The sequence below is a fragment of the Pleurodeles waltl genome, chromosome 12 (genome assembly GCF_031143425.1).
Source record: "Pleurodeles waltl isolate 20211129_DDA chromosome 12, aPleWal1.hap1.20221129, whole genome shotgun sequence".
In the NCBI taxonomy this organism is placed as follows: Eukaryota; Metazoa; Chordata; class Amphibia; order Caudata; family Salamandridae; genus Pleurodeles; species Pleurodeles waltl.
Window position 1 is genome coordinate 690,015,945 of NC_090451.1, and position 133,795 is coordinate 690,149,739.

The window sequence follows — 133,795 nt, forward strand, 5'->3', positions numbered from 1 at the left end:
TTTCAGTGAACTTATGTATATAAATTTTGATTTTGATTTTCGTTTTAAGGAAAAAAGAGCCCCCCCACCCTTTATTAGAAAAAGAAACATTTTGTTATCATAATTGGGGGAGAGACCCCCCTTTTTTTAATTACCTTTACCACCCAAGCCCTAAAAATACTCCTACCACCTCATACCCTTACCTACTCCTAAACACTAAAAAAAAAAAAAAAAAAGCCTTACCACACCATATCGCTATTACGTGTATATCTGAATGTTTACTTACCTGCATGGTGAAAGCATAGAGGCATGTGTCATAAAGTAATATGTATTGCAAAGACATGCATGGAAAGACTGTGTGGGCTCTGTTATGTTGGTGCCACTCCCCCCAACCAGCAAGATTCCCCCGGCTCCCTCCAACCTCAAGTTCGCCACAAAAATAATTAAACCTAAAGCCAAGTAACACTCTCATATCCTAGAGCTATTTGCATTTGTCAATGCTTTTTTTTTATTTAGGCATATTGCACGGCTTAAAGAGAAAAAAAGGCGCTATGACATGGTCAATGCTGGCTGTGTCGTAGAACTTTTTCTCTTTACTTTAAGCCCACACTGCTGTTCAGCATGTCTAATAAAACATTGACAAAGCCAACAGATCTTGCATAGGTGAATCCTAGTAGCTTTGCCAGTTCGGACTGGGCAGCAAGTGGCCCACATTAGCGAATGAAATAGCTAAAAAAAAGTGGCTCATATTTGCAAATTAGGGCAATTTTGACCTTGTAAGAACATGCCAAGTGTTTTAGCAGGTATGGGAGACTACATGCATTTGTGTTGGCTGCGGGAGAGCTTGCGATAATATCAGGGATATTGACAGCCCATAAAACAGGTATGTGTCAAGGGCATTGTTATATACATATTGGAGTTGCCTCGTCACACTGCCACCGCGAGGGGCCCCATTAGAATAGTTATGAGGCCCCAGCAGGATCTCTATTCCACTGCATTCCCTTCTGCTGCCCTGCGCCCACGAAGCTACCTTCCACGCTGCTGTATTCTTTTTAAATGAGCATCTGGTGGAAGTATTTCTCTCTCTCTCTCTCTATAATGCAAAGCACCCTCCTGCAGAAACAATGGGTCCTGGGAAATTGTAGGGTGTGTGCACACATCCTGCAGGGAACATAGGTGGCAACACGATGCTGGCCTCTCTGGCTATCTCTAGCAGTACCCTTTAATGTTCAAGGAAGACTCAAAACAGCCCAATCCCCTTACTAAGATCAGTCGAGAAGCAGATGAACCCAGCACACCACACAAGCCTCCATTTCAAAGAAGAACATAAACCACTGATGAAAACAAATTGCAGAAATAGACACTCCTACAAATCTTACTTGTCTATCTCAGAGGGCCAGACAGTTTGATATAACACAAAACAAGGATACAGTACTGACGCAATTAGAAACTTTGTCACAAGCCATGATACCCAAAGTGTTGTCCAGTCCTTACTTGACTAATTGATCCAGTACAGTTTTTTTCTTTGAACTTTGGGACTTGCAGGTGTGTTTAGTCCATTATAAAACCAAGACTACAAGTCTCAGAATTCACAGTAACATAAAAAAATGGACTGGAGCAACTCATCCACACATAGGTTTAGTAAACTTGACAGCTATACGTTTTATGTCCCAGATTAAGTGATTTGCCGAGAATCACAAGATGTTGAGCCGACGCTGGAATTCCAACCTGGTACCCCAGTTCCAACGTTGACAGCTCTGGCCCTTACACCATATCCTTTCCCCACTTTTAAAATATTTGTGTTGCTCCTGTGCAGACTTTCAGTCTAACACAATTACGAGCAGTTTGGTCTTCCTGCCATGTAAAACAAAGGTACATGATTTCCATCCTCCCCTCTGAGCTGCATTTTCTGGCAGCTGAGCTGGCTTCGTCCGTTTTCTATTTCAACGCGACTGTTCGTAAACGGTCATTTGATGAGCTGTACCCACCCCTGGCACGTGACTGGTGTCTGACGTCAGGCACATGACTTGCTGGCGCTACTTTCCTGACGGGTAAATCGTTCTGCACTCGTGTTGTTCCGCGCTGACGTCGCAGTGGTTGTACAGTCCCGCAGAGCGCTCCGACCATACTAGGAAAGAGTAGGTGCCGATTTACCCTCCGATTATCATTTCAGTCACCAGAATATCGCGAACGGTCACGGTTACGACGGAATACGAATAGTTGGCTCGGGGTACTATTTTGTTTTGGTGTCAGGGGGAGTTGCTCTGCGCATGCGCGCTGCTTTTACGAAATTTCCGTAAGAGAGTGGTTTAGTGTAGTACAGTCCTATAGTAGTCGCATTGCCAGTCTTTGAAGAAATGAGCTGGCTATTGAAAACTAGGAAAGTACGTTCTTTACGTAACGTCCTGAAGTAGGGTTGAAGGCTATTGGTAAGTCAATGTACTGTAGAGCAAGGGACGAAGGACAAACAGCAAAATTTGAACGTGACGTCCATCTTTAAATGGGGTATGTTCTCATTTATAAGTGGGCAACTTGACATAATATGATGACTTGAAGAAGAAAATTCTGTATCAGGACCGCAGTCTTGATTATTGCTATATTAGCTGTTGATTGTATTAATGCTTAAAATACTTACCAGCAATTGCATTACCATGAGTCTTCTTTGCTTGCTTCTTATCATTACAGCATTAAGGCAATTCCATGTACGCACCGGAGGCTCAGATTATGCTTCTCTTTCTTTACCACTCAAAATATCAGCAGCCAATCAAAACACAAGCTACATTTCCCAAAAATCATTGCAGGAAAAAATGTCCACCAATCAACAGCCCCTTAACCATATTAGAGGCCACAAACATTCTGGAACCTCGTCTTTCTTTGCTGCTCCTCGATGAGTTAAGTGCTTTTTCTTCCCTTCTCAATTTGGGACGCTTGCCTTTTGTTAAAGGGGCGCACGCGTGTGTTTGCTGTGGCGCCGGATTTATATATTCAGTGGCCTTATCGCTTTGCCGATCGGAGCGGAACCCCGTTTTCGGGAGCTTCCGCTCTCGCATCGGTTTCTCTGTGTTTTTTTTTTTTCAGGTTGGCCCCTTGCATCTGATTAGCGCGTCTGCGCTCGACCGGTGCCTTTCACTAGTGCAGCCTGAGTCGTAGAGCGCGACAGTGCATATAGCCCAAACCCTACTAGTTGGGCTACGTGCATTCCGTCGTCAATTTCTCCTCCTCCAGCCGTAGGAATCACGCGTTTTTGGCATTCCTGATATGTTTGTCATCGGCATTCCACGCCTGGCTGAAAGAATTGAGCTTTGCCCTGCACTTTAGCGGTGTGCACGCTGTGAATTATTATTGTTTGGCTCTCACTTACGCCCCTTGCTATATTTGGAGGGGCTGCAATCATTATATTACGGCTGTGCCGAGGAGCCTTATCGGACGTGTCCTTCTTGCACTTGGGGTGGCTCCCCCCCTTCCTTTATTTCAGTGTCCAGACTGATTTTTTCGAAGTTTGCTGTGTCAATTTGGTGTGTGATCATGACCGAGTGGCTGCCCTTCGAGGAGGAGGAAATGGGGCATGGTTTTGAGGAGGCCCTAGGTCCCCAGTTGGGAGCAGGTTTGTCTCAGGTAATTAATGCCTCAGTACAGCAGTCTCTGAGCAGGGCGCTGGCGGTGTCCGTACCGCAGAGGATTAACCAAGCTGTTCTTGCAGCTCTCAAGCCCATCACTCAACAATTTCAATCTTTTATCAGAAAACAAGGGTTGGCTCCCTTGCCAGAGGATAAGGTGATGGAAGAAGGCCCTGTGGCGGCGACTACTTCCCCGACCTCTTTCTTGGACGCATGATGGCGCCTTGTCAGGGTTGGCTATGGCTTCTTCTGACCATGTATATTGTTCCCTGCCGTCAATGTCCAAGGGATCTTCTCTAGAAGCAGCAGACTCGTCTGACACGGACTCAACCTCCTTTAGGTCCTCTCATTCTAGCAGTCCCTTGCGTAAGCGCAAGAGAGCTCGGAAAGCCGGCTCTTCTCATGTCAAGGAGAGGTCTCAGTCGCCCTCTAACCCATTCCAATTCAATCCAGAGGACATTATCCATCCTCGGTCAGCGGATTGGGCCCCGGTGCAGGCCGTGGCAGATTACCTCCACGACAAGCTGAGGAAGGGGTTCGACAAGGAGGTCCGGAATAGATTGCGGGCTGAGTGCCCTAGGCCTGGAGATTCCGGATAAGGTGGCCGAGACACCAGATATAGACCCCAGCATGCTGACCTTCCTTAAAAAATTAGCCAAGGACCCTAAGAAAGGTATTGACAGGGCCTGGCGCTCAGGCCAGGCCAAACATTTGGATCTCGCAGGCCCCTTGGCCAAAATATTGGAAATGGCCTTGAGGGCTAAAGAGTCTGGTGAACCTATTGATCCTCACACCCTGGCTGAGTGGACTCAGAGGGCGATATGTTTGTTAGGGAATGCTAATTGCGCTATTTCAACGGAGCGGTGGAAGTCTCTTCTCATGAGAATTGATTCGACCTTGACGGAGTTGGCGGCGGCGGATGCAGGCCCCCTGGCGGACGGTCGTCTTTTTGGCGATAAGTTTGTCAAAGATACTGCCAAGTATGTTACTACATTCAGGACTCTGGATAAGGTGCAGGCGAACCTTACCAAGGTCTTTCAATCTGTCCTTTTTGGCCGGGCCGGACGTGGCAGGGGCCGCTCGTCAGGCCGTCCAACCTTCCAAGGCTCCCAATGTGCCTCCTTTCAGGGCCAAGACTATAACAGAGGAGGTGCTTTCTTTCCCTCACGCTCCCGATTCATTCGGCGGCGTGGCCAACGAGGCAGCTCCAGATCTAACTCCCAGTCAAGTTTGTCTGCAGGTGAGAATTCAAGATGGTTCTTTCATTCAATTGGGGGGTCGTGTTGAGTTTTTCCTCCACAATTGGTCTCGTGTGACTCAGGATGCATGGGTGTTGCAAACAGTCCAGGGTTTTCGTCTGGAGTTTTATCAGACTCTGCTGCAGGAGAGTATCCCTCCTCCTCTCCATTTTTCCCGACAAGACACCAGCGTCATAGACTCCGAGATTCGGGAGCTGCTCCAGAAGAGAGCCATCGCTTTTTGCGATTCCCATCCTTCGTGTTTCTGCAGCAATATTTTTCTAATTCAGAAAAGAGGAGGAGGTCACCTTTTGGTCATAAATTTTCGAGACTTCAACGCTTTTATCGTTTACCGGCATTTCAAAATGGAGGGTCTTCATCTTTTACCAGACCTCCTTCAGCCGGGAGACTGGCTGATGCGTCTGGATCTCAAAGATGCCTATTTAACGATTCCATCTGGCATTCTCACAGGTGTTTCCTCCAGTTCAGGTGGAGAGACACTTGGATATGGAGTATTTGGTCCTTCCCTTCAGGCTCTCCTCGGCGCCTTGGTGTTTTACCAAGCTGCTCAAGCCGGTAGTGGCGTTTCTGAGGGAGAAAGTGATTCACTTGATATTCTGATCATGGCGCAATCCCAAGAGTTGCTGAGGCAACACGGCTCACAACCGTAGCCCTTCTTCAGGATCTCGGGTTTCTCATAAACGACAAGAAGTCGGTCCTGGTACCTTCCAAGACTGTAGAATTCTTAGTTTTTCTGATAGACTCCGACAGATCGCTTTTGGTTCTTCCCAAGGCCAAGCTTCGGGCCATCAAGAAGGAGCTTCAGGAGGCCTTAGCCAGGACGTCATTGTACCTGAGAAAGATCGCTCGGAGCGTGGGGCTGCTGGCATCCTCAATCTAAGCGATCTTTCCAGGTCCCCTCCATTACAGAGCGTTACAGAGACTCAAAATACGTCAACTCCAGTGGGGCATGACATATTCGGACTTGGTTCCTCTGACGGAGGAAGTCCGTTCGGAGCTCAACTGGTGGTTGTCCCAAGTTGACGCGTGGAATGGCAGAGCCATCTTCAGCTCCCAGCCCGAGACGGTGATAGTCAGATGCCAGTCTTTGGGGCTGGGACGCGAGATGTGGGGACATCTCGACGGAGGCGAGATGGTCCTCACAGGAACTTCAGTTGCATATCAATTGCCTGTAGTTATTAGCGGGTTCTTTTGCAATAAAGACTCTGTCGCCCAAGAGAGTTTCGTGTTCCATTCTGCTTCGGATGGACAATGTGGCGGCAGTCAGATATATCAACAAGCTGGGGGGCACGCAATCGCCTGTCCTAGCGGAGATAGCCAAGGATTTTTGGCATTACTGTTTGGAACATTGTCTGCAGGTGAAGGCGGAGTATCTGCCGGGTCAGATCAGTGTGGTAGCGGATTGGAATTTCCGTTATGTCACGGATTACAGCGACTGGAGGCTTCTGCCTCAGTTATTTCTGCTGACTCAGCATCTGTGGGGTCAATGTAGAATAGATCTGTTTGCCTCTCGCCTGAACAAACAGTTACAAGAGTTTTTCAGTTGGAGGCCGGATCTGTTGGTGAGCGCAACGGATGTGTTCCTTCAGGATTGGGCAGGGTCCCTCAATTATGCTTTTCCTCCATTCGCCATGATTCCGAGGGTGGCGTTGCACATCAAATGGCAGAAAGAGGAGGTGATATTGATTACTCCTCTCTGAAGGGTGCAGCCGTGGTTCCCGTTGCTATTGGAGCTGGCGTGTGACTCCCCTCTTCTTTTTCCTTGGTCACCGGCCATGCTTCTGGGTCCGCAAGGCGAGAAACACCCTCTGGTTCTGGAGAGACAGTTGCAGCTGATGGCCTGGAGGCTTTCAGGCAACAGTGGCACTTGCCAGGCATTTCGCAATCGGCTCAGAGGTTTATCGGTGGGGCTTGGGCGCCTCCACTAGAAAGAGGTATCTCCCCGCTTGGAAAATCTGGAGCAGTTGGTGCCTGGAACGGTGTTTGGATCCCATTGCAGCCGAGCTTGTCCAAATTGTGAATTTTTTTTATTGCAGAAAGCTGACGATGGATTTTCCTACAGGTTGGTAAATAACTTTCGTTCAGCTATTTCTGCAGGCCATGTCAAGGTGGATGGAGTTTCTATAGGTATGCATCCGGTAGTGGTTAAGCTTTTAAAGGGTGTGAGGGTTTCTAACCCTTCTTCTCCCAAGTATACATTCCTTTTGGGATGTGAATTTGGTTCTCCATTTGTTTGACAGATGGCTGGATAACTCTGATCTATCTAGGAAACAGTTATCAGCAAAGCTGGCCATGCTGCTATGCCTAGCAGCTTGTCAACGTTCTTCGGATGTGGTAGCCTTGGATCTTGCAGGTAGAGTTTTTACACCTGAAGGTGTTTCTTTTTCCATTTCTAGAAGAACAAAAACAATGTCTACCTGTATCGAATACTTTGCTTTTCCATTTTCTAAAAAGTTGTGTGTTGTTGCTTGTTTAAAAGAATATGAGCAATGTACTAGATCTCTTAGGCAGAGTCTGACAGGCCAATTGTTGATTTCGCTTTGTAAACCTTTTAAGCCTATATCTGCGGCTACCATTGCCAGATGGTTGCATTTTGTAATGGCTGAAGCGGGAATTGATACGCAAGTATTTGGTGCGCACTCGGTTCGGGGCCCGATGGCTTCCAAATCTGTACGTTTGGGTCTGTCAGTGCTGGATATTATGAAATCAGCAGATTGGTCTTCAGATTCCACTTTCAAACTGTTTTATTACAAACCTGTGGTGGTTTTGCATCTAGAGTGTTTCAAGCAGCTTTGAACTAGCATAATCTGAGCCTCCGGTCCTGATATAGAATGAAATATTTGCTAGCATTCGCGCCAATAATTTTCAATTCTATTAAGGACACGGAGGCAAAGATTATCCGTCCAAGGGGTAAACATTTGGTTAAGTGCAGTCTCTTTGGGATGTGTTTTAATGTTCCCTCCCGAATTATTCTGCTGTTATATAGATGAGCCTGTTATTGCTGCTACTATTATTATTATTATTATTATTATTATTATTATTATCTTTCTTTTCTGCCTAGGATCGGAGCAAAAAGCGGAGTAATACGGAGTTCCAGTGTGAGGCATTTGGATCGTTTGCTGGAGGAATGTTTGTCTTCAGCCAGCTTTACTTTTCTTGGGCATTCTTTCAAGTTCTTGATTATGAATTCTTATTATCCAGTTTGTGAAGCAAAAAAAGAGGAGGTTCCAGAATGTTTGTGGAGTCTAATATGGTTATGGGCCTGTTGATTGGTGGACATTTTTTCTGCAGTGACTTTTGGGAAATGTTTGTGTTTTGATTGGCTGCTGATATTTTGAGTAGTAAAGAAAGAGAAGCATAATCTTCGCCTCCGTGTCCTTAATAGAATTGAAAATTCTTGGCACGTATGCTAGCAAAGTTTTCATCCTGCCTCACCAGAAACTCCTACCACGTGATCCTTTTTAAAATGAAATACCTTTCCCATCCTCCTATATTTAACACGCAACCTGTCTCAACATAAATTTGGTTGCTCTGGACTACCTGCGAGGGAGGGAGGGAGGGTTGTTATGGATAGAAGCAAGCGAAGAGGACTCAGAATAATGCAATTACCGGTAAGTAATAGAAGCATAACCTCATCGTCCCGTCCCTCGCTTCACTTCATTACAAGATTGAGATGTACAAAGCCAAACAGGACAGCGAAAAAGGTAAGGCACAAGCTCATGTTTATTAAACACAAAATACACCGTAATGAACCACAATTTAGATGCAATAGTGGAAAACACCTTAGGCCCATCAGTTCAATCTCCTGACTAATCCGGTAATGAGAGGCAAATTTCAATGGAAAGGTCCTGGTGACTGCCCTGCAGATATCAGCAATGGAAGCCCTCTGAAACTCAGCCCAAGAGATAGGCATAGATGGCATAGATCAACCCTGAACCCCTGCAGGACAAACATGACCAGAAACTTGTAGGCCAGAGAAATCAAGGTCCAAACCCACCAACTCAAAGAGGAAGTGGAAGGTTTCAACCCTGTATTTACAGGGCCAAAATTCACAGAGAACAAGAGAGTCGGACAGGAGCTATCCTATCCAAATACACCAGAAGAGCTCTGCTAACATCCAGACAATGTAGCCGCAGTTAATCAGAAGAAGGAGGCAAAAGGAGGGCAAAAGTAACCCCTGGTCCTTATGAAACTTGGAATCAACCTTAAAATGAAAGAAGAGAAGGGCCCTCAAAATTATTCTATAACCAAAAATCCACAAAAAGGATGGTTGAAGGTTAAAGTTCACACAAACGCCTAGCTGAAGAAACCACCACCAAAAAGAACATTTTAAGGGACAAAATCCTGAGATCAACAGAATCCAGGGGCTCAAAAGACAGATCTATCAACACCACCAAAACCAGAGAAAGATTCCAAGAAGGGAAATGCCTACTAGGAGAAGGAAATACATTCTTCAATCCCCTAGAACAGATGACCCTCAAAACCTTCCAGATTTGACAAATTGTTTTAAGAACTTCTAAATGCTTTAATACCCTCCTATTGAAGCCTAAGGGGGGGTGGGGCAACCTTCAAACCCAAAGGTGCCCGTCCTGTAGAAACACAATCACATCAAACAAGTCAGAGGAAGTAGGGTCCAAACCTTTACACTGACACACTCACTGAAGAAACGCCAGTGCTGAAAGTAAGACTTATTAGTAGATGAGTACCTTGCAGCCTGCAGAGTTGGAGTCAAACTAGCCAGAATCCCCTTATGCAGCAAGCCTAGCCTGTCAATCTCCAGGCCGCTAACCTCATTCTGGATAGAACCTCTGCCTGCAACACTGGGAACAACAGGGGTGAAGGATTCAGGGGCAACATCCACTCCTCTCACCTCAGCTCCTCTCGAAGATGATACCAAGAGGAACGGGGCTAAGCTGGGGCAATCCGATGAACCAACGCCTTCTCCTTCCTCATCCTGAGAAGGAACCGGAGAACCTGTGGAAAGGGAGGGAAGACGTACAGAAGACCCAGAGGCCACCCCCACCCCCAAGCTAGACATTCCCTTGAGCAAAAGATCGGCACCTTCGCAGTGAGAGAACTGGCTATGGTGTTATTTACTGTGACCTCATAGATCCAACGATCCTCCTTTGGTCAATGTGAAATAGAAGGTCACTGGAAATTAAATGGTCAGGCTAGACTGAATTATTGCCTCATTCCCCCTTTAAATTAGGTTTCATGAAAGACTTATGACCTGATTCAGATCCTGGCAATATTACCAGCAATCTGCTACAGTCGACGGTGTTTCTCCTGCCATATTTATATGTATTGTGGCTGAGCAGCAGACGGCCACAACGGAGTGCTCTTCCTAGCTGGCACGCTGGCAGGTTCCCGCCAACCATATTTAGATCTTATAGTCCTGAAGGTGGTGTACGGATGGTAGTTTTCTGAGGGAGCCTGTTCCTGAATGCAATGGACATCATACAATGGAAGTGGCAATGGAATAGAGGTAAGTCTCTCACGCACACACACTCCCTGTACCTTAGACTTATGTGTCCCCCTGCACAACACACTACACAACACACCACATAATAACCCATTGCCATTCCAACACTACACAACGCATACATGCCGAAAATACACATTGCCATACATCCATGACACAACACTCAAACTTTGACACTGCACCCACACACAACACAACCACAACTGACACAACTATACATTCAGCTACACGAAGACACACACAACGACATACATCATGACAACGACCACACAACACTCGCCTGAATGTTGCACACAGCAACACAACACACACCCAAACATACACAACAACATTGAACCCACATGCTTGTGGCATAACCACATCATCCACTCCAGCTCCCTCCACCACGACCATTCAATCCAGTCTCAAATACACATACTGATTCACATACACACCAGGACTCACAACATCACAGGTACAGATTCACTTGCATTGTGCTCACATAGACATTGTGACTAGTGTGATGCCAATGTTATTGTGATGTCAGCATTCATTTACCAATGAATACTGACATCACAAGAACAATTGTGGATGTGTGTGGTATGTGTCCTGTACCAGTGTGTCCCCATCATTCTGTGACACAAATATGTTCCTGACATATGCATGTCAGAATTATTTAAAAAAAAATACCTGTGGCATGTACATTTTTGAAGAGGTCCGAGCTCATGTGCAGTGCCCACACAATGTACACAGTACATGCAGCATCTCTCCCTTCAAGTCCGGTAATGGCGGGGTTGTGTGTCCTCCGTGGTCCAGTGGCAACCGATATGGCGGGTTATGTCCAATTGGACCCAGTCCAAAGAAGAAAAGGGCAGGTTTTGTGTCCTTTTCCCTTCCAACCCACCAACAAAGGTGTGGAAGTCGGACCACCACAGTTGGCTTGGTGGTAAGGCACATCCAAATCTGCTTGGCAGTAAAAGTGGCTGGAGTCCCGCTGTCAGCACCCATTCCCAATGCCTCCATCGAGGCAGATGGAGATTCTTGGCAGGGTCGGCAGCACTCAGACAGTCCTGCAACATCTAAATCGGGCGGGTAGACTGGTTTTCTGACAGAACACCGGCAGCGGGACCGTTAACACCACGATATAAATCAGGCCCTTAGTGTGATTCACCAGTAGATCTGCAAGTGCAGTTTCAATTTACAAATGTAATTGGTATACATGCCAACATTTGGGAACAAATGAGAGAAATAGTAAAGAAATTAATCAAGGAAGGCACGATATATAAACCTTATTAGCATACTATCTGGAATTTCCCAACCAAACAAATGAACTGCCTTGAATTAAAAGTGACGTTTTGCTTTTGTATTTCATGAAACAAGAGTTTGGATTTGCAAAGGGATTTACTTATTGTAATATTATATGCATACATTTTGTGATTCTTCTCCTTAACAAGTGAGCAAACCTCTGTGTGCTGAGTTTTTGAAAACTCTTTTTTTATTGAAACACATGAACAAACAAACCAAGGTGCACAAGGTGTTTAGCATACAGTTAACTACATGGTACCCCGCCGAGTATCTTCGGCATGTCACTAAAAGATTTACAAAAGGCTTTACACAAGGCATTGGGGAGGCATGCTCAGTTCATTACAAACATAAGACAATGGAACTTTACAAGGGTGCAGTCAGTGGTTAAAACAATCCATTTGTGGGTACAGGTATACACAAACATCTTATGAATTATGCGCGTCTTTATCAACACCTGGCTGCTGGTTCATGAGCTTTTGTTTTTTTAATCAACTTTCTGATGTGCAACTACTTTCTTCTGGAAACCAGTGGCTAATTCTAGGTATTATTTTATCCACTAGAGAAATACAACATTTGAATTCTGCAACCTTTTGTAGAATAAAACCACAGTAAGATTACTCGCACTCGATCGAATATCTTTTCATACATACAGAGTAAATATACCTTTTGATGGATGGATAAAGATATGTTCTGCAGCTGTGTAATAATACTTCTTGTATTGCGTTGTATTTTTAGAAATTGTGTGGTTTCATAAACTCTTCTTGAGAACTGTCTTCAAAAGGAGGGCAGTTATACTTTGAAATACACTTTTCATACTAATTTTCAAACCATTTCAGGGGAGATACCCTTTAGTCTGGCAGCTTGCTTGCTTAGCCTAATAGTTCACTTCATCACTCATTGTGCACATATCATCAAACAGTCAGCACACTAACATTTTCTTAATTCTAGTCTCACCTCAAATTCTCACAGTTCTCAGCTCAGGTTATACTCTAAAGATTAAAATCAAATCTTGGTTGTAATTTGCAAACTACTTTTCCAGAAAACGCAGAGTTTGTTCATGTCTCTTTTTGTGTCAATTGAATATAATAACATTTCTATCCTTCCAACCTTCTAAAATTTGTTTTGGGCTGCATGTTATGCTGCAGAGTGCTATTTCCAAAAACTACGTTTAACAATTGTTGCTTTAATTTTGATGACTAAACAGCAACGCCGTGCCTGCAGGCAACAGCCAGGCCACCTCTTCAGGCGAGCTGAACCCTCCTGATGTTCAGTGGTTTTACACAATTGCATTGGGGAGCACATTTCCCCAAATCACGAACTCAAATTTAGCCAGATGTCATCATGCTTCTACTTAATTTTCATTAATGTCTTGTACATTGTGAAGAAACTCTTTGTTTAGATATAAGCACCCAAAATTATATAAGGACCGATATCTCAATATCCCTCAGGATTCTGACTGGGTCCTTGGAACCACTGCCTTTAGGTCATTTTAGAGCCAATGTAACCCATTATTATCCATTCCTATGGCATGACTTGTTAGCGATTTGAAAACTACACACAGATCAATAGTGGAAAAACCTTCTTCAAATTCAGTCTTTATTAATGGAACTAGACTTGTATTATCTGCCAATGAGGCCAAAGAAGCAAATATGATGTTGTCATATTTGTTGTCACACAGCCCTCAGCATAATCTTCAGTTTAACTGTGTCTTGCGCACGCTTTCGAGATTTTTGCCTCTTATCTTCTTAGAGTCATGCTTTTTTTCGTTCCAACATTTTCAGTATCTGAGATTTTGCCCCACAAAAGCCATGTCACCATTCAAATGTTTTTGTTTGCCATAGAATCACTGAAAGATTTTCTTATGAAGGGTTCTGCCTTCGATTGTGTCGAAGACCAAGTACCAGCTATGAAAACTTTTGTTTCTGATGTGGGGTGTTTTGTCACTGCAGATGCACGTTTATTGGCTATGGGCACTGTCTTATGTAATGGGCATTTGCAAAGTGCAGTGTTACTCCTGGGAGTGTCCTGGCGTTATACAGCACAGATGAGTGAGATCAGAGGGTGCTCTCACTTGCTTACTCTTGATTAAACAGACACAGTTTCATTTTCTATTGGAACTGGGTGGTGGCAGGAATGTTCCATAACTCCAAAGGGAGTTTATTCCATGCTGATGCAGCTAAAAATGAAAAAGACCTGTCTCCTGAGCTGGGCCGCTAATCCTAGGCACTTTAGCCAGAAACAGGTTGGCAGAGTCAAGGCTTTAACACATCAAGTGCCAGACTGATGAAGTGCCTTGTGTACAAGCAGCAAGGTCTTAAAAAGGATCCTCTTCCTCATGGGAAGACAGTGAAGTTCCCTAACGTATGTGGGAAAGTGTTTTCTCAAGGGCAGGACAAGGAGAGTCCGGGCTGCTGCGTTTTCGTCAACCTGCAATTCGTTCATCAGGTAGTCGGGAAGGCCCAGTGACAGAGCATTACCGTAATCTAGTCTAGATGTTATTAGAGCCTGGACTACCTCTTTCCTTGCTGAAGAATAGAGAAAGTGTAGAAACTTTCTTAACACACATAGCTGACCAAAACAAGTTCCTACCATGGTATTAACCTGAGGTAAAACGAGAGAGCACGCTGTCAAACTTGATGCTAAATTCTTGGCCAGACTAGCCTGGCATAGTGGAGGAGAGGTATAAACCTGCCGAAAAGATTGTCAGGGTTTTTATGCCCTTATCCCAAAGAAGAGTATCTCCATCCTTTCCTCATTGCACTTGAGCTGATGGTGTGTCAGCCATTGAAAGTCGGGTGTTAGACAAGCTCTCATTTTTTCACCCGGAAACAGTTCGTCCCTGCTCCATCAGAATAATAACTGAGTGTCATCAGCATAGGAAATAACTTTTGCTCCCCGAGCATCTGCGACAAATGCAAGGGAGTTGACGTAGCTATCATAAAGAGTTGGGCTCAACTCAGAACCCTGAGGCACACCCACTTGCAACTTAGAAGGTCTAGAAGAGCACAGAGGAAACCAGACCTCCTGACTTCTTCCCTCTAAATATGAAACTAACCAGTCTCATGCAAGCCCACTAATTCCAATAGCTTGAAGATGGGCCAGCAGAGTGGTGTGGGGTACCGTCCCGACGGCTGATTTCTATTTATAAAAGCATCAAGACACTGTAGCATTTGCTTCCCAGCGTGTAAAATCTGTTCAAAAACACTGTTCTGTTGTTCAAAGAGAGGCAGGGGCATGAGAATGATAAACAATTTGTTTGGGGCTGCAGGTTTCAGTCACAAGTCTCCTGTATTTTTGCAGGATGGTGGAGGCACATTAGACTGATATCCATTTTACAATAGAAGTGTTTTAAAATTAAAAACACTGCCAAAGGAAGGAATTTGCATGCTGATTTTTTTTTTTATCACAGATACCCTCTCCTGAATGGGAGAGTTCTGTAAGGTGCTGCCAGGCACCCCTCCAACATACATTACACATTCATGCACCTACGTAGCCGGACTTATTACACGGTGTAAATGAAGGGTTAGCTGACCCTACGGGGTCTCTCACCAGACTTGTGACGAGGAGCGGACATGGTGTCATTAAGTGAGGCCTGCGCTCTGTGTCGACAGATGCTACTCCTGTCGGCTGTCTTTTCACCTAGTTGCTCTCAGGGACCTGACAGGAAACCAAAAGCAGGAGTGGCCAAAAATATGCTCAAACCAGGCCCTCTTCCTTCGTCTCCTCGCACTATCCATCCATCGATCCTCCCCTTCTCTCATCTCTCTCTTCTCCCTCTCTGATCGCTTTCTCTTCACCTCCCTCCCTCTTTTTCACTCTCTCTTGAAGCCTTTCCGTGCCTGCTGCAGTTAACCTTGTGAAGCTGGAGAAAGTGACTGAGGCATCAGGAGCAGCCCTGAGCTTTTAAAACTGGCCTCCAAGGCAAGGGCTCCATGCCATCAGGGAAATGCCCAGTGGAATAAAAGGCCTGTCCGGCCCTGTGCACACCTGCTCTCCTGGGGCCGCCTGTTCACTGAGCTTGAGAGTGGCTATTGGACGTAAAGTGTCGTGTCAGAAGCCCAACGCCAACTAGACAACTTGGTGATAACAAAGAAAAATTATTAAAAACGTAGTATAAAAAAAAGAAATTATAATTACACGCAAGGAAAAAGACCCCTGAGGAGGTCCGTGAAGGTGAGCAGCCAAGTGTCTGTGACCCCTGCGCATGTGACCCCCATGTAGGCGGATCACAAGATTAACAGGAAACACAACCTTACCCATCACCAAGGATTAAGAATTGGGCTCTGCAGCTGCAAAAGTACAGGTTTTTGGTTACCTGCAGACCTCTTGTCGAGTAACCAACAGATCTGTCAAGTCATCCTGAATTTGGATCAATGCAAGAGGAATCGGTGGCACACAACACAGGGAAACATCTATCCTGTATCTCAATCTGCATGTCCTAAAGCAAACAACTTGGAAAACACTGTAACTGTAGTCAAGGTAGATGAATGTGTACAAAAACAATCTCGGCAATTGAAGACAACTGGTGAAATATATTTCTGGTGGGGATCCAATGATACAACCAGTTAAGCCAGCTTGTCCAAACTTGGGAGAGTATGACATGAGCTAGATGTCACTGCAAACAGTCTTGTCCTAAAATATGATAACATTGTCATTCTCACAGAGCTGTGGGGTAAAATGGATTAGCTAGCACATCCAGGCATTGAGGCATAGCAAGACCAAAGCCTCACCTGATGGAAATCCAATCATGGGTGCAATGGGTGAGGACACTGCCAGCACCTGCCAGCTGTGCCAAGCCACAGGGGGAAGCGACAGGCCAGCTACTGTATTAAATGAAAATGACAGCAACACAACATGGTCCTCAGTCAGCATGGATTTCTGTACTTTACTGGATAGACGGCATCTGTTTATCCTGCTAGTTCAAAGTTCCCAGTGGTTGAAATAGTTTATTCAACACTGTTTGACAATCCTGGGTGATTACCGCCTACCACAGGTGCTGAAACAAAGAGTGGACTCCCATTTCAGGGGTATGATTACCACACATGTGGAGACCCTAAGGATACATCACTGAAAAAGAATGCCCAGCTAGCCCCAGGTAAACGGAAAGGTGGAATGATTTATGAGCACTTTGAAGAAAGTGCTGTGTAGATAGAATAAGGTTAAGATTGTGAGGGAGCAATCTGCAACTTCCTTGGTAATTGGCAGGTGCACAAGTGTTAGTGCTGCGGGAAGAGCTCAAGTAAGCTCATGTTCAGATGGGGCATAAGAGACTCTCTGCAAGTGGTCCTGCAGTAGGAACCCAATGTTCTGGACCTGCATTTCACAAAAGAGGCAGTGCTGAATTAATCTGACCTCCCAAGGAGATGTGCAACTAAATTAAACCGCTTGTAGGTGAAAAGGTGTTCTTTAGGAATTAGCACCCCAAAGCGAAGTTTCAGACACTACTTGATTGTGGCTGTCTGATTGGGATGTATATTAAAGACACCATGGTGCCAGTTCAGGCTCTGAAAAAGTCACTCACAATCTATACTTTTTCTAGCAGCTAAAACTACCCACCAATAGCCATGAACCTGCTGCTGTCAATGATAATCAAGTCAGGTAAGAAGAGCTTGTGGACAGCCACGTGAGGTTGCACCAGCATGTGGGAATATGCCATTGACCTCTTTAAAATATCAGTACCTGTCAATATCCTCCGAGAGCTGTGGCAGAAAAAACAACTGTACTGGAATGATCCAAGAGAAACTTTATTTTTAACTGTGAAAGTCTAAAACATTCATTGAATTCTAAGTGTCAATGAGAAACTTTCAAAGAATTTCTATTCAGTCTGAGGCCAAAGCCTCAACATTCGAAAAAGTTGAAGAAATATATGTGTTTGGAGGAAAAAAACATAATCACAGGTGTAATTAGCCAGAAAGGTAAACAAAGAATGGTCCTCAGTGGTGATTTTTGTCTCTTACCATTAACTCTAGATAAATTCACAATGATGTGTCGCACACCTTGGTTTGAATTATGTTATTCTTAGGGATATTTTTTGTCTCCTACCCTTATCTTCAGTTCAACGACACAATGTTGTGATATATGCCTCTTTTGAACTTTTGTGCCTTATTGATTGACTTGGCGGCGATTGTATCCTGTCCGACAAAATCTAAATACAATTATATCCAATGGGATTTATATTTCGGCAGACAGGATATCCGTCACTGTTGTGATGGAGTAACCCATCCGCAAAGATCTAAATCAGGCCCTTTGTTGTATACCACTTGCGATGTACAAACTGAAATATTCTTTCTCAAACATACTCCGAAGAATCAGATTTTTTTTTAGATTAATAGGATATTTGTGCTTGATCCCACTGTTGGAGAAATTAAATGAACGGAGTACTAACTAGGTAGGCAACGTTAGTTATTTTGAAGAAATATCCAAATAAGAAGGTAGAAAATGTTTGTATAAAATATTTTTCTTCACAGAGAGGAATAAAATTGTGTGATATGAACAAGGGTACTGATACGGTTGCACTGCACGAGATTCTACTTTTCTGCTTGTCTTTTGATGCAGGTCTGACTTGGATCTCCCCTTACATAGTGAGAGGTTCTGCTCCGTTGCCGATTATGCTGCTCAGTGTTTCCACAGGGTGGACAATCCACTTTGGTCTACATCTAGCACTGGATAGTTGTATATCTAATTGCTCAGTTAGTGCTGCTATCAGGCGCTAATGGCTGGCTATATTTTTCAAGTTTGACTTTGTCTTTATGTTCCCCATGCTGTGGTTATTTCCTCAGTCTTGCTGAACTGTTCGTACATGGGTTTTCATTCCATGGAATGAGCGAGCAGCTTAATCTTCAATTCTATTGTTCGCCTTTACCACTGCTTGCTCGTGTTCACATGACTTTTTTTCATTACTTGTTTTTTTATGGTTCATGTCTCCTTATCTGTGTGTTCTCTAAGGAGTCGTTGTTTGTGCTACATATATTAAGGCTCACAACCCTTCTTAGGTATGCCGGTCTTTTACTTTTCTCTAGACTGATAGTGTTTCAGCACTCACTTTCATTGTTCGCTCATGGATGTGGTTATACTCCTGTTATTTCCATTTTGTATCCCCTTATTGCAAAGGTTTTTCGCCAATTCTTTTACCTAAAGAGGATATTTTTCCTCTTAGGTTCTTTCTTGAGTACATAGTCTATTATCCAGTACTTATTTGTTTTCTTCTGGATATCTGACTTCACTGTGGTTAAGTCGTTTATGGCACAGAATTGACATGATACTGTGGAAGGGCTCACTTCTATCCTCTGACATGGGTACGCTCCTTCTATGCTCTCCTGCTTTCTGATGTACTTCACCTGTAGTTATTTCTACAGGTTAGAGGTTGTAAGACATCAAATGTATTCCCCTCATTTTTCTTTTTATCTGGTCTTTTTGCTCTTGCTTTCGACCGGTTTACCACAGCTTACAGCTTTACAAGGCTCTCAGTTTGCAGTCCCTCCTCTGGGGTTTTTAAACTTTGGTATTTGATTCTAAGTTAAGGAATCCGCAGCTAGATGTCTCTACCAGATGAACAAGTTACTTACCTTCGGTTATGATGTATCTGGTAGAGACAGGATCTAGCCGCAGATTCCTTACCAACCATCCCATCCTCCCTGCTCTGCGAATGAAGTTCCTGTTGTCTCATATGATTTTATGGTGGAACTGTACCCTCGAATGAAGCATTCAATGCATATTTGACACAAGGGTGTAATTTGTTTGAAGCAGACTATTTCCATTGGCAGTTTCTGTATGTGGCCCCACGTTTTGAATGTGGAAAATAGTCACAGAAGAAACTGACGTCACATGGGACTTATGTGGACTCAGTTGATGTCGCATAAGGTGGACAATGTCAGTACGAAGCCTCACAGCGCCTTCTACTGACACGCGGACATAATATGGGAAAAAAGTTTCCGGATACAGGCTGGAGCCTGCAGTAGATTCTAAGTTAAGTAATCTGCAGCTTGCTCCTGTCTCTACCAGATACATTGTTTCCGAAGGTAAATAACTTGTTTGTCGCAGTCCGTCATGGAACAAATCCATGTGATGGTGAGCATCCTTACACTGTTGGGGTTCAGTGTCAACATGCAGAAGTCACACCTGATGCCTTCTCTGAGGCTTCTTTTTATTAATGCCAATCTGGATACAATACATTTTTTGCCCAGCCCAGGACATTCAGACTGTGATCCTGATGTTTCAGCCTCAATCCTGGGTCTCAGTGAGGATGGCTCTGAACCTTCTTGGCTTTCTGACCTCATGCATCCTGCTTGCTGACCATGCAAGGTGGCATGTGTGCACTCTGCAGTGAGACCTGAAGTTTCAGTGGGTCCAGTTCCAAGGTAAGCTGTTGGACTCTGTCCTGGTTTCGGAGGAGACAACAAAAGATCTCAACCGCAGTTGGACCAGAGGCAGACCCCTCTCCTAACCCATCCAAGAGCTGAAGGTGGTGACAGACACATCACTGTTGGGTTGGGGAGGTCTTCTAGCAGTGGTGGAAAACAGAGGACTTTGGTCTCCGATAGAAACCTACCTCAACCTGCTGGAGTTGTGCGCCATTTGCTTGGCATTGAAACCCTTCATGCCATCCATAAAGGTGAGGCTGGTTCAGGTCCTCATGGACAACCCTATGGCCATGTGATATTACTGAAAGCATGGTGGGGTGAGCTCTGTGCTAGGAAAGCCTAGCGGAGCACGAATGGCTGCTACATTGGGAGGTGGTGCATGCCATCTTCCAACGATAGGACGAGCCCTGGCTTTATTTCCTTGCCATCACCAAGAACGTGCACTGTCAACACTTTTGAGTATTGGAGTTCCCAAGAAGGTTCTGCCTTGAAGATGCATTCTGTCTAGAGTGGAGTGCCCATACGTCCCCTGCCCAGAGTTCTGAAGATCAAGAACGATTGAATTTGAGTCATCCTAGTGGCCCCGGGTTAGTCCAGGAGAGTCCAGTACCCGGAACTTCTGGGCATGAAAATCTGTCCTCCAATCAGGCTCCTGCTAATGGAGCACCTTCTGTCACAGCAGCAGGGCAGGGTCTTTCACCTGGGCCAGTGCAATCTACTCCTCTGTGCATAGAGACTGAGTGGTTGCAGTTGACTCCATTCGATCTACCTCCCAGAGTAGAAGATGTCATCCTGGCAGTCAGACATCTTTCTACAAAACCAGTTTACACTGGACGCTAGAACAAGTTTGTGGCGTGGTGTGGCACCCGTAACCCACACCCAATGCAAGCTAAGCTCTCAGATGTGTTATTCTTTGTTCTGTCTTTGGCCCAGCTAGGCTTTGCAGTGGGAACTGTTAAAGATTATTAGTTAGACCTTTCAGCCTTTTGTATTTACTGGACCAACCGTTCTAGTTCAAATCACCTGTTGTGATGTGTCTTCCCAATAGTTTGGTCCAAATGTTTCTCTCTAAACCTTTTGTAATGCCACGGGAGGGGGCTTAACTGAATCCTTACTTTCCTTATGTAAACTCTCTTTGAACCACTGCACAGTTGTCTCCTATGTCTCCTGCCCCTGAAGAAAGTCTTTCTCATCACAATCACCTTAGTGTCTTTGCAGACAAATTGGTGCCGAGAACTCGAGCAGCCTCTCTATTTTTATATGGAGCTACAAATGGCCAGATGGCTATGTACTTCCCATAACATGGGCTGGTGGTCTTTCACTGCTCTGGTCCTTTCACAGAAGAGTAGGCTTCTTTCGCCATGGTTATTAGATGGGCGGCGGAAGTCCTAGATCTGCAATCGCCTTCAGTTGAGGTAAATAGTAATGTTCTCACCGAATTGTTACAACCTGGACAATTCTCTTCTGAACCTCTGCTGCCTTTCAACAAGGCCCTGACCAATACTCTGATGGACACTTGGACCAAACCCTGCTTTATTCACCAGTAAACAGGCATTCTATGTGCCTTGGATGCAGGTGACTGGATGATGATGGTGGTGTTGATCATGCAAGATGTCCATTTTCATACCCCATACTGCAGTCCTACCGCACTACCTGCAGTTCAAGATGGCCATGAGCATTTTCAGTTTTCTTTGCTCCCTTTCAGCCTCACCAGTGCCTATTGGGTGTTCCTGACGACGATCGCAGCTTACCTTCGAAATCAAGAGTACCAGTCTTCCCCAACCTCAATGACTGGCCGTTGAAGGCATGCTCCTCACAGTCAGTTGTGGACCTAATTCAGATGGTGGGAAACCTCTTACATCATTGGGTTTCACTATCAACATGCTGAAGTCACACCTGACTCCTTCTCTTAAGGCTCTTTTTCATTGGAGCCTTCCTGGATACAATGCACTTTCTGGCCAGTCCATGATATTTGGGCTATTATCCTGATGTTTCAGCGTTAGTCCTGGATCACAGTGAGAATGGCTTGGAAGCTTCTTGGCCTATTGGCCTCATCCATCCTTCTTGCTGGCCATGCTGGGAGGCATATGTGGGCTTTGCAGTGGGATCTGAAGACTCAGTGGCCCCATCTCCAAGGTAAGCTGTTGGACTCCATCCAGATTTCAGAGGAGACTGCAAAAGACCTGCATTGGTGGCTGCTTGTCTGCAGTTTGGGGCAGAGGCAGATCCCTCTCCTACCCCACCCAGAGCGGACAGTGGTGACAGAGACATCACTGCTGGGATGGGGATATCTTCTTGCAGAGGTGGAGAACCGAGGACTTTGGTCTCCGCGAGACCTACCTCAACATGCTGGAGTTGTATGTCATTCGCTTAGCATTGAACCCCTTCCGGTCATCCATCAAGATGAGGCTGGTTCAGGCCCTCATGGACAACACTACAATCAAGTGGTATTGTAGCATGCACGCTAAGGTGGCCTCTGTGCAAGGAACACCTAGCGGGGCATGAATGGCAGCTACATCAGAATGTAGTGCAGGGCAACTTCCAGCAATAGGGCTAGCCCTGGCTCAATTTCCTTGGCACCACCAAGAACGTGCAGTGTCAACATTTTTGTGTGTTGGATTTTTCAAGAAGATTCTATCTTGAAGCTGCATACTGCCTGGAGTGGAGGACTGGATTCCTGTATGCCTTCCAGCCACTACATGCCCCGTCCAGAGTTTTGAAGATCAAGAGCAACGGAGATCAAGCCATTCTAGTGGGCCCGGATTGGGCCAGGAGAGTCCAGTACCCAGAACGTCTGTGCATGAGCATCTGTCCTCCATTTAGGCTCCCGCTTCTGGTAGATCTTCAATCACAGCAGCAGGGCAGGGTCTTGTACCCGAGCCAGTGGAATCTAATCCTCCATACATGGATACTCCATGGCAGCGAATGACTGCATTCGATCTACCTCACAAAGTAGAAGATGTCTTCCTGGCGGGCAGACATCTTTCTACAAAATCTGTTTATGCTGGACGCTGAGACAACTTTGTGGTTTGGCACCTGTAACTCAGACCCATTACAAGCTAATCTCTTGGATGTGTTATTCCTTGTTCTGTCTTTGGCTAAGCAAAGTCTTGCAGTGGGCACTGTTAAAAGTAATTTGTTAGCCCTTTCACACTTTTTGTGTTTACTGCAACAACTATTCTTGTTCAATTAACCTGTTGTGATGCATTTTTCCTAAGGTTTGGTGTACATGTTTCTCCCTAAATGTTTTAATGCCACAGTGTGACCTTAATTTGGTCCTTACTTTTCTTGTGTACTCCCATTGAACCACTTGATGTTTGTCACCTACGTCCCCTGTCCCTGAAAATAGTCTTTCTCATCATGATCACCTAAGCTTCTTTGCGGACAAATTGGTGCTGAAGACTGGAGCAGCCTGAAAGTTCTAACTTCCTTTCATGTCTGACATGCCATCACTCTTCTGCTGTTGTTTGCATCGCCTCACTCCTCGAAAGAGGAGGAGAGATGCCATTGTTGGGCCCCAAATGAGCACTCAGCTTTTACATCAATCGCTCCAAAGACCATTGAGTTGACTATCCACTCTTTGTGGGGTTCTCCGAGGAAAAGAAAGGCAAAGGGGTGTAGTAATTGATTATGTCCAGATTGATAGTTCTCTGTATTAAGATCTGCTACACAATGGCCAAGAATCAGCTTCCAAAAGAGTTGAGTGCCCATTCCACCTCAACCATGGCTGCTACCACTGATTAGCACGCGGAGTGTCTAAACTAGATATTTGTGAAGCTGCAAAGAGAGGATCAGTGCACTTGCTCATGAAGCCTTGACAGCTAATTTGATGGGAAGGGCAGTTTGACCATATGACTCTTATGTCCCAGTCATTCCACAGACCCACCACCAAGAAGGTAAGGTTTGATATTTGTTCTAAAGGTGAGGAATCTACAGTTAGAAGAATCCATCAGAAGAACAAGTTACTTGCCTTTGGTAACACTCTTTCTGGTGGATTCCACACTGCCTTCCCAGTTTTAAGAAATTAACTCTATTTTCATCTAAACAGGTCCCAACTTAGAGATCTGCACATTGGCACAAACAATTAGGTTTTGGGCTCCGTGTCTGAGGGTGTGGACGATGTTCAGAAAGAAAATGACATTAGCACAGTTGGGAGGCACATATATGCGGTTCCAGCTGACACTTTCATGGTGGAGAGGAATCTAAGTGGAGCTGCTCGATGTCACCTTTTGTTGCTTAGGGGCTATGCTGAAAAATACTCTAGATACAGTTTGGCCCCTGGGAATATACTAAAGGTGATGTTAGGTGCAGTTAGATAGAGAATCCACTAGAAAGAGGTTTATCAAAGGTATGTTTCTTACCCTAACTTGGTCTTTGAAACCAGGTAAATTAGGAACACCCTGACCCCTTAGATCTGGTGCTGGGGGTCCCAGAGGGACCCCTCCAGGACAAAAAAAAAGCATTTTTTTAAACAAAACTATAGAAATTCAGCAGTTATATAGTTATTTCACGTAACTATAACTCGTACCCACGCCGTGCACTGCTAATTACCCCAGGTATTACAGCACTCATGACAACTTTTATAACGTCAATAAAAATATCAATAAAACAAAAGACAAATTATTGAAGAAAAAAACTGTGCATGGGGGTACGAATTATAATTACCTTAGGCCCAAAGTTATAGTTACTTGAAATAACCCTTACTATAACTGCTGAATTTTTATGGTTCTGTGCAAGTAAATTCTATGTCAGGACCAGAGGCTCAGATTATGCTTCTCTTTCTAGCTTTATTTTCCACAGCAGCCAATGAGAGAAGAACAATATCAAAACTACATATCCCATAAGTCCAAGCATACAAAATGATCATAGAGAACATACTATAAAACATCAAGAGGCCATAACACTTCCTCTTTCTTTGCTGCTTCCGCAGTCAGCTAAGTACTCTTTTTGTGTCCTTGATTTTGTGATTTATTACTGATTGTTATTACTGATTTTTTCTCAGCGCGCGCCGCTTATTTGATTGCTTCAGTGGAGCGGGAGCGGGAGTGTCGGCTCGCCCGACTTTTGGGGGCTCCGGTGAGGCGTTGTTGACGGCAGGCGCTTAGCGCGCTCTCTGCCCGTTGCGCGCGCTTTCCCTTCAGGCGCCCGCGTTTTTCTCGTTGCCCTGACGACCGTCCTTATTGGACGCGCTGTCAGTGCAACGGAAAGACGCGATCGGGCTAGTTTCCTCGGACCTCTCCGGCGCTTGGATTTTCTTACCTTTTATTGCCGCCTCGCCCTGCCGGAGCTCCATATACTTACTCCCTGACGCCCTGCGATCCCCGGACCAGGGCTGTACAATTAAATTAGGCGCTGCCTAGAGTGCTGCAGGCTGGCTCCCTCCACACTCAAACAAATTTAATTTCAGCAGTTTTGAAAGAATTCTCTACTGCTTTCAGCCTGCTGGGGTGTGCACTCCCCCTTACTGTAGTCTTTGGCTACCCCTATTTCACGTGTGTTACGTTTTTGAATTTTTCCCTGAATCCACGTTCCCGGCGTGGCAGTGTAAAGATGGCCCATTCATATGAGTATGAAGAATATTTTGGGGACCAGTTTCCCTTGTTTGATGAGACGCTGGCTGGCGCTTTGGGCAATACGGTCCAGATGTCCATAAATAATGCTTTGGAGAGGGCTTTGGGCCCCCTCTCGGTACATTTTGAGAAGTTTGCGTGCCAGAAGGGCTGGTTGCCCCCTATTGCGTCATCTGAGGAGGCCCTCTCAGACCAACCTTCTACCTCTAAGGGTAAGGCGAAGGCAAAATCTTGGCCTCATTCTGAGATTTTCAAGAAATTGTCGCGGTTCTCAACGGTCTTACCCTCGCAGCGGAGAGGCGTAGGGGAACGGTCCTTGTTCCAACGGGTTCTGCTCTGGCCGAGGTAGGGGCGACCCCTTCCGGTAGCCACGGTGCTGTTTGGTATGAGCGAACCACTACAGTCCGTGCCCTCCAGAAGGAGTCCCAGAGGAAAAACCCCAGTAGGGTAAAAAACCTCCACAGGAACTCCCTGAAACGAAAGGAGGACACCAGGGTATTAGGACCGCAGTTCAGGAAGGCAGGAAAACAAAGCAAATCAGGAACAGACAGGATTCGCAGAAGGATATCAAATAGGAGCGTGACTATCACCAAGGAGTGTTGCAACGCAATGAACAGGCAGTTGGAATCCCCTTAAATACCCCTGGACAGGAAACAGGAAACAGGAAGTAGAACACCGCCATCTTGGATTGGGGAAAAGAAAACAGTAATGAATTAGGTATGTGTGTTAGACAATGCATGCTGGGTAGAGAGGAAGTGGTAAGCATGCTGGGAAGAGAAAAAAGGCAAGTATAAAGAACCCCCAGTGTAAGGGTTCGGTTTGTCCTAGGAACATCGGTAAGTGGTGGTGGGCAGGTGAATACATGCAAGAGAAATAAATGTTAAGCGCATAATGCGCTGTGTGCGGCCATGCCTGAAACCCCCTCGGGGTTTCAGGCTCTGCCGCGTCTGCCTTTAAGTCAGAACTTAAAAAAGGGGGAGCGGCGAGCGCCGTGACCCCCAGACCGGCTCCCTGGAGCCTTTATGGCCCTCGCCGGAGCCGCGGCGACCCCCGCGACCTGGGTGTCTGCCTCGGCGTCTACCGCGGCCCGGGCGTCGGCCGTGGCAAAATTAACGTGCCGCGCCGCGGCAACCTGAGCCCGCGGCCGCAGCGTGCGCTGCGGTGTAACAGTATGCCCCCTCCCCGAGGCCCCGGGTTTGTGAGGGAAGAGCCGAAAAAAGCGGCGGATTAAAAGAGGAGCATGGACTGAAGAGGCATCCTCCCAGGAACACTCACTCAAAGGGTACCCCTTCCAATGAATAAGGTATTGGAGGCGCCCATGGAAAAATCGAGAGTCACAGACCTCCTGCACTTCGTATTCAGGCACATTGTCAACCAACAAAGGAGGGTGACAGGGCAACTGCCTATGAAAGAGATCAGGATGGTAAGGTTTCAGTTGCGAGACATGGAATACTGGGTGGATCTTCCATGTCCGAGGTAGGCGAAGACGCATGGACACTGGGTTGATCTTCTTGAGAATGAGAAAGGGACCATAAAAGCGGGGCTTGAATTTGTTTTGGGTGAGTCGGAGAGGTAGGAATCTAGAGGAGAGCCAGACCTTATCATGGACTTGATATAGAGGAGCCGCACAGCGTCTCCTATCTGCTATTGTCTTCATGCGGGACTTGGTGGACACAAGGTTAGAATGGATAATTCGCTGTATACCCCGTAGCTGTCGAACGAAAGAGGAGATGGCGGGAAGGTTGGAGTTGTCTCTCAGGGGAGTTGGGAAGGCCCTGGGATGGAAACCATAGGAGCCATAGAAAGGAGAGACTTTAGAGGCACTGTGTAGAGAGTTGTTATAGGAGAATTCGGCAAGCGGTAAGTAGGGAGCCCAATTACTTTGTGTAGCGTTACAGAAGCTACGTAAGTACTGCTCGAGACCCTGATTGAGTCGTTCTGTTTGTCTATTGGTTTGAGGGTGGAACCCGGATGACAAGGCCACCTGGATCCCCAAGATCTTGCAGAATTGGTTCCAGAAACGGGAGATATATTGGGGACCTCTGTCTGATATAATAACTTGGGGTAGCCCAAGTAGCCTGAAAATTTCTTGAGTAAAGACCTGACTTAACTCCTTTGCCGTGGGTAACTTTCTCAAGGCCGTGAAGTGGGCCATCTTGGTGAAGGAGTCCACAGTTACCATTATGACGTGGTTTCCCATTGAGGAAGGTAAGGCGCACATAAAATCGGTGGATATGGTAAGCCATGGGCCTGGGGGAACAGGTAATGGGCGGAGTAAGCCCACAGGTCTGGTTCGGGGTGTCTTGGCTTGAGCACATGTAGGACAGGATAACACATATGCCTCAGTGTCAGCCTTGAGAGTTGGCCACCAGAAAGAGCGAAGCAAAAGATCTTGAGTCGCTTTCACTCCTCAATGACCCGCAATAGGAGAATCATGGCACATGTGTAAGGCTTCGATTTGCACTGTTTTAGTGGGTAAAAACAGGGCCTTATCATGATAATAGTAGTCATGATCTATGTGCAGCTGTGGACGTAACCTCTTTAGTTCTGTTTCGTGTAGACGGGCATATTCAGACTTAACTTGATCTAAAAAGGTCTGTGCTACCCCTATGATTTTATTGTTGTCGAATAAGTTTTGAACCGCGGAATCACCGCACCCAGGATAACGTCGGGACAGGGCATCCGCCAGGATGTTCTGAGAACCAGGGATGTAGGTGATATAGAAATCATACTGGCTGAAGAAGAAGGCCCATCGAGCTTGCCGGCTATTTTGGCACTGGAAATTTCTTAAACACTGTAGATTTCTATGATCGGTCCGGGCTTCGAAGGGCTCCTTTGATCCCATCAAAAAGTGTCTCCATTCAGTGCACGCGACCTTTAAGGCGAGTAATTCGCGTTCTAGCACGGAATAGTTTCGCTCAGAATCAGATAGAATGTGGGATAGATAGAATACAGGGTGTTCTAGGTCATCATCGTCTTGTCTTTGTAACAAAGCAGCCCCAATGGCTCTTTCTGAGGCGTCTGTGACAACAATGAATTGTTTGCTAGTGTCTGGGTGTCGAAGAATAGGGGCTTGACTAAAGGCTTTCTTTAAGTCCTGAAAAGCTGACTCAGCGCCTGGTGTCCAACAAAAACCTTTCTTTAGGTGTTCCTTTTTGAGGGTTTGAGTAATGAAGCTGGTTCTCTGGGCAAAGTCTGCTATGAACTGCCGGTAGAAGTTGGCTAGTCCCAGAAAACATTGAGTCTCCTTGATGGAAGAAGGAGATGGCCAGTTCAATATAGCCTGTACTTTGTCTGAGTCCATGGCAATTCCGGTTTGGTCTATACAGTATCCCAAATATTTCACTTCTATCTGATCAAATTCGCATTTTTCAGGCTTACAGAACAAATGATGTTGTCGGAGTCTTTCTAAGACTTGGCGGACGTGTTTGGAATGTTCCTCTGGATGAACCGAATAAATTAGGATATCGTCAAGATACACTACCACTGTTTGTTGCAAAAGATCAGAAAAGATAGAATCCATGAATCTTTGAAAGATGGACGGGGCATTAGTGAGTCCGAAGGGCATTACTCTATATTCGTAGTGACCAAAAGGTGTTCTAAAGGCGGTCTTCCACTCATCACCTTCTCTGACTCTTAGCAGATGATAGGCTCCTCGGAGATCCAGCTTAGTGAACCTCTTGGCTCCTCTGACTGCTTCTAAGATGTCTTTGATGAGGGGTAGCGGATACCGGTCTTTGATAGTGATCCTGTTTAACCCTCTGAAGTCGATACAGGGACGCAGGTCTTTGGTTTTCTTTGGTACAAAGAAAAGAGGAGCCCCGGCGGGTGAAGAGGAGGGAGTTATTAACCCACTTTGTAGATTCTCATCTAGGTACTCCTTCAGAATTTGTTTCTCTGGTTCGGTGAGGGAGTACATCCGCCCAAAAGGAACTACAGTGTCTGGCTCTAAAGAAATGGCACAGTCGTATTCTCTGTGGGGTGGCAATTCAGGTCTTTCTGGCTTCTGGAATACATCGATATAGTCCTGATACTGTCTGGGAACTCCCTGTAGAACATTAATGGATCCTCCCACCTGGGCAGGTGCTGTTGAGAGACTTTTTGGGGACCAATAATCCCCGGCCGGATAGCAATGGTGTTGACAAAAATGGGAGGATAACGAAATGGTTTTTGTTTCCCAGTTGATGTAAGGATTGTGCCGTGTAAGCCATGGAATTCCCAGGATCATGACATGGTGTGGTGATGAGATTAAGTCAAACGAGAGAATTTCCTGATGTTTACCGAACTGTAAACAGAAAGTAGGGGTGGTGTATTGTACCGGTCCAGAGGCCAAGAGTGACCCATCAACAGTATGTACCTGTTCTGGTATTTCTTTGGGTATTTGTGTTATTTGTTGTTCTTTGGCCCAGGTTTCATCTAAATATAGGCCACTGGCTCCGCAATCCAATAAAGCCAAAGTTCTTGCTTCGCGGCCATCAGTTAAATGGAGGATAACTGGTAAGAGAAAAAGAGCAGTTCCTTCCTCCCTGGAAGAGCAAATAGAAGGTATATCACGATATCCCGTCCTCACCCTTCTTACTGGGGACGGGAGTTGGCGTTTCCCAAGGGCTTGGTTGGACGAATGGGGCAGGCGCGAATTAGGTGACCAGCTGCACCACAATATAGGCAAAGCCCCTTCCTTCGTCTATGTTCCCTTTCGCTGGCGGATAGAGGTCCGCGAGCTGTGTCAATCTGCATGGGCTCTTCCTCGGTATTCCCTTTGGATTCAGGGCGGGCTTCCTCGGAACGATGGGCGAAGGGACGAGATGGTACTGAGTGAAAAGGCAAACGACTCTTCTTTTTCTCCATTCGTCGTTCATTTAACCGATACTCTATAGTTAGTGCTTGGTCCATCAACCCTTTGAGGTTTTCTATCCTGGCAGAATGTACTAGTTCATCTTTGATGTCCTCTCTTAGACCTCTACGGAAGAGTGTCACCAAGGTACGTTCCACCCAGGTTGTTTCTGCAGCTAATTGTCTGAAACGGGTGATGTATTGTAATACATCCTGACTCCCTTGTTGGACTTCGCAAAGAGCCTCTTCTGCTGACGCCTCGAGTCCTGGGCGTTCAAACATCTGTTTAAAAGTAGTGATAAAGGTGGAATAATTAGATAGACAGGGATCGTTTCTGGTTACTAGAGGTGTGGCCCAGGCCAAGGCTGGTCCTGATAAGGCACTAATCAAATACCCCACCTTGGTCTTATCTTGTACAAATTGCGAGGGGCGAAAGGCAAAGTACACCGTTAAGGCATCCAGGAATTCTTTTAATGTGGTGGGATCCCCGGAAAATCGAGGTGTAGAGGCGGCTACTGCAGGGACATCTGTGGTCCTGGAGGCAAAGGTTTGTCGATAAACAGTATTCTCAGTACGTAATTGCTGGAGTTCTTGAGCCTGTTGTTGTATCGTCACCAGCAGGTCCTGGTTAGTAGGTTCCGTGTTTACCACTGGGTTATCCATAGTTCCGGACTGCAACAGGAATTGTGGGCGTTGCAATCTGTTGCGGTTCTCAACTGTCTTACCCTCGCAGCGGAGAGGCGTAGGGGAACGGTCCTTGTTCCAACGGGTTCTGCTCTGGCCGAGGTAGGGGCGACCCCTTCCGGTAGCCACGGTGCTGTTTGGTATGAGCGAACCACTACAGTCCGTGCCCTCCAGAAGGAGTCCCAGAGGAAAAACCCCAGTAGGGTAAAAAACCTCCACAGGAACTCCCTGAAACGAAAGGAGGACACCAGGGTATTAGGACCGCAGTTCAGGAAGGCAGGAAAACAAAGCAAATCAGGAACAGACAGGATTCGCAGAAGGATATCAAATAGGAGCGTGACTATCACCAAGGAGTGTTGCAACGCAATGAACAGGCAGTTGGAATCCCCTTAAATACCCCTGGACAGGAAACAGGAAACAGGAAGTAGAACACCGCCATCTTGGATTGGGGAAAAGAAAACAGTAATGAATTAGGTATGTGTGTTAGACAATGCATGCTGGGTAGAGAGGAAGTGGTAAGCATGCTGGGAAGAGAAAAAAGGCAAGTATAAAGAACCCCCAGTGTAAGGGTTCGGTTTGTCCTAGGAACATCGGTAAGTGGTGGTGGGCAGGTGAATACATGCAAGAGAAATAAATGTTAAGCGCATAATGCGCTGTGTGCGGCCATGCCTGAAACCCCCTCGGGGTTTCAGGCTCTGCCGCGTCTGCCTTTAAGGCAGAACTTAAAAAAGGGGGAGCGGCGAGCGCCGTGACCCCCAGACCGGCTCCCTGGAGCCTTTATGGCCCTCGCCGGAGCCGCGGCGACCCCCGCGACCTGGGTGTCTGCCTCGGCGTCTACCGCGGCCCGGGCGTCGGCCGCGGCAAAATTAACGTGCCGCGCCGCGGCAACCTGAGCCCGCGGCCGCAGCGAGCGCTGCGGTGTAACAGAAATTGGCATCGTCCATTCAGGAAGACCATGGGTATAGTTTTTCCCAGGCTCAAGAAGCGTTCAGTTCGGATTCCGACCGGTCTCCTGCAAAATCTTCAGGATCTGACTCTGAGCAGGATCTTGGTCCCAAGTCTAGCGCGGGTAAGCGCAAAAAGTCGGAGTCTTCCAGCGCACCTCCTTCCAAGGCTCCTAAAGTGCTGACTTTCAGCCCAGAAGAGATAGTCCATCCTCGCTCTTCGAGCTGGGTCCCTCCGCCCGAGGTGGCCGAATATCTCCAGAAACATATCAGGGCTAGTTTCGACAAGGAGGTAAGATCCCGGCTTCGGTCGGAATGCCCTCGCCCTGATCTGGAGGGAAGGGTTACGGATACGCCGGAGGTAGACCCTACGATGGTCACCTTTTTTTAAAAATGGGCGAAAGATCCAAAGAAGGGGCTCGACCGAGCTTGGCGCGCTTGTCAGGACAAGCTTCTCGACCTCTCGGGCCCTTTAGCCAAAATGTTGGAGATGGCTTATGTGGCCAAAGAGTCGCAGTCCCCGATTGATCCGGACATTCTAGTTGGATGGGCTCAACGGGCCATCTGCCACTTGGGTAATGCCAATGTGGCTTTGTCTACAGAGAGGAGGCGTTCCATCCTCATGCGGATTGACCCTCAACTTACGGAGCTCGCATCCTCAGAGGCGGGTCCGGTGGCCCAGGGACTTCTGTTTGGGGCCCCTTTCATCAAAGATCTGGCCAAATTTGCGGCGACTTTCAACACCATGGACAAAGCGCAGTTGTCGTTAAAAAAGGTGTTTAAAGAGGCTCTTTTTCGGAGGGCCGGGCGCCTGCGGGGGCGTTCGTCTGGCCGATCCTTCTATCAAGGCCCTCGTCGCGAGGCCCTCTCCAGAGGGCGTGGTTTCTACAGGGAGCAACAAACAAGCTCTACCTTCTACCCCACGCGTCCCCGTGGAGGTAGAGGTCGCTTCCGCAAGTCTTTCTCCAGAGCCCAACAGGGAGACGCTCAGGATCACGCCACTTCAGGTGAGACTAATACAACCGTCAGAAGTGGTTCTTGGGGGCAGGGTTCAATCTTGCTTAACAGAATGGCAAAAGTTATCCAGAGACCCGTGGCTGTTGCAGACCGTGCAAGGGTTTCGATTGGAATTTTACCAGACCCCTGTTCAAGACAGTCCCCCTCCCCTTCCCCGTTTTTCCCATCAAGATATCGGCATCATAGACTCCGAGGTTCAAGCTCTCCTCAAAAAAAGGGCTATTTGCAGAGCTGTTCCCCATCCCAGGGGTTTCCTGAGTCCTATCTTCTTGGTAGACAAGAAAGGGGGAGGTTCGCGTTTAGTCCTGAACCTCAAGGAATTCAACGCCTGGTTAGTTTACAGACACTTCAAGATGGAGGGTATCCATCTTCTCAGGGACATCCTGCAGGAAGCGGATTGGTTAGTGCGTCTAGATTTAAAGGACGCTTACCTAAGTATCCCTATTTTTCCCCCTCATCGGCGTTTCCTTCAGTTTCTGTGGCAAGACCAGTGTTTTGAGTTTCAGGTTCTTCCCTTCGGGCTTTCCTCCGCTCCGTGGTGCTTCACCAAGGTTATGAGGCCTGTAGTGGAATCCCTTCGGGCAAGAGGTGTGCGCTTGATAGTATACCTCAACGACCTGATAATTATGGCGCAGGATCCCCTTCGCCTGCAGGTCCACTTATCTTGGACGATTCAGTTACTCCAGGATCTGGGTTTCATAATCAATCAACCCAAATCTTGTCTCCATCCATCCCAACAGATCGAGTTTCTCGGGTTCAGGATAGACTCGGTGTCAGCTCAGTTATTCCTTCCTCCTCAGAAAGTGCGCAATATCAAGAAGGAGTTGCGCCTGCTTCTGTCCAGACAGATGGTGTCCTTGAGGAGCTTAGCCTGGATGGTGGGTCTTTTATCATCGTCGATCCAGGCTATTTTCCCGGGTCCCCTTCATTACAGAGCCCTTCAACGGCTCAAGATCTCTCATCTTCAGAAGGGCTTGTCTTACACAGATCTGGTGCCCCTGAATCCGGAGGCTCACTCAGAGATAACCTGGTGGTTAGAGCACATGGAGGCATGGAATGGTCGAGCCATCTTCGGTTCTGCCCCAGATGTCATTCTGGAATCAGATGCCAGCAGATGGGGCTGGGGAGCCCGATGCGGGGAAGTGACCACCGGGGGCCGTTGGTCGGAGGAGGAGAACTCCACATCAACTGCCTGGAGCTTCTGGCCGGTTCCTTTGCAATACGCAGTGTGTCTCCTCTGAAAGCGGATTGTTGCATTCTTCTGAGGATGGACAACATATCCGCGGTCAGGTATGTAAACAAGCTGGGGGGTACCAGATCTCCGACCTTAGCCCGCATCGCCAAGGATTTCTGGCAGTATTGCCTTCAACATCGGATATCGGTAATTGCGGAGTACCTTCCTGGAACTCGCAACACCGTGGCCGATTGGAATTCCAGATTTCTCCGGGATTCCAGCGACTGGATGCTGCTCCCCAAAGTATTTGCCTCTCTCAACCTCAGATGGGGCCCTCTGTCGATAGATCTCTTTGCCTCGAGATTGAATCGGCAGCTTCCTCTATTCTTCAGTTGGAGACCAGACCCGGAAGCGATGGCCACCGACGCCTTTCTCCAGGACTGGTCTCCCCATCGAGCATATGCGTCCCACCGTTCAGCATGATTCCTCGAGTTCTTGCCCAGGTGCGCCGACTGCGAATAGAGATTGTGCTGATCGCTCCTCTTTGGAGGGCTCAGGCATGGTTTCCTTTGGCGCTCGATCTCCTGTGCGATTTCCCTCTCCTAATTCCTCCTCTTCAGGATCTTCTCCGGGACCCTCTGGGGTCTCCACATCCGTTGATAGCACAGGGCAAGCTTCTTCTGGTAGCTTGGAAAATCTCAGGCGCCATTGGTTCCTGCCAGGCATTTCAGAACAAGCTGCTAAATTCATCCTCCAAGCCTGGGACCCTCAAGCGATATGCTTCGGCTTGGAAACGATGGAGTCATTGGTGTGCGGAACGGAGTTCCAATCCCTTTAGTGCGGATGTCAGTCTAGTCGTCAATTTCCTGGCTTCTCTGGCGGCTTCAGGCCTAGCTTTCAGGTCTATCAATAATTATAGATCTGCCATTTCCGCCGGTCATTCCCCTGTTCAAGGCAAACCGATTGGTGAGCACAATATTGTCTGCAAACTCATGAGGGGCATTCGACTGTCGAATCCTCCGCGTCCCAGGTATACTTCTTTGTGGGACGTCAATGTGGTTCTTACATTCATTTCCTCTTGGCCAGATAACGAATTGCTTTCTCGTAAGCAACTCTCGGCCAAACTCACCCTCTTGTTATGTCTCATCTCATGCAAAAGAGTTTCGGATGTTCGTTCCCTTAATTTGCAAGGCAGGATTTTTTCTCCTTCGGGAGTCATTTTTTCTATCTCCAAACGGACAAAGACAGGTACCAGTTCAGCTTCGTATCCGGCTTTCCCGCATAACCCCAAATTGTGCGTGGTGCAATGTTTGAAAGCCTACGAAGCGGCTACAGAGAAATTTCGTGCAGACCGGGCAGGTCAATTGCTGATTGCTATTCAAAAACCCTTTAAACCAGTGTCGTCCGCTACTCTAGCCAGATGGATCAGGTGGCTTCTTTCTGAAGCGGGAATTGATGTCTCCATGTTCGGAGCTCATTCAGTTCGGGGTGCTATGGCTTCAAAATCCTTTAGCTTAGGCATGAGGTTGGAGGATATTATGAGGGCGGCAGACTGGTCGTCTGAATCTAGGTTTAAGACCTTCTATCATAAACCCATTGTGGACATTGCGTCGATTGTGGTGGATCAGCTTTGAACGAGCATAATCTGAGCCTCCGGTCCTGACATAGAATAAAAAAAATTCAAGCTTACGCGTTAAGAATTTTCAATTCTATTAAGGACACGGAGGCGAGGATTATCCCTCCCAAGACAATAAGACTTCTGCTTACGAGTTAAGTACTCTTTTCATTGATGTCTCATTGTTTGCCCACCCTGTAATTTTATGAATGCTTGTAATAGTGTATACAATGTTTCTATAACACATACTATTATTAGTTTTATTTGTTTTTCCTCTTAGGAGGGGATCAGAGTTGAAATTCTTCGCTCTAAGGAGGTTCAGAGCAGGATGACTACATCTACCCAGTTCCGGAGATTCTACGAATGGATTTGGATTGTATTGTTCGATTGGATCAAGTTGTTTTAGTGACTTTTACTGACTGTATTATCGCAAAGAAAGAGGAAGTGTTATGGCCTCTTGATGTTTTATAGTATGTTCTCTATGATCATTTTGTATGCTTGGACTTATGGGATATGTAGTTTTGATATTGTTCTTCTCTCATTGGCTGCTGTGGAAAATAAAGCTAGAAAGAGAAGCATAATCCTCGCCTCCGTGTCCTTAATAGAATTGAAAATTCTTAACGCGTAAGCTTTAAAAAAATGTATTCCTAACCTAACTGTAGCGTCCCTGTAATCTTTGGTTTTTATGTGAATTTCCCAGAGTTTTTCCCCTAACTCTACTTCATAACTATAACAGTCCTATAATTTTTTTTTTTCCAGTGAAAAAAATTATATGTATAAAAAAAAATATATCTATATATATATATATATATATATATATATATATATATATATATTAGATAAATAGAAAAAGACCTCAGTTCATGCTGAAGTTAGGGTAACGTTGATAACGCATTATGAAGTATTTGCGGAGAAAATCCCCTACCCTGAAGTTATCCCTTTCCAAGATGTCCGCCGCGGAGCAGCAGCGGCCAGTCCTCCCTCTGTGTCGAGGGCGGTTACGCCGCTGGCGCAGCTCCTCTGTGAATGCGGAAGCGGACGCGGGGGGCGGTGACGCGGTTGTTGTTGGTATCGCTGCGCCGCAGAGAGAGACACGGAGACATCGGAGCCCGGCACAGAGAGGAGCGACACCGAGAGAGGAGAGACCCCCGCGCCCGCCCGGCCCCCGACATGAAGTTTGTGTATAAGGAGGAGCATCCGTTCGAGAAGCGGCGGTCAGAGGGCGAGAAGATCCGCAAGAAGTACCCCGACCGTGTACCGGTGAGGATCGGGGCAGGGGAGGGGGCATCGAGTGCGACCAGAGGCTCCTTGACACCGGCCGCACCCAGTCCCCAGCGCCCCTTTCGAGAGTCACTTCGTTTAAGGGGAGGAATGGGTTCCAGCGATTTGGGACTATAACTCCCAGAATGCACCTGCGGTTAAAGGGCCGGTCTGGGCGGGATAATGGTGACCATGGTGACAGGAGGCGCCTGGTAAGATGACCGCTACCGTGTGACACTGGGCGTGAATAAGGTTGGGATCTGCTGTAATGTCACCCAGGGCGCCTGCTCAGCAGTAGAGGCACGGGTGATGCAGCACTGCACGGGGCGTGGTGTCCAGCCTGACTCTGGGGGGTGGCTCGGAACCCAATGAATCTAAAGTGAAATAGCTTGCATAGTGATTACCTTCAAGATTCGCTGTGGATCCTTTCTTGATTTAGGTCGGGCACCCCAGCCTCAGGGTATTTGCATAAGGAAGTTGCCAGGTCTTGGTTGAAGATCACACATGGTATCAGCGCAGGAGAGCTCACCAGACCCTCACACAAAGTCACGCATGCTTGCACAGGGCATGAATCAGTTATCAGAAGAATGCACGCGTCCTTACAGATCTCACCCCCTACCAGGGTCACGGTTTGGGGGATAACTTTTAATATGATGATACAAGGTTGCATGCGGTGTCTGCTGCAGGGATAGAAGTCTTGCTCCCCCGCAAGGGAAAGCCCGTATGTTCACGGTGAGACTGGGTTAAAGGATCGAGGAAAAGGTAACGGATGGTGTTTGTGTTACGATAACTCGGACTAAGCGAATAATCACAGATATTGACTGCGGTCCACAGACAATATAAGCCCTGTTGTAGACAGCAGGCCCTGCTACTCGATCGGAGGGCGAAACAGGAGCAGAGAGTATGGAGTTAGCTACCCATGACCCGATGAGAATTTCTTGGTGCCCTCTGCACAGGGACCGGGTCACATACCAGTTATTTTCTGTGCCGCCAGCGTTTCTTCGGCATCTTACGTTCTCTGCTGCCTCGCTGTGTTGCTCTGTGCACATTAAACGCCCATCATTCGAAAACGTTTTTTATAGCTATTTTTGAGTTCTTATGTACTAAAATAAATGTCAATGTCCAAAGGGCAGAGTGGGCTGAAGACTGTTGCCCTTAAAGTGCGTATTGCTTATGACTTTAAATAGAACTGCTTACCTTCTTTTACGGAGCTTTGGCAAATATAGGAAGTCTAGTTTTGAGCCTGATCTGAATATAGTTAAACTAATGCCCACACACATATATTTTGGTCAAAAAATCTAAACTAAATCCGAATGACCGATTACTCAGTGATTTTATCTGTAGGACAGAGACGTATTCTGTCCGCAGCAAATGCTCTTCGTTTGTGTGCGGTTGGCCTTAGGGGATGCATATGTGCAATAAGTATGGCATCTTTTCAGAAATTCACAGCACGCTAGTGAGGTTGAGTATGAATGTGCCATTTTCATTACAAAGTGAAGAAATCATTGAACAAAACATATTGGAACGCTGTAGCACTGTGGTAGTTTTACATAGTGCTGGCTTTTGTATGTACTCCCAGCAAATGTGCAGCTGTGTATACTTGGGAGTTCACAGGAATACTTGCAGTGCTGGTCAAGAGATGACATTAGTGATATGTTTCCATCAAGTGAGAACAATTAGTAGTGCTACGTACAGATAGCCGATTTGTAACAGTGGGGGTCCTGTCCGATAATGCGTGTTAGTAATGGTAGTGTCGAGGACTATTAGCCAAAGAGAACTCATCGTAGTCCTGTGTAGTACCATCCGACAATATTTTGCCATCACATGCAATTGAGTAATTGGGACAGGGCAGTGTGCTTCCAGCCAGCGTGGAACTTTTAATTCTGGTTGCTTTTGGACAATGTGAACAATTAGCAGCGCTATGTGCTGCCGGCGGGTGTGGAGAATGGTAATTCAGTGTACTGCTGGCCAGGGTGGCACAGTGATAGTGTTGTTACTGAAGACCCGCTGTGCTGGGTGGGTAGGAGTGTGTGCCCGCTGCCTGTACTCCTGACACTGAATGGTAGCGCTTTGTGCTGCTGGCCTGTAAGACTGGGTGATAATGCTTCATGCTGTCAGCCCCGCAAGACTGGGGAGTAATGTCGGCCTCTTCCACTAAAAATCATGTGTTATGCTGACATCCTTGCGGAAACTAGCCCAAGTTCTTCTTTCACTCTACACCTCGTGATCTGTTTCACTTCAAGGTTCTTCATTTGCACCATGTGCTTATTATTGTCAGGAGTCCAGATTGTTTCCTTCTAGTTTGGGGAAATGCCAGGCAACAGTAACAAATCTGTAATAAATAGGCAGAATTCTGTCCTTTTAAGATTTATTGCCTTCAAATTTGCGTGTTTTCTTCCTATCTGCAGACACTTACCTTTGCAACAGAGTTGTGTAGCTGGGAAACCCTAAACGGCCCCCCTCCCCTTAAATTCTGGGCAGTTGAAAGTACAGGAGTTGTTGTACCTTCCCTTTTAGCTTTTTGTTTGGGCTTGATCAGAGCTAGTTTCTGTGCAGGTAAGAAAAGTGATCACTGCATTTTGACCCTAACTGTATCTTTTCCTTGTTTTGAGGTGTGTGCCGGCTCAACACATGGCGGTGCTGCCAGTATTAGTGTCTACTGCCTTTCTGTCAGATATTTTTCTACCTTTCTGAGGACAGTGCTTCCTGCTTTACAGCACTGTCTGCAGTATTACTGAGTCACAATTTATTTCATGTTTCGCAAATAGAGTTCTACAATTTGTTTCTCAAACTGAATGAATTGAAGTGTGTGCCTGACGTAACACTTGTTTCTCGTCTTTGAATTGTTAGGGGGATTCTTTGGTGCATGCCTGTTCACCAGGAGTCTTCTCCCACTATTATTTACTACTGCTGCTTTGTTCGCCAAAAGCGCTTGCGCCATGCTTAGTCATCTATTCAGATATTATTTCAGGCATATTTGGAGGTGGGCATGCATGTCCACAAGTCCATTTGCTAAGACCCCAAGGGCCACCGCAACTCGCTTCTTGGGCAGAACACTTTCCATCTCTAAGGTATCAGCTTTCGATCACCCCCCTCTGGTCTAGATATATTGACTGCCTGGCTATTTACTTTTGGATCATGGACAGAAGAGATGCAAAACAACAGCGCCTTACTTTTGAGGGTCAGAAGCAGTAACAGACCCCCACCCCCCTGATATGAAGGATCATATGAATAAGCAAACACATGACTGTCTGACGCTTAGCAGCACATCTCTGATGTTCAGGATGTCCACACGCAGCATGCCAAAACCTTGGCGGAGATAAAGGTGGAGCTACATAAGGTGCAACCAAAGAATGAGGATTTAGAAGCAAGATCCAGGAGTAATAACCAACGCATCCTTAGTATTCCTGAATCCACTGCATTGGGGCATACAGAAGACTGCATAGAAAGGCTCCTCACTCTGTTTGACGCAGATTGCTTCTCCCAGTCCGTTTGTGGTTGAGCAGGCACATCACTCATTGGCCCCTTGGCCGGTTCCAGGAGCACCTCCTAGGTCCCTTATTGTTAAATTCTTAAATTACAGCGATCAGGTGCTTCACTTTGGTCGCGAGGCAAAGGAGGTGCGTCGTGAAGGTATGTGCCTTACCTTTTTTCCAGACTTCACACAATCTGTGCAGGGTGCTCGTCAAAAATGTTCTGGTTAAAAAGAAACTATAGGAGCGTGACATCATGTATGCCATGCTACAGCCATCTAAATTGCACTTCTTCTAGAAGGGTAAGTTAAGCTTTTCACAGACTCTACTGCAACGCTGGACCTTTTACAGAAACATCCTTCCATTGCTGGGCACGTCACCCTTCCATGACAATGTCTATAACGGCTTGCCTCTTGATGAGGTGAAATGACTGGTCGTACTTGGCACTTGCTTCCATACATGCTGCAGTTTCCTGGATCGCTCCTCTCCCTAATGTTAACTATATGCATTTGGGACTTTTACCATGTCCGATGTTATAAAAGCATTGATTGTCTCTCTTTGAATGCGTCATTGAGCTGGCTTGTCCCTTCTGATTTACGCATGCTACTGCTGAATATCAATGTTTATACCATGTGCTTATTTGACTTGTTAACCAACTGCCCTTTTCTTATCTGTGCTCTGGCTGACACACACATCTCTCTCTCTCTCTCTCTCTCTCTCTCTCTCTCTCTCTCTCTCTCTCTCTCTCTTTCTCTCTTTCTCTCTTTCTCTTTCTCTTTCTCTTTCTCTTTCTCTTTCTCTCTCTTCTCTCTCTCTTTCTCTCTCTTTCTCTCTCTTTCTCTCTCTTTCTCTCTCTTTCTCTCTCTTTCTCTCTCTTTCTCTCTCTTTCTCTCTCTTTCTCTCTTTCCATCATGTGGTGCAAGATTCTTGTTACTTACTGTTCGTTTCTTTCCGATTTAACCATATTTAGTGCTTGAAGATGTCACTGGGAGATTGTGTCCTGATGTGGTTGGGTTGGGCAGGGGTAACAGTGGTTTGTTATAACGGCAAGCCTGCGCAGCATTTGGCATGAGTTTGACTGTATCTGTGCATTATTCTAACAGCTCTATTATCACTAAGTCTTATGGTGCATGTACATGATCACTGTGACGTCTCCGTAAAATTTGTCGCCTGGATTGGCCGAGTTCTCAATAATCCTCGCAAATGCCACCAGTTTCTTGCTTAATTCAATCGCCATACAGTGGATTATTATTATTTATTTTTACAGGAGACAAATTTATTGCCTGGAAGGGAACGAAGGTTACGTGCTGCATTGGGGGCCTTATCAATACTTTGCCTCTTACTCCTGTTCTTGAGGATACAAAATAGGTACCCTTTTGACATCACGCAACCCTTGTGGACCCTGACAGTCCATATTTATTTGTTACACATATCACATTAGTAAATACCTAACAGCTGACTAACATTGTTATTTGGGTGGGAAACCACAACCTTGTTTTGGATACTGAATAAGATTTTTCAAACCGCCACGTGCGTTGCCTCAGCAAAGCTTGTGCAGCCTTTCTCATAGCTATGGCGCGGCTCGAATTAAGCGACCTAAGGCATTCACAACATGGTTTGTTTCGTGAGCACACTCTACATTCAAATGTTCATAACACCTCCTCACAGCTTGACTTCTGAGTAGGGTCACAGAATGTAATTGGATGGATGAAAGCCATTCAGCACTTACTCTTTCCCTTACACACCAATAAAATGGGTTCGGATCCTGTATACCACTCCCTCGGCTAGGCTGCGCTTAAATGGTTGAGGTACACAGCAGGGGTGCTTCATGTTGCCTCTTTTTTTCCTCAACCGTGCCCATGGCGTGTGCTCTAGGTAAATTACCCTGTCGGTAGGGAGGATGCTGGTTTGGGTGGGGGAGTGAATACGGGATTTCAATATACGCTATTATCCATGTAAGCTCATACAATGCTACTGGTAAAAAAAAAAAGCTGCTGTCTAATTGACTCTTATAATTAAGGAAATAGTGGATTTTGGCTGCTGGTCTGGTGTTCGGATCAGCCGGGCTAAATCTCTCATGGTCCCCCTTCCAAAATATGCTATCAGACCGGTCATACCGATTCGCTGGAATATCTAAGATAACAAGAATGCCAATGATTTCAGATTGCCTGGTAGCATACTAACCAATCAGATATTTGGGTTTTCTGTACCATACAGACATCCCCATTATTATCGGGGGAAACTATGGATGCTATATAGATACCTTGCAGTCCCTAGTAGACCGATGGATCACCCTGCCACTCTCTCTGGTGGGTAGGGTGGCTCTGCTGAAATTGTTTTGTCCAAGCTGCTTTATCTGTTCCAAAATATTCCCACATTCCTCTTCCTACAGCCCCAAATGTGTAGCTCCCAAGACCATCCCAGGAGATCCATACCATCCGGTGTACTGTTTGGGCCTGGAAGAGACTGTCATCATTATGCAGTGTTCCGGTACCATATTAACCGCAAATACCGATCAGATAATACTATTTACTGCAGCGCGACTGTTCTGTAATGGAACAATGGCTCCAGCCTGCTGCACAATGCAATAATGACCATAACTTATTCTTAATTGTTCTTGACCTGAGATAGCACCTCACATTTCTTGGGTGCCCAAAGCCTTAATCACCACAATGTTGTGTTTGTTTCCTGATTTAGACCTTTGTAGTCACCTGCTTAGACTGCTGCTGGCTGTGAGGTTGTGGGAGGACAAAAGGTTTTGTATCCACCTGATAAGTTTGTGAGTCTTAAAAGAGTGTTTTTTTGAGGTTTTTTTTTTTTCACACACTTCACTGGTGGCTAACCTACTGCTCTTTCTTTGAAGGGGTTACAAGAATGAAATTGCCATCTCATTATGAAGAGTTGGACACACTACTGCGGAGTATAATGGGAAGATCAAAGACTAACATTACTCCTAGTTTCCTTACTTCAGCGGGGTGCAATGTAATTGTTTGTTTTTTGTTTTTTTGCTGTCTCTGTAGTCTATCTTGGACCTCGTTAGACATGGGAGTCTTTCGTTCAGTGCTGAATGTGATCAGTATTGTTCTATGTGGTTCCTAGGTCACCTTGCGAGGTGCATCCAGATCCAGGGTGTTGTCGTTTAAAATCCTAACATGATGTTTTGGCGCCTTTACAGCACGGGGTGGTAAGAGGTGATGTAGACATTGTGATCTTGGAGAAGATTTTTGTTTTATCAAAGACGAGCCCTTTTGACCCCTTGCACTATTGGGGTTGGTAGATATTGGAGGACGTGTTCAAAGTACAGTGACTTTTCTTGCTCCCTTTGCTTTTTGAAGATTTTGTGCATTTAAGGTCCCACCTAAGGTAGACCATGCACTGCTTGTTGCAAGACAGATTGTTAGCTTACATTGGGTTAGAACCCACTCATTGCTTACCATTTGTTGGTTTTGTCACTCTTTATTGCTTGCCTGTTCATAAGCTTTTGTGGACTTTCCTCTCTCTTCTGGTGTTTGGCCCCATTACTTGTGTCCTTCCACTGTCCCCTTTTCAGGTGCTAATTTCGCTTTTTTGGGTATTAAGTGCACTTCAAAAAGGTTTGTTTTCCAGCTGTCTCCAGCATGTACTTCATGTTTAGTCCTCGTCTGTATGTGTTTACCCTTGCCCTCCCTCTGTTGCTGTACTTGCTTCCTCACCCCTGGCCTGTCCCTGTTCTTGTTTCCCCTCCCCCTCCACTGACGGTATGCTTAACCTTCCCTGTCCTCCCTCTGTTGTCTGCGTGCTTCTCCATACCTGCCCTCCGCATGCTTCCCCATGCATGCTGTGTCCGTGTTCTTCACCATCACAACCCTCCATTGTCCATGTGCTTCCCCTTTTGTCTCTCACTTGTCCTTCTCTCCCGCCTACTCTGTCCTTCTCTCCCGCCTTCTCCCCATCTGTGTTGCCTCGTCTCACCTTTTGCTTTCGACCCACACCCCTGTTTGTTTGTCTTTTAAAAGCACATTAGAGCTATGTTAAACAGGCACTTTACGAATAATTTTTCATTTACGAGTCCATCTTAGATTGGTAAATGGATGCTACATGGGAGAGGTAGAGAGCAGAGATTTCTAGTCCCCGGCAGAGTCCCAGCTCCACATCAACCTTCTGTAGCAGAGGGCAATTTGTTTGGCATTGAAAGACTAGTTCAGTTGTTCATTAATACCACCACCGCCATGTGGTATTGCAACAAATAGGGAGGTTTGGGGTCATGGACCCTTGGCTAGAAGGCTGTGCGCCTCTTGACTTGACTGGAGTGCCAGAATATCTTGATAGTCTTGTAGCCCCTGGCAAACTCATTGTATGCCAGGGTGGACAAATTCAACTGCCGATGCATTACATATCACAAATGGCGTTTCCATCTGGAGGTGGCACTAGGTTTCTTCCACATATAGGAAGAACCTTGGCTCAATCTTTTTGCCACTGCAGAGAGGGCCAATGTTGACATTTCTTCGTGCTGGAGTTTCCAAAGTATTTATCGCTTGGGGACTCATTTAGTCTTGAGTGGAATTGGGGACTCAAGTAGGCCCATCTGCCGATGCTACTCCTGCCTGAGTTCTCAAGATCAGGACAGACCATGCCCAAGTCATTTTAGTGGCTCGGGATTCTGCACAGAGAGTAAAGTATCCCAGCCTCTTGAGCATTAGCATCGGTAACCCAATCAGACTGCTCCTATTGGAGGGGACGGAGGAGGGGGGGTGACTCCTATCATAGCCACAGGACAAGGTCATGCACTGGAACATGTACACTCTCCACATTCATGAGTGGGGATTGAGCTGCAACCAGTAAGGATTTTCGATCTTCCTCCTTAAATCTGTGATGTCATCTTGGTAGCAAGGTGTCCCTCTACTAAATCTGTATTGGGCTCCCGTTCGGATAAGTTTGTGGTTTGGCGTTTCTCACAGAAACTGGGCCTTCATTCAAGACTGTCGTTGGAGGTGTTGCCATTTGTTTTTTCTTCAGCTGAGCAAGTCCTTACCCTGAACACTGTTACGGGTTACTTGTCAGCCATGTTAAGCCTCCTTGGGTTGCCAGATTAGCCCTCTCTGTTCAAGTCGCATGTTGTGACTTGTTTTCAGTAAGGTTTGCTGCACTTGTTCTCTCCTACCCTTTTTGTGATGTCCTAATGGGACCTTAATCTGGTCCTCGTGTTTCTCCTGTCCCTCCTTCAAGCCCCAAAACAGCTGTTCTATGTAGCTCTTGACTATTAAAAACCGTTTTTCTAGTTTCCATTACATCAGGCAGGAGCAAGCTTCAAGCCAGCTTGGTTCACCTCCCATATACCAGCTTTTTCCCTGACAAACTGGTTCTTCGGAATCATGCCTCTTTCCTGCTAAAAGCTGTCACTCCATTTCATGTTGGTCAGAGCACCACTATGCCTACTTCATTCACCCCACCTCATACTTCAAAGAGGAGAGACTTCATCGCTCTTCTTTTTACATTGATCGCACTACAGTCCTTAGGAGGATGATCAGCTCTTTGTAGGGTTTACTGGAGCAAACACGGACAAGGCTGTGGAGAAGTGGACCATCTCTCTATGGATTGTACTTTGCATTAAAATCTGCTACACATTAGGTAAGAAGCCGCATCCTTAAAGGCCTTTTGCACCAGGGCCAAGGCTGCTACTACTGTGTTGGCACTCAGGGTACCTATCCTGGATATTTACCAAACTGCTACTTGGTAGTCACTCCACATGTTGATGAAGCACTACTGCTTGGACAGTTGTGCCTATTGAAAATTGCATTTTGCCTGTTTGGTCCTCCAGGTTTTTCTGGTTTGAGGCAGTTTACAGACCCACTTCTGGCAAGGTATTTCTTGGGTATCTTTTCTAAGGTCAGAAATCTGCGGTTAGATGTCTTCCTGCAGATTCATCAGTGATCCTACCACCTTTGTGAACTTGGCTCTTCTTTTATTAGACAACGCACATTGTTCAAAAATTGTTTTTTACATGGCTCTGTGACACCTAATATTGGTTCCACGATATCACTTCCAACGTTGACAAAGTCGATGTGGAGCTGACTGGTTGATTCCCGAGGACCCCCACTGAACCACTACTGGAAGCTGGGGACCCCCAAGCAATTTATACAATTTAAGTTTCAAACATTAAAACAGTAAATCACAAAAATGCACAAATAAGTACGTACCAAACTAATACTCAAATTACTAATGACATAATTGATCTATATTGAAAACTTGTGCAAAAAAAAAAAAACACGTAATGAGAAGTTTGCTGCTACATCTTGGTGACTAACTTTTCAATATTTGGTTTTATCTAGGAAAGCTGAATCCTCAGTTCAGATTCTACATTTCCATAGGGATTTCTGTTATTTTTTTTATGGGCGAGCCCAAAGCGCTTCGGCCCACTCTGTAATCTCTCTTTGAGCTTCAAACCACGCTTATGTCACGTCAGTCACTTACATTGGTTCGTGGGCTTGCCTTTTAAAATCCGCTTGCTTTCATTTGTGAAAGGCATGCATTTTCCGGTGTTTAGCCCACCTACACAGCACCGGTAAACTACTCAAAACGTACAAGGCTCAATGTTTTTAGCATGGTGTCCGGACTACTTTAAATGTTTATTTTCCACGAAGCGCGATCGTGCTGCATTTAACATAGTGCGAACATGCTGCGTTGTTTTTCTCTTTACAACGCTAATAGCTCTAACTCAAGCTAATGCGAGACCCGTTGCATTGAAAATTCTTGTTTTTTTTTAGGTACATAAGATCTGAGAAAGATTTTTCACATAAATATGTGGTGCGGGAAGGAAGTAAAACCATAAGGACCTCTCATGTTTCCACAGTCTCTCTGTCACACGTAATTCATTCGTTTTTTTAGTGCCTCGCATACCAGTGAAGGGTGTCTGAGCACTTTACAGGTGACTACAGTGTGTAGGATTCACATCTCATTCACAGTGGTAGGCTTTTTCTAAGAGTGCTTGGTCTGGAGAAGCACAAGCTCAGGATTCAGAACATAACACAGTGGTTAGTGTTGACTTTAATAATAAGAATGTATTTCTAGGTAAGCCAACATTTTTTTTTTTTTTTTTTAAACAACATAAGGATAATGAAAGGCTAGGGGGGTGGACTTTCTAACCTGTACCATGCATTTTGCATGTCGCTCTTTTGCAATTCCTAGCTCACTGTGCTAGATTATGATTGTAACTTATGAACTGCACAGTAACAAAAGAATCACTGTGACAGAAGCAGTAACCCACTATGCACATTAAATAATTGTCTTTGCACGATACACGTTCTCTGCATCAGGCATATTAGCCATCTGTGCCACCTTAAATGAGTCAAAACTACCACAAGACAAAACCACAATCTTTCTCCAGCAGGTACATTAATCACCAGAGTTATCTTGACGCTTTTTTGTCACCCGAAAGCTGCTGGGTGTACAAGTAACTTCGAAGTGCATTTACAACTACTGCTCAAATAAAAACACGCATGTGTTTTCTGTTAGGCCCAAACTGGAGTACCTTTCTGTCATCCCAGGCCCGCGTCGCCCCGGAAATGTGTCACATACCCCTGGGGTCCGCAGACCACAGATTGGGAACTGATGTCTTAAGGTGAGGAATCCGCGGTTAGAGTCTCTGTCAGAAAAGGCGTTACCGAAGGTAAGTAACTTGTTCTTTTTCTCCGCCGTTGCTGACTTGGGTGTGATTTTAGTTTTGCATTTTAGTGATGATTGAGAATGTTCTCTGTTTTGTGTGTCTGTTGTGGAATCCCTTAAGATTTCTATGGTTGAGTGAGACATATATGCTGTTTGATGATTGAGTCTTCGCTTTTGGGTGTATCACAGCTATGAGAAGGGCGAGGAAGTTGGGTTGCGTTGGCATGCCCACCCATTGCTAGTTAAATATACAAGAGCTAAAAGAACCTGAAACCCTGGCGTGGGTTTGAAATTCTCACACAAAGTAGTAAGCAGAGGCTGCGAGTTACTGTGTTCTAGTTGAGTTGCTTTGTTATACCTCATTAATTACAATGACAGTTTTAGCCTGTACCTGTCCATTTCCCCATTTTTTTTCTTCAGCAATACGATATGGGAAATAATTTCCTGAAACAATTGTTTATAGGAAATTCTGTGCTGTGGTTAATCTCTACCCTTTCTGTTCCCATTGGATTTATGTGAAGCCATCGTTTTTTACAGATTTGTTTTTTCAACCTCATTATAGTTTTAAAGCAATGTGTTTCCGTGTCTATTTGTAGGAAAAAACGAAAAATAAGAATTATACACCTTTTATTCAGATGGTCATACATGCTGCCAGTCCTGACTGCTCTACCAGTATCCGTGCAGAATGGCAGCATTAATATTTGAAAAGGGAAAGGTTTTTTTAATACTTGAATAGTTGCACACTTATTTATCCTGTAATGATAATATACATTTATAGTATTAAGTTTATAGTGCTAAAACATGGCTGGCTTCGAAGTAAGGGTACAGATTAAAAAAGTATTTTAAAAAAAATAAACCAGTTGCAAACTCATTTCTTCAAACAAAACGTGCATTAATGCCAATTACTTGAGTAATAAATGTGGATAAATGCATACAAAATGTAAACACAAACATAAAAACAGGTACTATTTACCTTCTCCCTTACTCTCTCAGACATATTTGATGAACTATAGTTGTTGGTTTTTCTGCATTGAAGAATGGTCCTTTTGAGCCACGTTTTTGTTTTGGTTCACAGGTGATAGTGGAGAAGGCGCCGAAGGCTCGAATAGGCGACCTTGATAAGAAGAAGTACCTTGTACCCTCAGACCTAACAGGTAACTCTTTGGAAAGTGGGACATGCCGCCTCTTGTCTGTACCTAACGTTTTTAGATACTGATGGAAATTCGTGAATATGTGATGCATTATACCATTCAGTGCCAAACCAGGCACGTGAGGAGTGCCCTGCACACCTTATCTTAACACAAGCGAGGGAAATCAGAAGTTATGTTAGGCTATTTTATGTTTAGCACACTCATCACCAGAGAGGGTATTCAGGCACTTGGGCAAGGTGTGTAGGTGTGAAATCCCAAGGTGCCTATATGAAGAGCCAGGTCTTCAGCTTCTTACATAACTCAATAAGTGAAGAGGAGGCCTTGATGTGTTAAGATAGGTTGTTCCATGTCTTGGGTGTGATTTAGGAGGATGAACGACCTCCAGTTTTGACTTTGCATATTCAGGGCATGTGTGAGAGTGAAGCAGAGCAGGTGTCCGGTGGGTTGGTGAAATTCTATCTATGTGATGTGGGTTCGATGCGGGAAGTCGAGTATTAGTCAAGCTGCTGCATTTTGGATGATCTGGAGACAGTGAAATTGTTGTTTGGGGAAAAAAACGGCTAGAGAATGTTGCCTGTTACCGTAGTCCAGCCTGCCTGTGATGATTGCTTGTGTGGCAGTCCGTCTGTTTTTCTCAGGCAACCATTTGAAGATGTTTTGCAGCGTGGATAGCATGAGGAAGCTCGATGTACATACTTTATCCCATGGAGGGGTCTTATTGACCAAGTTCAGTACTTCCGTCTTGTTGGAGTTGAGCTTCAGGCAGTTGGCTCGCATCCAGTCTTCTACCATGGTCATACAGTTGGTGAAGTTGTTTTTCGTGTTATTTGTCTTGTTCGTCAGGGAGACGATGAGTTGGATGTCATCAGCGTAGGAGATAGCGGTGACATCCTGTTATTGGATGATTTTGGCGAGTGCTGAATGTTGACAAGAGTGGGGTTGAAGGACGATCCCTGTGGGACACCCCATAGCAGTTTCTTGGTCTCTGATGTGAAGGGTAGCAGCATGGCCCCCTTATGAGGAAGGAACAGATCCATTTGAGAGCAGATCCTGTATTCAAGTCTTGTGGAAACTTCTGATGAGGGTGTTGTGGGAGACCGCATCAAAGGACGCAGAGAGGTGAAGCAGGGGGAGGGCCTCTGTTTCTCCTTTGTTCAGGATATTTCAAATGTTAGTGGTGTCTGCAATGAGCGGTATTTTGGTGCTGTAGTTCTTGTTGAATTTGATTGTGTGTGGTCTAGAAGTTGGTGAAGTTCAAGGTGGGTTTTGAGTTTATTAGTGACCTTCTCAATCACTTTGGCTGGATAGTGGAGAAGGGAGATGGATCAGCAGTTTCTCAGTTGATTCTGGTCGGCTGTGGGCTTTTTGAGGAGGGCTTTTATTTCTGCCAGTTTCCATTTATTCATGAAAGTGGCATACATGATGAAGGTGGTGTAGATCTTGGCCAGGGTGGTGCTGATTGGTGATGCTCCCAGGTTGTAGATGTGGTGGGGGCATGGGGGCCCCTGAGTGGAAGGTCTGCATAATTTCCGTGGTGCTGTTTCTGGTGAGCCGCCTTGTTTGTTGGTGAGTGGGTTAGCTATGAGTTCTCTGGGGTGGGTTGGTGTGCGAAGTTCCTTTAGATAATTGCAATTTTGCAGTGGAAGAAGTTGGATGGGGTGAAATACTTGCTGAGCAAGAAGATCTCCTTGCAGCTGTTAGAGCTTTCTTCAATTACTTAAACATACTCCACGCCCCCTTGTGTTTCTCTCCCACGGCTGCTTAAACCTTTTCCCTCTTTGTTCCCTTTCCTTGGTTCGCACTGTTGTTCACTCTTCTGCGCTTACCTGTTCCGAAATACATAACGGCTCCCCCCTTACTCTGCCTTTACTCCTGAGCAGCCTCCTTTGTTTTTCTGTGTTTGTCTTGCACTCATGCACCACCTGAGGTTGTATTAGAAATGGAGTGCCAGCTTCTACGATTTATTATTCTATTTTTTCCCAAGCTGTTAACCATTTCTTTTTTCACGTTACCTAAAAACAATGCTTATGAAGTATGGGCACGTTTATGTCTTGTTCCCAAAAAATAATTGTTGACTACACACTTTGAAATCGGAGCTTATTGATATGTAACTTAATTTTCATCAATTTGGCTATTAGGAATTTATTTATCTTCAAAACTGACTTGTCAGTTTTATGTTGATAAACTTGGTGTTTCTTGGCAGGAACACACAACACATTTGATTCTCCATTTCACCTCATGATTTGTCTAAATCCTTGTATTTTCTCTTTTCTTTCAGTTGGACAGTTCTATTTCCTGATCAGGAAACGTATCCATCTGCGAGCGGAGGATGCTCTCTTCTTCTTTGTAAACAATGTCATCCCTCCCACCAGTGCCACCATGGGACAGTTATACCAGGTGAGTCGAGATGAGGAGGGAAGCACCATCAAGCCTGGCAGCTCCTGTAGTGGTGTTTGTGAGTCCACTGGTGCAAAGCTACAAGGAGTGGGACAGGCAGTAGAACTTCCAAATGGTGTATTCACAGTCCAACTCCTGGCTTGATCCTGACTGCTCGTTCTTCACACCATAACCACCATACACGTATCGTAACGCACGCCGCGTCTCATGCTCCCATTCACCTTGCTCTCTTTTTGTTTTGCATCTTTCTCTTTCTTTGTCCATTCCCAACACACGCACCACGTGATTTCTTTTTGCACTGCCTCTGAAAGATGTATTTCGGAGCTAGTAAAACTCTATTAATTGCGCATAGGATTGTTCAGTGTAAAAATAGAAAGTAGGCCTACTTAAGATATGCAGTCCAGATTGAGAATCTTTTAAAATGTCCTCTGTAACAACAGCATTTTTTCCACTGTGTCTCCTGTTGAAGTGAGAGATGTATATCTGTACATGAACTGTCCTTTCTTATCAGACAGCAAGCTCTGTTCTATCTCATCTTGCAGAGTTTGTTAAGCACTCTAGGGTCTTGGCGGAGTAGTGACTTTGTCCTTTCTTTGGCAGGAGCACCATGAGGAAGACTTCTTCCTGTACATAGCCTACAGCGACGAGAGCGTTTATGGGATGTGAAGGCCCTACGGAGCCCTTAACCCAAACGGAACTGCACTTTCACATGAAACGAGGGTGGGAGGTGGGGTTGGTATTTTGTTTTTTTGTTTGTTTTTTGCAGTGCTTTCCCCTCTGGAGGTACAGGGTTGGGGCAAGATGCTAAGCATTGCTGTAATTTCATGGGGTGGGTCCTGGGAGGGGAGTTGTGCCTCCGTCCTTTACTGGGTATTATCTGTTGGGCAAACGCCTTTTCTGTGCGAAGTCTAAATCATTTTGCTCCTGCTTTGGCTGTTTGCTCTTAAATCTCTTACATGTTTGTTCTGTGCTTGTCTGGATTCTTTCTTTGTGTGGTGGGTGGGCGGGGTGGGAAATAATACTGATTCATGCCTTTGAGTTTTTTTTCCCTTTTTGTTGGGTCGAGGTATGGGGAAGGGCCCAGCAATGAAGTTGTGAGAAGTCTGTGATTTTTGGTGCATAACGCAGCAGCGAATGCGACAACGAAGCACATTGTAAATTTGGACGTCACCTCTTGCTCGACATTGTACAAAGACCTCAATAAACAGAAAATTCCAATGCAGGGGCAGAGAGTGACTGGTTAATGCTGCATTAGAGTACTTAAAGCTAACTACTTGCAAGTGATGCCTTCATGCTGTGTGGAGTGTGCAGCTAGTAGATTGTAGACACTGAGCCATACCTAAGAGAGCTTTGGAGTCACAAAGTATGTGGTCCGAAAGTGCTGCAGGGGTAGACTAAGTTTGGATTTCCGGTGATGCTTGATTCTCTATCTACAGGACAATGGTTGCAACAGTGGGCACCCCCAGCAATGTCCTAATAGGACAGCTAAGGACAGGGGTGTTTCAGGCCCCCGCTTCAAATAAGTCATGGGGCATAAGATTTAAAGTGTTGCACTGCGCAACAGTGCAACCCTTAAAGTGCGATTTTGTTAAGCCACATGTATGACTTTATGATAAATGAAACCCCACCCCCCCAAAACACACACACACACACAAACACACCCCCCCCCCCCCAAAAAAAAAAAATTCTTGAGAAATAAACCATCAGGTTGCTGACACCTCTTTGTGTTCACAAGTTCTTTGCTCTCCCACATGTAGAATCATTTAGAGCGTGCTGCCCTATAGCTAAGTCAGCTGCTGGTCATCAGGTGCCTTCTAAGATATTTTTCAGGAGTTAAAATTTTAGCATTCAGAAATGGCCACCACTTCATTTTAATGCAGCTCCCTTTTAAATATTTTAGGGTGTTTTTAAGCGTGTACTTACAACTGACACTGCCAAGTCTGTTGAATGGATCTAGTTTTCTGAGGATAATTGACTGAAGCCCCTTGTGTAGTTAAGTTAGTGGCTGGGATTGATTACTTACTGACTGGGGAGTAATGAACAAACATAAATCCTATTTGTGCAGCCAGAGTGAAGAATCCAGAATAGGATGGGTAAAGGCTGATGGCTCTCTACTCGTGACACAAGAGGTTACCTGCTATTTTGTTTTTTTGTTTTTCCCTTATAAGCTGTGTTCAGAGGCACAGGACATGCAAATGTTGAAGAAGGGGGTTTCGTTTTGGAGGGAAAACCTTGTTGAGGACCTTTTAATCTGAGAGTCTTATTGCTGACAGAATCTAACTTGGAGCATCTTTGGACCCTGTAGAGGTGACAGAGCTGTCAGCATATCTCAGCAGAGATCAAATGGGAGATTTAGTTATTTCGTGAGTTGCAGGAGGGGACAATGAACAGTGGACCTTGAAATAGCTCATTATGGAATCTTCACTGATAGAGATAAATATTAAAATGTCCCAGCAAATCAGTATGCTTCAGGATAGCAAAGTATTTTAAAATCTCCTACAATCTCTTTTAAATGTGTTTTTTAAATTACAAAATGTCTGTAGTGTGAATTGGGGGACTGAATCCACCTTTTCTGTAATGAAAAAAGGGGGATGAAAGTGAGGGAACTAGAGCTAGCTAAGAAGCACATTCATGAACACACACAAAATACATTTGGCTCTCCCACTCACCAAATGATTCTTTATGGCAGCTATCGGGTGTACTATCACAGAATGCCCTGCACTGAAAGATCTTAGCTCTTTGTCACCCATGCCATCAATATTCAAGAACATGGAATATCTCTATGCGGGAGCTAATACCCTCACGCTTCTACAAGTTAAATAACTGGGTTTGGAAGAAGGGTGTAAAATGTAGCTTTGCTTGATCATTGTTCTTATCTGAAACTACGGCATATTTATAAAGGTATCTAATTTGATCTTTAAACTCGTTTGAATTTGAGGAAGGTGTTGTACATGTCTCTTCCTCATAGTTTTTTAAAGCCAGGAAAACGAAAATGAAAAAATTGAAGTTCAACAGTAGAGTTTGCCTTGTGAAGTGTGCCATTACGGCTTCAGGCAGCTGGCTGTCCTAGAAGAATTATTTTAGCTTTTAGGCCTCAGTTTGTCTTTGAACTGGGGAACAATCTACAACTTCTAACAACTGAAGATGTATGTCCTCCTCCTATTTTTGGAGATGTGCTGCAGTTTTCTTCTCTGAATGTCTTTAGTATTTGAAGTGCTTTTCTTCAACTTAAGTAAATCTGGGAAAACATCCTCATGCTCACTGCATTCTTAGTCACTTTGTTGAAGATTTTCCCATGTGCCCAAAATAGCCAAAGAGCAGGAAGCATCGGACTGTGAGGTAGGGAACATTGGAGAGCCGCTTCAGAATCTGCTACTGGGGAAACAGAAAGAGGATTAAAATTTTAGAGAGCCTCTGCCTCCACCTCAGTGCTCTCTTTGGACCACCAGAAGGAAAGAAAGGAATGTTTGCTGTTGAGGAGTATGAGGCCTTGTTCGATGCCTGAACACTCAGCAATGTGGGAGCAAAGCAGCTTATTTGGTATCATTGGCATGAAAGCATAGGACTTCAAGAGGAAAAACATTGAGGGACTGGTAACGCGAGCCATCAAAGTCAAAATGTAAACTATCAGGGCACATGACGTGACCATGAACACTAAGAAACTCAGTGTCGGCATGTTCAACATGTACTTATTTCATTTGTATCCAAAGCATTCATATATGTAGTACCATCTAAAATAAATTTAGCAGAAGGTAAGTTTGAAGATCTTTTTACCCTGATCCTCAAGCAACACCACTGATTGGAAGTCTAATTAGGAGTTGAGCTGAACCAGGTCAATTGAAGAGCCCATGTTAGATAGTCACCATAACATTTCCCACTCATCTTTAAGAAAAGAAAGGCCAGGAACACCACAGATGGGTGCACCAATATTGGACCCATAAGAATAGATGATTAAGCAGCATTCAGTTACGCTTTTGCTGTCTTACTGTACAAAATAACTGTCTAAAGATATAAATCATGTATATCGCAAAACCGCAATCCTCGGAGCCGTCTGTTCCAGTTCATGCAAGGCCAACTCACAAACATGGACTCCATTCCAGAGTGCCATGCGTTATATAAAATCAATTTTCTGGCTGTCACTGAAACATGGTTTCAAATCAATACTGAAGTGCCCCTAAATGCAGCAGTACTACTAGGCGACCTAGCGTTGTACTCAGGCCACAGGGCAAAAGAAGGAAGGGGAGGGACCATCATGTAAAACTCCCATTTTTATATGTAGAGAAATCCCTGCACCCTTTTCTCTTCCTCTGAATATCTGAAACACACCACTGAATTAAACTTTCAGCACTCATAAAGTACCTTACTGCCCTCTGAAACATTCTCTAGTTCATGTGAAACAAGACACCCGCAACAAAATTTGAATTATGGGTGACTTCAACATTAAAGATGACAAAGGAGATACACTTGCAAAATACGTCCACCAATTGACTGTTTATGCCTCACCCAACCTACCAAAGGTCCAACCCAACCAGCTGGCCATCTAACCAAACTCTGCCTTGACTTCCCATGAACGCTCTCAGTCACTCCCCTTTCATGGAGTGATCTCACACTAATAAGGTTCTCCATTCCCAGATCATAAGGAAAACATCCGAATTCTGCCTGGTCACACATCTCAACGAAAAGCCACAAGTGCATCCCACCAAATGCATTATTTTTGGTTTACTACACATCACACTATCACCTAGACATATCTTGTAACCCTAACCATTTCAAACCAATTATCTAACTGTATAGCGATTCTTAATCACTTACCATCACTAAAATACTCTGTGAGAAGCAAGACACACACAGCCTTTTCAAATATCACCTCTCACAGCTGGAACAGGAAGGTAGAGGCTTGAGCGATGCTGGCTAAGAACCTACAAGAAATCTCCTAAGCAACAAGCCCACTACAGAAGCTAGGGATCTGCAATGCAAAGAAATCCCTCAACAGTGACCACATCTCTTCTGCAAAACATACCCAAACATACATTTTAGGAATTTATTTAAAAAAAAAAAAACTATCATCCCTTGACACTGAGCCATAGCACAACAAAATCAACTCCTCAATTAGTCTGAAAAAAAACTGGTGTATTTTTTTTATCACAGAAAATTCAATACAAACTCACCAGCTGCTCCCTGGATTACACCGACCAACACCCCACTTCTCCCAGCCACTTCAATAACAACAATTTTTTTAATGGATCAGATCTGTTTATTATTTCAAGTTTTAAACATTGCAATTACAGCTCTTCAAAATAGTACAATCAGAAAGCAGCAGTACTTGTCAAGAGATGTGGAGGTAGGCCATAACAGTCCACTCCTGGCCAACCGTATCTCAATAGGCCATCATTCACCCTCCTCTGCTTACTCCCACCCCCGAAAGGGTCGCCCTCTGTCGAGTGCTGCAATATGAAGTGTACTCCATGCATAGTAGTATAAAACATAAAAATACATAGTAAAACATCAACATTGCTTCCCCGCAACTGGCCCGCCACACAGCAATCACTCGATTCCCGGCCATACCCTTACGTGATCCTGGTTCTCCAAAAAACTCTCTTCGGCTTACACACTCCCACTAGCACGCGTGAACCCCAGCACTCTCAAGTAGGCCGGACATGTCAGTTCCGTGAACTCATTGGATAAGATCTGTAAGAATGGTTGCCAAATGTCCCTGAAATCGCCGCTGCGCTGCTGTGAGGAGAGAGTGAGCTTCTCCATAGCGAGAATAAACCACAGCTTATGAAGCCATGATGTAGATGTCGGGATCTTATTCGTACCCCACATCGCCAATATTGGCTGCAATGCCGCATTGAGGGCCAAGGCCATCTGCCGCCCTTTCAGTGATCTCAGGGGGAAGGTGAGCAGATTGGGCAGGCCCAACAAAATATACGCAGGAAATCTGGGGATCTGAGTGTCAAACGCCGCATCAGTAGTGTGTATAACATTCTCCCAATATCGATGAATCTTGGAGCAATGCCATAGTAGGTGCACAAACAAACCCACACCCCCTCCAACAGAGGCTAGACTTAGTGGGATCCCAAGCGTGGATCCGTGCTGGGGTGAGGTACCAATAGGAGGCCACCTTATAGGCAGTCTCTGTGCCTGCCGCATTGTAAACAGTATGGTGTGACCTATAGAAGATGCTGTCCCAATCTTCGTCAGACAATTCCCTTCCCAGTGCCCTCTCCCACCACAACTGACCCTTAGTCTTAGGTGTGCGATCCTCCCCTCGTAATAGTCCGTACAGCTCCGAGATCACCCGCTTATCATCCTTTTCCACTAGGATCCATTTTTCAAACTGGGTTAACGGCCTATCTATTAATACTCTATTAGCTGGCAACAAGGCCCAATGCCGTATTTGATAGTACATCACCCTGTCCGCCTCTGATAAGCCATATGTCTCCCTCATCTGGTCAAAAGAGATCACCCCCTGCTCATCAAAGAAGTATCCCACCCTTTTACAGCCCCCTTCATACCATCGGCGCAGCGCTTCCATTTGCAAGCCTGGTCCAAAGTCAGGGTTCGCGCCCAGAGGGGTCATTGGCGATGGGAACGTCGTCGGCCTCAATCTACTAGCCACCACATCCCATACACGCATCGTTACTTCCGTGATCGGGTATGCATACAAACCACTCGCTCTATGGCGGCATCAAAGCCAGGGCTCCTTCCATATATGGGAGCCCGCCACAGCTTGGTCCATAAAGAACCAATGTTTCTCGGTAGACGGGCGAGTCCATTCTAGTAGAAAGCGCAACTGCGCTGCCTGAAAGTATCGTAAGAGGCAAGGGTCCGCTAATCCTCCCATCTCCTTGGGGTGGTAAAAGACCCGACGTGGAAGACGCGTCCCCCTACCCTCCCAAATGAATCTCAGAACCGCCATCTGAAGGGTTGCAATCGTTCGGGCGGGGGCGTCACGGGAAACACCTGGAACACATACAGGACGCGTGGCAAAATGGTAATCTTCACCGCCGCCACCCTGTCCAGCCATGACAGCTTAAGTTTCCCCCAGGACTCTAGATCCCGCTGCACCTCCCAGGTCAATTTCGTGTAGTTCAGCGTCACCGTTCGTGCCACAGTAGACGCTAAGTCAATCCCCAGGTAAGGAAGCCTTGAGGAAGTCCATATAAAATGGAATCGGCCCTTCAAATCCCTCTCATGCTCGGCGCTAAGGAACCTGTTCATGGCCTGCGACTTTAGCATATTCATCCGGAATCCCAAGACCCGGCCAAATTCATCCAGTATCCCCATGAGTGCGGGCAGTGAGGTTGCGGGGTCCGCCAGGGTAAGGATCACGTCATCCGCATACAGAGAGATTAGATGCTCAACGCCCCCAAACTTCACACCCGTGATCTGAGGGTTATCCCATAGCCGCTGCACCATGGGCTCCATATAGAGCGCAAACAAGAGAGGTGAAAGCGGACACCCCTGCCGTGTCCCTCGTTGGATTGAGAACGGCAATGAGAGCGTCCCATTGACCCGGACCGCCGCCCGAGGCACCTGATTGATACAGCAAATCCATGCCATAAAACCCGGGCCAAACCCATAGTGCTCAAGCACTCGGAACAGGTACGGCCAGTGGACTCTATCGAACGCTTTTTCGGCATCGATAGAAAGGAAAAGCGCCTCCCTGCATGAGCGGTCCGTTTTATCCAGTAGATGAAGCAATCGCTTGGTATTATCACTACACTGCCTATGCGGCATAAAACCTGCTTGATCGGGATCCACAAGGCCTGGCATGTAATAATTAAGACGGTGTGCCAGTATTCCAGTAAATATTTTGGCATCGATATTCAAGAGCGAGGTCGGCCTATAGGAGGCGCATTCCTCTGGATCCTTCCCCGGCTTAGGAATAACCACAATAGTGGCATCCAACATACTGGCTGTCAGAACTCCTGTCGCTCGAAAGGAATTAAAAAGCCGCACCCATATTGGTACAAGTTCCACACAGAAGGTCTTATAAAAAAGTGCTGTGAAACCATCCGGACCAGGGGACTTCCCCACCTGCAAACGTGAGATTGCTGATATAACCTCTTCCGCCCTTATAGGTTGATCTAATGAAGTCGCCTCCCTCTCGCCCAGAGAAGTAGTTGCTATACCCTCTAGGAAGGTCTCAGGAGCTATATTACCAGGATCCTCAGCCCCGTACAGACCCGGTAGAACTCCGCAAACGCCTCCGCGATCTGATCGCTCGTGCGCGCTTCCACTCCTGAGGGAGAGCAAACCAGTTTTATCGCCGGCGCCGCGCGTTGCACACGTAACCGGTGTGCCAAAAGCTTCCCACATCTATTACTTCCAATATAATACTTGTGCTTAAGGCATGCCACCGCATACTCTGCCCTGTCCCAGTCTAGTCGTTTCAGCTGCTTCCTTACCTTCTCAAGCTCTCGCCAAACTCTTGGGGCGCCCGTATGTTTTTGGGAGCGCTCTAGTACCGCCACCCTCTGTTCCAGATCCTCTCTCATCAATCTCCTTGCTTTATTATCCCTGGCAGACAACGACATCACCTCACCTCACCTCTCACCACTGCTTTCAATGCTTCCCACAACGTCGCCAAACAGGTGCTCCCATCGTCATTCAAGCTAAGGTAATCTATTATCGCACTTCGGATCGCTTCCACTGTTGCACCGTTCTGAAGCATTGAGTCCCTGAATCGCCACCCCGACGCCCCCACCCGCTCCATGCTCATGGCAACTCCAACGGTAACTGGAGAATGGTCCGACAGGGCCCGAGGCTCAATCACTGACTCCGTAACTCGGGAAAGGAACTCTTGCGAGGCCAAGAAAAGGTCAAGTGTATCGTATGTCTTGGTCGCTGCTGAGTAAAAGGAATAATCCCTTAGCGTGGGGTGTGCCCTTCTCCACACATCCTCCAGGCCACACTCACTCATCCACTGACGGCCAGTCGCTGACAAGGACCCTGTCTGCCCATGACGGTGCCAAGAGGGGTCCAAATCACCATCCATCACCAGGTTAAAGTCGCCCCCCCCACCAAGATGGCACCATCCGGCGAATGCAACAGCGGGGTCAGAGCCTGCTTTAGGAAGACTTCTTGCTGGGCATTAGGCGCGTATAAGGGAGCAATAGTAAAAGAGAAGGCCCCCAACCACCTCCTCATGGCCAAAAGCCTACTTTGCACCTCATGTAGTTTTATCACCACTTCCCCGGGAAATGAGCGCGCTAACAGTATCGCAACCGCTGCGTGCTTCGATGAAGCCGAAGACCAAAACTGCCCGGGGAACCACTTAGAACGCATGCGATGGATGTCCCTCTGCACGAGGTGTGTCTCCTGCAACAGACAAATGTGACTCCCCGACCTCTCTAGGGCGGACATGATGGCTAACCTCTTAGTTGGATTATTAAGCCCACGGACATTCAAGCTCATACATTTAATAGTCATACCTTAAAATGAAAGCGGCGGTCAAGAAGGGAGAGGCCTCACAGGAAAACCGCCCCCTAGGCCACAGCATCAACCACCTCAAACGCCAGGGCCAGAGAGCATCTCCACACAAAGGCCAGCATCGCAGGGAAACACACCAACATTCAACCAATCGCACAACAGGTGCTCACAACCAAGAAGTCCTCGCGCATCCATCTCCGCGAGGAAAAGTCTCCACGGGGCTGTAGAACCACTCATGATCATCGAACCAGGTCCATCGCCTCCGCCGCCCCGACCGTCTTCACCGGCCACCAGGCCGTAAGCAGTGTGACCATCCGCAGTTCAGACCCCTCCGATCACCTCTCGCCTAAGCATTAGTTCCGGCGGCCACGCTGCTCAAAACGGATTCCTGCTCCGACCTCCGCTCCGAAGCCGTAGGGCACTGTAGTTTCCTCCTTTTCTCCTTCCGCCGCCAAAGCGGGCGATCCCCGCCAGCCAAGCTCTCTTTTCGCCCGAATCCTGGCTGTGATCCTCCAAGCCCAGAATCCGGTTCGCTTCCGATATGGACCTCACCTGCCGGAGCTGATTCTCCCACCGGAAGACAAGGCAGAACAGGTGGCCCCAGGAGTAAGACCCCTCATGTGCCCGCAGGTGCTCCGTAATGGGTTTAAATTCTCTCCGCCTCTGCAAGGTCCGCACAGAGAGGTTCTGGAATAATTGAAGCTCTTGTCCTCTAAAAAGAACCTTCTGAAGATTGTGGGCTCGCTGTAAGATATTCTCTTTAAGCCTAAAGTTGTGGATACAAGCTAGAAAGTCCGGGGGACGGTCTCCAGGCCCACCCGCACGGCCCACTCGATGAACTATATCCAAGATTATCTCCTGGGTCTCATCCAGGCCAAGCAATGAGCAAAACAGGCCCACCACGAAGTCTCCAATGTCCTCCTTCTCAGCCCCCGTCGGGGCCCCTCTGATGCGGATATTATGTCTCCTCGAGCGGTTTTCCAAGTCCTCGACCGCTATCTGGAGGAAGTCCTGCTGCTCCTGGAGGCAGACGACCTCCTGTTGCAAGCCCGCCACCTCCTCACCACGACAAATCTCGCTGTCCTCCATCTGCGCTACTTGCTCACCTAGGGACGTAACCTCTCCTCGCAGCTCTTTCACCTCTTGAGAAATGTCCCTACGAAGATCCTGGATATCACTCTGGAGCAAGTCAAACAAGGAGGTTAAAAAGCCCTTCGTGACCGGGGAACACTCGTCCGGCTCCGCCTCCGTCGTTTTCTCTGGGGATTTTGTCGCCGGTGGGTCCTCCGCTTGGATTTGGACGCTGCCATGGCACGTGCGTGTAAACTCAATCAGACAGGCCGCTCACCTGGGCCCCTCCGCAAGCTCCGTCTGGGACCAAACCACCAGAAGCCCCTGTGTCCGAGGGAGCAACTAGCCTTGCGCTCTTGAGCCTCCTCTTGCCAATTGGTGGCAAACTTCTGATGTTGCTACCTGTTTTGGGATAGTGCCACGCCATGGTGCATGTCTTTCATGTTACTGCATTGTTTGCCCTGTGTTTTTTCAGTGCTCTGTAATAACAAGTGAGAGGACTGCTTTAGAAGGCTCTGTGAGAGAGTCAGGGATTTGAAAACATTCCACAGTGCTGTTCTCTCACAGAGGGAAAGTTCTCATGTATCAATTTACTGTGCCTCTCACTGAATATCCAATCATTTGGAATGAGAAATTGTGAGGCCCAGGAGTGCAAACAAATGTCTACCCTGCCCAGTCCACTGTTGTACGTAGACTGAATCCTTTTAAAAAGAGCAACCTGTCTGAATATACAGTTTTGTGATCAAGGTGCCAAGTGTAGTTTCTAGAAAGTGTTGTGTCTGAGAAGATGGATGTGCCTTCTTTAATATTTGAAACTTTTGGTTAAGCGCCCAATCCTTTAGACCATTTCCCTACCACATCAGGAATACCACTGATTGGTGTTTAAGCTGGTGCTTCCCCATGCAGATTTAGGATATACATGGGTTGTTCTTGTCTGGTTTATAGGAAGAAAATCAACATGTCTTATGCATAGAGTGCTATTTATCCTCTATTGTTTCGTCCCAATGGAACCCCTACTTAAGACCCTCTTTCCTTACCCATTAGGCTAATGGTTCAGTCGGCAATGTAAATGATAGTGGAAAGAGTGGGAAAACTCAGGTCACGCTCAGTAGGGATCTGAGGTGACATTGTTCCATTTACCTTCACGTGTGCCCACGGTTCTCAGTAAAGAGGATACAACGTATATAAAAGAAGCTGCCATAGAACCTGCTACCTTAGTGAATCTAATGCTTTTCTAGAATCAATAACTTAAATAGCATTAGTTCCTGGCAACTCATGAATATGCATAAAATAATCTGGACTCCTATCCAATGTCTGGTTTCCCAGGCTGGCATAAAGTTGTTTTGTTCTTTATGGACTAAGCAAGTTATTACACTTGTTAGCCTACTTGCTAGGACTTTTTTCAATACTTAAATCAAGATGGGCCAATATGATGTACATTGAATCCTGGGCTGGCTTGGAATCTCAGAAATGATGGTGCCGCTGAGGTTTCTTGAAAATGTGCTGCTTCCCTTAATAGCATAGTTAACTGGATTAACCAAAATTACTTGTTTCTTAAAGAATTCTACTGAAAGGCCATTTGAAGCTGGTGTTTTACTGGTTTGTATGGCACTTAGGGCATCTGCTGTCTCTTCCTCGGTCTGGAAGAAACCAACCACTTACACTCTGAGAAGGGCCTGACGATTCCATGGTCAGTGGTTGCTCAGTTCCCTGATCCGGTTGGCACTGATCTGGTGCAGTCTTGTACGAACTGAGATTTCCGTGCATTCCCATGCAGCCTCTGCAATGATTAAAAAGAAGGACCTTTCCTGAAAGTTGGTCCTCAAGTTCCCTGAAAGCATCAGCACATAGTTAGGCTATCCTGGTTTAGGTTTAATCCTTTAATAACTGATGAAACCTGACCTAAAGGGAAACAGCCTTCATCAATATAAATATGTAAACCCTGATAAACCTCTGCATAACTACTAAATAAAATGCCATTCAAAGAAAGGAAGGTGAGAGTGAAAAAGGGAGGTTTTTTAATGTCTTCCTGAAGGGGCAAACAATGTAACTTTGCTATATGAAGTAGCAGCAACAGAGATTGATCTAAGGTTATTCTGCTTGTGTTTTGTTGTTTAAGAATGACACTCAAATTTTGTTTTTCTTTATTTTATTTCCTCTAGTTTTGTGTGCTTGAATTAAAGGGGCAGTGGTTAAAATCATGTTTTAGATCTGATCTAATTATCTTCTAGACTGCAGGGAATCTGGGAATATTAAAATCAAATTTGATCTTTTGTCAGTGGTTAATTATTTAGTTGATTGGAGAAATAGCTGATGAGCATTGATTTCAAAAGGTTAAGAAAAAAATGAGAAAACAGCATTGACATCCATACAAAATAAACAGTGAAAACAGGACAGCCTAAATATAGTCTAACTGCACCACTCTTTGTTTGACTTCAAGAAAGGAGCACCTTTATTGAGCCAGTCATATATAACCTGGGAATAGCATCAACTACAGCACTACTTATTGTCTAACCATCTGCTCACTGACACAATTAGATTAGTCTACGAAGAGGTGCTGAAACACAGATGATGGACATCAGAGAAAAGGTGTGGCTCTCACTGTGCTAAACCCCCTGGTAGCTTTCAACACTGATTATCACAAAAATTCACCTAAATTGCAGTTTAGTATTACCAGAACAGCATGGGGCTGCTTGAAGTACTTCCCACATTGACAAAAACGTCAAAAATTGATTAACACATCTCCAAGCCCACTGCCTTTAGTAGCTAGCATCCTCCAAGACAAGACAGCCTTTCCTGTTCTGTATGCACGTGCCTGATAGCCTACCTGATGAGTGAAAAAAGTCTTGAAAGTCCAAGTAGACCTAAGAAACTGCTCCAACATGGAAACCCTAACTGCCTCCTTTGTGTCAATTGTTAGATGCACCTAAGTGGTCTCTACTTAAACAGTGATAAGACAGATGTCTTGGTGTGAAAAAATGGTAGAATCCTTCCTCCTTGCCCCTCTGTCAGACCAACTTTTGACCTCCCTCCTCGATAGATGTGGTGCACACCCTAGGAATCTTTTACAACTCCCATTTTCATTGCCCAAATCCAAGCAACTATCAAATCAACAGACTATAATTTATATGCTATATCCAAAATCTGTCCGCTTCTAAATATTCAGCAGAGAAAATAGCTGCGCCAGCCAGTCATCTGATCCAGACCACATCACTACATCACAATATACCCCAGTCTGCCTAGCCATGCCAAGTTTCAGTGTGTAAAAAATAGAGCCATATGGATAACCGACAGTCTAAAGTAAAACAACCACTCTTCCATTTTCAGGTTCACAAATGTCCTGCCTAACCATTTAACACCAAATACGACACAGGGTCCTTTGTCATTTATGGAAAGCCATCAACGCAAAAACTACAGTACCCATATCAGACCTCTTCAAATTCAATGTGTCATCAAGTATGCTATCAACCCAAGCTTGTTTTGGAGGCAAACCCCTAATAAAGCAGAAGCCAAACTTCATAACAATCTTCCCAATGAACTACTACTAATCATATCTAAACATGCCTGTTAGGGATATTACTATGAACCTAAAAAAAGAAATAAACTCTGTGTAGCTTGGTACTGCTATTGGCAAAATACTTGATACCGGATACTTGAAGCAGGTTGGAACTTCTGGAAGTTTGGAGTTTTCTGGCTGAAAATATTCTAAGTCCCAGTGCAGAATGGGAGTTAGTTTTTTTTTTTTTTTGGAGAGTACTGGTAGCCTTTAGCAGGACAAAGCTGAAATTCAGTCCCCATGAAGCTCTGAAAGAACATTTTCCACAAGTTTTTTTAACTTTCTTGTGGTGCCCAAACAACCAGATGAGTACACTTTTAATGCCCTAACGACCACCAAAGGGAGACCACATAGAGATCCCAAAGGTGTCAGGCAGAGGCCACCAGCAAAGTCCAGTCAAGGTCCAGTTGCCGCTGGGTACTTCAGGTAAAAAGGCCTCTTGTTGCTATTCCTGTAGCCACACAGTAGGTCAGCCAGCTGGCCTATGGGGTCTCCTCCTTTGTTCTGCATGCGAGAGGGAGCTGGTACAGTCCTTTAGGCCTCCTCTAAGGTCATGGACAGCTGGTCCAGTTCTCTTCTGATCTTCTGCAGGTCCAGAAAAGGCTTTGAGGAGGTGCCTTGGGGTACCCCGTTGATGCCTAGGCGAGAGTGACCCCTAAGCACTCCCTAACCAATGATTCAAACATTCCTGTTGGCAACCCTACCCACTTCATCTGTTCCTGTTTGCCCTACTGGTGCCCCCCACTCTCTCAAATTCCAAGATATGGGAACCCTTGTCCACTTGTGCAGACCCTGACCTTCCTACATTGTTTTGTGGTGTTCCATGATCTTCTCAAGGGCCTTATAGAAGTGCTTTGCTCCATAAAAGTACATCTAGCTGCCATCACATGAAAAACTTTTCCAAGGCCTTTTACTTTTCCATTAAGTATATTGCGGCCAATGTCCCACTTCGCAGGATTCCGGGGACAAGTTCGGGGTGGGTAGACAGTTGGGCTCCTTGTAGGAGGTTTAGTTAGAGGTCTGCAATACACCGGGGGAATGTCACATGGGCTTCCCGCTAGCCATCGCTACGCCCAGACAATCCAGTGTTACCAGATTGCTACCAATTACAAAACCCCTGGAGTACAGGTGCATCATTGGGGTGTGTTGACTTGAGTTGGCTTCGAGAATTCCAGTTGCACACGAGGAGTTACTAGGTACAAGGGGGCGCAGCATCTTTTGCACAAAGACTTGGGTTGCACCAGACGGTTGCAATCCCACGTGAAAACTACTCAGTGCTATACTTCAACAAAAATGAGGCACAACGTCGGGCGCAATGACCTGGGACGGCCCTACCATACAATCACTCCAAAGACTATTCCCAATGTGATACCTCCTCGGAAGGGGGCACTAGTCTCGTGCGTGATGACTGCACCAGACAATCCTGGATGCTCCCACGGAGACGTAAATCCTGCGCCCTTCTGAAATGAAGCACAATGCCCAGCGCTTGATGACTAGTCAGGTCTAGATGATCTGGTCACACAAGGAACTTTGTTTCTGTTCCTTCCTGGAATGAGGCACAACGTCTGGTACGCATAACTTAAGTTGCACCAGACTCCCTGGTCACACACTTGGACGCAAGTTCAGCTGTGTCAACTCCAGCGGCACCCACACCTCCGAGGGTCGCCACCTATGAACGGAGCACAGCACCCAATACGTGTGCAGCCGAAGGTCACAAGAGAGGAATGTGGCACTCGACTACAGCAGGCCATGTGTGGTCCTTCACAGGGTGATCCCATTCACACCACATGGCGTTTCAGCGTGCAGTGGGTCCCCCAATGAAGGGTTACTCACATGATGTGCAGGCAGCACTTGGCAACTCTGCCCCTGCCAATTCCGGTCTCCAGGTACAATACTTAATCCACGCTCACACCAGTGCTGCCAGGTGAAGTCCAGCCTATGATGTAGATGCAGATGAGGGCACTCTCCAAATGATACCTGCAGACAATGTAAGTCCCTCGCAGGAGGTCTTTGGTGTCCCTCAGACTGCCACAGAGAACGGGGGACAGGTCAACCTGCACTGGGAGAGCACACTTAGGGTTTACGATGGCAGCAGGTAGTCAGCTCAGATTATCCACAATACAGCAATGGTGCACAGATCCCTTCCTCGGACAGTTATCCTCCTGGGCACAACAGACTCCTCTGCCCGTGCGTACCATGCAGTCCAGCAGTACTGGTCCCATGTTGCCGTATATGCAACACCCCATGCTGACGAGTAGTACCCCTAGTTATACTAAAGTGTGCCTTTAAAGTCCGGGGTGGTTCGAAGCATTCACCTTTGGACCACAGATGTCTCCCCTAAATTTCATCCATATCCGCCCGAGGCCACGGAATTTAGAACTTTATCTTTAGTGGTGCCATGCTGTAGCTCTGAGAGGCCAATCGTCAGAAACCTTTCCGCCCAGTCGATCTATCCCAGGCCGCAAATGGCAGGGGTCTGTTGTTCTGTATGCCCAAGTTTTATAGCTGTTGCTTTCCCTGCAACCAGTGGAATGAAGCTGAAGTGGCATTTCTAGACATTTAATAACAAAACCACCTTTACCATCAGAGGGGGTTTGTCATTCCGAATCCAGTGATACTAAACATCATGATACTGCTCCCATGCAGTCCGCTATTATAGCCAGACATAATTAGACTCAACCATGTTACTGTATGGGCAGAGCAGCTCTCATGAGCAATTGAAACACACATGGGTATTCCCTGGGCACATGTGCCTCTTGCACACCCACTAGCCTGCAATGGCAAGCTGGCCATTAAGGTTAAAGCCACCACAAGGGCAAGTGTGCCTATGCTGGCCTGCACTATCAGGCTTAGCTCCTATATTAGGGTAGCAGTGTGCACACCCTGGCAAGTAACGTCAGATTCAGTATCTATATAGGAAAGCACTTATGTGACAATAGACACACAAGGGCTAGTGATGACAGTCTCCATTTACACATGGCAGCACCTGTGTTCAAGTATGCACACACTGGCAAGTTGTGCCAGACTAACTATAGCTATGACGCCCTGATGCGGGTAGGGACCTCGAGGCCAGCTTTGCCTAGCTCAGCATATATATATGAGCACCGACGGGCACATGGGCATGAAGAGGCCAACTAGGCCAGGCTCAAAATATATTCAGACACTCCTATGCAAGGGGGCACATATTGGCAAGCTAGGCCTGGTGCAACATACATGAAACCTCTGGTGCAAGTGCACACCTCGTAGCCTGCCAAAGCTGGTCCTGCCAATGTTTGTCAGCGTCATCTCATCCAGTAGGGGACAGGTGCATGCACGTTCCACCCTGCACATACAGGGGTACAGGGCCCAAAGGCCACCCATCCAATCGGGCAAAAGGTATGGCTGACAGGGTCTTTTAGGGGGTGGCACACACAGTGCAACATCCTACTATTAGCCAGCGCCATACCTGCCCCTGGTAGATGGGGTACCTTTTTACAGGGCGCTCTTGAGTACAGCACCTCAAACTTGCCCATACAGGCCCCTTCCTAATGTAGGTAGGAAGGGTGCACGCACTTTCCCACTGCTATACATTGGTGAAGTGCCCAGAGTCCTAAGGTCTCACACAAGGAGTCAGCAAAGACTGGGAGAAAAAGGCAAAACGTTTCAGGAAAATTCCCTAAGAAGTTACTTGGCCTGTAAGAAGTAAACATTGGCTCCTGTTACACTGGCTGATACTATGCTAGGGGATACATTTCTCACAAGCCTTTAGTGCAGCACACGTGGTTTTAGAAGAAAGCCTTGTGCCACATAAACTGGAGCTTGGACCTGTTCTCTAGGGTCCTCCTTATTAATGCCAAATTCCAACTTCATACAAACAGACACAACTGCATTGTACTACCTAAACACGCAAGGGTGGAATCAGATTGAGAGCATGCACTCCTGACCTGCAGTCCATTTGGCACTGTCTGCAAAGCCTCAAGATCACTGCAGTTAACAAACCAGATCTAGAAGATGCTCTAAGTGGATCCTATAATGGGGGACTGCATAATGTACTTTACAAGTTTTTTTGTTTGTTTTTGTTTTACAAAAGTGTGTGTGTTTTTACAATCACGGACTGCGGTTAATGCCCAAGCGTACAGGTGAATTAATCAATTATTGAAGGAAATTTGTCGATCCTTACTCCACCCTACATGACTCCTATCCCAACCATCTTGCTGAAGCTAAAGCACTCCTACTTCAGGATAATAGCGAAAGCCCCAGAATGGATGAAACAAAAGTGGTTTTCCTATCTTCCCCAGATGTTGGAAACACAAATGGCATACACAAGTTGGATCTCCTTTGCAGGCTCCAAGGCCTAATTCGGTGCGACAACCAAACGTTCTTGTGTCTTTCAACCTAGTGTATCATTTCAGACATGGGCATTTGAACTTGCCGCAGGAGATTATGGACATTCTAAAAGAGATCAGTTGGCTGCCCGTGTTTGCTTTCAAAAGCAAATGTTCTGCATTCTGGTGTTTACAGAGAATATTAACTCCACAATATACATCCTTCATCTGAAAGACTTTTACCTCCATTAAGGTAAACGTGTGCAACTAGAGCCTAGAGAAAATATCACCGATACGATGAATATATACTTCTTTGAAGAATATAAGAACTGTAAACTCCCCCCCCCCCCCCCTCCCTCCCTCATAGACTCAATGGAGCTCAACATCTTCCTTGTAATTTGGGAATGTTGTTGTAGAGCATTCCATCCTTGAACTGGGGCAACTAAAATGGTCACATGACCATCTCAAATTGGCATAGAGAAGATCCTCCTCTCCAAAGGAGGTTTTATCTGCTGGTTCAGCTCATGGGAGAACTTGGGTAATGCAGACTCTTTTGAGTTGTAAGGAGCCAAGAGTGCACAAATCTAAAGGTGGCACTGACTGCCAGTTTTGGCAAACTAACTGGACACCCGAAGCATGTCACGCGGTTTAATAGCTGCCTCTAGTAGAACTCTAGTTAAGAGTAAAAATGTACTGATTAGTTGGAAGTCATCCCATTTAGAAGTACAACTTGCTCCTACTTGAGTTCATCTGGTTTTGAATCAAAATGCACTTTCTCCCCCTTTGGACCTTACTAGCTATTGATTTTAACCTTTCATCCAAAAGTCAAAGCCATTTTGGTACTCTTCCGCACAGTTACAAAGCAAACTGCTCATCAACCCACATATCATGCTGCTAACACACTGTTTGGATCAGGACTAATATGACCCTTCTTTGGGTACTGGCACCGGCGCGGTCTGTAGTTGCACTGTAGCACTGTCTGTAATGACACCCTTCTGATGTCAACATCCACGCCAGTGTCCTTTTGGTGTGAAGACCTCCCTCAGATGTCGTTGACTGCTATTATGTTTAGGAATTTGTTAATGTACTATTTACTGAAAGTGATCATCAGAAAATGTTCAACTCCAAAAAGTATTTTGTGCTAAACTGTTGACGTATTTGAACTTGACCGGCTGTGCACTTGTTTATTTCTTCTGCTATCAGTGGGGCACCGGAATGATCTGGACGTAGCATTTGTTTTTCATGGATTTCTGCACATGCTTGATGATAGATAGCCTCCTGTAATGACCACAAGGAACGTGTCCTTTGTTGGCCATCCCACTATGCACCATCCCTGTGAAAGCTTAAAAACACTTGTAGCAGATAACCCAAGAGTCCGGTTTGACTGCTAGCCCAGCAGGACACGTGAAGTTATTCAGGCACAAACAATCAATCATAGTTTCCTCCAACAATAAATCTGATGCTATTGAGGATGACTTCCATACACTTCCTATGCGTTAAGCATCATTTTTCTCCAGCAAAAGTAGAAGTAGCAACCCTGTCAATTAAACTTTTTTGCACTAGATGTTTTTTTTTCTTCATTATTCACTCACGGTTTGTCTATAGCATGCCTGTAGGCACGAGGGAAGCAGAGTACTTTATTCAACTGTTGAGACCAAAACATATGATATTCGCTATAAAGAAATGATGGAAGAGAATTGAGAGGCAATTAGGTGGGTACAGTTTGATTACGTGAGTATTCAGTTCTTTTCAAAAACTGAGAAGATCCCTGTTCACATACAGGCTACTGACACAACAGCTAGTAAAAAGTTGGAACTGCATTAGAAGATGCAGCTTATGTACTTTTTCTAATGTCAGGCATTTGAAAATAAGAATTTATGTAATGGAGCGCTTACACGCCTTTTTTTTTTCACTCTCGAGGAACGTGAGAATATGTAAAAAAAAAAAAAAAATTGTCTGCTCTAGAGAACTTTGGCTCAGCAATAGAAAGACATTTTTCGATGCAAAAATCACTAGATTTGCAGATGCAAAAAAGCATTATGACTTGCAAAGTGGATTTTGCAATCTACTCTGACTTGCAGATATGGGGGCATGAAAAGGGTTTCCTTTCCTGTCTGCAGGTCCGGCCACTTTCTGGTCATCCCAGTTTATTTCCAAACAGGAACCTGTTTTTTTCCTTGAAAGGCTTGTAGTTACTGGAGGTAGTGCCAAAGGAACAGCTCACGATTTTTTGAATTTTAGTCCCATTGAAGAGTATCATAGATGTGGTGAATACTGTCTGTGCTCCCAGACACTTGGAACAAAATTCAGACATTCTGGAAAGAAGGTACTTCACAGAAAGTTTTTTCACTACAATACAAAAAATGTATACTGCCTTATAGGCCCACGTGGTAAACTCTACATTGGCAAAACTAATCAAGAAATAAGGGAAAGAATATGCCAAGACACATATCCTATTAGATGTGGAGTACTCAATGCTCCCCTGGTGTGACACTCGCAACAAAAAAAAGCTTAATTCTAGTTGACTGTCAATTGTCTTTTGATGAGAAAATAAGCTTTTGCTATCCTTGCATACAGCATCATTGTTTTAGGGTGGCCTTAACATAATCAATGAAATCCAGAAACTCTGAACCATCCTTTCCTATGGCTTCCGTATAACGGCATCTTACCTCATGATTTTAATTTGAGCATTTTGATTTATGTAAAATCACTAACCGCAGAATTTTCTCCACTCGCATTATATCAGATAATGTCCACCAGACAGTCCTCCCTACCTACAGCATTTTCTAGCAACCATCATTAATCCAGTATACTAGTAGGCTTCTTATAATGTTACATGCATAAACTGCACTGTGGGAAACTACTATCCCCCTAATCCTTGCCCATAGACCTACAATAATCTTTACACGTGATTGAACCAAGTTGTTCCACTGTCCAACACATTTTGCGTAGTTTAAGAATCTGTATGTTAAGATACAGACTGTTGTTAATATGTTCCCTAATTCATAGTAGATAGCTTAACTAGTCCAAAAAGGAAAGAGTTTGGAAAATGTTGTTGTTTGTACATGTTTATTTTAAAGCAGCATTGGTTCTTTTGAGGAACACAGGCTGCCTAAGAAACATTTCCCATCTGGGAGTGCAAACACAAGGAGAGGGTTCCACTGTTCCTTGGATGGTACCACTATTGTGTTGCTAGCTAATCTGAAGATGTCACAAGTAGAAACTTGCCTAATTGATGTTCAATAGGCTGATTGTTCTTTGAGCCAGAAAAGTTAGTCTGCTGTTCCTTGCAGGCCACCGTACGTGTGTTTATAGCCAATGAATGAATGTAGAATACAGTGCCACTAGTTAGCTGGTGACTGGTGAGGGGATCAGCAAGCAGCTGCGCATGAGAATATCAGACTTCAAGTCAAAGCAACTAGTCCATGCACCCACATGCTCTTTGATGACAACACATGGCTAGGTACCATATTTGAAGAAACTATTTTTATTTATATATTCTTATATAGCACACTCAACCCTGTTGAAACTCACTGAACTTGCTACAAGAAAAGACATTCTTCAAGATGCATCGCGTTGAAGGAAGGGAAACATTTCAATAAGTAAAACCATATAACAGAGTAAAGTTCAGTTAGGTTGGCTCTCAAAGTAAAAAAAAAAAAAAAGCTGAAAAGGGGGCTAGGCTGGCGGATGACAAGGAAGAGGAGAGGAAATGAAATGTCAGGTTGGCAGACGGGCTAGAGAAAGTGAGGATACATCAGAACTGAATCAGGAACTGGGTGAGAACTTAGAGAAATAAGCAATGGCAAACGATATGAATATTTAATAAATCTATCGGTAAGTGGATCTGAGTGTACGGAATGGAATACTGATGTATTCGTTTAGTGCTGTGATTCACAACACTAGCAAAAGAGAAACTCAGATGTCAAAATGGGAATGCCAATTATAGAGTTTGTGGTTATGCTGCTCTCAGCCAACAAAAAACTGTAAGAAGATTAATTCCACGAAAATTAAAAGATAATTTCAGCACCATCTTTTTCATAAGCATTAATGGCCGTGGAGCTAGTGTCGGTTCCCGAGCCAACAACACCCTTAACAGTAGTATTAGCATCGCTCCCGCAATGATCGCCGCTGTCTCAACATGTAGCACCAATGCCATGGAAGACCTTACTGAAAAGGAACAGAAGAACCTACTCTGAGTACCAAAATGTATGGCTACCCACATTTCCCCAAACCTGTTGGGAGCTGTCTGCATTGGCAGAAATATTTGAACAATCTTATTAAAAAGAAACGTATGCTGCCACTTTAAATATTTGTTAATATGCTCCCCAGCGTGGTTGCCCTCCTGTGCAAGTCTGCTACTCCTCCAACCTTGTATCACCAGCCGTCACCACAGAATTGCTGTTCTTTCCATGTGTCAGGAAAGACCCTGGTCTTCTCTTCTCCAGTGCATCCTCCTCTGGGAGCCATGATGGTTTTTCTTCTGCTAAATCCCCTGCCACTAGACACTCTACTCGTTTGGCACAATGGACTAATCATGGCCTCCCCCCTCATGCAATTTATAGGACTACTTTGAACCGCATACATACCACAACTGGCACGTCCACACTATTAGCACTTGGAGCGCTCATCTTTCACTGTCAGATATTGTTGCACTGCCAAGACTGACATAGTTTCCTTTTTACTGGACTTACTGATGCTGATGCCACAAAATAACTAATTTATCGAATCAGTCAGCTTTGATAGAGTCATCCTTGACAAAACATGTCAGCTGCGTGTGCTTCAGCTGGAATAAGGTATTACCGAACCAACTACTATCCTGTTTGATTTGTATACTATCAAACACTAGTATTCTACAGCATTTGACGATTTTTAGGACACTTTTAAATGAATTAATTTTGCTCTGGATAGTTTCTACTATTGTATTTTGGTGTACGGACTCTCCCTACATGGTCAGACACTGTTTTGGTGGCTCATTGTCACTACCGGCTGAGCACTGTGTGTGGAAACCTACATTAACACTGGGGTACTTGGGGTAAGAGTCACAACTTTCACACCACAGCCCCCTTTCCCCTGTTATTATGTTTCAACTCCAATTGGCTACAAGAACGTGGTTACTTATGCAAAACATCCCTTTTATGATGGGCTTCAAGCATAGGCTTATGCAAATACCCAGTCACTAATATTTGGGATGCAATCACAGCAGACTCACCCACAGACATCCCTGTCGCTGCCCGACTGCGGGACCAGTAACCAGTCTGTGATGGTGTCATTGGCGGTGGACTGGAGGTGGAGACCACCTACAAGAGGGTCCGGCCGGAGTGCTGTGATGAAGGCTATGATACTGTGAACTGAAAATCATGAGTTCTGATATGGGCACAGTAAAATGCAGCTTTGGTTAGCATGTTGGTTAACAGTGTTATAACTTTTCCTTTTAATTCTGGTTGCCCCAGGTGGGACCTTTCAGTTTTCCATATTCTGTATTGCGAACTATTGCCAACACAGTTCTCAGTGACACTGTATTCAGATTTAAAGATAATGTTTCTTGTGCTGACTGTGCACAGTACAATACATCAAGATACCTTTCAGATGTTACTTTCTATGGCCACAGCATGGGTGTGAACCTCCGAAACCTTGATCCAATAACACCAGTGCAGGCCAGGGTTGTTAGATTAATCTAGAGCAGCCATTCTAAGTAGTTATCCTTAGATTAATATGTGGGAGACAAAGGAAGTTAAACAGGATTAGCCCAGGCAACGCATAACCACCGTGGAGGGCATCGATGTGCACAGCACATCATCCAGCACCATCATTAAAAGGAAAACTTAGCAAATATGTTAGCACTAATGGTAGATCTCATGGTGGACAAAATGATCTTATCACAGGTCAGGAGACTGCAAAAATCTTAAGGAACATAGCAACTGAAAGGCCCTGACATCAGCCCACTGTCTCTTAATGTAGCAACGGAAAGGTCTTTGTTAAATCTATCAAATATGAACTCTAAACCAGTTCTAACCGCAAAAGTGGAGGAAGAATGCTGCTTCTCTTTACACCAGTTTTGGAAATTCTTCCAGTGTCTCACATAAGAAGACAGCCTAGAAGACCATCTAGAATGTTGAATTACCACCACAAGTTGACCAGGCACTTCTTCTTCAACCCCCTTCCTTTAAAGGTCCAAGTTGCAAGAGTTAGATGAGTGAGATGAAGGGATCCCAAAGATACCAGAGGAGGTGGGAAAGAGGAATTCTCCAATGAGGGAGAAGAGAAATTGATCGAAGAAAAGGAAACCATGATCTCTGGGGCCAAAAGTGGGCAACCACTATTATCTCTGGAGAAAGGCGGCGGGAGGAGGCGTTAGGGAGCTTCCGAGGCCAAAGAATGGAAGAATGGATAATGCATCCACTTAGAATGCCTCAGGAGTTGGTGTCTGTGAACAAAACCTCTCCAGTTGTGAGCTGTCTGGAGAAGCAAAGAGGCCTATGTAAGTTTCTCTAAATCTGGGCCATAGTTCATTAAATGTCCTCTTTGATAGATATAGGTCTTGAGAAGTCACAAATTTTCTGCTTAAAGAGAATGCTTGCACCTTGTCTGTCCCATTGATTTTTCTGGCTTCCAGAGATAGAAAGAACTGCTCTGCTCAAGAACCTATCTTTACTGCAATCTAATTCAATAATGAGGTTCCACGTCTCTTGATGTAAGAAATCACTTTATGATTGTCTGTTTGGACTAGCACATGATGATGGTGTAGGTGTTTCTGGAATGATTCCAGAGCTTCCCAAATCGCAGATAGTTCTCTCCAGTTGGACCATTGATTCTTCTGACTCCATGAACATCGCCCCTGCACTGCCAGTTCCCTCAGAGTAGCTCCTCATCCTGTCTGACTGGCATCCGTAGTTCGTATCAGCGGAGGACCGGGATTCAGTTGAAATTCTTTGACCAGTGAAGACTCTCAGCCACCACTGAAATTGAGTTGAAACTTGTGTTACAGGTATGCCCTTCTTGTAATCTATGTATGCAGAGTTCCAAAAGTTGAGATGAGATAATAGTGGCCTCATATGCAACCTCGTCCAAGGCATCAGAAAAACACATGGTGATATGTGTCCTTGAACCTTCAGCTACAATCTCACTTGAAACCCTGTCTTTTGCCAACAAATGAATTAAAGTCCATCTCAACCTCACACCTCTGCCTTGTCGTTAGACCATACCTTCCTGAGTATTGAAGAGAGTCCCAATAAAAATCATCTCCTGAGATGGGATCAACTGACATTTGGTATATTTGAGAATGAGACCAAGATATTTCAAGCTTCTTTCCATCAGTTGTAATCCTTCCTCTGTCTTCTGCTCTGATTCAGTCACCAGGAGCCAGTCGTCCGGGTATGAAAAAACTTTCAGCCCCTGTCGATGGAGGAAAGCCGCCAAAGGCGCCATCATTTGTTTTAGAGTAGTGTGCCATGTGTGCCATCGTCAAAGTGCTGAGTTTGACGATTGGCGTACATTGAGTCAAAGCACAACTGCAGCTGGTGTGAAGCTTGTCAATTGAAAAAGAGCTTCACTTAGAAGTCTAAGCATCGTTGGACATAAAATTACAAACAAGATCATACAAAAAGGTACCTCACTGCCACAAAAAATAAAGTTATACATTGTACAGAGAGTTAAGAATACTCTTGGGGCAGATCTGATGCCAAAGATCAGTTCCCAGAACTGATAGTGAATGCAAAATACACAAAATCTCAGAAACGTCTGACATATGGAAGTATGCATCCATGAGGTCTATGGTACTGAGACAGTTCCTAGGAAAAATCATGGGAATTATCCTCTGTAACATCTGCATTTTTCAATGTATATTTCTTTCCCACTTGTTTACATTCCTCAGATATATGACCAGGCGTAATCCTCCTGTTACTTTTAGAGCTAGTTTAAGTTATTTTACCCTGCTGATCTTGTGGAATTTGAATCACAGCATTTTTTTGAAGTAGTGCTTGTATTAATGATCCTAGAGCCTCAGCCTACTCTTTGCATAAAAGGTTTCGGGGGAAAATGGTCCCTGTAGCTGCAGAGTGAAGAGAAACTCTATAGCCTTTCCCCACTATCTGTAGGATCCATTTGCGGCAAAGTCAGTATCTTTGTTTGTTACTCCCTGAAGGGGATCTGATCTTATTGTCATTGTAAGATTTAAAGAACTTCCCCTTTGGTCTGTTCGAGGGATTATTAAATTGTCACATAGATGGATGAAGAAAGGATTGATTACAGTTCTATCTAGATGAGAGTGATGCAGATTGAGATTGTCTGAAAGAAGAGTATTTTTTCAGTTTAAAAGATTCTGAATAACTTCTTATCTAACTCAAGTCCAAAAAGTGTAATACGAAAGGCCACTTTCATTTGTGCATTATCTTTATGCCAGTCTCAGAGAAAAATGTTCCTTCTTGCAGTTACTGTGGTCCCTTCTGATAATGTGACTACCTTCACAACATCAAGAGAAATATTGGACAAAAAATTCAGCTTGTTTTTCAAAACTTACAATCAGACTTGTACATTCTCCTTTCTCCTGAACTGCTTTAAATAATTATTTAAAATTGGCCAACATAGATTGTGTTGTATATGCCCCATAAATTTGTGCATAAACTACTAGATTGAAACCTGTTTATGACTTTTTCATGGCAGAGTCAATCTTTCTATCAACAGGATCTTTGATCATAATCCCTTCAGCCATTCAAGTCAAGTCATAAATTCTTTTATTTGGCTTTAAACCTTAAAAGTATAAAAATAATAAAAAGGTATACAAAATCCGGAAAAAAACTATAACTCGACATACATAGTTCATTAAATTATTTCAACCATTGACCAATTTCATTTCCTTGTAAATCTTTAAAAGTACAACATACTAAACAAATCATCCCATATACAGTTTTAACAAGACTAACATCCTTATAATGACATAAAGTGCAATTTCCTATTTAAAGTGCTATACATTTTACATAGCAAAATTTCCATATTTCCATCATCCAGATTAAAAACAATCAATTTATGCCATTTCAAAATCATAGTTCATCTTTCCTCCCTACAATGTACCCGACACTGTAAATTCAGTTAAGACCCCTCTTAATCCTATTAAAAATTGGCCTAGTGCACAAGTTACATTCAGAAATCTCATATCTATTAATAGTCTAAGCGCTTGAACTCAGTCAATAATATTATATTCCATAAAAACTGGTTTTAAAAACTTCTTACGCACCTCAAAAAACCAATAGCAATCCAGAAGTAGGTGTTGCATGCTAAATTTCTGTTGTAAACCACATGTACACACACCCAAGGTGTCCTTAAGAAACAATTTTGCTTTAGGATCCATATAGCCTGGATTCAACCGAAATCGGAATTTTAACACTGCATCCCTTAATTTTTGGTTAGGTAGGGCCTCTATATGGAGGAAAACTTTCCGGGTGCCGCCATCCCCCTACCATAGCCTGGGTTGATATTTTACCCTCTAAATACTTCAGGTCTATTTCTCTTGCCTTTTCCTTCACTATTGTGCGTAGATTTTGTTTCGGGATTTGTGCATCGCGCCACTGATTGCCAGGTAAGCCTAAGAGAACACAGATCTTCTCTAACCGTCCTCTCACTTGTAGCGCCCAATATAATTCACTTGTTATTATTTCTTGTTTACACAATCTCGCGATTTTACAAACCCCCTCATCTTTCACGCTTAACCAAAACTTCAGTGTTGCTTGTAATCCCTGATAAGACCACGCCGTCATTTGGCATTCTGCTCTTATAGCTTGTAACATACTTGACAGAGGTAATGATAACAGACGCTTTACACAAAAGCTTTCTTCTGTCTCCCAATTTAGTTTCCCTGATAGTGTTAGGACTTCCACCCCATATTGAAATTGGGGACGTACCATTGCATTAAAGGCAGAGATAACCGGCTGGAGGGAAGGACCCCCATATTTACTACTAAATTGTTTCAATCCCCAGACCAATGATAAAGCTTTATTTTTTAAGGCTTCGGTATGGACTTTCCATTTCAGGTCTGATTCAAACCACATACCTAAGTATTTATATTTGTTTAACTTCTCTAGCTTTTGTCCTCCTAGCCGTTAAACAAAATCACTCTTCATTTTCCCTATAGACATAATCTTAGTTTTTTCTAAATTTACGACCATTTTTTCTTTTGGCAATAAGAGTGGAACACCTCTAATTTCCTTTGTAGACCTAATTCCGTCATGTCCATTATCACTAAATTGTCAGCATATAATAAGCAGGAGACGTGTACACCATCCATTTTTGGGCCTAGGCCTTTGACCTCCTGCAGCAATCCGGGCAAATCTGACAAAAATAATGTGAATAATATTGGTGCCAACATGCAACCTTGGCGCAAACCATTCTTTATAGGAATCTTTTTTGACAGTGAGCCACTCGTGTCTAAAATTACTTGGGCTCAATTTTGCGAATGCAGGCCCTGAAGGAGATATAATAAATTCAATTAAATTCCTAACTGTCTTAACATATACCATAGCAAATTTCTATCTACCAGATCAAATGCGGCGCGAAAATCCACAAAACAGCAGTACAGGCTTCCTTGCATTTCCATTGATATTTTTTTTCCGCTAAAGACCATAAACTAAAGCAATGATCTATTGTCGAGTGCCCTTCCTTAAATCCGACTTGTTCTACAGGTATCAAATAATAAAGATGTGTGATTTACAGCTCTGTGTGTGGTGTAGTCATTGGTGGGGAAGACGCTACAGAAGGTTAATCCATTCTTTGTTTATCCACCTTCATAGGAACCTCTTCAAGCCTCCACGGTGTCCAATAACACTCTTTAACTCGTTCTTCAAGTTAATCATCCCTATAGGGATAAGATATTAATCCCATTGCTTGATTCACAGGTGGTCAGTGCAGCAGTAGAGGAGGCTGAAGTAGCGCTTAAAGGGAGCTGCGGTCACATGGGCCGTGTGGCGTTGGAGGCAAGCAACCAGGAAGGCTCCTGTGAGGCCAGTTTGGCCTCCACACCATGGTGGGAGGTTCAGCGTGGCGGCTGGGAGAGGGACGTGAGCAGCACCAAGAGCCCGGAGCCCTTTGAACTCACCGTTGACCTCACCGGAACAACACGGGGCTAGGAAGCTACCTGCTGGGAGACCACCGAGCACATATCACGTCTGCACGTCCATCTGCCCAGGGACTAGAGGAAAACGGAGGGAGGAACAGGCCAAGGTCGGCGAAGAGTGGTTGATGATCTTGTGCAGAGCCGAATGAGGGCGAGGGAAAGAAACTAAAGGTTGAGGGTGCATATAGCACGTTGCAGTACTGTGACCTGCGACTTCACTGTAGGCCTCGACAGGGTTCCTAAGCTAGTCAGCTCCGCCGCCCTGTCCTGTCTAGCACTCTGGAAGCCATTGTTGGGAGTACCCATGCTGAGCTCCTCTAACCGCGCCATCCCCTTCCACCATTCTTAGCAAGCCTGGAGTAAGGAGCGATCAGCAGCCGATCGGCACACCCAGGTAGGGCGAAGCAATGTGTGGGGAGGTTATGAGGACCCACAGTTCCCTCCTTCTCATGGCCCATGACAGGGTGCAGAATTTAATGAGAAGAGAGAAGGCGGCCCACATAAACTGGGGGGGACGCGTGAAAGGGGGGGAAGGTAAGGCGCTCCTCCAAGCCCCCACCATTGATACAGGCAATGCTACAGACACAAGAGATAAAGGAAACAAAGGAGCTCACCTCAGAGGATTGTAAGCCAGCACAAGGGAAAGATCAGAAGGTTAAGGGGGGAGGCAAAGGTATCCAGGAGTACTTTACGTCTCTGGGGAAAAATGTCAACCTGAGTACTGTCCTTGGTGGAACGGTCCTAAGAACGCACCCTGGCTGGAGATTCTTTAGTGACAGTGCAATCACTAAGGGTGCCCCCGGGAGGACTTACAGTTAGGGTACGCAGTGCAAAAGTCAATGCCGGAACTCTCTTCATCAAATATGCCTTCTTGTAAAAGAGTCAACTGCAATTAAACCAAGCATTTTATTCAACCACAGAAATGGGGACTGCCCCTTTCCCTAACCATAGCCATAAAAGGCTGAGGCATGACCCCTGAAGGATTCATCAGGGGCCAACGCATGGAAGGAAGCTTGTACAAAATTGCTTTAGAGTCATCAATGCCAATCAAGATATTGACTAGTACTTGCTGGGAGGCCTCTCTCACACAGGAGGAATTAGGGGAGGTCTTTAATAAAGAAGAGGGGCTGCGATTGAAGGAAGGGGGAGCTTGTTTGGTGTCTTCAGACAGGAGTGTTAACCAGTCTTCTCCTAACATGTCACAGGCATCCGAAATGATTCAGAATAGAGGACTCACTGATGCAAAGGACGTCTAGCTTTTGACAGGATGGTAACCCCTAAATACAACCTTAATGGCCATAGTAAATGCAACGATCTTTAACACAGACACCCTGGACATTCAAATTTTGCAAACCCTGGCAACCACTACTATGGCAATAGATAACAAGCTAGACAGATTAAACTCGCTCACTAAAAGAGCACAGGCTCATGCAGAGGTTGACATGGGTGTGGTAAATCAGGCACAAGGAGTATAAAACAGAGGAAGGTCCTTTAACTCCTGTTTGTCTAGGAAAAACAAAAAACGCCAAAGGAAAATGGGCACAAACTATGAGTCAGAAAAGTAAATATCTACAACTCTACAAAAGTAAAAGAGACAAAGCTCCACGAGGGAACCCTAAGCAAAAGATTAGTCAAAAATAAGATACAACAGAGAGCGATTTATCTGCTCAACCGACCAACTCAAAGAATATGCCCTTATCAGGGCGGCCCACGACTCTGCAAGAATCAAATAAACCCCAAAGGCAGCATGAGGAGGCCAGAATGGATTCCTCCGGAAGTGAGAGTTCTAGGGCCCTAGATGCTAACCATAAAGGTGGATCCGGAAAGTGGTGACAAAATTGGAAAAGGCCAGAAGTCTACCTGCAGATGTCACTCTTTGAAACCACCACACAGATATTGCCTTCTGGGAACCTAGACGGAACAGGAAGAGACCAAAGAGTCATTACCATTATGGAAGCGCACCCTCAGTCAACAAGGGTGGTGCAGCCCTGCAAGATACGTCAGCAGCCGGAATCCCATGGGACGTTCGTCCGGATACCTGTTCTGGGGGGGGGGGGTCCCTGAGGGAATAAGCGGGCAGACAAGAGACCCCACTCCCACTGGAATCCTAACTTGGGCACCAGGACCTATGCAGCCATGCAAAACCCCGCAAGATCATCAGTTTAGCAAGTACTCCACAAACCCAACTCTCATTGCAGCAGAGGAAAAGGTTGTCATTGATGGCGCAATTACATAAACCTTACATGCTATAAATGGCCAAAAAATGTATTCAACCACTCACTGTCCCTAAAAGACATGGGTTCTCGGACCCTAATCCTCCATCCAACATACAGGTCTCAGGGTCCTTGTGATGTCCTCAATAGGAGCAACCTCATGAGAATCAGAAACGCTATCCAGGGCTTGAACCAAATAAACAGCAAAGACTTATAATATGTAGCCTTCAGAGCTCCAGAAAAAGGCAATCTAAATGGGGACACAGAAGTTCCCTTTAGTAATATGGAGATTATGCAGTTACTGCTGTCCAAATCTGAAGTACCCGAACACTGGGGAATAGAGTTAAAGGAAGTCAATAGAGTGAAACATCCGACCTTTCTTATCTCACAAAGTGTACACGAAAAAAGTGACTGTATCCTGACAGAAAAATAGGGCAGTCGATAAGAGATCAGTCCTACACCGCACCAAGGGTGCATCTCCTGCCTTTGTTATGGGGCCAAGGGAGTTCTCAATCTCCATTGCTCAGGGATACCCAGGGACAAGACACTGTAAAGAAGCAGGCCTGCTAAATGAGGGCACCGACAGGAGTGAATTCACCTATCTCTGGTCCTGACACAGAATTGTTTTCTGAGGGCGGCACCACAGCAATGCCCAAAAAATCCTGATTCATGGAACTCTGCTCAAATGCAAGCGCAGTGAAATAAGTTTAATTTCTTGGAACATTGCAGGGCCGGTAAGCTTGTTCATGACCAACATCTGGAATCTTTTTTGAGAGACTTCGACATCATTTGTCTGCAGGAAACCTCACCAGAAGCTGAAAATCTGTTAGCTGGGTTTCAAGACTTTTTAACTCCGGCTGTAAAAGTAAAGTCTAAAAGGCACCCAAAAGGAGGCCTGTCAATCCACATAACAACAAACAAAACTTTCAATGCGAGGAGCCTCGACCTGCAGCCAACCCACATGCTAGCAGTTATCATCGAAAAACGGTTACTGGGGCGGACAGCGAGGACTATCATAATAATAAATATCTACAGTAATCCCAACACAGCCCACAAACAACATCTAAACATAATGAATTGCTAACCTTAAGAGCTTGCATGAGGACCCCCCTGGCTCATCACAGGAGACTTCAGTCTAAATACGGCCAATCATGGCAAAGAAAGTATCAGAGAAGGTGTTCTGGATCTGGGTTTGGGTATCCCTCTGCAAGTATCACACTTCAGGAACATGGACAAATGTGATCATCGCCTTGTACGAGTTCTAGAGGCATTAGGGCTAAGGGCCCTTTATGGTCGATTCCTTAAAGACTGACAAAACAAAGAAATCTGCATCCACCCTGGATTATACATTTGTCTCTATGGCAATCTCAGAGCACTTCCAGGATTTCTGCATAAAGGTGAGATGTAAAAGTGACCATCATCCGCAAATAATGAAAATAGCGAATAACAATCACTGTGCGGCCCATTTGAAAAAGATTAAAGAACAAAACCCTGGAAGCCATTTGCATTGAATAAGATGGTCTAATATGTGAATGGAAAATGATGAGACATGGAAAGCTAGCTTACCAACAGCTCAAGTGACATGGGTGATACAATTGCCAAGTGGGAGGCAATGCTGACATCTCTAAGGAACCAGCTGAGCCCCCAACAATGTCCGATCGCTGGTCAGGCTCTGGGAAAAAAACGATGGTTTACGCAGGCCCTAAAGTAACAAAGGCAACAACTTATCAAAGCAGCCAGACTCCTAAAGTAGTCACACTTGGATAGCGACCACCTTCACTCCTTTCAAGAACTAAGGAAGGAATACAAGAAGGCATTATGGGATGCAAAGCAGGCCCCTGTGGAACTGGAATAGATCAAAATTGTGGAGGCCTGAAAATAAAAGAACAGCGGGCTTCTGTTGTCCATTGTTAATCAACTGGAGCAAGGGGCCTCAAGAATCCAAAGCAATACGATGCCAGAGGAGAAGTGGATCGACCACATTTCTAAACTTTACCATAGTCAGAGGGTGACGGAAATACCATTAATCTCACGCAGCAAGTCTGCTCCCTTAACCTTAGAAGAACAAATTACTGATGGGCAACTTCAAATCTGCAGAAGTAGTAGGGCCCCTGGTCCAAATGGCCTCCCTGCTGGTGTATTTAAACATGATCCTGCCTTCTGGAGTAGCCAGCTGTACAAAATATTTAATGCCTGCGTTACAGAAGACAAGACTCCTGACTCTTGGAAAGGGGCAATTTTCCACCCAATCTACAAGACGGGCCCCTATGGGAATCCAGACAGCTATTGTATGAATGTGCTGCTCGATATTGATGCAAAAGTATGTATGGGTCTCCTGTTAGAGTAGTTGAAAGACTGGGCAACTAATTTAAATCTAATACCCCTAAATCAAACTGGCTTTCGCCCCTCGTCGAGCACCTTGAAAACCTGATAGCTCTAGCCATGCTAGCTGAAAAATACACACAAAAAAATAATTGGCCTTGTATAACTGGTTTGTGGAGTTATCCAAAGCTTTTGACTCAGTAGACTGTTACAAGCTTTGGAGAAAGTTCAACATTCCTCCAAAGCTGCTAAAAAGAATACAGCTCTGATACTCTGATAACTGGGCCAGAGTGAAAGCAGACAGCAATAGTAGTGTTACTGCTAAAATCCAGATAGACAGAGGTGTCAAGCAACGCTGTGTGCACTAGCCCCGATGCTATTCAACTTATACTTGGCAGATTTGTGGATACAATTGAATAACACCAGCTCCCATCCTCCTAAAGTGGGCCAACAATTAATAATATTATTATTGTACGCAGATGACTTTATTTTATTGAACCTCTCAGGTACTGTTCTCCATAAGGTGATAAATGCCTTTTTTCAATATTATAAGACCAACGAGCTGTCTGTGAACCTGGAGAAAACCAAGGTAGTCATCTTTAGCAAGCCTGTAGTCAACAAAAAGCAATTGTTCTGCGGGGATCGGCCAGTGGGCAGAAGCTGCAGTGATGAAAATCTTGGCATTTGGCTGCAAGAGCGCTGGTCTCACCGCCTGCACCTAAACACGATGAAAGCAAGGATGGCGTCTCAACTTGCAACTGTACAAGTCCTGTCTATGAAATTGCAAAGTCCAACCTGGAGTCCACTCCTTATGGTGATTAAGACAAAGTGTCTTCCCATTCTTTAATATGGTCAGGAAATTTTCCCTGGCAAGTTTGATAACTTCATGAATACCATACATGCTTCCTTTTTTCACTTCCTTTTTTCTTTGCCCTACAGCTATTCTCCAGCGCAAATTAGATTGGAATTTTCTCTGCAAGAGCAAACACTGGTTCAAGATGAGGCGCTTCTTAAATGTGCTGCTCTGCTAAGGCAGGCTACACCAAATTCATTAAAGGCGCCGATTTGGAAAGAAATTGGCCTTAATACGCTGGATGTCTCAAATACATGGCCGTAGAGAATTGCATTGGCAGTAAAGCATCCCTTTTAGCCGTCCCAGCCCCTCAAAGAGTTGCGGAAACTCACTGACGAGGCGTTCCACCTGAGAGTCATATACTTGGTAGGCAAAGAATACCAGCTCCAAATCCTCTGCGGTGTGACACCCCAACAGGGTGCCTCGATCTCCTGCCACCACATAGAAGTTTGCTTGTGTCGACCGATCCCCACTGGTTACTGACACCTCCACCGTTCCTTTCAGAGGAAGGGGCTCCCGTCCGCCATAGTTGCATATCTTGGTGGCAGTTGGGGTGAAAGACGGTGTGGGAGTTAACTGTTGAAACAGGGTCTCATCTATCACTTTGACTGATGCCCCCGTGTCAATGAGTACTGATGCTAACGTGCCATTGACTTGTACATTACTCATGGGAGGCGGTCTCTTCTTTTGTTGCCTCCCGCCAGTAAATGAAATCACGAAAATGTCCTCCTCCTCAACTTCCTCAAAGACGGGTGCACCAGAGGCTGTACGGTCTCTCAACCCTTCAGTCTTCTTGGTTACACTCCTGACGTTGGCGTCCTTTCTGATCCCCTTGCTTATTCCTCCTGGACCTACGTTCACCGGGTCTAAAGAGGATTGGTCGGCGTCCTGGTGCTTGGCGTGCCTGAACAACATCTACCTGCTCTTCTTTCACCTGTATTGGATGTGTAGACGAAGCTGCAGCCAACGACTGACCTTGCACTGCCGCCATGGCGTCTGTCCGGACTGCTGACAGTTCATGAGAGCGTGCAAGAATGAGCTTTCGTAGAGCGTTGGATCGGCGCCCCTGGATAATCTGATCCCTGATCTCTTCTTGCTGGTTGAGCCCTGTACACGAACTTGCTAACTTTCTTAATCGTGCATAAAACATGTCCATTTATTCAATTTCCGTCTGTTGTGCCTGTCGAAGTTTGAAGCGCTCATAGTCTGAGTTCAGTTGGGGATCAAAGTGCCTATTTATAGCCGTTACAGCCGCATCAAAGTCAGATTTGTCCCCGGTGTCTGGGAGTGAATCGAACAACTCTTGTAACTCATCTACGCACATCAGCAGCATTAGTACCTGCGCACCCCTCCATCTGTTTCCCTTGTGACACAGAAATAGTTGTCCAGTCGATTTAACCATAGGCGCCATCTTGGCACCGCTGTGGCCAGATCAATCAGTTGGCTATATGGGGGGTAACGCTGTGACTGAGAATTGAACACTGTTGTGTAATTGTGCCGGGAGCTGGGGATTTTCTTGTGGTGGGGCATTTTCTTGTGGTGGCACACTCATGTTGGTACTCTAAATGTACACTGTCTGAAAGGCTACAGCTTTTGTATGTAGCTTATGTTTTCAATGCCCCTCTGCCCTTTTTTTTCTTTTATATTTTTTTTTCAGTTCAACTTCCCTTTTCTTTTTTTTTTCTTTCACCTTCTTTTTTTTTCTAGTGTGTAATATATATATTTTATTCAGTGAGTATTATTTCCTCCTTCAAATGTCTGTGTTTGTTTCCTTTTTTTTTCCTGTTTTTTTTTTTTCCGTTTATTATAAGGGAGGGACACACCCCCTTCAGCTGCCATTGACAGCTCAGTCTCTGAGCCTCCAGTCTCCAATGACACGACCGGCGTTCAGTGTTGCCTTTTCTAAGCGACAAACGCCTCGCGTCTCAGGACACTCCTCTTCGCCACGTGGTGTCCCCCCTGGCACGCGCAGGGCGTGGCTCACCTTCCGGATGATGAATCTGCAGGTCTCCGGTCCTCCGGCCTCCGCACGAGACAGGAGTCTTCGCCGCCATCGTTGTTGGGGCTGGGCAGCGCCTTTTAGAGCACTCACTGCCCGGTCACGGGCAAACAAAGGCTGCAGGACGCCGCACAGCCCTACCGACACCGCCCGGTCACGGCTGAATGAAGGCCACAGCCGCAGGACGTCGCACAGCCCTTCCGTCCAAGGTGAGACGCTACTGGTGAGACGCTACCAATACTCCGGTTATCGACGACGATGGGAGGGGAACAGGGCTCATTCACACTGCCCCGTACGTCGTCGTCGATGGGGGTGCTTCTTCCTTTTCTTTGTTTTTTTTTCCTCTCGCGTGTTGCACAATCGCTCTTCAACTATGCGGGTAAATCTGACATCCCATCTTTGTCGCCAATGTGGTGAAGGCCTTTAGGACAAACAAAAATGACGCATACACTGGTTGTGTTTGCTGGCTCACAGGGCACTGCGTCAGCGCAGCCCCGTCTTTATTTATAGGCTCCCTCTGTGCCCCGCCTGGATGCGCGGAGCACGCTACAAAATATAGGAGAGCCCGGATGGCTCTCCGGCTAGCTCTCTAGACATAGCACTTCTTTGTGCAACTGCCTTATTTTAGTTGGCTAGACTCATGAGTAGGTACAACAAAAACAGCAAGTTGTTTGTCACAGGTCCTTAAGTGTGCTAGGGAGCCGAGGTGGGCCACTTCCTGTCTGCCCCCAATAATGATACACAATGCAGAACTTGCACCGAGTCTCCATTACAGCACCACTGGCTTATAACTGTCTTTGGCTTTTAATACCCACTGTGATGTTTGGTTTTATGGCGTTCTAGATGCTAATGCCCTTTTAGTTTCGTTTGCAATGATTTTTATAAATTGTGCAATAAATAAATAAACATACTCCCTGAAACATGAATCCTTATTTCCAATCCTGACAGAGAAATGTAGGTTCTGGCTATTAAAAAAATTAACTCAAAAAAGATTGCTAATATTAAATTGTAAAGAAAGAAATAACCCTCGCCCCGACTATAATAAACTCATGACAGAATAAATTACTTTTAATCGTTTGTAGTCTTTCTTCTATGTCTAGTCTTTGACCCTCGCTTTTGTTTTCATTGCCAGGAGCGACCACAAAGGTTCAGCGCTGGCGGTTGTGTATTCGAAGTCCATTTTCTATTTTCATAGTTGTGCCGAAAATAAAAACGGAAAGAACGAACACGGGGTTTCAAAAACTGCAAGTCCCATAATTATCTACGCAGGAAGGAGAAGTGAACACCGGCGGTGCGGTGCCTTCATTGTTACAGATGCCGCGCGACAAAGGAGCAGCACGCAGTCCTGTTTTGAGCTTTATTCGAGACTCGGCACTACATCACCCAACTGGCTGTGCGAAACGGGGAACGTCACGTCCGGGTTGGCGGCGGTTTGGCATCGCGTCTGTGTTTCTGGCTCTATGTGGGGCGGGCACTTCCGGTGGGACGGACCGGGGCGGAGCAGAGGGGACTACAGGTCCCAGGGGGCTGTGCGGCGGGAGGGGGAGCACGAGCCAGGCGGAGGGAGTGAGGCGGAGAGAGTCGGGGGAGCGGAGCATGGAGGAGCCCGATGAGGCGTTGGAGGGTAAGAGCCCGGGGGGGTCCGGGTGAGAAGAGGCTGGAGTGGGGTCGCCCCCGCAGCGGGAGTCCGGGTGGCGAGGATCGTCCGCGGGGAGTTGGTTCAACTGACACCGGCAGGGAGGCGAGAGGCTGGGGGGAGAGACTGCGGATCAAGGAGCTGCGACACTTCTGTGAGGAGCCGAGTGGGAGGGGGTGCGTGCGGTGCTCTGCAGCCCCCCGCCCTCGGGTGGTGCGGTCCCCCCTCCCCGGGGGAGAGCCCTGCGGTCGGGGAGAAGCATGAGGGTCGGTTGAGGGGCTGGAGCGAGGGGACCTGGACCCCGGGATCCGTGGGGGGCTGGCGTGAGGAGTCGGGGGGGTCCGGTCACCGGGATACCGAGGGGTGGGCCGGGTGTCAGCCGTCGGGTTACTTGGGGAGGCTCGGTCCTCTTGATGATGGGGGGGGGGGGCAGCAGTCGTCAGTCTCCGGGATGCTTTGGCTGGGGGTCCATCCCCGGGATGGAGGGGTCGTGGATCAGTCTCCGGGGTGCTCTAGTTGGCTGGGGGGTGACTCTTCGGGAGGCTTTGGCTGGGGGGTGACTCTACGGGAGGCTTTGGTTGGGGGTGACTCTACGGGATGCTGTGGCTGGGGGGTGACTCTACGGGAGGCTTTGGTTGGGGGGTGACTCTACGGGAGGCTTTGGTTGGGGGGTGACTCTACGGGAGGCTTTGGTTGGGGGGTGACTCTACGGGAGGCTTTGGTTGGGGGGTGACTCTTCGGGAGGCTTTGGTTGGGGGGTGACTCTACGGGAGGCTTTGGCTGGGGGGTGACTCTACGGGAGGCTTTGGTTGGGGGGTGACTCTACGGGAGGCTTTGGTTGGGGGGTGACTCTTCGGGAGGCTTTGGTTGGGGGGTGACTCTTCGGGAGGCTTTGGCTGGGGGGTGACTCTACGGGAGGCTTTGGCTGGGGGGTGACTCTACGGGAGGCTTTGGCTGGGGGGTGACTCTACGGGAGGCTTTGGCTGGGGGGTGACTCTACGGGAGGCTGTGGCTGGGGGGTGACTCTACGGGAGGCTGTGGCTGGGGGGTGACTCTACGGGATGCTGTGGCTGGGGGGTGACTCTACGGGATGCTGTGGCTGGGGGTCCATCCCCGGGATGGGGGGGGGTCGTGGATCAGTCCCCGGGGTGCGAGGGGCATCGCGTGTCACCGGCAGGGGAGCTGAATAACAACCGAGGGGCTCGGGGGGGGCTCGGGTGGCAGAGCTGGGGGTGATCGGGATAAGAGGGGAGCACCGGGGGCGGGTGCCCGGGGCGGTTGGAGAGGGGCCGGAGCGGTGGCCCGGCTTGGGGGCAGCAGGTCCGGGGAGGGGCGCGTGTGTGGAGTGGTCTGAACCGGTGACCGTGGGAAGGAGCGGGGGGTGAACCCCTCCAGGGGAGGGTGCGACCGGTGTCCCGGAGGGGCGGCGGCGCCTGCAGCACGTCGGGGGCCGCGGTTCACCGACCTCCAGGCCGGGAGTGCGGGGGCGCCGGGGCTCTGCCCTGGGCTGGCACGGAGAGGGCGGGCAGGCGGCCCCCGGGGTACGCTCCTGTCTCCCGGTGAAGGCGCTGCGCGCACTGGGGTGACCCCGGGGCGGGAGGGCTTGAGCGGGCGGTGACAACAACTGGGAATCCGGGGAGGGAGGCAAAATGGAGTAGGGCGGTGGGTGCCAGGCCTGCACAGCCGGGGCACTGCCGCCTCCAGCCGGCGAGAGACCCGGCCGTCCCTGCGGAGGGGGTGCGCTGTGGGGCTGGAATGGGGTGACTTACGGTATGTTACTGTGGGGCGTAGGATTGGGGGAATGACAAAACGGCACTGACTGTGCACTAGCCGAGCCTTCCCACACCTCATGGTGTGATTAATCCAGGCTAGATGTGAGTGGCCCGTGTGTGTTATATGTGCAGCGGTGTAACACAGACGCACTAAGTGTTGTCTGTACAGGGTGGGTCAGGTGTTCGGCCCCCTGCCTAACCCATACCCCTTGTTTTGTTTGTCTGAGGCGGTATACCTAGTGTCCTTCCATGTACTGGGTTACGTTCTCCAGAATATATCTGTACCTACCTTGCAAGTATGTTTTGAGCAGAGCTTCCAAGCCTGGCGGTGCAGGGCAATTGAAGTTAGTAAATCTAAGAAAGATACACAGTGCGTTTGAAAGAAGACCTGGCAGGTTATTTTATCCTTTGCATAGCACTAATAACTATTCCTTGGTGCACTAGCACAATCTTCGGTTGTATTTGTATGAGCAGTGTGTGTGTTAAATATGTTAGGGGTAGACTAGGAAGTCTGAATCTACTTGTAGCATTTTGTGTATAGCTGGGTGTGCTGAAGAGCTGCGTGTCATCTGTACATTACAGTGCCAGTGTGGACGTAAGGTACTTGTGAAGGGCTGGCGTGCATATGTCAGATTTATCAATGTTCTATAAAGTCAATGCGGTGCCTTACAACGCTGTTCGCTTGGCACTTTTTTGCAGCTGTCTGACGTCAGCGCTGTGTGCGTGAGGGTGTAAAGTTCTGTCTAGCTCACTGCTGAGGGTGACCATGTAAAGCACGTCTGAAACCACCATGTATGGCGATGCTAAGCAGGCCTGCTGTGGGAATCTGAGAACCTGAATATTGAATTCGTGTGGTAAGGACTGTTAGTAGTGCAGTTTGTGAGCATGAGCTGTGTACACCCGGAGCTTGCTAAGTAGCGTGGTTTGGCAGAGTTTCTCGGAGGTGTGGTTCCGGCGCGAGGGGGTGGGGGTCTGGGTGTCACAATACCACATAGTCAGGACAAGAATAGAAGCCTAGGTTGGCGTGTGTGTGTGTGTGTAAGGGCAGTGCACCAGTCAGGCCTAGGTACTCGCAAAACCTTACACATTTTTTTCTGCTTTGTAGACCCTCCACCGAGCCTGAAGACGGAGCCACAGGTGGGTGTATTGCTTGTTTTATATCAGTTCACAATTTATTAATCGTACATTCCTTGCATGAACCGAGGGGTCAGATGCCACTTTTTTTTATTCTATCCAAGTTATCTTTATTAAATTCTCCCCTGGTGGACAGAAAAGCGACCACGTTCAGCATCGTCGCATAAAAGTATGTAATTTGTTTCCCGTGCAATAGAAACATGCTATGGTTTGGCTAGTGAGCACGTTAAACTCGGGGTTTTCCGTAAAGTTGTAAACGTTTCTTGAGGTTTCAACATGATACTGAATAGCCAAGTCTGTGCACTTGCTGACGTCCAGCACCATTCTCTGGGGTATTTAATGCAAGATGGCGTTAGATGTAATTAGCGATAGTCTGCATCACGGAACAGGGTTTGCCCTTCCACTTGTTCTCACTGACTCTCTTTTCCTGCAGCCTCCAGAGAAGCGACGGAGGACCATTGAAGACTTCAACAAGTTCTGCAGCTTTGTGCTGGCCTATGCAGGCTATATACCTTCTACAAAGGAGGTAATCTGTCTTCTGTTCTACAGGTGGTGGCCCCCTCCCCCCAGTCCATTATAATGAGTAGTGGAGGAGTATGACGGGGTACATAGGGGAATATCGGGCCTCTTTTTGTCAGCGTGTTATGTTCCACTGTCATTTTGCCCCTTTGAGACACCTGGGTGTCTTAATTGAGCAGCTTTCTTTTTAGGGCTTCCCAGAGGTAGCTTTAGCTGTGTTGACAGTATTGTCCTCCCCCACCCCCCAATCACAAATATAAATACATATATGCATACATAGATGGTCTTTGGCTCAGACACCTTGATCTATTGGTTTGTTAATTTCTCATTCATGTATTTATGCTTTCCACCTCAGCATTGAGCAAGCCCACTTCAGCTATTTGCTCTCGTCTGCAAATAAGTATATTTGCCTTGGTGCATCCACCCAAAAAGTAGTCCTTTTCGGTTCACAAGGCTACTGTGCCTATCTCGGATTTCATTTATGTTTTTAATTTATTTTTCAAACAAGTCAGTTACTTGTTTTCATTTTTGTAAAAATGTGTAATACCCTTAAGTTTTAGAATGTTCGTTGACTTTTGTATTTATTTGCCAACATAACATAAGTGTCAACGATTTGCCAAGGCCAGGGTGGTTGTTCAGATAACTGTGTCCTTGTTTTTAGGTGAGATCATTTTACCTCTTTTAGGCATCGATAAGAGAGGGTTGTCTGCGAGGTGGTTTTAAGAACTTGATTTTGCTGCTTCTTGCGCGGGATACTGAGTAGTCCTTCTTTGCCATTTGATTTGTTTGTATCATGTCAGTGTAAGAGGAATAAGAATGTTCTTGTCCAGCTTTCTTACTAAGGGAAGTTATTCTCTTTCCTTTAGTGGGTGGGTGTCTGGTCACTTAGTTTGGCGGGGGGGCATAAGAGTCGTTTTGTTTAGTCTTTTATTCTGTTTCCCAGCTAGCACTTATCTAGTTGTAGTTTTTTTTTCATGTATACCTTTATGATGTTACTGATCTTCTTTTTATGCAGAAAGAGCTGACTCCAGGTGGAGTTGCTCTCTGTTCCTCTTCATTGTGTCCTATCCTCTCTCCCTCTTCACACGCATTGGTTAGGAAAAAATGGTTGGTAGGTTACTATCCCAGAAGCACACAACAAATCAGGCGTATCTGGAATAGACGTCCCATTCGTTATTTTAGTTTCGTACAGTTTGTGTGTCTTGTGTAAATTTCCTCCCAGACATTTTCAAATGAATATGGAATGCCAGTAGAAGCAGTTACGTGCATAAATGCTCAGGCACAACAGTTTTGCCCCTTGATCGTCAGTGGAACCAGGGCCTTATCATGGCAAAGATTCTGTAGCGTGCACTTTTTTGAAAAGCAGTTTTACCCTAGCTGATGTTTACTCCTGCCTAGCTAGCAGGGTTCCCAATGCTCACCTTTTGCCATGTTTGTACCTCTCATTTGGGTTCTTTCTTATGTTTGTGTTCTGTGAAAGGCACACTCGAGCTGGTAACTACGTCAGCTAGGGTTTTGGTCATGTCTTGTGCTCTTCTGCCCCTGTCAGCTTTTAACAATCAATCGAGGATTTATAAAGTGTGGTGATTCACCCATGAGGGTCTCCATGCACTGGTACACAAAAAACGGGGGGAAAGCAAGGAGAAAGCAGTGACAATGGAAAAGCAAAGAGAAAGCCCCCACAATTTTTTTTGGGGGGGAGGGGTGAGTGTCAAGGAAGACGGGAACAAAAGCAATGCAGTAGCGGGGGTGGGGTGGGGGGGAGCTGGACTGGGAACCTGCTCAATGGGGCCATGCTGCAGCCTCCATTAAGTAGGTCCTGGGAGAAGGAGTGGGCAAGGGCTAGACAGGAGCCAGGAAATATCGCCCAGCATGCTGGATCAGCAGTGAGGGGGAACACCAAGGATAAAGCAGTGAGAATGAGGGACAGGCAACGAGGACGCACAAAAAACGGGAAAACAAAGAAAAATCACTAAAATGAGGGAAAAGCAAGAAGTTAAACAAAAACCAGGGGCAAAAGCGAGGAGAAAACACACACAAATGGGGGGCAAAACAAGGAGAGGGCCATGTCAACAAAGTAAAAGCAAGGAGAAGGCACTCAATAGGGGGAGGGGGGGGAGGGATGCAGGGAGAAGACTGGGGCAAGAACAATCACAGGGGGAAGATGGGCCTGGCAATGCCACTGTAATAACAAAGGTATAAAACCAAGGGTGATAAGTGGTGGAAATATGTATTAAGTGTAGTGTCTGAAATCTTCCATGCCCATACTTATCACGTGTTATTGCATGCATGTGTCGTGTTGTCTGTATCTCACATGGCAGCTCTCAACAAATAGATCACTCTTGGTGTGTTGAAGAGCATGAGATCCTCAAAGCTAACAAATGACATGCAGTTCATACCTTAAACCTGTCCTTAAATTCTAGTTTTTATTTCATCCTTAGGAAAATGACTGGACACCTTCAGGCTCAAACTCCCCTATCCAGACGGAGAGTGCAGCAGACAGCGATTGCTGGGAGTCAAACCAGTCTGATCTGCAGACGATAGAGACCTTTGTGAAAAAGGCTAAGTCTTCCAAAAAGAAGGCCTTTCGACGCTTGAAGTCAGACAGTTCTCTGCTGGAGAAGATGACACTCAAGGACTCCCTCTATGACATTACAGAGAAGTCGCAGGTGGACCGTAAGAAGGACAGGAAGAACCGCAAGATGTGCTCAGAGACAACAAAAAAATGTCGCGACAGTCTGGCCGAAAAGCGCTCCCGCATCAAGAAGAGTAAGAAACGGAAGTTGAAAAAGGCTGTACGCAGTGAAAAGAAACCCAAGGGGTCTCTTAGTGAGACGGACTCTGAGGAAGAGGATGAAGAAGATGACGAAGGGGTCCAGGGGCTGAGGCTGCTCTCTGGGGTCCACAGTGGGGTTTTGGAGTTGAATGGCAGCCTTGCACAGAAATTCTCTGCTGGTGAGGGCAAGGACTGTGTGAGTACAGAAACCAGCCAGGACGGGGATGCCAGCTCCAGCGAGGGCGAGATGCGGGTCATGGACGAGGATATCATGGTAGAGTCTGGTATGTGGATTCCTAAAATGCTTCTTGGCACGAGTTTCTTGGCTAGCTGTCTTTTAACACCTGTGGATGTTCATACATGATCAGTGTGGTCTTATCTCTACAAGGAACTGAAAGCAGTGTATGTTTCAGTTCTTTTGCAGTTTGTTAGGGGTTTGCAGGGTGTTCGCTCCTTCCCTTTGCCCCACCCACCTCCAAGTTTTTAAGCAGGGCCTCTGGGGTCTTTCTCTGTATGGCAGATTTCTTTATTGTGCCTACCAGTGGCCTGAGGTTTTCTTCTGCTTGTCTAATGAAATGATGAACCCATCTGCAGTGAAGGCTGTTTTGCTTGTTTCCTGGTGAACTAGTTATATGTGCTTTTTCAGGGCTGGGCTGATGCCAGGACATGTACTTTTGGAATAACATTTAGTGTTCTTGGGAAATAGTCTTTCCGGTTAAATGGAAGCCTATATACATATTAATCACTTTCCAGTCCTTGTATGTTTATAAATGAGGTTTGGCCTCTTGTTATATCCACTGGTTCTGTTGGGGTCTTTCTTGAGCCCTGCTTTCACTCCTTGTTCAATTAATGCACTTCCTCGAACAGGCTTTTTCTTTTACCATTAGTTTAGTGTTGCAGCTTAACATTGCTCTTTTGGATCATGAAACCTAAATGGTTTGTAAATAATGATTGCAAGTTACATGGTGTTTGTGGTAGTATCTCTTTTTTACCATAAAAGTCAGGTAGTAACTGTGGGAATAACATTTTTCAGGGGTTTGTGTTTTTGCAGCCTTGTTGCTGTTTTTGTGTCGTGTGACACATTCGTTCTACCCCTTGTTACAAACTCCTTAAAGTAGATTTCTGCCATCAGACCATCAAGCTAATCACTTTTTGAAAGCATTGTACATTCTAAAACTGAAACTCTTACATTGTATTGTGAGATGTGTAAGCTAATAATGTGAATTATGAACTTTGATGTTGGTGTCCTACCACAAACGTAAAGACTAGGGTTGTGTTGTATAATGGAAAATAAATCAAAGCGCATATCCCTCCTCCGAAGACCAGTGGTCCGGTCGAGGGGTGAGATGTCAGTTGTGGACTGTGGCAGAGAATGATAGGGTATTTCTTTACTGAGACCATTTGTGCTCCTGTTTTCTAGCCCCTTGATTAGTCGGCTGAGCTGCTAAAACAAATGGAATGTTAAAATCACTGGCCAATTAAAGGCCATGCACAGGACATTAACAACAACTTTTCGTCCTGGAGCTTTTCCTTTCCTATTGCTTTACTGGAGGGTCTGGTGGCAAGGTATCATTCTTTTGAAAATCTAAAATGAAAGGAGAGGATGGGGGGGATTCTGCTTTGTGATAACACAATGATGACATGATAACCTCTAGGAAAGACAGGGCTCTGTGTTCATTCCTACATGCTAGTTTGTATTACCCTGGAGGTACAGTGAGCTGCCTTGGAAATTAATTGAATCACCCATAGAAAGTATAAAACTACTGAACATTTGGAAGTTTCTTAATTTTGCTTGGTCCACCATGGCTAAGCACAGGCAAAGTAATAACATTTTTGAGTATCACAACCTGCTCTTGCTCTCCGGTTTGTCTATACCAGGCTTCTCCAACAAGTACCTAGTGAGCTACTGGTAGCTCTCCAGTTACCTGTAGGTAGCTCTCATGTGCAGTCCAGCCCACTAAATTAAAAACTTTTCTTGGTTACATTAGTGTATGTATTCCAATACTGTGTAATCAAGACAAAAATCTAGTCTGATGTGCTCACTACTACAAATCTAATAATATTAGTTGCTCAAGTTAATTTATATTGAACAGAAGTAGATTTTATTAACCAAAAGGTTGTAGTCCACTGGTCTATACCCACACCGGTCCTTGATTCTATGTTTAGGACAAGTGTGATACATGCTTTCTGGGAGGTGGGGGTCATATGCTAACGCAGATGCAAATACCCCCCAACCTGGTTTGAATTTCAGCACATAGTTCTCCCCTCCACTGTAGATTGGTCCTGCGTCATGTTTCGAGTCTGAAGCACTAAATAGCGTTTAGTCACATCTTTTAAAAGCACTTTCCGTATGTATTTGTTGCTTTAGTTATTTGAGTGAGGTGGGAAAAGTATCTCTTGTATTTCCTTTTCTTTCGGGTTGAATATATTTAGCTCTATTGCTGCACTTGTTATGACTGAAAAGGCTTGGTTGTTGGGCCTGGCTTCTCACCAGAGGTACCTAGTTCATTTATGTGGCTTGCTGCCTAACTTAATGGTGAAGGAATCAATGAGAGGCAGCGGGGGAGATCCGTTTGCAGCAACTGCAAATAGAAGCTGCAAGAGACTAGACAGACACCATTTGGTAACACGAGTTTCCAGACAAGGCACCATCGTACATTGAGATGACCGATGTACATGTAATATTGCTAGCTGCAGTCAGTAAGTGAACGTTGGCCAGGGTATTGTGACTGCATAGTTGAATAGAAAATTGGGCAGTGGGGTAGCGTAGCCATAGGTGACTTGCAGAAGAAGTGGTTGAGTTATGTGCTATAAAGGAGTAGTTGAGGAGGCATCTCTGCTAACATTCTTTTCTGATCTTATCAAATATAGGTGATGACTCGTGGGACCTCATAACATGCTATTGTCAGAAGCCTTTTGCAGGACGGCCGATGATTGAGTGTAATCAGTGCGGCACGTGGATTCACCTCTCCTGTGCCAAGATAAAGAAAACAAATGTCCCGGACATCTTCTTCTGCCAGAAGTGCAAGGATGGGCGGCCGGGAGAGGCTCGTAAGTCTGGGACCAAAGGAGAACTGTAGTAGTTGGAGATGGTCTTCAAAACTGCCCCCGATCTCCTCCTGGCGCACACAGGGAATCTGTGTTCGTCCTAAGGACGGGTGGCCAACCCTGGCTATGCCATCTGGAGCTCCTCTAATGGGTCTATGACAATATGGGGCTCAGTGTGGCACCTCTTTCCTCTGTTCAGAGAAGGATCTGACTTGTGAGGAGGCACTGGCGCACCTTGAAGCTTGGTTCTATAAGCTTCTGGTGCGGTGTGGCCCTGCCATAGACCGGTCAGGAGGTAACTGGCTGTGGCATAGGAGCAAAGGGGGCCTGCAAGTTATTACCGTTGATGTACAGAGACTTAATCGGACAAAAACAAATGTTCATTCCTGCAGTGTCGGGAAAATTTGCACTCAAGACGGTCGTGGCTCTGAATAGTTTGTAATGTCACTGCGGTTGAAACGTTGGTCACTATGTGGTACCTCTGGTTGGCTCTGGAAGTCTGGTCATGTAAGACACTGGGGGATGGTTATTTAGCTTCCAAGGATTTGGTCAATACTTCTCAATCTGCCATTCTATTCTTGAGAGGTTGATCATACATTCAGCTTGGTTACTGTATGGAGGTTCTAAGATGGCAAACAAGGAACCATGACCTAATCCCAGCCCAAGGCACTCTGCTGCTACTGTCATCTAGGGTTCGGCTTTAGAGTCCGGCCAGGTATGTGTGTGTGTGTGTGTGTGTGTGTACAAGTTTGGCAGCATATCTTGGTTAGGTTATTTGAGTAACTTTTCTTAGATGTGCTACCTGGCTTTGTGATGACATTGATAGTTCTGGGGGAGTCGCTAGATGTGTATTACTGGTGCACTTGGTACTGCATGTAACATTGTGTGGGACTCTGCAAAAGCTGGTTTGGTCTCTGCAGTCTTACATTCTGGTGTGGTTAGATCTGTGCATGGGCAGGTTTTTTCCTTGTTGGTTGTGTTACTTTGTGGGACTTGCCACAACAATATAGTGCCCATTTGATCGGTCTGACCCACCATTAAGGTCTGCGATGTAAGGTGGCTGCTCCTGTGACATCTTTAGAACAAGAACCAGCTCCTCTGTGCAAGACTGGTGTGTGGAATTTGGTTGAACATAATTGTGTCTCTGGACAGTGGTAGAAACAACTGATACTCTCCCGGTGCCCGTTTGTGCAAAGTGGGTCATCTCTGATATGTTCAAAGAGAAAACAGATTACCCTTAACTGCATCAGCTGTTTGGATGTGATTACCCAAGTGGTGACCCATCGTTGACCAGCACTATAAGTAGAATGAGAGAAGTTTGTATTTTTTTTTTTTTTTGTATTCATGTTTTTCTTTTCTTGTTTTTTTTCTGATCCTTGTTTTCTTTGATAGGAGGAACAATAGTGGTATAATAGGGTTACATGCTCAGTGTATGGGTCAAGACAGTGGTAACTGAGGGGAAGAAATTAATTCCCTAGCTGGGAAATCGGTCTCCTGATCGTTCTCCACATGTAGCGGAATCTTCTGAACTGACTGAAACGCTTCAGAGGCCTTTTTTGTCCAGTAAAAGGTTGATGTCAGGAGAGGCAGGTGGGGGGGGGGATGTCTAAGCATGATTGCCCATATAAGAGTTGGTAATATTTAAGAGAGCACATGGGGCTTGCAATCGACCCTCCCATGTATGTATGCACTTGAAACTCCCATTCCATCCTGTCTGTGTTGGGTGGAGTGAGGGCAGGATCTGCCAGATGCCTGGCCTGAGTGTGGAAAGGGTTTCGCACTACTTCCCTGGTTTCCATCCCTCCAGTGACAGGGCGGAGGTTGTGGAATTGTCACCAAATACCGCCTAGTTATGCACTTGAGTCCCCAATCTTGGGTTTCCAAACTGTTTCTCAGAGTTGATGCGTGTCTCATCTGGCCTTGCCCTGTTTACCCTCATTCTTTTGTTTGGGGAGGGGGTAGTTTGTTTTGTCGTTGTGTTTTCTTTCCTTCCTCTGCTTTCTTTGTTTTTCTGTTTAATTCTAGATCTGTGCGACCGCTGTACATTTGAAGTTTTGATTGTAAATAATAAACCAGGGCCTGGCCCTTGAGTTTGTACACAAATAAGACTCTTGTGGTTCCTACTTTGTGTGTAGAGCATGTACCAAATCCTTGTGGGAAAAACTCTGTTTTCCACACTCCGGGTGCTCAGATTGAGATTTGTACATTCCCATTTGCTGCCATGGCTCTTGTTTTGCTCTCTGAATTAAAAACATTCCTTCAGGATTTGTTCTCTTGATATTTTCCTGACCTCTAACTTCCTTTGTTATTTCCACTTGGAAGTTGTTTCCACACACACACGTGACAGCCAGACGCTTAGGTATGCTGTAGGAAGTTGGCTCTGTATGTGCTATTTCAAAGTAAGGAATAGCATGCACAGAGTCCAAGGGTTCCCCTTAGAGGTAAAATAGTGGTAAAAATAGATAATACTAATGCTCTATTTTGTGGTAGTGTGGTCGAGCAGTAGGCTTATCCAAGGAGTAGTGTTAAGCATTTGTTGTACATACACATAGACAATAAATGAGGTACACACACTCAGAGACAAATCCAGCCAATAGGTTTTTGTATAGAAAAATATATTTTCTTAGTTTATTTTAAGAACCACAGGTTCAAATTTAACATGTAATATCTTGTTTGAAAGGTATTGCAGGTAAGTACATTAGGAACTTTAAATCATAAAAATTGCATGTATACTTTTCAAGTTATTGACAAATAGCTGTTTTAAAAGTGGACACTTAGTGCAATTTTCACAGTTCCTAGGGGAGGTAAGTATTTGTTAGTTTTACCAGGTAAGTAAGACACTTACAGGGTTCAGTTCTTGGTCCAAGGTAGCCCACCGTTGGGGGTTCAGAGCAACCCCAAAGTCACCACACCAGCAGCTCAGGGCCGGTCAGGTGCAGAGTTCAAAGTGGTGCCCAAAACACATAGGCTAGAATGGAGAGAAGGGGGTGCCCCGGTTCCGGTCTGCTTGCAGGTAAGTACCCGCGTCTTCGGAGGGCAGACCAGGGGGGTTTTGTAGGGCACCGGGGGGGACACAAGCCCACACAGAAATTTCACCCTCAGCAGCGCGGGGGCGGCCGGGTGCAGTGTAGAAACAGGCGTCGGGTTCGCAATGTTAGTCTACGAGAGATCTCGGGATCTCTTCAGCGCTGCAGGCAGGCAAGGGGGGGGGTTCCTCGGGGAAACCTCCACTTGGGCAAGGGAGAGGGACTCCTGGGGGTCACTTCTCCAGTGAAAGTCCGGTCCTTCAGGTCCTGGGGGCTGCGGGTGCAGGGTCTCTCCCAGGCGTCGGGACTTAGGATTCAAAGAGTCGCGGTCAGGGGAAGCCTCGGGATTCCCTCTGCAGGCGGCGCTGTGGGGGCTCAGGGGGGACAGGTTTTGGTACTCACAGTATCAGAGTAGTCCTGGATTCCCTCCTGAGGTGTTGGATCTCCACCAGCCGAGTCGCGGTCGCCGGGTGCAGTGTTGCAAGTCTCACGCTTCTTGCGGGGAGCTTGCAGGGTTCTTTCAAGGCTGCTGGAAACAAAGTTGCAGCCTTTCTTGGAGCAGGTCCGCTGTCCTCGGGAGTTTCTTGTCTTTTCGAAGCAGGGGCAGTCCTCAGAGGATGTCGAGGTCGCTGGTCCCTTTGGAAGGCGTCGCTGTAACAGGATCTTTGGAAGGCAGGAGACAGGCCGGTGAGTTTCTGGAGCCAAGGCAGTTGTCGTCTTCTGGTCTTCCTCTGCAGGGGTTTTCAGCTAGGCAGTCCTTCTTCTTGTAGTTGCAGGAATCTGATTTTCTAGGGTTCAGGGTAGCCCTTAAATACTAAATTTAAGGGCGTGTTTAGGTCTGGGGGGTTAGTAGCCAATGGCTACTAGCCCTGAGGGTGGGTACACCCTCTTTGTGCCTCCTCTCAAGGGGAGGGGGTCACAATCCTAACCCTATTGGGGGAATCCTCCATCTGCAAGATGGAGGATTTCTAAAAGTCAGAGTCACCTCAGCTCAGGACACCTTAGGGGCTGTCCTGACTGGCCAGTGACTCCTCCTTGTTGCTTTCTTTGTTCCCTCCAGCCTTGCCGCCAAAAGTGGGGGCCGTGGCCGGAGGGGGCGGGCAACTCCACTAAGCTGGAGTGCCCTGCTGGGCTGTGACAAAGGGGTGAGCCTTTGAGGCTCACCGCCAGGTGTCACAGCTCCTGCCTGGGGGAGGTGTTAGCATCTCCACCCAGTGCAGGCTTTGTTACTGGCCTCAGAGTGACAAAGGCACTCTCCCCATGGGGCCAGCAACATGTCTCTGGTGTGGCAGGCTGCTGGAACTAGTCAGCCTACACAGACAGTCGGTTAAGTTTCAGGGGGCACCTCTAAGGTGCCCTCTGTGGTGTATTTTACAATAAAATGTACACTGGCATCAGTGTGCATTTATTGTGCTGAGAAGTTTGATACCAAACTTCCCAGTTTTCAGTGTAGCCATTATGGTGCTGTGGAGTTCGTGTTTGACAGACTCCCAGACCATATACTCTTATGGCTACCCTGCACTTACAATGTCTAAGGTTTTGTTTAGACACTGTAGGGGTACCATGCTCATGCACTGGTACCCTCACCTATGGTATAGTGCACCCTGCCTTAGGGCTGTAAGGCCTGCTAGAGGGGTGTCTTACCTATACTGCATAGGCAGTGAGAGGCTGGCATGGCACCCTGAGGGGAGTGCCATGTCGACTTACTCGTTTTGTCCTCACTAGCACACACAAGCTGGCAAGCAGAGTGTCTGTGCTGAGTGAGAGGTCTCCAGGGTGGCATAAGACATGCTGCAGCCCTTAGAGACCTTCCTTGGCATCAGGGCCCTTGGTACTAGAAGTACCAGTTACAAGGGACTTATCTGGATGCCAGGGTCTGCCAATTGTGGATACAAAAGTACAGGTTAGGGAAAGAACACTGGTGCTGGGGCCTGGTTAGCAGGCCTCAGCACACTTTCAATTGTAAACATAGCATCAGCAAAGGCAAAAAGTCAGGGGGCAACCATGCCAAGGAGGCATTTCCTTACATATGCACATTAGTACCTGAAGGCAATTCTCTTTTTGGCTGTAAGGGTAACACACGGGATGGCGTAACAACATTCTGTTCCAGCAGTTCAGAAGGACACCATTTCAATAGGAAGCCAGCAGTTGCATAGCCAATAGATCTCGTCTTTGGGACCTTATAAGTGTTTAGCCATGCAGCGCATTATGTGTTCTCTGCCGACAGGGATTGAAGAGCTAAACAATTTACCACGATCAAGGTCATCCAGTAATGATTAAGGAGGGCGGACCACAGAAGTGAGAAAGTTCAGATTATATATAGGTTAGACTAACGCCCGACCTAAAAAGGGACTAATGACACTGGTTCAGGGGCTTATAGAAACTGCTAACAGATTTCTGGAACTAAGAGGTCCATATGGAAGAAGTGTATACACACAAGGTACCTCTCCCGCCACCATTTATAATTATTCAGAAGAGACTGTCGCCTTAAGTTACACCATGCAACTAAATTGTAAACCTACATTTAGTGGAAAAACTCAGTTTGATTTATATCTAACTTTTGAAACCCATATCAAAGAGCACAACATTTCCTCACTATTGAAGTCTCATTCACGGAGCGATTCATGTTACATATTGTGGTCACTTGCTCAACTTGAAGGGGGTGGTGGTGGTATTGTGGATACAGGCATTACTTCTACTGAACTATCAAAATGTCCATCTAGGAAAGAAGTGAGTAAATGAGAAAGAATCATCAGTTTTCAATTCAGAATAACACCACTGATGTATCTACCGGATGCAAGCTTCAGGCTAACATCCAGCCAATTAGTGCAAATCTTGAAGATGGGGCTAATACATGGTTGAGGCTGTAGTACATATTAAAAGGAGCAAGGACTTCATCACTGATTTGGAATAGCATTGGGTTATATAACTTCAAATAACGGGCAAGTACGAGAGATTCAGTGTGTCTCCTTATTTAGGCGATTGTTGCTTCAAAGTAGAAGCCCCCTCCATCTGAGAAGCTGCCTCCTGTGCTCTAGGGCACACGGTCACAGCTAACCCCAGGTCATTCTGCCCCCCCATCCGCAGAAGACCAGCAATGTCACCTGGGCTTCTTTGTTTTAAGGCTAGCTCAATTTGTACATTGCCTTCACCAGATATCCGTTAGTGGCGTAGCAATTAGGACTGCAACCTTCTGCACCATCATCCCCTTCTATTTAAATTCGGAGTATAGCTCCAACCAAATAGAAGATATTGTATTATCACAGGCACCATAGCCATCAATGTCTCACAGATGACTGACCCACTTGTATCCTCCAGATATGCCGCACCCTGCGATCATACCTAGGTGGACACAGTCCCTGAGAAGTCGCTAACTATAAAGCGTAAGAAGGTTTAAACATGTTAACCTTCACGAGCAAGATTTACGATGTGAAGGACTCATAAGTGAAACTTGCACATCTAGCATGTTTTCATTATTTCTCGGGACCCTGTGTGTAAGAAGTTTTTGGAGGGTGTTGGAGGCAATCTTATTTTTCATTCCCTATTTTTATCTCACCATGTCTCTGAGCAAAAAGACTCTACCTCCTGGGGGAGACCCTAGGATGACACTACTGGCTGTTAGTACTGGAATGGGTAATATATACCTCAAAAAAGGCAGTCATTGAGGGTCTTATTACTATTATGCGTGCATAAGACATAAGTGGTACAGGTATGGAGAGGGTGCCTTCTCCGTTGTGTGTGTGTGTGGGTTTTTTTTTTTTTCCTTTAGAGACCAGTGGCAGCAGTCTTGGAACTTTGCTTCAGCGGAGTCCCACAAAAAAAAAAAAAAAAAAAGCCGGGGTAGGGAAAACTCTGAGCCCCTAGCCTTGGTGCTGGGGTCCCCAAGGGACCCTGTCAAAGCTTTAAAGCATTTTTTTTTACATTTTTTTTTTTCAAAGGAATCTCAGAAAATCAGCGGCTGAGTCAGTGGATTTTTCTGGTATTTGAAAAAAAAAAAAAAAAAGTCTCCGGCGCTCCAGTCTTTGCCCCCTGGTGGACAAGGTCCCAAGAGCATTGGGGGGTAAAAAGTAGGAGGGGGGTGCATGGGCCCACCCACCTCCTAGGGCTTATTGTAGCCCTGAGGACCGGCACCTTCCCGGTGCACTTAATATACATATGCAGGCAGGCTTGCTGGGCCCGTCAGTGCCCTGGGGTCCACCACCTCCCCAGGGCAAATAATAGTAAATTAATACGGGTGGGGGATAGACTGTCACTTCCGGGGGCTGAAATGAAGTAAGACAGGTAGGTCTTTCATTGGTCTCTTGAGACTGCCACCTCCCCTGGGCTAAATAGAGATGATGGAGGGGGCTATGCCCCCCCCCCCCCCCCCCCCCCCCTTGTGGAGCCATTAATGGCCAAGTGGCAAGCCCCCAAGGCCGGCTCCTGCTATGTCACCGGGTGGACAAACATTCCGGTTCCAGCAGGCAAGAGCTGTCCAAGTGCATTCGCCTGCTGGAAGTGGAGGTTTTCTCTCTCTCTCTCCCACTCTCTCCCACTCTCTCCCACTCTCTCCCACTCTCTCCCACTCTCTCCCACTCTCTCCCACTCTCTCCCACTCTCTCCCTCTCTCTCCCACTCTCTCCCACTCTCTCCCACTCTCTCCCACTCTCTCCCACTCTCTCCCACTCTCTCCCACTCTCTCCCACTCTCTCCCTCTCTCTCCCTCTCTCTCTCCCTCTCTCTCTCCCTCTCTCTCCCCCTCTCTCTCCCTCTCTCTCCCTCTCTCTCTCCCTCTCTCTCCCTCTCTCTCCCTCTCTCTCCCTCTCTCTCCCACTCCCCCATCAGTGGGCTCGTTGGTCAGAGGAATCAGTTTTAAAGAAGTCTTAATAAAAGAATAGAGATTTTATGTTGCTGAAGTAAGTGCTGTGGTGGAAGTGTGCAGATAACCTTCGGATAAGGGGATATTTTTGTTTTTGTTTTTTTTCATCCATACTCAGTGGTTAAAGCATACTCTGGTAATAGACACATCCCGCAGGTATGGAAAGCTCATCTGCAGAATCTCATGTGAAATGCTCTGCGGCAAAGTAATTAAGGCTTCATGTGACCCTTATGAAGTTGGGGACGTTTGGGGTAGTACTGAAAGTTGTTTTCTCTTGCTTCAGGGCAGGCAGATCTAGGTTTTGATGGACAGTACCACTGAAATGGTACTTCAACAAACAAGGGGAGAAGGTTCTCGTCCCCTGTGTGAAAGTTTGGGATATTGGTGACCAGATCAATGGGCTATGCTCAGCTCATCTAGCAAGAACAAAACTGGGGAGCAGTTGAGCAGCAAGACTTCATTGAACCATGAGTATCACTTTCATTAATACGCTGCGACTGACTTATTTTACATTTGGTGGATTGCAGTCCTAGTCCTCCCCTTTTTTTTTTTTTTTTTTTTTTTAAACCAGGAAGAACAACCTTTGCCCCTGCTTTTGCTTGGGGATTTCCCAACAGAGTCGACGGATTATTCTTACACCGTGCGTTGGTTATTAAACTTCTGTTGTGTGTTTCCACCACTTCCATTCATGCTGAAAATCTGCCCCAAAATGTGCCTTCCTTGGACCCAAGTAATGGTAATTACATTGGATTGGACATGTCAAGCAGGGTTTCCTATCTTCACTTGATCATGTTCCCGCTGCAGCCTCCTCCTTAGAGGGGATGACCTGTCCCTCAGCAGACGGAGGAAGGAGCGCATTATATTGAGACCCCAAGACTCTCCGTCTTCTGCATTGGTTCTTGAAACATTGACCGGTTGTAAGTTATCGCCTTTCTCCATAGGCTCTAGATGTGTTGTTAGCAGCAATCTTATTGCTTTAGTTTGGAACTTGAATTTAAAGTTTTCCATTTTAAGACCTTTCTCGTGGCTTCTCCTTTGGAGATTTTCCATCCATTTGATCTTCTGTGGGGTTTTTTCCAAGGAAGGTCGCCACTTGGTTGCAGTGACTGCGGGTTGAGGCTCAGTGATTTCAAACCCAATCTGCTTCTTTTCTCTTTTTCAAAAAGGTAGGGAGGTTTTGTATGTCAAGCTGCCTTTTTTGACAGAGGTTATGCCTCCGTTTATTTCTGTGACTCCTGTCTTTCCTCCCCATCTGAGAGGATGGGGAGATGCGTTAAAGGGTCAGTCCTGAGAGGACTCCGTTTTTGTAACCAGCAGACTGCTACTATGCGACAGGATGACCGTCTGTCTGCGCCTTTACAAGGCACTAATGGTCTCTGCGGTTAAGAAGCTGACACCTTCTTGAGGGTTCTCGCTGGCAGAGAAGCTCTGCTACAGTTTACATTGAAAGTCTCTACCTGATGGATTTTTCGACTTGCTCTGTGTAGGGTGAGGCTGTGACTTCGGCTTCGTTGAGGGGTGTTGTAATGTAGTTAATTTGTAATACTGCTAATATCACCGTAGACTGGAAATGGCGAGTCAGTCTCCTTTGCAGTTTGCTTGGATAGTTTTGCTCAATTTTTTGGTCTAACTTCACTTTGTTCTCATTCCCCCACCCCCTAAAGTGGGAGGTGTGGCTTTGGGAATGTTCAAGTGAGTATTCTGCAGAACTTAAAAATATATTAAAAATTAAGTTACTTATTTTCAGTTCTTGTTACTGATGGGTGTGTTTACTTGGTCTGATTTTTGCAGATTCCCCACTTTGTGCGTCATTAACTTTTCGTTTTTGGTTTATTTTTGTGCACTGCTTTTTCAACTATTGTGCTATGCTGAGCATGGGGAAAATTGACAGAACTGATGTCACTGGCACATTTGGTGCCTTATGTAAATCCTGGTGGAGTTGTAAAATGCTGACAATGACACTGCTGAATCCAGCTAATATTAAGTGCTATGGAAAAACAAATCTGGATCCTTGGAAGGAGTTCCACTGAGGAATCTGTGGGAATTATCATATCCATCAGAAAGAACTTTGTCATTGGTAGCTCTGTGGTTGGAAAGGGCTGTCTGGCGGTGACAGAAAGATGCTGAAACACTATTCACAGCTATTCACACTAAGTGGGGCTGACTCTGAGACAAGGACACCAATGCTTTGTGAAGGAGACAAGATTTATGTACTGACTGCTATGCCGTCTGGCAAGAAGGGCAGCAATGAAGGACCTCCACTTCTGTCTGTCTTAGGCAAGTTTTTGTACAGTGCCCCAGCTGGCGTACAGGCTCACTTTTGTTTCCAGAATTCACCTCCATGCGTTCTTATGCCTGCCTCCCTGTGGTTTGCTCTCTGGGGTCCAGTGGAGAGCTGTTCTTGTGATAGATTCTGTTTTTTTTCTGGTGGTGGTCCTATCCATCTCCTTGTGTTTTTTCATAATGATGGTTCCATGCACTCTTGCTTGCATCTGATGAGCAGTTCCTGGTTGGAGATGGGTTGCTGCCAGGAAATGCGCAAAATTCTTCTCTGGTTAATGGTATAGAAGGCTGACAGTTTGGTGTTGGTTTCTGCCATCCACCAGCATTTTAATTCATACAAGAGTGGGAAGAACACAACTCTGGTAGAGCCTTACCTTAGTGTTGGTACTGAACTGAGATGTCTTCCTCACAGTGTTCAGCATCCTGAAGGCATTTCTGACCTTTTTGAGTCTGCTCTTAATGTCATTGCCTTCCCTTCCATTATGTCTGGCAGTACTGCCTAGGTAGGTGAACGCTTCAGTCATGGCTAGATCTCGCTATCCACCTTGATGGGTGGGTTTTGGATGTTAAGTGGCATGATTTCTGTTTTTTTCATGTTGGTCTTCAGGGCCACTTGCTATGCATACATGTTGAGGTGAGTATTACAGTTTGCTTTTGATGCGGTTTAGCATTGACAAAGCTAAAAACCCTGAGACCCAATTTCCTTTCCTGTGGTTGATGCTATATTTGGCTTTGCCACTGCTCGTTGCAACATTTGATTAGAAATAGCGGGCCCAAAGTCCCCTCCTTGTTCGACATGGTGGGAGGAAAGATACTTTGTTTTTCTCTAAAGACATTCATTTAATTTCAACATTAACACAATATTAAGAGTGTGAAAGCTGTGGGCAGGTTGTGGCTTGTAACTCGAGGCACCTGTGACGCCGGAGGTGAGTTTTGGTGATTCTTGGCCCTTGACAATTCTTTTCAACAAGATTTCCTCAGCAGATGTTTAGCAAAGCTAAGCATTTTGTTTTCTTTACTTTACTCCCGCCTCGGTGGGCAACAACAGATCAGACATACCAACTCCACCATAAATAGGTGGCTGGAACTCTTTCTGCGGTGCACGACCGCCCCCTGGTGGAGCTGCACGGCTGCGCAGCCCCACATTTTACGCAGCAATAATCCTGACCGGGTGCTACAAGGAAATCATGCTCGACTCTTGCATCTTTTAAAGAAATGCCACCCCGCAGCGTTTAGGGACAAAGTGTAGCGGTCCGAGAGTACCTCTTGGGATCTGTGACGAGGCGACCTTCTGCAAACTTCTTTTGCAACAATATGGCACCGTGTTTTAGAGTGATTGCAGGTGTTAAACCCCTGCAGGGACGCGTGCACAACGGGCCCAGACTGTTCGTTTATAGCACAAAGTGCCCAAGTTTGTAAGCGGCGCACGACCTGCTGGGCTGTCCAGGATTAGGTCGGGGAGCTGAGGTCACAATTGTATTTGTATGGCCTGCTCAACGCATCGCGCCAGCAGGGGCGGGCAGCTGGAAAGTCGGGGTGGGCGTTGGTGTTGTCTGAATAAGAACGAACGCTCAAAGGTACTTAGGAAAATGTCATAAAAGGAGTGAAAGTTTGTCTTGCAAAAAGAAATGACAAAAGTCTAATGTAAAGAATTCAAATATGATTTCGAACTAAAATGTTAGCCCATCTAGGAGCTGAAGCTTGGGTTTACGGCCATCGACGCCAGGAGAAGCGGAAGTGACATCACCCACCCTTTACCCACTGCTTAATTTGGAAGAAAATAAAGAGTGCTGGCGCCCTTCTCCATCAATTTATGACACTTAATATAACCAGCCACAAGCAAAGGACAATTTCTGTCACAAAATCTGGAGGTTTCTAGGGACTCTTAATTGCCAATGCCTCTTGTCTGGCAGTACGTTTTTTAATGCTGTGGTTTTTAATACTAGTGAGTAAACAAAATGGAGGGTGCAGGTAGAAGGCGGAGAAAAGGGAACAAGAGAGCGACGTGGAGCTGGGGAAAGCACATGGGCGAGAAAGCAATGTTGGCGTGTAGCTTGTCACACGGAAGGGGTGCAGAAGAAGCACGTGGGTGAGAGAGATCATTGTGGAGCGGGGAAAAGAAGCAGACTAGGGAGACAGCTGGAAGACACATGCACCCTTGTGGAGTGCTTAAAACAAAAGAAAAAAGTAGTTCCCTAAATGTGAGTAGTGGAAGGACACAAGTAAATTGTAAATTCTTCAGGGGAGGCCATTGGATAAGAAGCAGGCAAATGAGAATGACAGTAGAGCTCCCAGTCAATCACTACCTCTCCTTCTGTTAATAAGTGTTTAACATTTAGAGTCCTAATTGTGTATTCTAGTGTTTCTTGATTTATTTCAAGCACTCATTTTGGTGTATGTATTTAAACAGTGTAAACAAACACAACTGACCTATTTCATCGTAAAACAAATACACTATGTTAGATGATAACATGTACAAATGGTGCACACCGATAAGGATCCAGAGATGGGGGTCTCCTAATGATCAGTTTTGTGCAGAAGTAAATCCCCAAATAGCACAGAGAATCTGACCCCAGGCAGCATCCGTGAAAGTACAGACCTTAGCCAGAGCAACCTTTCATAATGTTACATGCTAATGAACATTTCTGCAACTGCTCATCTTTACAGGGTTGAAAATTATATTTATGATAAATACTGGGATTAAATCCCTTACATTAAGATGTGCTATAGCAACCTTCAGCCTGATTTTTTTTAAAAAAGTCAATCTTTGCATAACATGGTCTAGGCACTGGAATACAGTCAGAGACTCAGAAAGGTGGGTGGAAAAGAGGGGCAGGTGCATTGAGAGACTAGGTACATTTTGGGCAGTTTGAACTTTGAGAAGACACACTGTGGACTGGACTGGAATTTAGCCAGGACCATCCAAAGTGAGAAACAAACTCGTCCATGTCCTGACAGGGAGAGTCAGTAAGTTAGTGCTGGGTTTGCGGCTTCTGGTTGGTGTTGTGAAAAGTGAATCGGAGAGTAAAGCTGGAGACCAAATAGACTGACTATTCTCCAGGGACAAGGCAGAGGGCATGGTACCAGTTTATGCATCATTTTGCAGATGTACTTGTTCTCTACAGCCAATGTCAGAACATCACTTTTCCACCAAGTAGTAAAGAGGGGTGACCAATAAAATGTTTTCTAGCTGTTGTTCCAGGATTTTGAAACTCAATTTTTTAATGTTGTTAAAGACACAGAGGCTTGAATTGGGTCTCGTAAAGCTGACATCCTTGGTCCGGCATTCTCTCAAACCCTAGGCCGTCACCCCTCCTGGTTTGCAGAATTCATTTTTGTAGACCTTAGGACTGGGTTCACTTTACCACTGCTGGCCAGTGATAAAGTGCTTGTGTGCTCCTGTTCAGACACAGTAAAGGTGGCCTACACCTAACTGACGGATTTAATTGACTTGTAAGCCACTAGTAAATGGTACTACATATACTCAGGGCCTCTAACTTAAATGCTACTAGTGGACCTGTAGCACTCTTTAAGCCACCCACTAATGTAGCCTTTAAAATATGCCTCGGGCCTGTCACTGCAGTGTGTACTGCAGTTTTAAACTATCCTTTTTACCTGGCAAAATAAACCTGCCAGGCCTATACCTTCCGCTTTATACCTTTTAAGTCACCACTAAGGTAGGGTCTAAAGGCTCATATGGCAGGGTGTGTTGTATTTACAAAGAAGGACATATGTACTTGTGTTACATGAACTGGCAGTGAGGCGTATCTCTCCACGTTATCTAACAGTGGATTACCTTCTTACGTTATAAGCAACAACATGACATTGGGAGGAGACCGTGATATACCGTTTACACTCAAATGAATTGTGATTTAAAATCCCCTTAAACAGTAAAGTCAGATTTTAAGTTAGATTTCTGAACCATTTTGCCATCTGCGAGAGGCATGGGCCACATGACTGTGAATGGCTCTGCTGTTGGGGTTTACATATTGCTTCCAGACAGCAACACAAAAGGGGCTTAGGTGTGGACAGGATGGCTTGGGGAAGAACTGTACCAAGGCCCATTACACTTATGCCTCATGCACACACAAAAGAAGTTGACACCAACCATGCCCTCTTCTTCATCACCCCAGACAGTTTTGTGCCTTGACAGGGGAGGGGGAAGAACTTTACGGAACTAGATATGGAAGTAGGACAGTGAATCCACCCACACAAAGGTTGGCACCAGGTATAAATATTGGACCTCCAGAGCCACTCTTAAGAACACTCCTGGAGCTGTGGAAGTTATAGAAGAAGAATTGCCCTGCTGCCTGATGACTGACCTGCTGCTTGAAGGACTGCCTTGATTTTCTAGAAGGAAGACTGGACCTGCATTCATCTCAGACTAACCAGAGTGAATCCAAGGGGCAGATCGCTGACTTCCTGTCGGCTACAGGGACACAACAAGCTTCAGAGGCCTCCCTGCAACACCCCAGCTGATCTGCTGCAACTGGACCTGACAATGGGCCTGCCTAAGCCTTGCTGGAGTGAGTCCCTGATCCCCTAGAGATAGCTCCCAACGGCCTTGTACCGTAGCTGGCATCAGAGGGTGGTACTCCTGACTAAAAAGAGGAAATCTTAACATTTGCGCTCTTTTTGACCATGAAAGGGCCCTTTTAGGCAAAGTGTCTGCCTCCTAAGAAGACCACAAACGCAAACCTCCAGTGAGACCTGCTCTCTGTATTGAGAGCAAACAACAACAACCAGCAAGTCAAGACCCGTAATTCACGCTACAGTGACAACAACCGTGACGACTGGCAGATGAGGTAGTGGGCTCCTGAGAAATATTGTGGGCCCTTTAATTTATCACCATAATACATGGGAGCCTGCTATCCCTGTATAAGAGCACATCTACAATTTCCTTATTACTGTTGTGTTCTGAAGTCTCAAGCCACCTTTATTATTGAAGTATGGAAGATGCTCATCTGTACAAGTTATTACAGTTGTGTTGTGATGTCATAATGTCTATTGCCAGAGCCAGCAGCCACGTGAAAGGCAGGTCACACAGCATAATTACAGCAGCAGTTTAATTAACGGAAATAAAAAATGACTTGTCTTTCTGATCGCTTTTTCCAAATGAACAGTGATCATTACTAGAAAGATGGAATCTCACAGCATATGTCTCCAACACTGTAAGCTACATTTTTTTATTCCTATTTATATTAAACTGGTTCTAATTTTAAAGCAAATGAACTGCTTTTGGTATCTTTAACTTTGCACTACAGATTCTACTTTTATCTTTCCTGTGGGTAAATACCTTATCTCTTTCGTTTAAAATAGCAGAACACCAAGGGTTTAAGCTCTTTGTGGGAAGAGTGATGTTGTGACCAGCTTTGTTCCTCTACATGGTCAAGGAATTTCTCAAGTGATTTGCAATATCCTTATTATGTACGTCAGGGAGTACTTTGTTTTTTAATATTATTATTATTACAAATTAAACACCGAATCCTTCCAAATCTCAAACAGCATGTTGATATCAAATCAAACAGAACAGTATAAACTTGAGAACTAGTCCCACCCTACACTGGACCGAAACAATCTTTTTACAGCCGGGACTTTCCAAGATCTAGCATTGCAGCTATTCCCCGTGTTCAGAGTAGCCCCCTTGAGAGAAATAACAACAGTTGATAGTTCGTCCAGCATCCCCTGCTTCTTAATTGAACCTGCAGAGGCATTGTTCTTCACTTTAAAGACTCCCAGGGCAGGACTGCCACTGGCACAATGTTGACTGGGTGTTGGCCAACCTCCTTGTCATCTCCAGTTAGTCCTCTGGTCGAGCAACATGGCTCTTAACATAAACATTCCCAGAGGGCTAAGCCTTAGAACAGTCTGTAGCTTTTCTGGTTATTAGAAGACCAACTTTGTGCAGTTAATAGGATTGAGCTGCTCCACTCATGAGAACCTTGGACCAGGACCTTGGTGAGTTCCCTACATGCAGGGATTGATTTCACCTCCTACTGTGCAGAGTATGCCTTCACTGCAGAGTTCCACAAGCCAAGTAGACCATCTGCTATTGAGGTCTTCAAGACGTCAGCTTTAGGACTATTCATAAAAGCACATTAATATGCTACTGGAAGTTTCACCAGGGTCCTGTCAGTCAAAAATGACTACTGTGCAGTAGATCCACGTAGGGCTGCCCCCCCACTTCTGGGGTTCGACAGGGCCTTGGGCTAATCTTTTGTAATGCATTGAGTTAGGATTGTCCCCTTCGTTGAGTATCCTTTTCATAGTTTTGAATTGCCTCTCATATCTGTAAAAGTTTATCACCTTTTGCTGCTTTGCGCATGTTTTTCTCAACATTTCCCTTCTTGTTTTGTGACTATGGTAGGCCAGACGTTTTGTCTGCGTACATTTCTTATGGCTTTACAAAGCTTTTAAAATGTAAATCAACCTTCATTATTAAACCAGTTTAATACAGTGAAGCTTTGGAGCTTCCTGAGACAAATTAGTAGTGGTGGCATAAGAAAATGTGATTTGAAATGCTCAATTTTGGACTCTAATCCTGCCTTTCTGCGTCATATCAACTAGCTATTCAATTGAACTCTTAGCTTCATTGGGTGCAAGTTTTGTCGCGCCATCTCTCCAGTACTTGTTCCATCACTGGACATACACAGGTGAAGGGTAAATCGACTCAGGGTTATGTTAGTCTCCTTCGTCACTTTGGATTTCCATACACTATGAAGAGGGATCACTTTCATCTTGAGGTGATAGAGCGTACCAGCTTGCAGAAGTCAGATGTTCGCCGCTTATTAAAGTATAGTTGGGAAGCTCACGCAGTGGGAGACCCTATGAAGTTCCTTTATAAATGTATGCTAGAAGATCTGTATTCTCTCCTTTTGAAGCCAAGCGAACGGATTCCTCATCCCAGTCCTACTGGAGATGAGAGAATCAGCAACACCACTCTGTAGTTGGCACTGAAAAGTCATTTTTTGTTTTGCTAAAAAAATGCCGCCATCTTCAGAGTCTGAACAAAATGCTCCAAACAAGTAAATCTAATTTATTGTACAGCATGGAAAGTTTGGGCCGATTCGCCCTTTAAGAACCTCAGTTGCAGAAATAAATGTGAAAAAGAATTATACTAAACTTGATACCGAACTAGAACTCTAGTGAGAGGATTACGTTCACATTGTTTTGTGTAAATCTGTTCGGCGGTGTTTGACAAATTTGCATTACAAAATATGCCCTGGCCACTCAACTGGGTTTGAGGACAATGCATGGGTCCAAATGTTACAAATAAAGACTCTCCATTGGATGAGAAAGCTTTTTAGTCCCGTTTTGGGTACATAGGGCCAAAGCTGGGTCTGCAGATGTGAAGCCTCTCTTGAACAAGTTATTTTCAGTAACGATCTTCCTGGGGATACACTAACCACAGATTCCTTGCCTTGTGAATATTGCCCAGGTGTCAGCCTGGTGCTGGAAACTTTAAAGCAGTACTCCTTCGTATCAGTAGGTAGAAAAGGAGAGGAGCAGCATATAAACACTGGCCATGCATTCTGTTGTTAGTTGCTTTCTTGGGTTCCCCTTGTCCTCCGATGCAGAGCCTATGAGCCGAATGGCATGACCAGTCTGTAGATCTCTAGATTGGGATTATTTTAGATGAAAAAACAGCCCAGTTTGCAGAAAGGGAAGGTGGGAGGGTCAGTGAAAAATCTGTGGTTACAGTATCCATCATAAAGATTGTTACTGATGGTAAGTAACTTGTTCTTTTGATGGGTATTAAAAACCACAGATTCCTCACCTTTTGAGTCGATACCATAGCAAAACCTCCCCAGGTGGTGGGTTTGTGAACTGGCTCAGTTCTGCAGGACAGAGCAGGCAGAATGCCCCTCTAGATAAACCTGTTAAGGCAGTAGTGCTTCATGAATGTATGTACCGATTCCCATGTAGTCACCTGACAAACGTCAAAAACAGGTAAACCACATGCTAGCACAATGGTAACAGCCTTATCTCTAGTGGAATAAGCCTGTAAGCCTTCTAAAGGTTGATTCTTCCCCAGTGCATAGCAGATCTTCATGCAGAGGGCAATCCATTGGGAGATGGTCTGTTTTTACACTGCCTTGCTCTTCTTCACTCCAGAAAACTTCACAAAGCGGTGATAATCTACCCAATAGTCTTTGGTGTGATCAATATCAAAACTTTGGGGCATATTTATGAGCCCCTTGCGAAACATTAGCGCCATTTTTTTACGTTATTGTGGCCCAACGAGGCCGAAATCCCCGTGCCGAATTTACAGTGTGGTGCAATACATGTATTGCGCCACTCTGTAAGCCTTGAGCGCTACATTATGGCTGCACCAGGCATAATGTATGCAAAGGGGGCATTCCCCCGTTAGGGGGGGGGCCGACAAAATGGCACCATTTTTTACAGAACTTTTAACATCTGCTCAGAGCAGGGGTTAAAAAGGGGTGCCTATAATTTAGAATGGGCTCCTATGTACTCTGCAGGAGTAGCGCCAACATTTTGCAGAGTAGATCAATAGCGTCACATTGAATTATGCTATTGCCCCCTACCCTGCGCCATGGTGCGCCGTATTGTAAATACAGTGCACACATGGTGGCGGTGGGTGGGGGGGCGCCGGGAAAGTGGTACTGCACTCAGTGCAGCGCCACTTTCCATAAATATGACCCTTAGTGCCCTCTTTAGTCCAAACAATGAGTTCTCTCTTCCCTTTTCGAAGGAGATGGAGCAAACAAATCTGGAAAGGTGATAGCCTGCCCGACATGAAACTGAGTAACCCACTTTTGGTAAAGAAGGAGCTCAGGTCCTCAATAACAACCTATTCCAGAAGAATGTTGTATAAGGTAGGTTGAAAGAACAGTTTGCAGCTTACTCACCTCCTAATCATCATTATGGCGATGAAAAAGACCATTTTCCACATCAGAAGCCCTAATGGACAATCGTGCAGTGGCTCAAAAGGGTGCATGTCAAAAACGTGAGAACTAAGTTCAGGACCCACTGTGGCATCACAAATGGCATTGGTAGAAACCAGTGTAGCAAACCTTTCAAAAATCTTATCAGAAAAAGTGACTTAAACAAAGTTGTCTGATTCTGCTACTGCAAAAAAGGCTGAATGAGCCAACGAATAGCCTTTAATAGTGCCCAAGGCAAGCCCTGCTGGGCTGGATGAAAACAACAAAACTTCAAACAACTTGGCTTGTTGTGGGTTAATTTGTCAGATGCTGCACCAAGCCACACATTTTTCCCAATTACTGGTATATACCCATTTTGTAGAGGAACGACTCGTCGACATATGACCTCAGGAGGAAGGTCGAAAAAGGTTAGCTAAAAAATGCTCAATCTCCAAGCATAAAGATGCTAATTGTGCAAGCCCATGTGCAGTACCCTGTCCTGCTGCTGTGACAACAGATACTGCTGAAGCAACAACTTGATTGGAAGTCAGATACTCATTCTCAGATGTTCCTGGTACCACGCTCTCCTGGACCAATTGGGTGCCACTAGGCATAGGGAGTCCTGAGCTCCACTGTAGATGGAATGCATCTTTGAGAGACAGCCACCTTTAACACTCCAATGCACATTCTCTCTGGTGGCAAAAAGACTGAGCTAGGGTTCTCCCCATGGATGAAAGACACCCTACGTCACCTCTTGGCATAACTGACATTCGTGATCCATTAAGCGTTAGCAGCTAAGCTTGTCTATCCTGGCACTTAAGGATTCCACCAGGTGGTTTACCGCCAGAGAAATTCCCTGGTGTTCTAGCCACTTCCAGAGGCATAAAGCCTCCTGGCACCGAACCCCAGATTTCACCGTCCATGCTTGTTGCAGTACCATATGGTGGTAATGTTGTCCATGAGCACCTACACCAGCATTTTTCTGATAGTGGGCAATAAGTCCTTCAACGCCAAGCAGATTACATCAATTTGTTGTAGTTGAGAGCAAAGTTGTTTTTCCAATGGGGACCAGAGACTTTGATCTCCACCTTTCCTAGATGGCATACCCAACCCAGAAGTGATACATCTGTCACTTCCATTAACACTGTTAAATCGTGGTCCACCACTGCAGATCTTTTTGCAGTTCTTCCAAAATCTTACAATCCGACAGATTCTCTTGGTGCAGTGCAAACTGGGACATGAGGTCCCACCGTCTGCATGTGCCAGCTGGTTTGTTTATCTAATAGAATGCAGGAGACCAACAATACCAGCAGCCTTAGTCATATGCACTAAAATCCAGGGCAGAGGCTGAAACTTCTGGAGCATACCCCAAATGTCCTAGATTCTCCACTCCGGTGAAAGGCACGAAACCGTACTGTGTCAAGAATGGCTCTGATGCACAGAAGCATCTGTGAAGGATTCAGGTGTGACTTTGGCACGTTGGTAGTAAACCCCAACAGCTTTATGAGATGTTCAGGTGGTTGATGATCGCCTAGGGTGAGCCTGCCTAAAATGGCCAGTCTTCGAGCTAGTGGAAGAGTGGTACCCGGACCTCTGAAGGTTTGCTGCAGATGCCACCATCATTTTTGTGCATACCAGAGGGGCATTGCTGGGGCTAAAAGGTGGCATTGTGAACTGAAAATGCTCCTGGGCCTCTATGTGCCTCTGGTAGAGGTTAGGGGCTTGCAGTACAGGGATAGGAAAATAAGCATTCTGCAGATTTAATGTCGCCATCAAGTGTCCGGGGACTAGGGCAGACAGGACATGGACTAGTGAGCACTTTGAAATTGTCCTTCCACTAGAAAGCATTGAGAGGATGGAGATCTAAAACAGGCAGAAGGCCTCCATCCTTCACCACCACAAGGAAGCAGGGGGAGAAGCAACATGGACAATGGTTACCGGGGAAGAAGAAAACAGTACCTCAGTAGCAGCACAAGCACTGGGAGGATAGCAATCAAGATAAAGAAATCAGTAATTGGTCAATTCTAGAGAAGAAAGAAGAGGAAGTGATGCTGGCATGCCCTGTCAAATTAGGAAGCATCAAAAAAAGAGTAGCAATGAAGCCAAAGAATGAGCGGGCTCCAAGCCCCTTGTTATACACACTATCTCTCGGAAGCTACGCACTTGCACCTCATCACAGATAAGAAACGCAATGGGAATGCCGGTAGACTAAACTTGAATACAACAATTGGCAACCAATGACAATCTACAGAGCAATCACTTTAAGGTCTGTTCCTTATGGTAGAAATAAGTAAAGGGCAAAGTACTTCAGCATATGAACCCATAATCAGTATGCTACAAAGATCCTTGATGCGTTGGACAAATGTGGCCGAGTCACATAAGGCAGTCATAAATTTACACCTGTCATGGTTATACCCTTGCTTAGGTGCAGATGTACTACTTGAAAAATCACAAAGGTTTTCATAAGTATGCTTGGAAGCATGCAACAGTCAAAAGTTTCAAGCTGTGCTCCTGGAAAACATTTGTGGGTTAGCTATTGTGACTATGAACACTGGTGCAGTGTGCAATGGGGAATGGTGCTTTGGAGAAAAGCTTTTGCACTTGTGCAGTGGCAGTTTTTTCACAATATAAAATGTTCTTTCCAGAAGAACCTCTACCTCTACACCTCTGTCACTTTTATGGGTGATACTTTCCCCTGAGAGAAATAAATCTGCAAATGTTCCCAGGGTGGAAATGGATTGTAGAAAGGTTGATGAGTCGCCAAAAATTCAACACTGCGGCTGTTTACAAACTTTTCAGAGCATCCCTTCCCTTGAATGCCCCATAGTGGGATTACTCGTACTAATGTTCTGCCGCCATCATGGTGTTGGACTGGCCGTGAGTAAAATAATTTAGAAAGGCATGGTCACCTTTGTAAATACCTTGCACTGGCAAATACACTTTTTGAGTGGACCTTATACGTAGACACACAAATGGTTGTGAGTCTGGCCAATTTTACTTTTCTTAGTGACCAGCACCAATCCTATACACTGCAACACAATAAAAAGATTTCCACGACCAACCAAATTGGCACTAGGACACCATGACTAAAGGTCAGTGAGAAAATCCCACCCTTTTGTGGAATGATGCCGACTGAGCGCTAGGGTATCATAGCAGTGGCAAAACTGTGTAAGTGAACGCTGATAATTAACGCCTGACGTCATGGCGCTGACAGAAGCTTGAAAAGCACGTTCTTGTAATCTTCCTCCTTGTAAAAGACTCCTTCCATATTAACTGCGCCACAAAGGTCGGCGTGTGCTGTGCACGAGTCCTCTGGGGTTTAATGTGAAAGGTCATTTCCTTTAGTGTCCGAAGAGATAAAATGAGAGGGATCCTGTTGCCTGGTTAATGAGCTATTTTGATAATTTACCGCGTTAACGATCATGTTTCTGCCTGGTCCACTGCCTTAAATGGACCATTTTATGCACTGTTGGAGACAGTTACTAGAGGTGAGAATTGCCAAGGGGGCGTGTTATAAACGGATGGCAAATCTTGCAAACAAGTTTGTCACCGAGTCCCCCAGGTACATAACTGGGGGACTGAGAGAGGGTGGGGCATCCTTGACTTGGTACCAAGACTTGCCTCTCTGCAGAAGCTGAGCGAGATACTGCCCTGCAACTAGTACGTCCTCAATCAACAGGCCAACTTCTGGGTGAAAAGAAATCATATCCTATTCACCTGGTTCCTTTAATTTTTTTTTTTTCCTGGATGGTAGCTGTTTGGCGGAGTTTTTTGGTTTTCTAGGTGGGAACTCCTTGACCGGCGGTGTAGAACCTGTCTCTTGAGGCCTTGCTTTGAGTGCTATGTCAAGCCTACTGGGCGCCATGAACGCCACTCAAACTGGAATCCGCATGAACAGCAGCAGGTTGTACCATCTCTCCAATGAGGCAACACCGGCCTATCTTTCCACCGTCATCCTGGCCATGATCCTCTCAGCTGTGGTCAACGTGTTTTTCCTTATGGTCTTCAAGCGCTGCCCACAGATCCGGGAGAAGATGCGCTTCATCCTGCTGGTCTGTATCATGGGCAGCGAGACGTTCTACTTCTTCACCCTCTCCATGATCTCGTCGTTCGGTGTGTTTGGCTGGCACCTCTCCTACCTGGGCTGCGCCTTCCTGCGAGTGCTGTCCAGCGCAGCGGGCAGTGCTGAACTCTACAGTGTGGCCGCCATGTGCCTGGACCGCTACTTGGCCGTCTGCCACCCACTCCTCTATGACTCCTTCTGTTCATCGACCAACATCCTGCGGGTGGTCGTCATCATCTTCCTCACCCCCTTTGTCCTCCCTTTGATCATATTCATCCTGCAGAACTCGCTGGTCAGCAAGCAGAAAGTCTTGGGCCTGGTGGACATGTGCAGCTTCGACCGCCTTGAGGTCTACCCTTGGATGACCACTGTTCGCCTGGTCCTGTTCTCCGGCCAGTTCGTCGCGTGCTTCCTCCTCATCGCGGCCTCCTACGTGCTGGTGGTGAAGGAGGGCTTGCGCGCTGGCGTCATCAGCTCCGTAAACCTGCGCGCCCGCCGCACCCTTGGCTTCCACATGCTGCAACTCACGATGTACGTCATGCCCGTCGTGGTGTACGTCATCTACTACAGCCTGTTGCCCATGGGCCCGGCCTACCTTGATGTCCTCTCCCAGCTCTACACCTTCAACACCATTGTCTTCACCTTTGGTCAGGTCATCAACCCTATTGTGTACGGGCTCCGCGCCGACGAGGTCAAGCCCTTCCTGCCCACATTCAGGAGGTCCCGGCGGGTGACCATCCATGTCTGACCATCCGCATCTACCAGCTGCATTCAGCTTATTTTAAATCTCAAGCAACTGTATCTAGGATGCTTGCCAGGTGTTGTTATGCTACCAGAGTTGTAAGGCGCGCTTCTGTCAGGGTACAGGTTTGTTGCAGACACCTTTTTCTTTCCCTGGTGAAAGTTTGACTGTGGGAGGAGTTTACATTTCCGCATATACTATTATATTAGGTTTTTCCCACATCTGGGATGGATCTGCCTTTGTTTAAATTTTGGAAAGACAGTTTTGCATAGTCATTTCAAATTCCAGACTAGTTGTGTCCTCCTGGATGGAGGCGCCTTGGTATCCTGAGAACTGTGAAGCAAAAATCAGTTGTCAGCCAAATTAGGTGGGCAGGCCTGACTTGGACTCCAGCCAGGCAGAGATGGGGGACATGGCTGAACTACCAGCTACAAGCAGCATTCACTACCTGACCCACAGTGCACGACCAAATAACGCTAGTAAGCTGGTCGAATTCCCTCCACGGTGTCTTTGAGACTGAAGTGATTCTGATACAGCATAAAAAACATATTTTACAAAATTGGCCCAAACGAGTAATTATATACAGAGCCACTGAAATTATGCGGTAGGTGAGGAACAAATTATGTGGCAGCATTTTCTAAATTATGCTGCAAACAAAACAAGAATTAATTGGCATAATGCAGCATTTGTATATAACATTACTTCGTCATTTTGTCATGTGTACACATGTTAATACTGTCTGGGGAAATGTTTTGCCATTTTAGTTCCAGATTAACATGCAAACATAGCAATGAACAACGGACCAGTCAGTTTATTGTGATGGGCTTTCCACTGCGCAGCAACACAAGTTACTCCCTTTTTAGTAACTTTTGATCAGCTGGAGTTAGAATTTGTGTTGTTAAAATCAACAGGTTCCACAAAATAGATGATGGATTACATGGCACATGCAGCTAATCCATAATTATGCCGAAACCACCACTGCTGTGGAACTGCACAATTCCAGTGGCCCTAACAATATAACTCAATTTCTCATATAAGTATGTAAAAGAGAGAAAGCCAGAGGTTTTACAGACATTTTTGGCTAGAAACTCGTGAAACATTCCAATAGCTCCGAGTTTAGTAGACTTCTCAAGGAAAATATTTGTCATTAGCAGCAACTGATGAATGTTCCTATAAGTACCTTGTCATTAAGGCTGTGTTCAGGCCTGGAGGGCAAGGCAGTCTCAGAGCCTCGGTTGTGCTACATAAACCTTCAATGATAATACGACTGAGTGACGGGGCTTGTAAGAAACCTTTCTTTTTGTGAGTTTGAACGTACACTAGGTTTATTTTAAGAAATAGATATAATCCCGGCTGCCCCCACCTCCCCAAACTGCGTGACACTGGCCTAATCCCGATAGCTCCTTTACAACTATAATTGTGTGTTTGGAGCCATCCGGGGAGATTGCAAGCCGACATCCTTAAACTCGCCCGCCCATTCCACCCACACACACTGCTTTCCTACATTTAATGCAGTTGACATTAAAGGCTGTCATGTAGCAAGTAGTAGTTTAGTAACGCACTCAATAAGAGAAGTATGCCACAACTTTAATACCATAACGTGTAAGCATTTTGCGTGACTGCAATTTCAAATGTGTTTTTATGTCTGCTTTTTATGTATACATTAACGTACATATCTTCTTCATGGATGCATCCCAATAAATTAAATTACTCTAGCAGAGTGCTGTAAATCTTCCCTAGTATTTTTGTCGTTAATAACCTGTTTTAAATGGATATCAGTCGCACTCCAGCGCCTCCTCGCGGTCGACCAAGGAATTGCTCGTCCTGCACGGATTCCTTGCGACCCATCATGTGATTCCTGTGCCCTTCTGATGTAGAAATGTTTTTTTTTTGTTTTTGTCTGTTGAACTGCAATTGGATTTTACATAGCGCGGACAACCCCTGACTGAGGGCCGAAGCGCTTCACGAGTGGAACCCTATTCGAGAATGCTATATATATATATATATATATATATATATATATATATATATATATATATATATATATATATATATATATATATATATATATATATATATATATATATATATATATATATATATATATATATATATAAAATAAAATTACATAACTACATATTGCCATCAGCCCCTCTTACCCATGAGCGTCAATTCACCAAAATGCTAGGGGAGCCGAAATACACACACTCCCACCCGCAAGCATGCATAAACAAACATTTAAAAGCATTTCTACTTACTTAACCCATCATAGATTGTCACATTCCAGCAAACTGTACTATTTTTTTATTATACCAGTAGTGATATTCTGTAATAAAAAACTGTAATAAAAATTTCAATATTTCTGCAATAAAAAACTTGCAGAAAACCAGGAAAGCGGAGCCACATAGTACGTCCATTAGGACTAGCTGACCCTGTGATTCCGGCACTGATTCCGAGCCCAGTGGCTGCAAAGGCAGTGCCAGGGGTCGCAAAGAGCAAGCCAGTGGTCGCAGCTGTGACCCCTGAATAATGTCCGTGCTTTTAGCCTGTCTGCATTTCAACTGCAGTTTGCTGGTTGGGTTGTTTCCAATCTCTGGGTTGTAAACTGAGGATAACATTTGAAGGAGCAACATACTTTCTGGCTCTGTTTCCGGGACATGTGGGGTGAAGTGCTTATCTAGGACAGTAGTTCTTAACCTTTTGACTTGTGTGGACCCCTCACTTAATCATTACTAGAATTAGAACCTGGGGAGCCCCTAGTTAGCCATTATTGAAATCCGGGGACCCCCACTGAGTCATCACAGAAAACTGAGGTCCTGGGCCTAAGCATTTTTGATGATTTATCCACAAAACAATGCACACAAAAATACAGAAACAAGCATTCAAGAAGCAGATACACAAATGGTGAAATACTTATTTAATTCACAAACAAATATAAAACAATTGGAAGCTTCATTTTATTAGGACGGTTGGTGCTTTCCTAACTTCCATTGCTACCGCTCATCATCAACACTATATTCTGTTTGGTGTCATTGTGCTTCTCCCACAAACCAGTTTGCGGATAATGACTTATTTGTTATCGTCCAATTACAAATTCCTTCACATTTACAGAATCTTTTAAAATGTTCAGTTGTACATTTTGCTTCCTTATTCACTTACACTTTATTAATCTGTTAATTGCATTTAATCTTCTAAGCACTGTGGACCTCATGATTAGGCTTGGCGGAACCCCTGAGGTTCCCAGACCACATGTTAAGAACCTAGGAAATAGCCATGTGTTCACGTGTCTTCTAAAGGGTACATGCTCTTGAATGGGTGGCGGCGTGTTCTGAGAAACAGTGCCTCCTACAGATTTCCCCCCAGAACAAAAACTAAACCTAATACCCGTTAACCACTGAATTAGCCCTTAACCTAGGATTTATGGCCCACAATAACACAAAGACCGTGATACTCTGTGGTCGGCAGCCAATTGTAACTTACACCTCTTAAATCCAGATAAGACTTATCTGCTTTGAGAGTTATCCATCACAGCACTGTACAGCCAAAAAAACAAACATCATCATACGAACAGGCATAAAATAATTGCAGCTCCCAACCATCTACAAAATCTGGCCGCTTCTTTACATCTCACAAAGTCACTCAGATATGGGATGATAAGGAAAGTTCCTCTCCACTTTTCTCTCCCTCAAACCATGCCAGCTCAGGACCACAACTGAACACAAAATCTCATATTGGACGACCCAGTGAAGCAAGCCGCAAAGCAGACTGTATCATAAGAAATACAATAAAGGGACCTGGGAAGCTGTTCAAAGCTGCCAGCATTCTCCAAACCATCAAACTACACATCTGTCTCTCACACCTCATTATCCATCACACTGCTACGCGCTGCATTCCATAACACGCTAACCGCACCTCCGCGGTCAGCACGCACAACATGGAAGCACTTTCCTCATAGGATAGGGTGACCAGAAATTTAAAGCGAAAAAACAGGAATTTCACAAAAATAGAAGAAGGACTAAAAACGTACATCAACTGAGCATTCAGAATGACCATGTTCATCTTTGTAGAGTTACAGAAGAGGCGTTAAGAATAAAATTAAAATGCAATATTTAAAGACAGTATTTTGCCAGTTAATTAATTTTCTTTGTTATAACAGCTGCTAACTATCCCTACTTTGGGAAACATAACAGGGTACCTCTCATTGTTTTCACGTGACCCTCTCTAAAAAATGAGACATGAGCAAATTTCCTGAAATCTGCAGGACAGTTGGTGAAAAACTGACTGTCCGGGCAAATCTGGGACGCGTGGTCACCTTATCATAGGATCACAAAACAAAGACAACACCCTTCCAACCATATACCTTACATATTGTACCTTGCTGCCAATGTAGATAAGCACTTCCGTACTCCAGATAGGGGTAGAAGGCACTATATAAACCCTGAAATACAATGCAAAGCATGTGTGCATTTACTGCCGTTTCTTTTGTGGTAATTTAAATTATTAGAACTTAGACGCCATCATTAGTAGGTGCTTCATGCAACTGACTGCGGAAAGAAAAGACGGACTAGAAGACATTTGGTACCTTTAAGTTTAAGGAAAGGCGAGGCTGTGAGCCTTGGAGTGGTGTGCAGGCGGTTCACAGAGCTACCCAACAGAGTGAAAGTAAAGAGCGTGCGCCTTAGGGTAGGAAGGACCCCTGGAATAGTAGGACATGCCTAGGGTCGTAGGTAAAGAGAGGAGGTCCTGCTATAGGAGGGAAGGCAATATTCCATGCAGGGTTTTAGCAATATAAGGGAGGGATGCCTGTCTAAACGGTATGAGATGTGAGCTAGTTCAGGTGGTGAAAACAGTGCCATCATCTGCCTGTTGGACGCTGTTTTCATTAAGTGCCTTTGATAGGCGCTAGACGGGGACCCAAAGACCCTTCCTAATTAGATGATTTCTATCCTCTTCAAGGACGTTGGCAAGTTGGGTCACACTTCCGACAAGTGGGTGAGGCGGCTGGGCTAGCACACCCCGTGTTTATAGACATCAGGTGGACAACCCTGGTGTAACAAACCAGCCCCTCCCCCCAGGGCGGGCGTGCTCCGGGTGCTCCGGGTGCCCCGGTGATGGGGGGCCTGAGGGTGTGCAGAGTATCAGATATGACACGAGCCCCGCGTTTCATGGCTGAGCCTTCACGACCACGGCAGTGCCCATTCATTCTTTGGCCCCTCGCTGCGACCGTGAGAGTCCCCGCGGCGTCTGGGGTAACCTGAGGGGGGGCTTCCTGAGTCAGTGCTTCCTTGGCTGGAGCGGGCACCTCTGGAGGGGGCAGAGCCGGGTGGGGGTCAAGGGACGAGGATTGTAGGGTCAGTGCACGGGGAGGGAGGTACAGAGCGGGAGAAGCCCAAGGGAGGGAGGGAGCGCCTAGGGCGGCAGGGTGAGAGAGTGATAGAGAAAGAAGAGGGCAATGCTTTAAATGAGCCGGTACTGTCCGGTACGGAGTACCGGCACTTGTTTATTTGGAGAGGGAGAGTACCTGCACTTCTCAGAAACAAGCAGGTACTCTGACGCAGAGTACCAGCACCTCTATTTTTCCATTTCAAGCACCGGAAGAGGGTAATGCAGGCAGAGGGTGGGGACTGCGGAATGAGACAGGAGGACAGCGAGGGAACACGTTGAGGTAGATGAGAGAAGAGCGCGCTTTAAAGGAAGTACATTGGGGAGTCAATTTTCGGGAGGGCACCTTGGGGGTACACAATGGGAGTACACCTAATGGGAAGCGCCCTGAAGAGCGCACACTTTGCAGTGCACACTAGGGAGGGCACTTTGCGGAGGGTACACGAGGGAGCACATATTTAAGAGCGCACACATTGGCGCGCACACGTTGGGAAGGTAACTTTGGGGCACTCACGCTGAGGCATGTTCGCCGAGACAATACCTGAGGAATAGTGTGTGAGCACACACTGGTCAGAAAACAGTGGGAGGGATCACTCAGTGTGAAACGCATATTGTAGAGTACACAGACTCATTTGGGAGCACTCATGAAAACGCACACACTGGAAAGCGCACAGCAGGAACTACAATAAAGGACACACTGGGAGCACTCGTTTGTAAGCGCACATTAGGGAGCATTCCTTGGCTGAGATCATTCAGCATTCCATCCATCACTTTTTTGTATAATTTAGTGTCAATCTGAGTTGGACCGGTGTGCCCAGACGTGGTCACTGTGCACAGTCTCACTGGAACCAAGCTACACCAAGCTGATGAGCCCATAACAAAGGCCAAAGCTGTCCTGCGTTGCTCATGTTCCCTGAACCTGGCCTGGCAGTTTGTGCTGGACTGTTCCCATTGGGGCAGGGTCAAGGCCGATTTACATATGGCTGGCTCTAAACTGAGGTGGTGTGGTGTGTGAAAAACGGTGGACTGGGACACAGCCAGAGTAATTACCAGTGGCTGAGATTTATTCAAGCATTCCATCCAGGAGCAGCTCGCGGTTGTAATAGGGGACGGGGGGTTGATATTAATTAAGGGTTAAAAAAAAGGTACCTTCATCGTTGCCACCGCCGCCGCGCTGCTCCTCTAATACAGGCAGGCTGCGGGCACAGCCAGGGCGCTACCAGGCAGACTGGGAGCCTGTGTTTGTTCTCTCCAGCCTGGCAACTGTGTTCCTGGGCTGGAGAGAGCCTACCTCGCATGTGTGTTTGGCCGGCCTGAGACAGCTGGCCAAACACACATGCGCTCATAGGGGGAGTGCTGTGCACTCCCTCTCACTGCTCGTCACAGCCCATGCCCCGCCCCCCTTTACTAAAAAACTAAAAATAAACTTAGTTTATTATCATTTTTAGTAAAAGGTTGCAGCAGCTGCTGCTGGCAGGGGAGAGGGACGACGCTCCTCCACCGTAGCGGAGGAGCCGCGCCTGATTCCATCCATTACTTGTTGTATACTTTAGTGCGTCACCTTAAGTGGGACGGGTGTGCCCAGACCTGGGCTCCCGTGCACACAGTGTCACTGGAACCAAGCCTTACCCATGAGCCCAAAACAAGGCTGAAAACAGTCCTGAGTTGTTTGCGTTCTGGTTCAATGGAAGCATTCCATCCATCAGTTTTTGTATCTTTTAGTATGTCAGTCCCGTTGGAGTACACATTGGGTAATCATACAGATACTAGAGTGGTCACTGGAGAGTGCAGTTTTACGAATGCACACCCTAGTGTACACATCGGGAGTGCGTAGTGGGAGTGAGTACTGCAAAATGCACCTCAGAGAGTGTGCATCACGAAGTGCCCATCACGAAGTGCCCATCTTAGAGTGCAGACTTGGGAATGGATATCACGCTGCGCTCACTGGTGAGTACACATAGTCTAGGGCACTTTAAGGAACGCCCATCGTAGAGTGCACCTCGGGGAGCGCGCATTGAGGAATGCGCATCTTAGAATGCACATTGGTTAGTGCACATTGGGGATCACACATCGTGAAGGGCACACCAGAGAGTGCACTTGTGGGTCACACCCACTGGCCCTCGTCACATCACACCGGAGGGCCTATCGTATCTTAAGTGCTACATTCACGGGATTCTGCTTCCGGTGCGGCTGGGAGTCACGAGCCTTTCAGGGGAACATAAAATATGGGTTTTTGTCACTCTATTAAACTAGATGCTATTTTCATCCTGGTCACGAGTTTCCTGCACAGCAGCTCCGGCATTCCAAGTGCACCACCAATCAGAAAGGACGTTACAATAAGAGTGATGCATTGATGATTTTGGTCTGCCCCAGCTGAGCTGCTACTCAGGCCCTCTGAGATGGTTTCATTTCACAACTACTTGAACTGACGGTTATTGATCTGAGTAGGACCATTTCCTACAATTATAGGAAACCTCACTGGCCTTCAGTGCGCTGTCCTTCTGACGCAGTGATTGAAGAAACACATTCAAAACTATAATGCAAACGTTCTGTGTAGATAGTGCAAATTATATTCGGCCTGGAGATGAGAAAACTGTTTTTGGCGAACTCAATTAAGATCGATGCAAAAAATCAACAAGAAGTGAGGATAGATGAGACCTTACAAAGTCTTCGTGCATAGCGCCGGGGAAGGACCCTCGAAATGTAGGGATGAAGGTCTGCTCTCCCATGCTGGCCTCCATTCCGGCATTGGCAGCCCGTCTGCATGGGTCCCCCAGGAATCCCGCCTCATTCATATGCACGAGACACGAGTTTAGGGAATCCTACTGAATGGGCATTTGTAAGACTACAGATTGCTTATTCTGAAGTGAAACCAGCCATTTTGTGATTCCTTTCAGAGCTGGAGAGTTGTCTGTTGGCGGACAAGGCGCCGAGGTGCTTAATAATTCTAATAAAAGTTGGAACCCTGGGCAAGGATGTTTTTTGAGAGAGTTCTGGACTCAGAGCTCTATCTAAAGCGGAGCAGTGCCAGGAAAAGAGCACAGATTGGAGCTGTGTGATGTGCTTGAGAAAACACAAGGAGACTATATTAATAATCAATAAAGTTACGGTGAGCTCGGAGCTGCAAAAATATAGTTGATAAGATTTCACATTTACGCTGACGAGGCCCAGCTGGTGCAACTCCTGACTGTGACTGTGAACATGGAAATCGCCGGAAGCTGAGGTGCGAAGGTTTCAGCTGCAGCACACGGAGCTTCCTGTGGGATCTTGGGCGGCAGGGGACACACTCCTGGTCTCTCGTAGGTGGATGACAGGTGGGGCTTTGGAGGCCAATCTTCTGAAAAAGGCCAAATGTCTTGGAGTGGTGTTTGTCGTGAAGGGTTGGGGAGGAGAGAGAGAGAGAGAGAGAAGTGAGAAAAGGGGTAGGAGGGAAAGGGAGAGATTTTATTGTGACATTCTGTCTAAGTACTGTTCTCTTTTTGGAGCTGCATGTCCTGGATAAAGAGCTTTCATTGAATCCAAGTGGTGTCCTCTCTGCTGGGGCTACGAGAGGTACTCGTTACTCACAGACGTGTGGCGGGGGTCATGGGTCCTAGAAATAATGAACAAACGTTGGCTATAATTAAAGACTTTACAATATTTATATTTTAGGAGGGTTGACAACACCACAACCAGATAGGGGGGGGGAAAGCTTTCTGTTGATTTATAACAACAAGAGGTTGTTTGATTATAGCAACTGTACTGTGCATCTCGCTCAAGGGATTGGTTCAGGAGAGATTTTCGAAAACATTGTTTGTTAGTCACCCGGTTCTAATTGAAAGCAGCTCTGTTGAAATGAGGAGGCAATTCAGGTTTTACATCACATTCATGGTCATCTGTACCCCACATAACCCTCGGAGGTGGGGGAATCGCTGTCAGGTCTTCATGGGGCGCTGCGAAGGCCGGCTCATCCTTTCTCGCACCTTACATACTGTAGCCAGCCAACTCCAGAGCATCTTATAAGGAGCCTAAACTCCTGGGTATCCAGGCACTAGCACAGCTACTTGCGCGCGACACAACTATAAGAGGAACGTTTTTCATGTATCCTTCTTCAGTTCCATCAGAATGTCGTCCCACCCCTATGACCATCTGCCTACCACCTAACGTTGTCTTCTTCAACTTCAAAGGGACCAGAAAAGCCTGCTCAGAAGACCTCGGTTATCCAATTGGAACATAGCATTTCGAGCACAGGGACAAATTGTCCAAACGATTGTTCTGTACGGCTTGTGTGTCACAACCAAAATACAATCTTCACACGATCTGCTATTGGAAGTCAGTGTATTTTTTGAGTGGCTAAGCCAAGGTATTCGCAACGCGTAACTCCTTAGCCATGGCAGCAGCCTTTTGGATTTTCTGAAGTTTACCTATGACTAGGAACAGGGAGATCTTAAAAATGTTGTGGGGCTCCTGTTCTCATTGTGGCAGCAGAGTTCGCACTCACTTTACGTAACAGACCACTCGTTTATTTTTATGGATGATTGCGAAGCGTTGTAGCCCTAAGATTTTTGTGAGTGGAGATCAAAATGTGCATGTGGGTCAGATCAGCATTCCAGTGTTCATCCTCACATATGTGCGGTTTGAAATCCACATGCAGGCACGATCTTTCGTTTTGGCATCAAGACATTCCAGTTACGTTTAAATATAGATTCTGGCCAAGGAGGTGAGTGTTTATGTTGAGGTTTCTTTCTGTCGTGCCCTTACATTTGGGAGCAGCATTTGTGGAGCATTTTATTCTAGCATTCTGCTTACCCAGTGTTAGAGCAGTGATTGGAAAGCGTTTTCCTCTAGCAGGAAGCATGTCTCTACCACCTCATCATCTCCTTTATCATCAGTGAGATCAATATTGCGTTCTCCATCTGGAAAAAGGCCAGAAGGAGAAGCAACAAAAGCAGAAATATCAAGGGGGTCATTTTTGAAACAATGGCATCTCTCGAAGAAGAAAAAGAGTAGGGGTGTAGTGACTCCATAGAGACCAAGTTATATTTTGATGTGTCTTTATCTGGAGAGTTTCGTGACTCTTCAGTCCCTG

At 45.9% G+C, this 133,795-nt stretch overlaps 4 protein-coding genes across 8 annotated transcripts; all 4 read left to right on the plus strand.

Moving 5' to 3' along the window:
• The first annotated feature begins 1,986 nt into the window (after positions 1–1,986).
• LOC138266837 (uncharacterized) lies at positions 1,987–36,399 on the plus strand. Of its 4 annotated transcripts, none has more exons than XR_011199733.1 (2): positions 1,987–2,117; positions 7,917–8,216. XR_011199733.1 is itself a non-coding variant. In XM_069215527.1 (2 exons), the coding sequence occupies exon 1, from the start codon at positions 4,516–4,518 to the stop codon at positions 5,503–5,505; it is 990 nt and encodes a 329-aa protein (XP_069071628.1). In that variant the 5' UTR covers positions 2,498–4,515; the 3' UTR covers positions 5,506–7,208; positions 7,917–8,216. The 4 variants fall into 4 exon arrangements, 1 of the variants encoding a protein (XP_069071628.1); XR_011199735.1 differs by lacking the exon at positions 7,917–8,216 and adding an exon at positions 36,099–36,399 and having other exon boundaries at positions 1,998–2,117; XR_011199734.1 differs by lacking the exon at positions 1,987–2,117 and adding an exon at positions 2,138–2,484.
• Positions 36,400–36,858: 459 nt separating this feature from the next.
• Positions 36,859–52,962, plus strand: GABARAP (GABA type A receptor-associated protein). The gene is made up of 4 exons (XM_069215528.1): positions 36,859–37,078; positions 49,268–49,346; positions 51,622–51,740; positions 52,341–52,962. Exons 1-4 carry the CDS (start codon positions 36,989–36,991, stop codon positions 52,404–52,406), a joined length of 354 nt encoding a protein of 117 aa, XP_069071629.1. The 5' UTR covers positions 36,859–36,988; the 3' UTR covers positions 52,407–52,962.
• Positions 52,963–90,093: 37,131 nt separating this feature from the next.
• PHF23 (PHD finger protein 23) lies at positions 90,094–101,591 on the plus strand. Of its 2 annotated transcripts, XM_069215529.1 has the most exons (5): positions 90,094–90,224; positions 93,114–93,145; positions 93,576–93,668; positions 96,103–96,721; positions 99,309–101,591. In XM_069215529.1, the coding sequence occupies exons 1-5, from the start codon at positions 90,197–90,199 to the stop codon at positions 99,515–99,517; spliced, it is 981 nt and encodes a 326-aa protein (XP_069071630.1). In that variant the 5' UTR covers positions 90,094–90,196; the 3' UTR covers positions 99,518–101,591. The 2 variants fall into 2 exon arrangements, with proteins under 2 accessions (XP_069071630.1, XP_069071631.1); XM_069215530.1 differs by lacking the exon at positions 93,576–93,668.
• A 20,812-nt stretch (positions 101,592–122,403) lies between these two features.
• LOC138267271 (probable G-protein coupled receptor 148) lies at positions 122,404–123,351 on the plus strand. Its single transcript, XM_069216130.1, has one exon. The coding sequence runs from the start codon at positions 122,404–122,406 to the stop codon at positions 123,349–123,351; it is 948 nt and encodes a 315-aa protein (XP_069072231.1).
• Positions 123,352–133,795: the final 10,444 nt, after the last annotated feature.

What these genes read in the sequence shown, in the direction of transcription:
- LOC138266837 (XM_069215527.1), top strand. Translation starts at nt 4,516, where the DNA reads ATGCAGGCCCCCTGGCGGACGGTCGTCTTTTTGGCGATAAGTTTGTCA.
- PHF23 (XM_069215529.1), top strand. Translation starts at nt 90,197, where the DNA reads ATGGAGGAGCCCGATGAGGCGTTGGAGG. An exon ending in ATATACCTTCTACAAAGGAG is followed by an intron (nt 93,669 to 96,102) that starts GTAATCTGTCTT and finishes TTTCATCCTTAG; the next exon opens with GAAAATGACTGGACACCTTC. An exon ending in GGATATCATGGTAGAGTCTG is followed by an intron (nt 96,722 to 99,308) that starts GTATGTGGATTC and finishes TATCAAATATAG; the next exon opens with GTGATGACTCGTGGGACCTC.
- LOC138267271 (XM_069216130.1), top strand. Translation starts at nt 122,404, where the DNA reads ATGAACGCCACTCAAACTGGAATCCGCATGAACAGCAGCAGGTTGTAC.
- GABARAP (XM_069215528.1), top strand. Translation starts at nt 36,989, where the DNA reads ATGAAGTTTGTGTATAAGGAGGAGCATCCGTTCGAGAAGCGGCGGTCA. An exon ending in AGTACCCCGACCGTGTACCG is followed by an intron (nt 37,079 to 49,267) that starts GTGAGGATCGGG and finishes TTTGGTTCACAG; the next exon opens with GTGATAGTGGAGAAGGCGCC. An exon ending in TGTACCCTCAGACCTAACAG is followed by an intron (nt 49,347 to 51,621) that starts GTAACTCTTTGG and finishes CTTTTCTTTCAG; the next exon opens with TTGGACAGTTCTATTTCCTG.